Source organism: Triticum urartu, chromosome 3A (genome assembly GCF_056163025.1).
Source record: "Triticum urartu cultivar PI428250 chromosome 3A, HENAU_Tu73, whole genome shotgun sequence".
NCBI classification, from domain to species: Eukaryota; Viridiplantae; Streptophyta; class Magnoliopsida; order Poales; family Poaceae; genus Triticum; species Triticum urartu.
Genome location: NC_141875.1, coordinates 595534237 through 595677264, shown reverse-complemented (window position 1 = coordinate 595677264; position 143028 = coordinate 595534237). Strand labels below are relative to the sequence as shown.

General features: G+C 49.7%; 8 protein-coding genes and 1 pseudogene across 8 annotated transcripts; 4 read left to right on the top strand and 5 right to left on the bottom strand.

The window, feature by feature from the left end:
- Nucleotides 1-24652: 24652 nt before the first annotated feature.
- On the top strand, nucleotides 24653-29995 carry LOC147980702 (uncharacterized). Its single transcript, XM_087515722.1, has 3 exons — nucleotides 24653-25011; nucleotides 29241-29730; nucleotides 29936-29995. The coding sequence occupies exons 1-3, from the start codon at nucleotides 24653-24655 to the stop codon at nucleotides 29993-29995; spliced, it is 909 nt and encodes a 302-aa protein (XP_087371848.1).
- An 18865-nt stretch (nucleotides 29996-48860) lies between these two features.
- LOC147980701 (uncharacterized) lies at nucleotides 48861-50634 on the top strand (annotated as a pseudogene).
- A 2976-nt stretch (nucleotides 50635-53610) lies between these two features.
- Nucleotides 53611-71865, bottom strand: LOC147980700 (uncharacterized). Its single transcript, XM_087515721.1, has 3 exons — nucleotides 71758-71865; nucleotides 53914-54286; nucleotides 53611-53855 (listed from the first exon to the last, which is right to left on the bottom strand). Exons 1-3 carry the CDS (start codon nucleotides 71863-71865, stop codon nucleotides 53611-53613), a joined length of 726 nt encoding a protein of 241 aa, XP_087371847.1.
- A 93-nt stretch (nucleotides 71866-71958) lies between these two features.
- Nucleotides 71959-72747, bottom strand: LOC147980699 (uncharacterized). Its single transcript, XM_087515720.1, has one exon. It carries the CDS (start codon nucleotides 72745-72747, stop codon nucleotides 71959-71961), a length of 789 nt encoding a protein of 262 aa, XP_087371846.1.
- A 285-nt stretch (nucleotides 72748-73032) lies between these two features.
- On the bottom strand, nucleotides 73033-73536 carry LOC147980698 (uncharacterized). The gene has a single exon (XM_087515719.1). The coding sequence runs from the start codon at nucleotides 73534-73536 to the stop codon at nucleotides 73033-73035; it is 504 nt and encodes a 167-aa protein (XP_087371845.1).
- Nucleotides 73537-74430: 894 nt separating this feature from the next.
- On the bottom strand, nucleotides 74431-74979 carry LOC147980697 (uncharacterized). The gene has a single exon (XM_087515718.1). The coding sequence runs from the start codon at nucleotides 74977-74979 to the stop codon at nucleotides 74431-74433; it is 549 nt and encodes a 182-aa protein (XP_087371844.1).
- A 20619-nt stretch (nucleotides 74980-95598) lies between these two features.
- LOC147980696 (uncharacterized) lies at nucleotides 95599-99044 on the top strand. The gene is made up of 4 exons (XM_087515717.1): nucleotides 95599-98145; nucleotides 98257-98271; nucleotides 98436-98800; nucleotides 98882-99044. Exons 1-4 carry the CDS (start codon nucleotides 95599-95601, stop codon nucleotides 99042-99044), a joined length of 3090 nt encoding a protein of 1029 aa, XP_087371843.1.
- A 2381-nt stretch (nucleotides 99045-101425) lies between these two features.
- LOC147980695 (uncharacterized) lies at nucleotides 101426-102485 on the top strand. The gene is made up of 3 exons (XM_087516940.1): nucleotides 101426-101491; nucleotides 101585-101867; nucleotides 101960-102485. Exons 1-3 carry the CDS (start codon nucleotides 101429-101431, stop codon nucleotides 102352-102354), a joined length of 741 nt encoding a protein of 246 aa, XP_087373066.1. The 5' UTR covers nucleotides 101426-101428; the 3' UTR covers nucleotides 102355-102485.
- Nucleotides 102486-137576: 35091 nt separating this feature from the next.
- On the bottom strand, nucleotides 137577-139429 carry LOC147980694 (uncharacterized). The gene is made up of 2 exons (XM_087513493.1): nucleotides 138670-139429; nucleotides 137577-137951 (listed from the first exon to the last, which is right to left on the bottom strand). The coding sequence occupies exons 1-2, from the start codon at nucleotides 139342-139344 to the stop codon at nucleotides 137790-137792; spliced, it is 837 nt and encodes a 278-aa protein (XP_087369619.1). The 5' UTR covers nucleotides 139345-139429; the 3' UTR covers nucleotides 137577-137789.
- Nucleotides 139430-143028: the final 3599 nt, after the last annotated feature.

The following is a 143028-nucleotide window of genomic DNA, read 5'->3' as shown; positions in this document are numbered from 1 at the left end:
ACCCCTAGCTACACTGGCTTCCCCCTGCTCCGGGGCAGCAGGGTTGCTGCGGGTGTTCACCATCCTAGGAGAAAACAAGACAACGGTTTAGATAAGGATGGCACAAACTTAGCAAGGAAGTGCAGGATGTAATGGATAACATGGAATGCTAAGATGTTCATTGCACGACATGGTAATATAGAAACTGCCATATATATACCATTGGTCACACCGTACATAGTTTAGTACAAGCCCATGCTAAAGTACAACTACGGTGAAAGACATTACATCTCATCAAAGGCATTCCAAGCTCCTATACATTATTTTTCTACACCTCCGGAGCGTGATACACACCAAGTTGTATCCCATGGATCACGCAGGACTGTGGAGAATACAACTATTACAATACTAGTGAAACTACTACTAGCTCAGACGGCTCCGTAGTAATCCTCATAGAAGTCGCCACCAAAGCCTGGAAGTGGAACATGATCATCTGGGAACAGACGGTCCTGCGGAGCCTGCGGACCATAGGGACTCGGATGTGGCCTTGGTCCCATAGGTGGTGACAGACGGGGACCATGAGGAGGGGTGATGCCTCCAACATCGTGCCACTCCATACAATCTGGCAATCCAGACCGTACAGGGTACAGGTCCCTCATGTCCATGTATCCTGCCTGCACCACAGGTGCAAACCGAGTCAAAGTGGCTCAATGATCAGAACGAGTGTGGAAAAGCTCCATACGCAAGGCCCGATTTTCGCGGTCCTTATCCTCGAGCATCTCGGCAGTGGTGTGGAGTAGTGACTCCTCATGTGAAGAGTCATAGTACAAAGCCTAATAGTACCCCTGTGCTCCAGGAAGTGAGGCTGGCATGTAACGAAAATCGGTGTTCTGTAGCAAGGCAGTCCTGGCTCGAATGATAGTCATCATTGAATAGGCTGCATCCTGCATAGACATCTCAATAGTGACCCCAAGTCCATAGGAACAGTGAAGGGGCTCAGTGGCTCCAGGATAAGAGGGATATATCCTGACGGTACAGAGGTACTGACTCTAGTTGAAGTCTCTGAACTGCTCCTCGACGGTATATTTCGGATACCACCGATAGCCTGACTCGACCATCACTCGAACCAACATGGCCGTGTGGCCGGGCACATCGAGGCACCGGGTCAGACGAACCACTTGGTTCTGTGAACGGGTGGCCATCTGAAAGCACAGAATAATGCAAAGGCATTAGAATTTTCTAGGGGAAATCGGACAGCATAACAGCTGTAAATGCTCAGAAAAAGATTTGAGACATCCACAACAGTTTGCAATACCACTCAACAACATCATATCAAGGTTCTGACTCAACTGGAAACATACTAAAAGTAGTAGAAACTGAACTGTGGCTGGTAACAACAATCCTATAAGCTACTACGGATTAGTAACACATGAACCTGATAGAAGAAGAGAGCCTAGTCCTTAACCCACGTTGAATGAGAAGAGAATGACTCAGATCAGAGGGCATAAGGTAAAGGAGTAAAAGAGCCTTACGTTCCCTCCCACAATCAATTCCCCTACATATAACTAAAGCACTTCTAGACTCGACATCGACCAGTTTGGCTCAACGAACCTACAAGCAGTCCGGCTCTAATGCCAACGCTGTCAGGACCCCGATTCCAAGTCACATCGATCTAGCCGGTAACACCTCATATCACATTGCGGCCTCATGCACGGTATCCCCACGGGTGTCGCCTTACCATGGCCCGGGACCGTTTGCGCCTTTTGGCTCACGTATATGATAGTGTTGCTAGCATCCATATGACAGAGAACCCGGGCCGACATGGCTAGTCGTGAACCCAAAGCGGCACAGACCTATGGAGACAGGCATACATGAACCACATCGAGCATGTCGGTCATCAGCGAGTGAATCCGGGTTGTAGCACTGGGCTAATAGGACTCCGGGGAACCCGGGCTGTAGCAGGCTAGCCAGGACTTCGAAAGTCACCGCGTGACATTTCCCCGAAGGGACAGACATAGGAACGAAGTGAAACACATGTCGGCCAGTCAAGTGTCCTGAGCAGTAGTGCTGGGCTAGCAGGACTCCGATGAACCGGGCTGTAGCGGACTACTATGGCTCAAGGAGCACTAGACTACATTTCCCCATAAGAGAGGCTGCCAAGGATAAACAACTAGATTGTCGGATCCCACACATACCAAGCATTTCAATCATACACACAATATGCTCGATATGTGCAAATACAACATGGCATCACAACAAAACTCTACAACTCAAGTACTTTATTTAAAGGCTCCAGATAGCCATACATAACATGTTCATATAGGTAGGGGTCACATGACCCGATACTCAAGTCATACAAGCATAAAAGCACATGCGGAAGCAAATAGTCTGAGTACAGACACTAGAAAGAAAGAAGGCTTCTCGGAGCCAGTCTATCTACATAGGGCCCTCCATGGCCAGGATCACCACCTGGGTGGCAAGTCACTCATCGACATCGAGATCTACATAAAACCCATCAGAGGGGGCGGTGTTGTCGTCTGAAAATAGTAATTAAGAAAACATGAGTACAAAGGTACTCAGCAAGTCTTACATCAGAACCTACTATACATGCTTATTCTCAAGAAGGTGGTGGAGTTATTGCAGCAAGCGAGCTTTGACTCTTGGCTAAGCTATCCTATGGGACACCACTAGTCAAATAGTTTTCGCACACGAGTCCACTAATCACCAACACAATACTCCACCGGAGATCCTCCCTCGTCATCCTACGAGAGAGCCATCCCCGGTACTCACACTTATCTTGAGTCTTTTAGTAGTATCCATTAACTTGTCTACGAACTGTATAGGCAACCAAGTAGTCCTTTACCACGGACGCGGCTATTCGAATAGATGATGTTAACCCTGCAGGGGTGTACTTCTTCATACACGCTCTCACCACTTACCGTCGTTTACACGACATGTACTCGGCAACCTTCAAGCGGAAGCCCAACAAGGGTGTTGGCCACGGCCTACCTAAACACTCAAGTCTCTAGTCCAGGTTGATCGCCTGTCCAGGTTCCATCCGTAGGGAGTCCGGCCGAGGTTTCCACATACGGCCCCGAACGATGTGAACAGGGTTCCCGAGACACCAAACGGGTGACTCGGTACACCGTGCCATGGTGTATCTACCGCAACATAGCCCACCCCTAGGGTCAGCGCTACGCACGGCCGCCAACACGTAACCTACAAACACCAAAAACTAATTGCAACTCCTGGACAGAGTACTAGGGTGATTAAGAAGCTGAGAGGGTCCATTGGTTTCGGGCCCAATGTATGGTAGTAACTGAATCTTAAATCAGACATACAGATCTCAGTTCTTATGGACGACCTCAATGAAACAACCCACCATGTACTCCTACATGGCCTCTCATCGATACCTTTACCAAATCATGTTCAACACATTCCTCACATTACCGACATAATCATTTCACTCTAGCCCATCACCCAGATGAACCAGACCTGACACAACTCTAAGCATAGTCGGCATAGCAAGGTAGGAAACACATACATGGCTCAATCAACTCCTACACATGCTAGTGGGTTTCATCTAGTTACTGTGGCAATGACAGGTCATGCAGAGGATAAGGGTTCAACTACCGTAGCACACAGGAGTTTGAAACGATGTTGTCTTAATGCAGTAAAAGAGAGCAGAGGCGAGAACATGGGATTTTATCGATATGATCAATGGGGCTGCTTGCCTGATGGAGTGGTAGTAGGGTACTGCCCTTCAGTTGGATACTCGGAGATATCCTCGGAGGCAGGACCTACCACGAAGGACACACAGAACATAATCAACACATGACAATATGCAACAATATGATGCATGCTATGACATGGAAAAATTATGTGTCCTGCCTAATGCAATGTGAAACAAGTTGAAATGGGTCCATTTGAATCAAAGATTCAAATGAGGGTTAAAGTTCTTATGCATAATGAGTGTGTTAGCTTGTTTCACCTAAACATCAAAGTTAAAGTGGTTTGTCATGCATGAAACCATTACAGATGGATAGATTGAATTTTTCTGATCATTTTTCATATATAATTTGTTTGATTTGGAGCTATGGTTGATTTTCTATGATTTTTAGAAGTTTAGGCTATTTTCTGGAATTTCCTATATAAAAAATAAATCCAAAAAATGAATAATTGCGCCAGCACTGCGTCACTGTGACGTCAGCGAGTCAAAGGCGCCAGGGCCAGTCAAACCTGACTGGTGGGCCCCGTCTGTCAGTGTCTCAGCTAACTAACAGAATTAAGTTAGCACTAACTAACTGTTAGTGGGGCCTGGGCCCACATGTCAGTGACCTAAACTAACTAAAATTAGTTAGCACTAATCCTAAACTAATTAACAGTCCGGCCCCACCTGTCATAGGCTCAGGGGGGAAGTCAACCTGGCCCACCCAGTCAAGTCCACAGGTCAAACCCGCCGGCGTTTAGCCGCCGGCGAGGCCAGACGCGGCGGAGGGGCTCGGGTTTGCGTCTCCGGCGACCAAATCGACGGCGGAGAGCAGCTACGTGACACGGGGAGCGAGCCACACCGAGTGCTGGCAGTAGGTGGAGCTAGGGTGGCCGGAAACATCGCCGGCGACGACCTTGGCGTCCGCCGGAGTTCGGGCGAGGTCGAAACCGAGGCTGCGGGGCACGGCGAGGCGCGTGGAAAGGTGCTACGGGCTGCTTGGGCTGTGACGAATGCGATGGCGTGCTCGGAATCGAGCCAGCGTGGCTGTGGCCATGACGGCGACGTGCAGAGGCGATGGCGCGTGCGGGCGAGCTCGGTGTGGTCGCTGTGGTGCACAAGAAGGCAAGCAGGGAGGATGGGGAGGTGCAGCAGCTCACGGCGGTGACGTAGGAGCAGACGACGCGGTCAGGGACGAGCTGATGCGGCAGCGACGACGATGGAGATCTGCGGCGGTGCTCGGTGGAGTCAAGCTCGAAGAAGACGAAGCAGGGTGCGCGAGCGCTCGAGGCTCGGGCTGCTCGACAGAGAGGACAATGGTGGAGTTCGTGGACACGGCGGGGCGGTGCGAGGACAACGGTGGACGTGAGAACTACGGTGGCGTGGCTGCGGCAGTGTCGGCCATGGCTTCGGGGGAGCGAGGGAGAGAGCAGGGGGGAGGAATGAGGTGTCCAGGGGGTCGGGGCGGCAGTGTCGGCCTGTGCTCGCCTCGCTGGCTAGGCGAAGCAGCTGCGTGGAGCGGCTGCTGGGCCGGGCCAGCTAGGTGGGCCAGCTGGTGGGCTTCCAGGTAAGTCTCTGGTCCTTTTTGTTTTCTCTTTTATTTATTTCATGCTCTATGTATTGAAATAGAATAAATACGATTTCATTTCCAAAAACTCTGGAAATATTCAAAGGCACATTTGAGAATATTCTCAACTGCCTAAAAATGCTTCCAAGATTATTTGAGCAAAAATATTTATAGCATTTAAAATGCCCAAATTCAAATACTTATGGCTTGTTCAAAAATCCAGAATGGCTCCATAAATTGCAAGACCATTTTGGCAAAGGTTTTAGTCAAGACCAAAAATGGTGGGCTTTTATGAAGGGCATTTTGGGTTCATTGAAATTCCAATTGTTGGAAATTAGCATTTTCAGGGGGGGTGTTGGGGTTGATTAGGCCCCATTTCAAGTTTAAAAGAAATTTAAACATGATGCACATGTTCATCCAATCCTAATGCATGACTAAAAGCAGGGATGTGACAAATGACTAGGTCATCTATATATGAGTATTTTGACTTAGGAGTCAAATGAGAACATTTGATCATAGGTCATACTCATCGTTTAAGCGCAAGTGGGGTTACCACTTTTACATAAAGCATTGTTCTGTTCACACCATTAGAGTTGCTTTAGCTCAGTTTTTAGAGTAAAGCTCCCCCTAGATATGATATCCCTCCTAAGAGGGATGAACTAACCTTGGGTTTTGTCGATGATGACTTCATGTAGATGTCAAAGATGTGGATGCTCAATGTTGATGTAGATCATTTGGAGCAATCCATTGGAGTGAGTTGCACTTTCAATACCTACACGGGTTAGTCCCATAAGGAAAAAACAAGCATATCCATAGACATAGAGTGAAGTACACACAAGATGATGTCCATGAAAGCATTAGGTTACCTTGTCCCTTGTCTTACCAACAAGAGGGTTTGTGACTCCTTGAACTAGTGCAAGATGTGGAAGTTGTTTGCACTTGTTCTCGCCAAAATGGTATGAGTGAAGTATGTTGGCCGAGTCACCCTCAAGAACTCTCTTGCTCTTCTTCTTCGGGATCCACATCAACTTGATGGGAATCTTTGGTGTTGTAGTCGTACTTGATGAAGTAGAACTTGATGTAGTCTTGGGAACCCACTTGACCAAGGCCTTGGGAGCTTCTTCAAATGCATCTATCTCCTCTTGAGGCTTGTCCTTGCCTTTTTGCTTGTGGTCTTGTGGTGGAAGATCATCTTGAGCTTGTGTTCCCTTGAAAGAAGTAGGATCGTACTTATCTTGTTGATGAACAAAATTCATCTTGGGGTTTTGATCTTCTTCCCACTCAACTCCATTGGCATTGAACTTTCATTCAAAACCAACATCTTGATTCTTCCGGTGCCTTCCTTCCTTGCGTACAATTTCCTCAAATTGCTTACTTCCGGCAATGCTCTTGTAAACACCTTTCTCTATAATTCCCTTCAATAAGCTATTTTCTTGCTCAAGTGTAACTTGGCTAAGAGAATCATTAGTGGCATCAAGAGAACTACTAGAAGCAACAACATTGGATTTAACATGATTATTGTTACTACTAGAAGAAGAATCTTTCTTGCTCTTGTTACTAGATTTTACTTGTGGCATATAAGTAGACAAGAGTACATGCTTGGCAATGTAAGAAGAACTTTTCTTACGAAGATCATCATTGATTGCTTTTAAGAACCCATGCTCTTGCTCTAGATTGAGCTTTTCAAAGCGTAGCTTGATAACCCACAAGTATAAGGGATCGCAACAGTTTTCGAGGGTAGAGTATTGAACCCAAATTTATTGATTCGACACAAGGGGAGCCAAAGAATATTCTCAAGTATTAACAGTTGAGTTGTCAATTCAACCGCACCTGAAAGACATAGTATCTGCAGCAAAATATTTAGTAGCAAAGTAACATGATAGTAGCGGTAACGGTAGCAAAAGTAACAGTAGCAGTTTTATAGCAAGCGTAACAGTGGCAACGAAAAAGTAACTAAGCAAAGATCAATATGTGAAAAGCTCGTAGGCATTGGATCAGTGATGGATAATTATGTCGGATGCAATTCCTCATGCAACAGTTATAACCTAGGGTGACACAGAACTAGCTCCGGTTCATCAATGTAATGTAGGCATGTATTCTGAATATAGTCATACATGCTTATGGAAAAGAACTTGCATGACATCTTTTGTCCTACCCTCACGTGGCAGCGGGGTCCTATTGGAAACTAAGGGGATATTAAGGCCTCCTTTTAATAGAGTACCGGACCAAAGCATTAACACTTAGTGAATACATGAACTCCTCAAACTACGGTCATCACCGGGAGTGGTCCCAATTATTGTCACTTCGGGGTTACCGGATCATAACACATAGTAGGTGACTATTGACTTGCAAAATAGGATCAAGAACTCACATATATTCATGGAAACATAATAGGTTCAGATCTGAAATCATGGCAATCGGGCCCTAGTGACAAGCATTACGCATAGCAAAGTCATAGCAAAATCAATCTTAGAACATAATGGATACTAGGGATCAAACCCTAACAAAACTAACTCGATTACATGATAAATCTCATCCAACCCATCATCGTCCAACAAGCCTACGATGGAATTACTCATGCATGGCGGTGAGCATCATGAAATTGGTGATGGAGGAAGGTTGATGATGACGATGGTGACGGATTCCCCTCTCCGGAGCCCCGAATGGACTCCAGATCAGCCCTCCCGAGAGAGATTAGGGCTTGGCGGCGGCTCTGTATCGTAAAACGCGATGAATCCTTCTCTCCATTTTTTTATCCCCGAACATGAATATATAGAGTTGGAGTTGAGGTCGGTGGAGCATCAGGGGGACCATGAGGTAGGGGGCGCGCCCCCACCCTCATGGACAGGGTGTGGCCCCCCTGACGTTGATTCTTTCTCTAGTATTTTTTATATATTCCAAAAATATTCTTCGTGAAGTTTCAGGTCATTCCGAGAACTTTTATTTTTGCACAAAAATAATACCATGACAATTCTGCTGAAAACAGCATCAGTCTTGGTTAGTTTCCATTCAAATCATGCAAGTTAGAGTCCAAAACAAGGTCAAAAGTGTTTGGAAAAGTAGATACGATGGAGACGTATCAACTCCCCCAAGCTTAAACATTTGCTTGTCCTCAAGCAATTCAGTTGACAAACTGAAAGTGATAAAGAAAAACTTATACAAACTCTGTTTGATCTTGTTGTTGTAAATATGTAAAGCCAGCATTCAAGTTTTCAGCAAAGATTATGAACTAACCATATTCACAATAACACTTAGGTCTCATGTTTACTCATATCAATAGCATAATCAACTAGCGAGCAATAATAGTAAATCTCGGATGACAACACTTCCTCAAAACAATCATAATATGATATAACAAGATGGTATCTCGCTAGCCCTTTGTGAGATCGCAAAACATAAATGCAGAGCACCTCTTAAGATCAAGGACTGACTAAACATTGTAATTCATGGTAAAAGAGATCCAGTCACAGTCATACTCAATGTAAACTAATAGTAATACATGCAAATGACAGCGGTGCTCTCCAACTGGTGCTTTTTAATAAGAGGATGATGACTCAACATAAAAGTAAATAGATAGGCCCTTCGCAGAGGGAAGTAGGTATTTGTAGAGGTGCTAGAGCTCGATTTTGAAATAGAGATGAATAATATTTTGAGTGGCATACTTTCATTGTCAACATAACAACCGAGAGATCTTGATATCTTCCATGTTACACACATTATAGGAGGTTCCCAAAAAGAATGGTAAAGTTTATACTCCCCCTACCACCAACAAACATCAATCCATGGCTTGTCCGAAACAACGGCTGCCTCCAACTAACAACAATCTTGGGGGAGTTTTATTTGCAATTATTTTAATTTAAGCATGGGACTGGGCATCCCGGTTACCAGCCATTTTCTCGTGACTGAGGAGCGGAGTCCACTCCTCTTGAGAATAACCCGCCTAGCATGGAAGATATAGTCAGCCCTAGTTGACACATGAGCTATTCGAGCATACAAAGCAGAATTTCATTTGAAGGTTTAGAGTTTGGCACATACAAATTTACTTGGAACGGCAGGTAGATACTGCATATAGGAAGGTATGGTGGACTCATATGGAATAACTTTTGGGGTTTATGGAAGTGGATGCACAAGTAGTATTCCTGCTTAGTACAAGTGAAGGCTAGAAAGAGACTGGGAAGCGACCAGCTAGAGAGCAACAACAGTCATGAACATGCATTAAAATTAATCAACACTGAATGCAAGCATGAGTAGGATATAATTCACCATGAACACAAATATCGTGGAGGCTATGTCGATTTTGTTTCAATTACATGCTTGAACATGTGCCAAGTCAAGCCACTCGAATCGTTCAAAGGAGGATACCGCCCTACTATACCACATCACAACCATTTTAATAGCATGTTGGCACGCAAGGCAAACCATTATAAACTCCTAGCTAATTAAGCATGGCATAAGCAACTATAATCTCTAATTGTCATTGCAAACATGTTTCATTCATAATAGGTTGAATCAGGAACGTTGAACTAATCATATTTACAAAAACAAGAGAGGTCGAGTTCATACCCGCTTTTCTCATCTCAATCAGTTCATCATATATCGTCATTATTGCCTTTCACTTGCACGACCGAACGGTGTGGATAATAATAATAGTGCACGTGCATTGGACTAAGATGGAATCTGCAAGCATTCAATACAAGGGAGAAGACAAGATAATATGAGCTCTTGGTTAGATCAACAATAATGCATATGAGAGCCACTCAACATTTTCATTATGGTCTTCTCCTCTCGACCCCCAAAGAAAAGAAAAGAAATAAAACTATTTACACGGGAAAGCTCCCAACAAGCAAAAGAAGAATGAGAAATCTTTTTGGGTTTTCTTTTAATTAATACTACTACAGGCATGGAAAGTAAACTAGCTAAAAGCTACAACCATTTTTTTTGGTTTTTCTTAAGGTTTTTCAAACACACAAGAAGAAGACTTAGATAAAAGGAAAATAAACTAGCATGGATATTACAATGAAAAAGTATGAGCACTGACAACTGGCATGAGTGTGTGAACATGAATGTAATGTCGGTGAGAGATACATACTCCCCCAAGCTTAGGCGTTTGGCCTAAGTTGGTCTAGGGACATGGCTAGCCTGGTGGATATCCAAAGTTGTAGCTGGGGTCGTACTGTGATGCAGCGGCTATTGCCTCACGGCTGCAGCTTGGAGGCGAGTTGCCTCCATCCTCCTCTCATACTCGTTCGCCTCCTCCCTGGTTATAACATCTCTCCTTTTTGCCTGAAAGTCAAAGAAAGTAGGAGGAGGGAGAGCAACATGGACGGTGCGCTGTCTGTCAAAGATTAGTCGGTACTGGAGGAATTGTTCATTCCTCTCAACAAACTGGTGGCGAACCATAGCATCATAATCTAGATAAGCAGGAGGCAACTCAATATCATTCTCATGTATGGGTATCTCAAGAAAATTAGCTACACGAGTTGCATAAATCCCACCAAACAAGTCTCCACTTAAACTATTAAGATACAACCTACGTGCAACAATAGCCCCCAAGTTATATTGTTTATCACCCAATACCACACTCTTGAGGACACTAAGATCTGGAACACACACGTGACAAGCCTCATCTTTACCATTAATGCATCTACCCATGAAGAGAGCAAAATAATGTATGGAAGGAAAATGAATGCTCCCTATGATAGCTTGTGTGATTTCCCTAGATTCCCCCACAGTAATACTGGCAAGAAAGTATTTATATTCAGATTTGCGAGGTTCACTAACATTGCCCCAGTGCAGGACTTTACAAGCAGTATTAAAATCTTCTAGGTCCATGGTATATGATTTATCATAAAGATCAAATAGGACAGCGTGAGAATTGCGCGAGGATGTAAATTTAAACCTTCTCACAAATGAATCAGTTAGGTAGCGGTATTGCAGGCACTTATATGACATGAAGCCCTCAAGATCATCGTTACGCACATACGCGTCAAATTCTTCCTTGATGCCTGCACGGATCATAAACTCCTCTGATGGCCATTCGCAAGGCCGCACTAGAGCTTCCCTCGGTAGTTCATAGTCCGACTCACGTATAGCGAGCCTAGGTGCCTACTTTCTTGAGGAACCACCTTGGTACATTTTCCTAAACATATCTCTTCCTCTGAAAAATTTCTAAAATTTTTAGTAACTCAAAATAAAAGTGAACCAAACTCAACAAGATTGATAGCCTACTCCCACAAGTGCCTAGAGGCCATATTATGCAATAAAACTACTTTTGACCACATAAATTTGACATGAAAGCTCAAGAACAGGGTCACCTAAGCAGAAAAAAATTGCAATAAATAAAGCACTAGAACAAAAACTAAATGGACCATTGGAGGAGTCACATACCAAAGAACGATTCCCCAAAGCAGCTTTGTGAATGGAGCTTTGAGCAAGGAGATCGAAAATGGCAGCAAGATGAGCTAGAACTCGGGTTTGAGCTGGTGGATGATTTTTTCTGGAGGAAGACGAAGTGTGTGGGTGCGCCCACGTGGGGTCCACGAGGCAGGGGGCGCGCCCTAGTGGGGTGGGCGCGCCCTGGACCCTCGTGGCCAGATGGTGTGGCCCCCAGATGTGTTCTCAGTGCCAATAATTCTAAAATATTCTACAAAAAATCATATAAAATTTTCAGGACATTTGGAGAACTTTTATTTTCGGGGTATTTTTTATTGCAGGGATAATTCAGAAAACAGACAGAAAATACTATTTTGCTTTATTTAATCTAAATAATAGAAAGTAAAAAGAGGGTACAGAGAGTTGTGCTTTCTAATTTCATCCATCTCATGCTCATCAAAAGGATTCCACTAACAAGGTTGATCAAGTCTTGTTAACAAACTCTTTTCGAATAACATGAAGCCGGAGAATTTTCGAATAACACTAGGTTACCTCAACGGGGATATGCACATCCCCAACAATAAGAATATCATATTTCTTCTTGACAGTAGGAAGAGGAAATTCAAAACCTCCAATAGTAATCGTTGAAGTTTTTCTTATAGAATTGATACTATGAACTTGAGGTTGTTTCCTCGGAAAGTGTATCGTATGCTCATTACCATTAACATGAAAAGTGACATTGCCTTTGTTGCAATCAATAACAGCCCCTACGGTATTCAAAAAGGGTCTACCAAGGATAATCGACATACTATCGTCCTCGGGAATATCAAGAATAACAAAGTCCATTAAAATAGTAACGTTTCCAACCACAATAGGCACATCCTCCCAAATACCGACAGGTATAGCAATTGATTTATCAGCCATTTGCAAAGATATTTCAGTAGGTGTCAACTTATTCAAATCAAGTCTACAATATAAAGAGAGAGGCATAACACTAACACCGGCTCCAAGATCACATAAAGCAGTCTTAACATAGTTCCTTTAATGGAGCATGGTATAGTTGGTACTCCTGGATCTCCTAGTTTCTTAGGTATTCCACCCTTAAAAGTATAATTAGCAAGCATGGTGGAAATTTCAGCTTCCGGTATCTTTCTTTTATTTGTAACAATATCTTTCATGTACTTAGCATAAGGATTCATTTTAAGCATATCAGTCAAACGCATACGCAAAAAGATAGGTCTAATCATTTCGGCAAAGCGCTCAAAATCCTCATCATCCTTTTTCTTGGATGGTTTAGGAGGAAAAGGCATGGGTTTCTGGACCCATGGTTCTCTTTCTTTACTGTGCTTCCTAGCAATGAAGTCTCTCTTATCATAACGTTGATTCTTTGATTGTGGGTTATCAAGATCAACAGCAGGTTCAATCTCTACATCATTATTATTGCTAGGTTGAGCATCAACATGAACATCATCATTAATATTATCACTAGGTTCATGTTCATTACCAGATTGTGTTTCAACATCGAAAATAGAAATATCATTGGGATTCTCATGTGTGTCCACAACAGGTTTGATGTCTACTACACAACCTTCTTCTTGTAGACGTTGTTGGGCCTCCAAGTGTAGAGGTTTGTAGGACAGTAGCAAATTTCCCTCAAGTGGATGACCTAAGGTTTATGAATCCGTAGGAGGCGTAGGATGAAGATGGTCTCTGTCAAGCAACCCTGCAACCAAATAACAAAGAGTCTCTTGTGTCCCCAACACACCTAATACAATGGTAAATTGCATAGGTGCACTAGTTCGGCGAAGAGATGGTGATACAAGTGTTATATGGATGGTAGATAAAGGTTTTTGTAATCTGAAAATATAAAAACAGCAAGGTAACTAATGATAAAAGTGAGCACAAACGGTATTGCAATGCGTTGAAACAAGGACTAGGGTTCATACTTTCACTAGTGCAAGTTCTCTCAACAATAATAACATAATTGGATCATATAAATATCCCTCAACATGCAACAAAGAGTCACTCCAAAGTCACTAATAGTGGAGAACAAACGAAGAGATTATGGTAGGGTACGAAACCACCTCAAAGTTATCCTTTCTGATCGATCTATTCAAGAGTCCGTAGTAAAATAACATGAAGCTATTCTTCCCGTTCAATCTATCATAGAGTTCGTACTAGAATAACACCTTAAGAAACAAATGAACCAAAACCCTAATGTCACCTCAAGTATCTGTGGGTATGATTATACGATATGCATCACACAATCTCATATTCATCTATTCAACCAACACAAAGAACTTCAAAGAGTGCCCCAAAGTTTCTACCGGAGAGTCAGGACGAAAACGTGTGCCAAACCCTATGCATCAGTTCACGAGGTCACGGAACTCACAAGTTGATCACCAAAACATACATCAAGTGGATCACGTGATATCCCATTGTCACCACAGATAAGCACATGCAAGACATACATCAAGTGTTCTCAAATCCTTAAAGACTCAATCCGATAAGATCACTTCAAAGGGAAAACTCAATTCATTACAAGAGAGTAGAGGGGGAGAAACATCATAACATCCAACTATAATAGCAAAGCTCGCGATACATCAAGATCGTACCACCTGAAGAACATGAGAGAGAGAGATCAAACATATAGCTGCTGGTACATACCCTCAGCCCCGAGGGAGAACTACTCCCTCCTCGTCATGGAGAGCACCGGGATGATGAAGATGGCCACCGGAGAGGGATTCCCCCCTCCCGCAGGGTGCCGGAACGGGTCTAGATTGGTTTTTGGTGGCTACGGAGGCTTCTGGCGGCGGTACTCCCGATCTATTCTTCTCCTCAAAGTTTTTAGGGTATATGGATATATATAGGAGGAAGAAGTATGTCGGTGGATCTCCGGGCTGTCCACGAGGCAGGGGGCGCTCCCAGGGGGTGGGCGCGCCTCCCACCCTCGTGGGCAGCCCGGGACTCTTCTGGTCCATCTTCGATACTCCGTGGGCTTCTTCTGGTCCAAAAATAAGATTCCGTGAAGTTTCAGGTCAATTGGACTCCATTTGATTTTCCTTTTCTGGGATACTCTAAAACAAGGAAAAAACAGAAACTGACACTAGCACTGGGCTCTAGGTTAATAGGTTAGTCCCAAAAATCATATAAAATAGCATATAAAACATCCAAGGTTGATAATATAATAGCATGGAACAATAAAAAATTATAGATGCATTGGAGACGTATCAAGGTTCACTAGAAGCGTGCAACGCCCTATCATTTTTCTTTTTCTTCTTCTTAGAAGAACTAGGTGCATCAACATTAGTTCTCTGAGAATCTTTCTCAATTCTCTTAGGGTGGCCCTCTGGATACAAAGGTTCAGGAGTCATTTTACCCCCTCTAGTCATAACTCTAACAGCATTATCACTTTTCTTATTATTTAATTCATTGAGCAAATCCTTTTGAGCTTTAAGCACTTGTTATACTTGAGTGGTAACCATAGAAGCATGTTTACTAATAAGTTTAAGCTCACCTTTAACTCTAGACATATAATCACTCAAGTTTTCAATCATATAACCATTACGTTTCAATTGTCTACCAACATAAGCATTGAAGTTTTCTTGTTTAACAATAAAATTATCAAACTCGTCTAAGCATTGGCTGGCAGGCTTATAACGAAGAATTTCACCTTCATCAAATCTATAGAGAGAATTTACCTTTACTGCATGTGTCGGGTTATCAAGACCATGTATTTCTTCAATAGGTGGTAAATTCTTAACATCTTCAGCTTTAATACCCTTTTCTTTCATAGATTTCTTTGCCTCTTGCATATCTTCAGGACTGAGAAATAGAATACCCCTTTTCTTCGGAGTTGGTTCAGGAAGTGTCCAATCATTATCATTACTCAATATATTATTCAATAACAATTCAGCTTGTTCAATAGTTCTTTCCCTGAAAACACAACCAACACAACTATCCAGGTGGTCTCTAGAAGCATCAGTTAGTCCATTCTAAAAGATATCAAGTATTTCATTTTTCTTGAGAGGATGATCAGGCACAGCATTAAGTAATCGGAGAAGCCTCCCCCAAGCTTGTGGGAGACTCTCTTCTTCAATTTGCACAAAAATATATATTTCTCTTAAGGCAGCTTGTTTCTTATGAGTGGGGAAATATTTAGCAGAGAAGTAATAAATCATATCCTGGGGACTACGCACACAACCAGGATCAAGAGAATTAAACCATATTTTAGCATCACCCTTTAATGAGAATGGAAATAACTTAAGGATATAGTAGTAACGAATTTTTTCCTCATCAGTAAATAGGGTGGCTATATCATTCAATTTAGTAAGATGTGCCACAACAGTTTCAGATTCATAGCCATAAATGGGATCAGATTCAACCAAAGTAATCAACTCGGGATCGATAGAGAAATCATAATCATTATCAGAAAAACAGATAGGTGAAGTAGCAAAAGCAGGGACATATTTCATTCTAGCATTCAAAGACTTTTCTTTCAGTTTAGCTAACAGTTTCTTAAGATCATATCTATCTTTGCAAGCTAAAAGATCTCTAGCAGTTTCTTCATCCATAACATAACCCTCAGGTACATCAGGCAATTCATATCTAGGGGGAGAATCTTCATCATCACTTTCATCAATATTATCAATTTCAATAATTTCATTCCCTCTAACCCTAGCAACTGGTTCATCAAGAAAATCACCTAATGGCACAATATTATCAAGCATAGAAGTAGTTTCATCATAAGCATTATGCATAGCAGAAGTGGCATCATCAATAACATGCGACATATTAGAATAAATAGCAGGAGTAGGTGTCGCAAGTTTACTCAAAACAGAAGGTGAATCAAGTGTAGAGCTAGATGGCAGTTCCTTACCTCCCCTCGTAGTTGAGAGAAAAATCATGGTTCTTTCATCTTTCAAGTTCCTCATAGTGATCAACAGATATAAATCCCAAGTGACTCAAAGGATAGAGCTATGCTCCCCGGCAACGGCGCCAGAAAATAGTATTGATAACCCACAAGTATAGGGGATCGCAATAGTTTTTTAGGGTAGAGTATTGAACCCAAATTTATTGATTCGACACAAGGGGAGCCAAAGAATATTCTCAAGTATTAACAGTTGAGTTGTCAATTCAACCGCACCTCAAAGTCTTAGTATCTGCAGCATAGTATTTAGTAGCAAAGTAATATGATAGTAGAGGTAACGGTAGAAAAAGTAATAGTAGCAGTTTTATAGCAAGCGTAACAGTGGCAACGGAAAAGTAACTAAGCAAAGATCAATATGTGAAAAGCTCGTAGGCATTGGATCAGTGATGGATAATTATGTCGGATGTGATTCCTCATGCAACAGTTATAACCTAGGGTGACACAGAACTAGCTCCGGTTCATCAATGTAATGTAGGCATGTATTCCGAATATATTCATACATGCTTATGGAAAAGAACTTGCATGACATCTTTTGTCCTATCCTCTCGTGGCAGCGGGGTCCTATTGGAAACTAAGGGATATTAAGGCCTCCTTTGAATAGAGTACCGGACCAAAGCATTAACACTTAGTGAATACATGAACTCCTCAAACTACGGTCATCACCGGGAGTGGTCCCAATTATTGTCACTTCGGGGTTACCGGATCATAACACATAGTAGGTGACTATTGACTTGTAAAATAGGATCAAGAACTCACATATATATTCATGGAAACATAATAGGTTCAGATCTGAAATCATGGCACTCGGGCCCTAGTGACAAGCATTAAGCATAGAAAAGTAATAGCAACATCAATCTCAGAACATAATGGATACTAGGGATCAAACCCTAACAAAACTAACTCGATTACATGATAAATCGCATCCAACCCATCACCGTCCAGCAAGCCTATGATGGAATTACTCACGCACGGTGGTGAGCATCATGAAATTGGTGATGGAGGAAGGTTGATGATGATGATGATGGTGACAGATTCCCCTCTTCGGAGCCCCGAATAGACTCCAGATCAGCCCTCCCAAGAGGGATTAGGGCTTGGGGGTGGCTTCATATCGTAAAATGTGATGAATCCTTCTCTCCGATTTTTTTCTCCCCGAACATGAATATATAGAGTTGGAGTTGAGGTTGGTGGAGCATCAGGGGGCCCACGAGGCAGGGCGGTGCGCCCCCCACCCTCGTGGACAGGTTGTGGGCCCCCTGATGTTGATTCTTTCACCAGTATTTTTTATATATTCCAAAAATATTCTCCGCCGGTTTTGACACCGACATTGGTGCTTTCATTGAGAGTTCCACTGTGCCATCCTCAAAAGGTTTGATGGCTCCTTTAATCATCCACAACGATGCTACCCAAGGGGAGGTCTTCCTCCCCGGACAGATCTTCGTGTTCGGCGGCTTCGCACTGCGGGCCAACTCTCGCTTGGCCATCTGGAGCAGATCGACAGCTACGCCCCTGGCCGTCAAGTCAAATTCGGGAGCTTGAACTATGTCGCAGATATTCGCGGAGACTTGATCTTCGACGGATATGATACCACGGCAATCGCTCCCCGTCACCTCGATGAACATGACTTAGATGTGTCATCGGGCCATACCCAGGAAATTGCACCTGTAACCGATCTAGCATTAGATTCGGAGCAGGTCACGCCATCCGAGGACAGGAAGCTTAACCCCGCCACGGAAGCCGCAGACTCCACGGTGTTGGATCCGCATACAGACCTAACCTCTGGTAATGCATGTGTCACCGGAACATCGGGCTCATTTCCGGTTAAAAGTTCTGAACTATGTGCGTCCGCGAATGTCCAGCATGATTGGTTATCGATCGCCGAATTCAGCGCCATGGACATGTTCTGGCACTCACCCTTGGGTGATGTCCTGAATTCATTAAAAAAACTATCCTTGGTGGGGGATTCACAGCCGAACTATATCCGGTTCGAACTAGAAGCTAATGACAGGGAATTTCGCTCCCCACCTGCCACCCACTTTATAGCCACTGTCGATAACTTAACAGACATGCTCGATTACGGCTCCGAAAACATCGACAGTATGTACAACGATGCAGACGAGGAGCATGGCCAAAACCCGCCATTTACCGGACGCTAGACGGCCACTTCTTCGTACGATGTATATATAGTGGATATGCCTAAAGAATCTAGCGACGACGACAAAGAAGATCCAGTTGAGGACAAACCTCCTGGGACACAGCCTAAGCGCCGACGTCAGGGGCGCCGCTCTAAGTCACGTCTTGCAAAAGATAGCAATACCGGCACAGAAGAAGATAATACTCCTGACGGTGCTGACGATAATGAAGACCCCATTGAAGCAACTCCTGAACAAGAAGAACGGGAAGATGGGCAAGTTAACCCCGACGAACAGGCCATCAACGAAGACTCGGAGGACATTAATTATCTCCCGCTCTCCAAGGATGAGGTGAGCCTCGGCAACGAGGATTTCATCGTGCCTGAAGAACCTCTCGAGCAGGAGCGCTTCAAGCGCCAGCTAATAGCCACGGCCAGAAGCCTGAAAAAGAAGCAGCAACAACTTCAAGCTGATCAAGACCTGTTAAGTGATAGATGGACTGATGTCCTGACAGCCAAAGAATACGGTCTTAAGCGCCCAGCCAAAAGTTACCCGAAGCGCAAATTGCTACCTCAGTTCGATGATAAGGCGCTGGAGCCCATACCATCATCACGCAACGAGGCTGACCGACTACCACGTGGTCGGGATAAAGCGGCAACTCAAGCCTAACACCAGCCCGCCCCGCCCCATTATAAAGGCAAAGATAAAACAGCTCGTGGTCACACATATGACCTCCGGCAGGACCTGAACAATAGAGCACGACATACCAGATTGGTCTACGGATCGCGAGGACGTACCTCGGCACGTGTCGACAGCTATCTATTCGGATGTGACAAGCCTAGTCAGGCACGGGCCGAACACCACAGACGGACTCCATCGGAGCTACGTCATGATGCAGCCCGATATAGAGGCGCCGCACACCCTCTTTGCTTCATTGACGAAGTAATGGATCACGAATTCCTAGAAGGGTTTAAACCCGTAAATATTGAATCATACGATGGAACAACTGACCCCGTGGTGTGGATCGAGGACTTTATTCTCCACATTCATATGGCTCATGGAGATGACCTCCACGCCATCAAATACCTCCCTTTAAAACTCAAAGGGCCAGCTCAGCACTGGCTAAACAGTCTGCCTAAAAATTCTATTGGAAGCTAGGAGGACTTGGAAGAGGCTTTCCTCAACAACTTCCAAGGTACATATGTTCGGCCACCAGATGCCAATGACTTAAGTCACATTGTCCAGCAACCCGGAGAGTCAGCCAGGAAACTCTAGACTAGGTTCTTAGTTAAAAAGAGCCAAATCGTCGACTGTCCGGACACACAAGCCCTAGCGGCCTTCAAGGACAGCGTCCGGGACGAGTGGCTCGCTCTCCACCTCGGTCAAGAAAAACCAAAATCCATGCCAGCCCTTACCGCTCTGATGAGCTGTTTTTTGTGCGGGAGAAGACAATTGGCTCGCTCATAGAAGCAACAGCGTCAGTGATCCAGGCACTTCCGAAGTCCGGGACAGCAATGGCAAACCACGACGCAACAAAAACAAGCGCCACAGTGATAACGAAAGAACGCATGACACAGCGGTCAACGCCGGATTCAGCGGCCCCAAATCTGGTCAACGGAAGAAGCCATTCAAGGAAAATAAAGATGGACCATCCAATTTAGACAAGATATTGGACCGGCCCTGCCAGATTCATGGCCACCCTGGCAAACTAGCTAATCATACCAACAGAAGTTGTTGGGTCTTCAAGCAGGTCGGCAAGCTCAACGCCGAACACAAAGGGAGGAGGCCGCCGGGCGATAGCGACGACGAAGAGGGTCACCAACCAAATACCGGGGGTCAGAAGAAATTTCCCCCTTCGGACATGGTATACGTGACATACAACTCTACAGGGGAGCAGGAGAAACACTCCCTCTGGACTGAGGATCGCACCACGGCGCCCTCAACCAAAGTACAAAGCGGTCTCATTAAACCGCATACCTTGTTGGCCATTAAGCCACCGGTCTCCATTCAACAGGATCGACCAAGTTCGGAGCAGGACTAGCAGTTCGGCTTCCGCCGTCCGCCTCATATATCTGTGAAATCTATACCGCGCATACATAACTATGCACTTCAAATAGCCTCGGCATCGGCGAAAGCATAACACGGACGGATCTACAAGTACTCCCATAAACCACTTCCTTTTCCCTTTTTCTAAATTACTCTTTCTTTTTCCATTATCCTTTGCCACAGGTAGCGCAAAGGCTGGTCATCTCATGGACGGTATCAGAGTCCGGGTTCGTAAATTCACCCAAAGGCTACTCCTGTTAAGGAGCCCCTCCACTGAGGAAAGGCGGCGCAGACGTGCGACAAGAGGTCCAAAATAACTTTTTGTAGATCACACTCTCTATTTTTCAAGCCTGTAAAGTGCCTGTTTCCTCAGCCTCCGACCCCTAGCATCTCAAATAGTCAGGGCTGTGGCGTTATCATCTATAAAATGACAATTGGCATGTCACCTAGGTTTTAGTGAATATACTCCGTATCCAGTATTCACTTTTCTATAAAGAACTGAATTTTGCTCCTTTTGGTTGTTTCACACACCCACCCCTGCATACCTTGCCAGGGGCTTGACATAGGAACAAAATAAGTTGCCAACAAAGTCCGAACAGCTTCATAGCATACTTCGGCGTCGTGAGTTCGGCCTTATATGCATCAGCTTTGAATCATGCCTTGAGTCAATAGTTGGGTTGCCCGGCTCCTGTGCTTGCTACCTTATGTTCTGCTCTATCGGCCAGGGTAGTAAAGGGAGAACTACTGTGATTGTGTTTCCGATTCATCTAGTCAAACACCTCAGTAGAGAAAGCCGAAAATTGACTGTCATGATGCGACGAGAGCTGGTCAACCGCTCGATGACTTAATGGGATCTTTTGAGATCCCCCCGTATTATACGAAGGACCTTCTTTCGGGTCATACATGTAATGCGCCGCATTGGGATAACTGCGTATATAACAGGATCTATATCGTAGATCCACCATAAAACTCATATGGCTAAGTGAAAGTGTTAACGCCCTATAGTCCGATTGCCTAGTTCACCGCATTGACTCCTCCTTTTTGCACCAAGACATTGGGTTAAGAGTGATCAATTGCTTTTCCGAACACCCCCGTATTTCCTACGAGGGGGGTGAAGCCGACAACTGGAAATCTTTCAGATTATATAAGAACGGCCGCACAGGAGGATTCAAAGCTTTTAAGCAACTCTAAAATAAACTTTATTATTTCATAATACCGTTTTTCACAATGTTAATACATCTCACTCGAATATCATATCTTTTGAGCACTGACCCTCTATCAACCGGGCAGCCTCTAAGACATCTTCGAAATAATGCTCTGGTGCGTGATGGTCCTGGACCTTGGGTGGACTCTTCGCTGCAAAATCAATGGCCTTCATCTTCGTCCAGTATGTTTTCACACAGGCAAAGGCCATCCGTGCACCTTCAATGCACGTTGATCACTTAACGGCGTCGATGCGCGGCACCGTGGCAACAAGTCGCCGCTCCAAACCAAAATAACTATCCGGAATTTGCTCGGTCGGCCATAGCCGGACTACGACGTCTTTCATGGCAGCGCCAGATATTCGGTGCAGTTCTGCCCATTAGGTCATCTGCTCGTTTAGCAACAGTGGGCGCTTTGACGCACCAAATTGCGACCAGAAAAGCTTCTCCGTTGCATACCCTTCTTGCACTTGGTAAAATTGCGCCGCATCGAAAGCACTCTTTGGCAAATCCAACAAAGCATCTGGAGAACTCCATACTTCATTAAGCGGGGCATAATTCAGATCGCCGAACTTAGTTTGCAATAAAAAGGGCTTACCAGCCGCGATCTCCCCAGCTTGCCGGATCTCCTCATGGGCCGCTCTAGATTCGGACCGGGCTTCTCTTGCCTCTTGTAAGGCCTTGTCAAGATCAACTGTTTTGGCTTTATTATCCCTCTCGAGAAATCCGCAGAGGCTAGCGGCCTCCTTTAGTTCAAGCGTCATCGAGGATATTTTCTTCTCGTATTGGTGCCGAGCAGCCTGTTCAGCCTTTAACTTGGTAGATGCCTTTTCGGCAACTACATTACTAATCCGGGCCTGCTCCTTGGCCTGGGCTAGCTCCACTCGAAGGATCTCGACCGCAGCAGCACCATCTACAGATATGTACATCTTATTACACAAATCTTCGCATCATGCTTATATTATAAACACGTGCATAGTATGGCTGCCCCAAAAACATACCTTGTGCCTCGTGAAGTCGCCTGTTGATAAGTGCGATATCATTATCCACCTCATCAATCTTGTGTTGCAAATCTGCAACTTCTGTAGTCCGGGTAGTTACCGGGGAGGTCACAGCCTGTGTTCCAATTGATCAGATTATTTCTTGGGCATATATTTTGATCCTTTGATCGCCTCCCTCTGTCGGATCACGGGTTCTGGAAAACCCTTAAGGTTCGAACTCTGGGGTGCGCGCGAAGTTCTTTCCCTCCTACCGATCTACGCCCTAGCTCGCTAAAGTCTTGCAGACGAACTCGACGCACTCGCAACACAAAGACACAAGATTTATACTGGTTCGGGCCACCATTGTGGTGTAATACTCTACTCCAGTGTGGTGGTGGTGGATTGCCCCTTGGGCTGATGAACAATAGTACAAGGGGAAGAACAGCCTCCTGAGGTTGAGGTGTTCTTGTGCTTGGTGTGCTAGGGGTTCGGTGAGATGCCTCTGAACGAGTCCCCCTCCACGGTGGTGGCTAGTTCTACTTATATAGGCCCTGGTCCTCTCCCCAAATATTGAGCGGGAAGGGAGCCAACAACGGCGGCCGAAAGGGGACAGCTAGTACAAGCTATCCTGACAAAAGGTGGTCTTCGCCTGCCAAAGGTTCTGGTGGTGACGCCGTCCTGGGCTCCATGGTGACCTCCGTCCTGCCGTCCTTCTGGTCTTGGTCTCGTTGCACCAATATGGAAACCTTTGTCTGATGCCTCAGTACTCCGTGCCTGCACTTGCCCCCTTGGCACCAAAGAGGAAACAAGGACGCTGCGCGCGCTGGCGCCCGCCTGTTGTCGATCGTCATGGCTCACGTCACGAGAGCCTCGCAAGGTTTGCCCCGCCTTAATATCTCCGCTCCTCGCGAGGCAGCCTGGTGAGGCCGCTCCTGAGGAGGCCTTGCGTCGTCCACCTCACGAGGCTTGGCCCATCGCGAGGGTCTTGAATGCCTTTTTGATGATGATGGGCCGTACAGACCTGCCAGCGTAGCCACGCCATGGGCCGCAGGCAGGCAAGTCTGGGGACCCCCATTCCCAGGACACCGACAGTAGCCCCCAGGCCCAAGGCGCGCTTGGGCTTGGCTTCGAGGCGAAGCCAAAGGATCAAGTGCGGAGCACCGCAGGCCCCAAAAGCATGCGGCCTCGGTTGACGCATGGCGGTTGATTGGTCGTGGGCGTCTCCGCTTCCCCACGCCACCTCGGCAACTGCCTGACTTGTCAAAAAGGCTGGCATGGACATTGCTTGCCTTCATTGCTTCTTCCTCACCTTGGTCCAGATCCCCTTTCTTGCTTCTTGTTGTCGGAACTTCCAGATCCGCTTCAACTTCGCTCCGTATCGGCGAACAATGGCGCCACGCAAGGTCAAGTCCTCCTCAGCGCTGGCCTGGTTCGAGCCAGCCCTCGATGCGCCCAACGTCACAGAGAAGAACCTTGCTGCCACGCGCTTGCTGATGGTGGGGGCGAGCAACGAGAGGGGGAAGACGGAGCTCCGGCTTGCCTCCGACATGCCGGAGCCTGAGGGAAGCACCTTCTTCCCCTTCTTCTTGAGAAGCATCGCTGCCGGGTTGGTTCCCCCTTCTCTGATTTCTTTTATGAGGTCCTCGACCACTACGGGCTGCAGGCGTTGCACCTCCATCCCAACTCTATCCTCCTCCTGTCCATCTTCGCCTATTATTGCGAGGCGTACCTGGGCGTGATGCCGTCCGTGGCGCTTCTATGCCACTTCTTCTTCCTTCGCATCAGCGATGGACATGTCTCCGGGTGCGCCAACTTCGTCGCATCTGGCAAGGCCAACTCAATCTCGAGAACCGGGAAGAGAACCGACAACATTCGGGCCAAATGGGTCATGATGGACGCTAAGTGCGCCCACCCGCGCCTGGCACTGTCGATGGAGGCGCCCCAGTCTGACAGGGGGTGGCCCCGTGCAGAGCTTACTGATGAGTGGGCGTCGCCGGTGCTGGAGCAGATGCAGACCAATTTGAAGCCAGGTAATGCGAAGGCGGCCAAGGTGACTGGGGTTATGCTCCTGAGGGAATTCCTGATGCTGCGCGTTGCTCCACTGTAACGCCCTCGATGCGGCTATAGCTCCCACGTGTCGAGGCACGACTTAGAGACATAACCGCATTGAAAGCAATGTCGCAAGTCAGGCAATCATTACAACATCCCATGTAATATGTAATAAAAGGGGGAGAACATAGTTGGCTTACACTCGCCACGTCACATCAAAGTACATAAATAACATCCATCAGACAAACACTCATGGCCCGACTACGGCGCCAAAATGGAAAAGAACCCAACATGCGACAAGGTCCTGAATCGAACCCCAACTAGGCACCACTACTGATCATCGGGAAATGAAACATAATAACGCTGAGAGTCCTCGTTGAACTCCCACTTGAGCTCGTACTCGTCACCTGGAGCGGAATCACCTGGACCTGCATCTGGAGTTATAGTATCGGTGAGCCACGGGGACTCAGCAATCTCGCACCCTCGCGATCAAGACTATTTAAGCTTATAGGAATGGATAAGGAAAATATATGTGGAGCTGCAGCAAGCGACTAGCATATATGGTGGCTATCTTATCCGCAAAAGAGAGCGAGAAGAGGAGGCAAGGCGCGAGCGAGAAGCTATAAGAACAACCTGCGCAAGCATAACTCCAACACCGTGTCCACTTCCCGGACTCCACCGAGAAGAGGCCATCACGGCAACACACTCAGTTGATTCATTTTAATTAATTAAGGTTTGAGTTATCTACAACCGGACATTAACAAATTCCCATCTGCCCATAACCGCGGGCGCGGCTTTCGAAAGTTCAATCCCTGCAGGGGAGTCCCAACTTAGCCCATGACAAGCTCTCACGGTCAACGAAGGAATAGACCTCCTCCCAAGATGTTCCGATCAGACTCAGTATCTCGGTATCTCAAGACACTTCAACAGGTTAAAACAAGACCAGCAACACCGCCCGAATGTGCCGACAAATCCCGATAGGAGCTGCACATATCTCTTTCTCAGGGCACACTCAGATTGTCTAAACTTCCGGTAGGCCAGCCCAGAGTTGCCCCTGGTAGCCACCGGCGGCTGACGGTTTGGACCAACACTCAGAGGAGCACTGGCCCGGGGGGGTTAAAATAAGATGACCCTTGAGTCTGCAGAACCCAAGGGAAAGAAAAGGCTAGGTGGCAAATGGTAAAACCAAGGTTGGGCATTGCTGGAAAAGCTTTAATCAAGGCGAACTATCAAGGGGTTCCCATTATAACCCAACCGCGTAAGGAACGCAAAATCCGGGAACATAACACCGATATGACGGAAACTAGGGCGGCAAGAGTGGAACAAAACACTAGGCGAGAGGCCGAGCCTTCCACCCTTCACCAAGTATATAGATGCATTAAGATAACATAGCAATATAGTGATATCCCAACAAGTAAATAAATGTTCCAACAAGGAACGGCCTCTAATCTTCACCTGCAACTAGCAACGCTATAAGAGGGGCTGAGCAAAGCGGTAACATAGCCAATCAACGGTTTGCTAGGACAAGGTGGGTTAGAGGTTGACATGGCAATTGGGAGGCTGACAAGCAAAAGGTAGGCATCGTAGCATTGGCATAGCAAGAGCGAGCAAACTAGCATAGCAAAGATAGTAGTGATTTCTAGGGTATGATCATCTTGCCTGCACAGTTGTCAGAGTTGACTGGATCCTCACAAGAAAACTCAACGGGCTCCTCGGTAGCGAACTCGTCTCCCGGCTCTACCCAACAAGACAAACAAGCAACAAGGATACAATCAACCACGTGCAAGACCAATCAATATGATGAAATGATGATATGCTATGCGGGATGCGATGCGGGATGCAAAATGCAAGATATGACAGGAAATGCATGAACCTGGCCTCAACTTGGAATTCCAAGGGTGCCACTGGATAGAGGGGATGAAATCGCTTGAAAACGATATAAAGATCATTGGAATCGGAGTTACGGTTTGGAAATGGCAAGCGTTTTAAGATATGACACCGGTCTGCGATTTACAGCAAGTAGGCATCTAAATGCAACGAAATGAACATGCTAAAGCCACCAAACAAGACAACAAAATACATGGCAGGGATGCACACAAGATGCTTATCAAAAGACTAGCACTGAGCCACGGCCAATTCATCCATTAAGAGGTTCAAACAAGCATGGCAAAAACGCAAATGCAAAACAGATTCCAGACTTAGTGAAATTAACACTTGTCTGAAATTTCAGATCACGATGCCCTCTTCGGAGCAGCAAAACAACATGATAAATGACCTGAACATGACAAGTAAGAACATGGCATGGAGCTACTCAACAAGCTTAACAAAATACCCAAAGTGACCTGGGGTCAAAAGGGTTCACAAAATATATTAACGGGCACACGAACATAGCATAAAACACAATCAGTTTTCAGACTTAGTGAAAACTGAGACATGCTGAAATATAACTCACGAAGGCATGTAAACGAGCTCTATGCACTCACCACGGTGCAAGTCATGGCAAGGCAATCATACAGACATTAAGAAGGCACAAAATACAAGCTAGACATGGCAAGAACAATGGCATAGCATACACGGATCAACTACAACAACGCCGGCAAAATCGCAAACGAGTTGACGATCTGCCCAGATTCACCACGAAGCAAAAGTAGAGCTCGATAGACTCAAGCTATGGTGCTCCATAATTGCAAAAAAAGACATGGATGGATAGAGAATAACATGATTAACAAAACTCCTTTACTCATCATCCTCAAAAGAGGCACGGATCACTAGGAAACAATCTGAACATATGGCATCATGAACTAAAATATCCCAGACTTAGTGAAAACAACTAAGTCCCTGAAAACAGATTTCCCGGGTGCCTCACTTTACAAGCTTTCACAAGTCACCACACACATCCTAAAAATGCATGGGTTGCACCTCTGGAAATAAGACAAAATGCTTAACAAAACATATGATGGACTCACAGGCATAGCATGCACACAATAATCATGGCAAAAATGACAAAAGTCTAAGATGAACTAGCAGATCTGACAATTAACTCACGAAGCCTCCTTCTAACAGCATTTTGGGCATCAAGATGAACTCAAATGAAAATGAATCAATGGAATGAAATGATGTACTCGTCGAGACGAACATTTTGATACATCATATGCCCAAATCGGAGCTACGGATGCAAAGTTACGGGTGGTCAACCGTCGGTTCAAAATATCTCAGATCCAGATCTGAGAGCACTGTAGCAGGGCGCGGACTTCGGAGATCGCCGGAGATGGAGCTCGCCGGAGCTCGAGCTGGCCGGAGCGGAGGAAGGCGAGGCGGTGGCCGGACCGAGGGGCGGCGTGGTGCGGACGGCGAGGCGCGTTCGCCGGCGTCGGGGGGCGGCGTCCGCCGGCGTAAGCAGCGCCCGAGGCTGCCGGTGGAGGTAGCCGGCGAAGGTCGCCGGAGATGGCGTCTCGGCGGCCGGCGGGGGCGTCGGTGGCGGTGGCCGCCGGAGCGCGGGTAGAAGAGGGCGCGGGGCGCGCGCGGGCGATCGGGCCGAGAGGGCCCCTCCTGGGCCCCGGCGGGCCGGTGGAAGCGGCGGCGGCGAAGTGGTCCGCCCGCCATGTGGCGGCTGGCGAGTGGGCGGCTGCGGCGGCGGACGCTGTCCGGCCGGGGGCGGACACATCCGTCGGTGGCGTGGATGTTTTTTTTTAGACAAGGGTTTGGACGGGGAAGAAGATCCGAATTTGGAGGGGGCTATTTATAGACATAAGTGGAGCTAGGAGAGTCCAAATGAGGTGCGGTTTTCGGCCACGCGATCGTGATCGAATGCTGTAGGACATGGAGCAGAGTTTGGTGGGTTTTGGGCCAAATTGGAGGGGTGTTGGGCTGCAACACACACGAGGCCTTTTCGGTCCCTCGGTTAACCGTTGGAGTATCAAACGAAGTCCAAATGATACGAAACTTGACAGGCGGTCTACCGGTAGTAAACCAAGGCCGCATGGCAAGTCTCGGTCCAATCCGGAGATGTTTAATCCCCACACATGAAAGAAAGCTAGAAATGGCCACCGGAGGAGAGCGAAGCGCCGGAATGCAAAACGGACAACGGGGAAAATGCTCGAATGCATGAGATGAACACGTATGCAAATGCAATGCACATGATGACCTGATATGAGATGCATGAAAACGAAAACAACACACGGAGACAAAGACCCGAACCCGAGAAATAAATATAACTTAACGCCGGAAACGGCAAGAGTTGGAGTACAAATAGGGAAAGTCGTATCTGGGGCGTTACATCCACTCCAGGCGCGCACGTGCCCCTTGTGGAAGCTTGGAGATGAAGCAGACAAGGTTCGCCTGAGCCCGGTGGCCCTGCTTGATGACGAGCTGACTGCGGTTCTGCGTCTCTTGGTTGGGGACAACCAAGAGTACCCGCCGAGCGCCTTTCTTCCTTTGTTCCATCGCAAGGACTGGGAGCAATTCGTTGCTTCCAGGCCGACCTTTGACGCGCGCGGGCTGGTGCCGCTGGCGCTCGCTGGGGCCTCCGCAATGCTGAAGCCGGTGGAGGTGTCTTCTGACAAGTCCCGCGAGGAGGAAGAGGAGGAGGAGGGCTCGGAGGAGACCCCCGAGGGAATGGGGGAGAATTCCCCCTTGAGCAAGGCCGACATCCTCCGCGCCCTCCCAGACGATGCCGAGGTCGTTGCCCGCCAGGAGGCGAGGGAGCTGCCCCTCATCGCCACAAGGGGTAGGTCGTCGTTGGTCTCTCGAGATGCTGCCTCCGACGTGGTACCACTTGGGGCCGGCTTCAGCCCTTCTGCCGCACCGCCTTCTGCCGCCGGAGCCCGCACGCCCACTTCTTAGGCCCCGATGCTTTCAGGCTTCAAGCTCACCACGGAGGGTGGACTATGTCGCGGTGGATCAGTAAGTGCTTCGAGCTTTGTCTTGTTCCTGCTTGTACTTGCTGTTTTCTGACATTCGCCTGGTCAATCAGGTTGGAGTCTTCAGCGAAGAAGAGGAAGGGGGATACGACGGCCGCGCCCCCTTCTGCTGAGAAAGGAGACGCGAGCACTCGTGCCTCCCTAGCCCCGGGAGGAGTCAGCCCCCATGGCCCTGCCGGCCCCAGAGGTGCCGGTGTCTGGCCCGGCTGAGGAGGTCACGACTGCTCCAGAACCCGCGGTCTCCCAGGCCCTGGTGACGGCGTCGCCTCCTCCTTCTGCCGCGCCTCCATTCCCAGGTTCTTCTGCCTCTGCTGCTGTCCTGGAGCGTGCTCTTTTGGAGATGACCCAGTTGCAGGCAGATCTCCTGAGCGAGGACCCGCGCCTGGCGCCTGGAGTTGGCCTCTGGCTGGCTTCACTCCGACGCGGCAGTTCGCACGACACTGAGCCAGGCCGCGGCGTGTTCCGAGAAGGAGAAGCAAAGCGCTGCCAATGCTGCAGCCAATCGCGAGGCGGCACTGAAGGACGCTAAGGCCGCCCGCGACCGCTGCAGAGAGCTGGAGGATGATACATCTCCGTTGTATCTACTTTTCCAAACACTTTTGCCCTTGTTTTGGACTCTAACTTGCATGATTTGAATGGAACTAACCCGGACTGACGCTGTTTTCAGCAGAATTACCATGGTGTTATTTATGTGCAGAAACAAACGTTCTCGGAATGACCTGAAACTTCACGGAGCGACTTTTCAGAAAATATGAAAAAATACCTGCAAAAGATGAAGGCCAGGGGGCCCAACACCTCTCCACGAGGGTGGGGGGCGCGCCCCCTACCTCGTGGGCCCCGTGTTGCCTCTCCGACTCCAACTCCAACTCCATATATTGTGTTTTGGAGAGAAAAATCAGAGAGAATAAATCATCGCGTTTTACGATATGGAGCCGCTGCCAAGCCCTAAAACCTCTTGGGAGGGCTGATCTGGAGTTCGTTCGGGGCCGGAGAGGGGAATCCGTCGCCATCGTCATCATCAACCATCCTCCATCACCAATTTCATGATGCTCACCGCCGTGCGTGAGTAATTCCATCGTAGGCTTACTGGACGGTGATGGGTTGGATGGGATCTATCATGTAATCGAGTTAGTTTTGTTAGGGTTTGATCCCTAGTATCCACTATGTTCTGAGATTGATGTTGCTATGACTTTGCTATGCTTAATGCTTGTCACTAGGGCCCGAGTGCCATGATTTCAGATCTGAACCTATTATGTTTTCATCAATATATGAGAGTTCTTGATCCTATCTTGCAAGTCTATAGTCACCTATTATGTGTTATGATCCGTTAACCCCGAAGTGACAATAATCGGGATACTTACCGGTGATGACCGTAGTTTGAGGAGTTCATGTATTCACTATGTGTTAATGCTTTGTTTCGGTACTCTATTAAAAGGAGGCCTTAATATCCCTTAGTTTCCGTAAGGATCCCGCTGCCATGGGAGGTTAGGACAAAAGATGTCATGCAAGTTCTTTTCCATAAGCACGTATGACTATATTCGGAATACATGCCTACATTACATTGATGAACTGGAGCTAGTTCTGTGTCACCCTAGGTTATGACTGTTACATGATGAACCGCATCTGGCATAATTCTCCATCACCGATCCATTGCCTATGATCTTTTCATATATTGTTCTTTGCTTATTTACTTTTCCGTTGCTATTGCTATCATCACTACAAAATACCAAAAAAATTACTTTTACTACTATTACCTTTTGCTACCGTTATCACTACTATAATATTACTTTGCTACTAAACACTTTGCTGCAGATATTAAGTTTCCAGGTGTGGTTGAATTGACAACTCAGCTTCTAATACTTGAGAATATTCTTTGGCTCCCCTTGTGTCGAATCAATAAATTTGGGTTGAATACTCTACCCTCGAAAACTGTTGCGATCCCCTATACTTGTGGGTTATCAAGACTATTTTCTGGCGCCGTTGCCGGGGAGCATAGCTCTATTCTTTGAGTCACTTGGGATATATATCTGCTTATCATTATGAAGAACTTGAGAGATCCAAAAACCAAGATCTATCCCTCAACTACGAGGGGAGGTAAGGAACTGCCATCTAGCTCTGCACTTGATTCACCTTCTGTTATGAGTAAGTTTGCGACACCTACACCTGCTTCTGCTATTCGTTCTGATATGTCGCATGTTATTGATGATGCCACTTCTGCTATGCATGATACTTATGATGAAACTACCTCTATGCCTGATACTACTATGCCACATAGTGATTTTCTTGATGAACAACTTGCTAGGGCTAGAGAGATTGAAAATATTGAATCTGATGATACTGATGATGAAGAATCACTTGTTATTCCTAAGGGTTATGTATTTGATCAAGAAGCTTCTTTAGCTATTTTAGCTTGCAAAAATAGAAATGAACTCAAAAGGTTATTAGCTAAATGGAGTAAGCAATCTCTAAATGCCAGAATGAAACCTGACCCTGCTTTTGCTACTTCACCTATCTTTGTTACTGATAAGGATTATGAATTCTCTGTTGATCCTGATATAAATACTTTGGTTGAATCTGATCCTTTTCATGGTTATGAATCTGAAACTGTTGTGGCACATCTTACTAAATTGAATGATATAGCCACCCTGTTCACTAAAGATGAGAGAACTCGTTACTTTTATATCCTTAAAATATTTCCGTTCTCATTAAAAGGTGATGCTAAGATATGGTTTGATTCTCTTGATCCTGGTTGTGTGCGTAGTCCCTAGGATATGATTTATTACTTCTCTGCTAAATATTTCCCTGCTCATAAGAAACAAGCTGCTTTAAGGGATATATATATAATTTTGTGCAAATTGAAGAAGAGAGTCTCCCACAAGCTTGGGGGAGGCTTCTCCAATTACTTAATGCTTTGCCTGATCATCCTCTTAAGAAAAATGAAATACTTGATATCTTTTATAATGGACTAACCGATGCCTCCAGAGATTACCTGGATAGTTGTGATGGTTCTGTTTTCAGGGAAAGAACACGGGATGAAGATGAAATTCTATTGAATAATATGTTGACAAATGAAAATAATTGGACACCTCTGGAGCCAATTCCTGAGCCTATTCCTAAACCAACTCCGAAGAAGAGGGGTATTCTATTTCTCAGTCCTGAAGATATGCAAGAGGTAAAGAAATCTATGAAAGAAAAAGGTATTAAAGCTGAAGATGTTAAGAATTTACCTCCTATTTAAGAAATACACGGTCTTAATTTACTGCATGTTGAAGAAACATGTAATCTTAATTCATTACCTATTGAAGAAACTCGTGGTCTTGATAACCCGACACAGGTAGTAAAGGTAAATTCTCTATGTAGATATGATAAAGCTGAAATCCCATTTACTAAATTTGATAGCCCATGCTTAGATGAGTTTGGTAAATTTATGGCTAAGCAAGAAGATTTTAATGCTTATTTTGGTAGATAATTGAAATACAATTCAAATATGCTTGAACACTTGGGTGATTATATGGCTAATGTCAAAGGTGAACTTAAACTTATTAGTAAACATGCTTCTATGGTTTCCACTCAAGTAGAACAAGTACTTAAAGCTCAAAATGATTTGCTCAATGAATTGAATAATAAAGATAATGATAATCCTGTTAGAGTTATGACTAGAGGTGGTAAAATGACTCAGGAACCTTTGTATCTTGAAGGCCACCCTAAGAGAATTGAGAAAGATTCTGAGAGAAATAATATAGATGCACCTAGTTCGTCTAAAAGGAAGAAAAAGAAAAATGATAGGACTTTGCATGCTTCTAGTGATCCTATTGTTGAAACAGTTGAGAATCCAAATGATATTTCTATTTCTGATGCTGAAACTCAATCTGGTAATGAACCTGAAACTAGTGGTAATGTTAATGATAATGTTCATTAGATGCCCAACCTAGTAATGATAATGACATAGAAATTGAACCTGCTGTTGATCTTGATAACCCACAATCAAAGAACCAACGTTATGATAAGAAAGATTTTGTTGCTAGGAAACATGGTAAAGATAGAGAGCCTTGGGTTCAGAAACCCATGCCTTTTCCTACCAAACCATCCAAGAAAAAGGATGATGAGGATTTTGAGCGCTTTGCTGAAATGATTAGACCTACACTACTAGGAAAAGGGCTATAGATGAAAATTGACACTAATGGCGCACCAGACATGTGGTGCGCCACTACTATATACTAATGGCGCACCATGTGTTGGTGCGCCATTAGTGTCCAAATACTAATGGCACACCACATCCACGGTGTGCCATTAGTAACAAGATTTTTTTTTTAAAACTAGTAATGGCGCACCAGGGGACAGTGTGCCATTACTAGTTAAACTAGTAATGGCGCACCACATCCACGATGCGCCATTAGTAAAAAAAATTCAAATTTGTTTTTCAATTTTTTTTATTTTTTTTCAAAACTAGTAATGGCGCACCAGGGGATAGTGCGCCATTACTAATTAAACTAGTAATGGCGCACCACATCCACGGTGTGCCACTAGTAAATTTTTTCAGTTTTTTTTCAAATTTTTTTATATTTTTTGAAAACTAGTAATGGCGCACCGTGGGAGTGGTGCGCCATTACTAGTTCAACTAGTAATGGCGCACCACTCCCACGGTGCGCCATTACTAACTTGGCCCAAAAATTCCCTCGCATGCACCCCCGTGGACCGCCTTTTCAGTTTTTAAAAAATAAAATAAAATGATGAAAATGTCAAAAAAAATAAAAGAAAATAAGTTTCCCATGTGATATGTGGTCTAGTTGTTGGGAAAATTTACAAATATGAATTTCGACTTTATTTGCAAAATCTCTCTGGAATTTGTAAAATGGGCATAACTTTTGCATACGAACTCGGATTAAAAAGTTTTCTATATGAAAAATCATCTACTCGAAAAGTTACATCCGAATTTAACCGGGGGAACCCCGTTAAACATTCTAAAAATCCTCCAAAAACCTAACAGAAAAAAGTTACGGGGCTTTTAAGATCTGGAGGCAAAAAATTCAAAAAATTTCAAACTTACTAGTGGCGCACCATATGCTAGGTGCGCCACTAGTAACAGAAAAAAAATTAGTTTCAATTTTTTTCAGGAATTTTTTTTCAAAATATGATACGTAATATGAACGGAAGTTTGAAATATTTTTTCAAAATTTCATCACACTCATGAACATGAACAAAGTCCTAAACATCAACAAGGTTTAATAGGATTGATATGCTAGATATATCAATAAGTGCCTGTGAAGTGAGCTGGTGCTGGGGTTGGATAGAACTCTAAAGTTAAGCATGCTTGGGCTGGAGTAGTGTGAGGACGGGTGACCTTTCGGGAAGTTTGACCACGGAGTGTGATTTGACCCGAGATTAAGCCATAGTGACCCGAGATTATGTGGTGCGCCATTACTAAGTCAGATAGTAATGGCGCACCTCTAGGCATACTAATGGCGCACCGGTAGTGCGCCATTAGTAGGCAAAACTGGTGCGCCACTAGTAGGCCTTTTCCTAGTAGTGCTATCTTTTTGCGTATGCGATTAACTGATTTGCTCAAAACCAATCCTTATGCTAAGTACATGAAAGATATTATTACAAATAAAAGAGAGATACCGGAAGCTGAAATTTCCACCATGCTTGCTAATTATACTTTTAAGGGTGGAATACCAAAGAAACTTTGAGATCCCGGTGTACCCACTATACCATGCTCTATTAAAAGAAACTATGTTAAAACTGCTTTATGTGATCTTGGAGCTGGTGTTAGTGTTATGCCTCTCTCTTTATATCGTAGACTTGATTTGAATAAGTTGACACCTACTGAAATATCTTTGCAAATGGCTGATAAATCAACTGCTATACCTGTCGGTATTTGTGAGGATGTGCCTGTTGTAGTTGCAAACGTTACTATTTTAATGGACTTTGTTATTCTTGATATTCCCGAGGACGATAGTATGTCTATTATTCTTGGAAGACCCTTTTTGAATACTGCAGGGGCTGTTATTGATTGCACTAAAGGCAATGTCACTTTTCATGTTAATGGTAATGACCATACGGTACACCGCGCCTGTGCTTGCCCCCTTGGCACCAAAGAGGAAACAAGGACACTGCGTGTGCTGGTGCCCGCCTGGTGTCGATCGTCATGGCTCACGTCACGAGAGCCTCGCAAGGTTTGCCCCGCCTTGATATCTCCGCTCCTCATGAGGCAGCCTGGTGAGGCCGCTCCTGAGGAGGCCTTGCGTCATCCGCCTCGCAAGGGTCTTGAATGCCTTGTTGATGATGATGGGCCGTACAGACCTGCCAGCACAGCCACGCCATGGGCCGCAGGCAGGCAAGTCTGGGGACCCCCGTTCCCAGAAGGCCGACACCCTCAGGAAGCCAATCAGAGTCTCAGGGGATACTATCTATACACAGGTGTATTTTGTGAATAAAACACAATTGAACATGTTACAGTACAAACCTCGAAGCCTCTTAGCAGGCCCACAAAGGCCTCATTCAATCTGCTTTTCGCAGACAGGACCTTTTCAACCACTGTGCCCATCAAGGTACGATGTTGCTCTGAGACAGACGCCTGTCGCAGCATGTTCGTAAATATATCCGGTGCTTATGGGTCTCCGGAAGCTGCTAAAGGAGTATGGCCTCCCTTTGAAGGAATCCGTTTATTCTCATCCGGCTGTAGACCGGACTGCTCGGGACCTCCATTGTTGGTCTCCGGACCCTGGGCCACCGAAGTATCACCTTTGGGTAGTGTCTTCGTCATCCCTTGCACCACTTGTTGATTAGGGGAGACCCTCCGCGATGACACGTCGAAGTCGTCCGCCCAATTGGGCAAGGAGACCGGTGGATGCGTCTCGCTTTCCATCATCTCCGGGAGAAGGTCCCCCAAGGAAGAGGATTGTTGAAGAAGACTGCATGCCGAACTACGAAAAACATATATTCTAGACGTTACAAGAAAGGAATGGGGCATATTTAAAACACCCTTGTTCACTTACGATTTGGCCTGAGGCTGGTCCTCGTCATGGGACTGCGCGATGATGTCGTCCTCCAAGCCCGAGCCACCTGACAGAGGCATCTTGCCTCTCTTAGGAGCCTTTTCCTCCCAATTTTCGGAGGTGGCCCTTCTTTTTCCATGGGGGGGAGAGACGTTGACTTCCCCTTCATTTTTTTCTTTGAACGATGGAATCTCGATTCCCCCGGACATAATGTCTGATATACCTTCGGGATGGAGGCCATCTTTGGTCCTCCCACTCTCCGCCTTGCTCTCCTTCACATGCATCTGGTATGGAGCCGGGGCTAGCATCCTTGTTAATACGGGATCCGCTGAGCCTTCGGAAGGGGGGCCGAACACCTAAGTAGTTCCGCTTTGTTTATCCAGCCCTGGAAGAAGATAGTTTGCTCACTAAAGTATTATGGCATACTTAAATACAAAGTGTTCGGAAGTCAGGTGCTTACCGCGGTATCTGGACGGTTGCATTCGAGGCCGGCGTCCTCAATGGTGTCCGGCCAATGTTTTCGTTTACCGAAAAACAACTTCCACATCCCTTTGTGCGTAATGCCGAAAAAGTGTTGGAAGGTTCGTGGTCCTTCCGGATTAAACTCCCACATGCGTAGAGGCCTACGCTGGCATGGCAGAGCTCGGTGGACTAGCATTACTTGAATCACATTGACAAGATCGATGTCCTTCTCAAGGAGGGTTCAGATGCGGCTCTGTAGAGTCTGCACTTCATCAACTGATCCCCAGTCCAGCCCCTTATTGATCCATGATGCAAGCTATAACAAAGGGCCGGAACGGAATGCAGTTCTAGCTTCCCACTTGGTACTATGGGGTCCCGTGATGTAAAACCACTCTCTCTACCATTGGTTGGAAGTTTCGGTGAAAGAGCCTTTTGGCCAAAGAGTGTTGGTAAGCTTGCTTACTACATCACCGCCACACTCAGCATGTTCCCCGTCGACTACCTTCGGCTTCACACTAAAGGTCTTGAGCCATAGGCCGAAGTGTGGAGGGATTCGGAGGAAGGCCTCGCACGTGATGATAAACGCCGAGACGTGGAGGAGAGAATCCGGAGCTAGATCGTGAAAATCTAGTCCGTAATAAAACATTAGCCCCCGGACAAAGGGGTGGAGAGCGAACCCTGGCCCTCGGAGGAAGTGAGAGATGAATATGACCCTCTCGCCGGATCTAGGGGTCGGAATAACCTATCCTTGAGCAGGAAGCCTATGGGGGATCTCCAAGGTCAGGTATTTGGCCGCCCGAAGCTTTGCGATATCCTCCTATGTAACGGAGGAAGCCACCCATCGACCTTGAGGGCTGGGCCCGGACATGATGGGGAATCTTGGAGCAATGAAGTCGAACCTTGGGTGCTAGAACTTGAGGTTGGAAAGGCTGAGGAGACGTTTGGCGTAAAAAGATGGCCCTTGGTTCCTTTATAAAGGCACCGGGTATTGAACGCCTCCTCCCGAGCCTGAAGACTTGCCTATTCCTAAGGAATCTTTCCAACATAACGGTTGGGTTACCCATGCTCATATTGTTGAGAATCCCGCAATAAGAGGACACGATCTCTGCTTTCACAGGACGTGCCAATGACAACCACGCCTCGAAACATAGAACGGCGGGATAGGAAACGGTTGGAAATAAATAACCGGGCGTGCGTGATGTCACGTTATAAAAATTATCAGCAGATTGGACTCGTAAAATACTATACTCTACGACTGTGGTACTTGTGTTGCAGGTCCGGAGATTGTCGTTGCGCCCGAAGACTATCCTAAAGTATTCAGAAAGGGGAACCCGCCTTGCAATGTCGAAGACAATCTGCGCGCCGGACACCTCGTCATTGAAGCCTGGTTCAGGGGCTACTGAGGTAGTCATGAACTAAGGGGTCCTCGGGCGTCCGGCCTATTGGATATGGTCCGGACTAATGGGCTATGAAGAAACAAGACCGAAGACTGCACCCGTGTCCGGAGGGACTCTCCTTGGCGTGGAAGGCAAGCTTGGCGATCAAATAAGTAGATTCCTTTCTTTGTAACCGACCTTGTGTAACCCTAGATCCTCCCGGTGTCTATATAAACCGGAGGACTTAGTCCGAAGGAAGGACAATCATTACCATAGTCATACAGGCTAGGCTTTTAGGGTTTAGCCATCTCGATCTCGTGGTAGATCAACTCTTGTAATACGCATATTCATCTAGATCAATCAAGCAGGAAGTAGGGTATTACCTCCATAGAGAGGGCCCTAACCTGGGTAAACATCGTGTCCCCTGTCTCCTATTACCATCGACCTTAGACGCATAGTTCGGGACCCCCTACCCAAGATCCGCCGGTTTTGACACCAACAATTGCCACGAGCAATTTGTACGGGTTTCGGTGGCCGCCCCCAAGGCTTGCCATTTGTACGGGTTCCGTGACTGTCCTCAAGGGTCCCTTAGTGGAATCACGACATCTTGCATTGTGCGAGGGCGTGAGGAGATTATGGTGGCCCTAGTGGCTTCTTGGGGAGCATTGTGCCTCCACACCGCTTCAAACGGAGATTAGCATCCGCAAGGGTGTGAACTTCAGGATACATTGTTGTCTCCATGTGCTGTCGGATTTCGGGTTCCGGCAAAACCCTTAAGGTTCGAACACTAGGGTGCGCGCGAAGATCTCTCCCTCACTGATCACACCCTCAAACACTTCGCGATCTCTGGGCTAGGCACACTAACTCAAAACACACGAGACACAAGATTTATACTGGTTTGGGCCACCGTTGTGGTGTAATAGCCTACTCCAGTGTGGTGGTGGTGGATTGCCTTTTGGGCTGAGGATGAACAGTACAAGGGGAAGAACAGCCTCCTGAGGAGAGGTGTTCTTGTGCTTGGTGAACTTGTGGTTGTGAGGATGGGTTGGATCTAGTCCAAGTTGAGATGGCTGAGGCTCTCCCCCCTCTACTGTGGTGGCTAATCCTATTTATAGAGGCCCTGGTCCTCTTCCCAAATATTGAGTGGGAAGGCATGCCACAGCGGCCAATTCGAAAGGGGACAACTAGTACAGCTTATCCTGACAAAAGTAGTCTTCGCCTGCCAAAGGATCTGGTGGTGACGCCGTCTCAGGCTCCACAATGACCTCCGTCCTGCCGTCCTGCTGGTCTTGGTCTCGTTGCACCGATATGGAAACCTTTGCTTGACGCCTCGGTACTCTTCATTTGCGCTTGCCTCCTTAGCACAAAAGTGGAAACAAGGACACTGTGCGCGCTGGCGCCCGCCTGGCACCCGCCTGGCCTTGGTCATCATGGCTCACATCACTGGAACCTCGCGAGGTTTGCCTCGCCTTGATCTCTCCGCCCCTCGTGAGCCAGCCTGGTGAGGCCGCTCCCGATAAGGTCTTGTGTCGTCCGCCTCGCGAGGCTTGGCCCCTCGTGAGGTTATTGTATGCTTGTTGGTGAAGATGGGCCATACGGGCCCGCTCGCAGAGCCACGCCGTGGACCGCAGGCAGGCAAGTCTGGGGACCCCCATTCTCAGAACGCTGACAGTAGCCCCCGGGCCCAAGGCGTGCTCGGGATTGGCTTCGAGGCGAAGCCAAAGGTCAATTGCGGAGTGCCGCGACCCCAATAGCATGCGGCCTTGGTCGACGCGTGGAGGTTGATTGGTCGTGGGTGTCTCCACTTCCCCATGATGCCTTGATACCTGCCTAGCTAGGCGGCCATCACAGTCTACACGGTTTCCCTCCCGTTGTTGCCGTGCACTCTTCAATTCTTCCGCTGCCTCGTAGCTCAGCCTCTCCCCCTGATCCGATCTGAGCTCAATCCTCCATCACCATGGCACCGGACCAATCGGAGAAAGGGAAGTGTCCCTTGTCCTCCGCCGAGCTACGCCCGGCCGCTGAGCCTGCCATTGGCAGGTCACTGGTGCTCAACCAAGAAGCCATGGACAAGGTGCGTCCCATGCTCGCCTCCAGCTTCAATGAGTGGGGAAGGACGGTGGCCTGGCCCACGTCTCATGCTCGTATCGACCGGACAGCCACTGAGGTCCCATTCTTCATCGACGCCCTTTGGGCTGGCCTGGTTCCTCCTTTCTCCGCCTTCAACATAGTGCTTGCCCATTATCAGATCCACATACTGCACCTTGATCCCCAATCCGTGACCCTTCTTGCCATCTTCGCCTTTGTTTATGAGGCAATGGTGGGCATTTCTCCTTCCGTGGCCCTTCTCCGCCACTTCTTCTCGTTGCACCCGATTGATCCCCGGCAGAGCTTGGGGTGTCTGAGCTTCCAGGCCGTGGCGGCAACGGCCGGCGCGGGGATTGACTTCGAGCTCCCACCATCCACGTGCGAGTTTGGGACATGGTGGGTATTTGTTGATGTCGGAGTGCTCAGCCCCCTGCTCTCTTCTCCGTCAGCGCCCACCATTCCTAACTCCGGTTGGTGCCACCAAAGGCTCACGGATTCGTGCCTTGCCCCCGTCTGGCTCAGGCTGAAAAGGCTCAAGGACCTTGACGCGACTGCGCCTATGGTGGTGAAGGAGTTCGTCCGGTGCCGAATCGCTCCGCTTCAGCGCCACTCTCGACCGATGTGGGCCTTGCTCAACAGCAAGGACCACATGAGACTTCAGGAGTCTGGGCTCCCCCTTGAGGCACGGAGAACGGTGCTCGAGGTCCTGACGGGTGTCCCCTTGCCAGACGACATGCCAAGGAAGACTTGCCTTCTGTACCGCTACTCGAACAAGGCGACATTCGTGGAGCAGATGCCCTCCTTCAATGAGTGGGGGCTACGTCCAGTCGGCCTCGTGGGGCCCCGTGATGACCCCATCGTCGTGGTTCCTCTCCTTGCCGCTGGCGTCGAGCTTGCCCCAAGAGTGGATGCAGGGGGCGAGCACCGCTGGGGGCCGATGGCAAAGGTGCCGAGGTGCTGATGCCACCCAGGGCTCCCAAGGCGTCGTCCTCGGGAACTCGTGATTCTTGCCCTGGAGCGGCAGTTGAGGGGGTGATGCAGCCCGCATCTCCCGAGGCCGGGGCTCCAGAGGCCTCGGTAGGTCGCTGTGAGGTAGAGCCCGATAGCTCCCCTCAGCTTGGCGCTCCTGAGGCTGCCCCTTCGAGCGCTTCTCCAGTTGCGCCTCGTGTTGGACGCCATGTCCAGCGCTTCGGTCGGCTTTGCGTGGACTTTGAAGAGCTCTGCAAGAGGAAGGGGTCCCCAAGCCGTGGCAGCGGCACCTCCGGGCCGTTAAAACAGAGAAAGTACATCATCGTTGACGAGTAAGTACCTTATCTTGGTGATTCTCCGCGTGCTGCTTCCCTTCCTGACGATGTCTCTTAGGGATCCCTTCCGCCAAGGCCGTGGAATCTACTGAGAAGCAACCTCCTCTCGCCTCGTTTCTCCTTCTAGACTCGAGTGCTGCAAGCCCGCGCGCTGCTCACGGCGTGGAGTCAACTGGGGAAGCCAGCCCGTCGACAAGGCATCTTGAGCTCGCGCCTTCGCCGTCTCTCCTTCGCGGCCTTGCTTGGAATACAGCAAGCGTGCCAAGGGTTCCTTCCCTGGTCATGGACGGTGGCTGGATGGCTTCGGTCTTGGGCTCCTCTTCAAGCAGCAGGCCTCCACTCGTTCGGGCTCCTCACGAGGCCTGGCCTGCAACTGGGTGGGTGCCAGCCCCCAGCCCCCTGCTGAAAGGGGCGAGCCGCTTCGGTCCCCATCTGCGGTCCCCGCGATGGAGGACAGAGTCAGCAGCATGCTCAAGTCGGTGCAAGAAAGGAGCATCGTCCGCCATGAGCTCTTTCAGGAGGCGATGGGCGCGATGAACCGGCTTGGTGAAGAGCTCGTGGATTTGGACACGCATCTCGTGGCCGAGGGTCTTCGGCTGGTGGAGGAGCGGCACAAGTTGAAGGTGGCCATCAACCTCGGGCGCCACCAGCGTGAGCTTGATAACGTGAAGGCCAAGGCATCCCTTGCGACCTCGCACGAAGCCTGCTCCCGAGCTTTGGAAGAAGCTCGGGAAGCTGACCGCCACCGCGAGATCGCAGAGAAATGCTCGCAGGAGCTCCAAGCCTGGAGAGCCTCCTTGGAGCAGCAAGTGGAGGCGCGCAGAGCCGTCCTGGCATCTATGACGGGGACGCCCGTCGAAGAGGAAGAGATCCAGAAGTGCGAGGAAACGTTGGCGCTGGAAGCCATGGAGCGCAGCCTTGAGTTTGAGCGACTAGAGATGAGGGGGCGTCAAGTCGCCCAAGCGGAGGATGCCATTGGTGCGCGCAAGGCAGGGCCCAGGAGGAGGTCGATCGCCGGGTGGCCGAGGCTCGTACGGGTCTCGAGGGTAGGCTCGACCTGAAGTTGAAGCTCGTAGAGGGCGAGGCTGCAGGCAAGACTGCTGCCCTCAAGTCCAGGTTAGCCGAGGCAGAGCGGTGCGAGGAGGCCACCACAGCCGCCCTGGTCTCGGCGCAGGCCGAATTGGCCTCCGCCCACGCCGAGCTGCTCCCTCTTCAGTAGCGGGTCAGTGACGCCGAGTCCGTCACGCGGCAGAACAGGGAGGAAGTGCTTCAGTTGCGGACGCTGGAGCGCGTGCACGCCCCCATGCTCCAGGACCTCAAGAACAGGGCCAATATCACCCTGGGCCACATCTCCGATGAGAATGCCCCTCATCCCCACGCGAACGACTATGCCGGCCACCTCCGCTTCTTCACCGACGTGGTGACTCGCTTGGAGAATCGTTCTGAGAGAGCTCGCCAACTTGTTGAAGAGAGGAGCCGCGGTCTGCTTGGGCATGCGTTCTCTCGCGTCTTCAGCCATCTCCAAAACACCGACCCCAACTTTGATTTTGACGCCGCCATCGCTCCCGTACCCGAGGCCATCCGGAGCGACCTGGCGCGATGGGTGGAAGACAATGTGGACACGCTGGTCAGGGCTTTCACTTTTGATGACGATGCGGTGGTGGTCGTGGCGGATGCAGGCGACGTGGTCGACAATGGTGATGGCGGCGCTGGTGGAGGTGATGGTGATGCCAGCGATGGTGGCAGCGATGCCAGCGACACGTCAGAGGGCGATCCAGGGGACACGGCGAGCGACATGTCTGACTGATCCCGTATTTCCCAGCTGTTTGTCCTGCACATAGAAGCTCGGGCGCAGCCCTTGAGGTTATAAGAGCATTTTTGGAGGGGAAACCCCTCATGTAAATATACCACTGCCTCTATCTTTTTAGGTCGAGTTGAATATGTGTCTTTGTGAACTCACGTATCTTGGGGAAAAGTTGTTGTTGCGGTTTACCTTAGCCTGGACGAGCCCCAAACCGGCTCGTGAGGTTGCGAGTTTCTGGAAAGCTCCTGAGGAGCTTGTCGACACGCCCGAGGGGGCCGCATGATAAGCAAGCGCTAGCCATGGCGCGGCATGCGTGTGGCGTGTGTGCACCATGCCTAGCCCTGCTCGCGAGAGGCCCGCTAGGGCGGAGCGACAGGCGCGGACTCCGTTTTAAGGCAAGAACCAGATAGCAAGAAATCGCTCGAATCAGAAAAAGCACCCCCCCCCCGCGCGCATTAATGAAAATTCAACCTCAACTTAAATCCAAATCCAGAAGGCGGGGTTACAGAAAAGAGATCCAAAGCAAATGGCCGCGTCCGGCGCCTAGTCTAGTCTTCATGTCTTCTCACCAGCGCAGAGCTAAGTGCTGCCACTAGGACGTGGGAGGGAACCCCCGAGGCCCGAGGGCGGAACTCCTGAGACTCGGGGGCGTGTACAACCCCACTCATTATTACGTGAGAGTGTCACGAGCGGAGACCTTCACAGGCGTGAGCCTTACTTCATATCGCCAAACAAGGGCCCCACCTTGCGCCACCCTCTACCACCGTTGGGATGACCGGAAACCAGGACGGCACCAACGAGGGCAGAGGGGACGCCAGTGGCGCCCTCGGCGACCATAGGTCCTCTGCCAGGGGAAGGCTCGCCGGCGCTTCCTCGGTAGAGGGCCTACCTCCGGGCGATGCCTTGCTCCGTGCGACACGGGGTGGGGACTTGCTCCTAGCCCCTCCCACGCAGCCCAGTGAGCCTCTCCTGGTGAGACTGATACCGCCGCGCCGGAACCGTCGACTGGTGCTGTGAGCTGGTTCACTTGCGATTCATGGTTAGTGTAAGCCTGCCCCTGGGAGATTAGTGGTACCCTGTAGCTGTTGTCGACGGCATGGTTGGTGGGGCTCTCGGGCGGCTCCTAGAAGGTCTCAACTCCTAACGCCTCCTCTTCCCAGCCTGGCTCGAGGAACGAGCCGGGGTCATCTTCTGGCGTGTACTCCTGGTTCATCATGCGGGGCACGTAGGCCTCCGAGGCCATTGTCCCGAAGACCTCGTTGAAGTGCCCCACGCTCCATGTCTCCCGGCCCATGACATCGTCCAGAGGATGGTGGGGTAGCGCCCCGCTGGGGCCGTGTGCGACGACGCTCATGCCCACACCCATCTGGCGTGGTCCGAGTGCAATGGGGCACCGTCCGTCGTGGATTGTGCTGACGTCGACGAGGCCCCCGGGCGCACTCGGGGGCACGCGGGCGTGGCGAGGCCCGCCGTGGGATTCGGCCGTTGCCTGGGGCGTGAGATGGTAAAAGAAGGGTGGTGCTCTCGTGGCCGCTGCGTCCAGTACCTCGGCGACGCGTCCCAGTAGTGCATCCCGGTCACTCTCCATCAGCCGGCACCGCAGTAGCTCCCGGCCACCGTGAGTGCAGCCCGCATGTTTGCCTGCTCCCTCCGGGTGTGCGGAGCCGTCGCCGCGGCGTGTCTTGCGGCCCTTGCAGCAGCTCATGCCTGTCGTGGGTTAAGGGTGGACGGCGCCTGGCCGCGCCGCTCACGCCCTGTAGCGTCAGTGGCGCTCGTGCCGCCTGGAGCGCGGGGTTCAGGTCTTCCTGGGCAGGCGGCGCCGCCTGGGCTGGCCAAGCTACCCAGCGGTCGGCGTTGGTCCTTAAGTCACCGGACATCAGAACCGCGGAGCGTCGGTGAATCGAGTGGTGGGAGAGAGGCCCCGGTGCACCCCTACCTGGCGCGCCAAATGTTGGATTTCGGGTTCCAGCAAAACCCTTAAGGTTCAAACACTGGGGTGCATGCGAAGACCTATCCCTCACTGATCACGCCCTCAAACACTTCACGATCTCTAGGTTAGGCACACTAACTCACAACACATGAGACACAAGATTTATACTGGTTCGGGCCACCATTGTGGTGTAATACCCTAATCCGGTGTGGTGGTGGTGGATTGCCTTTTGGGCTGAGGATGAATAATACAAGGAGAAGAACAGCCTCCTGGGGAGAGGTGTTCTTGTGGTTCGTGAACTTGTGGTTGTGAGGATGGGTTGGATCTAATCCAAGTTGAGATGGCTGAGGCTCTCCCCCCTCTACTATGGTGGCTAATCCTATTTATAGAGGCCCTGGGCCTCTTCCCAAGTATTGAGCGGGAAGGGATGCCACAATGGCCAATTCGAAAGGGGACAACTAGTACAACTTGTCTTGATAAAAGTAGTCTTCGCCTGCCAAAGGCTCTGGTGGTGATGCCGTCTCGGGCTCCACGATGACCTCCATCCTGCCGTCCTGCTGGTCTTGGTCTCGTTGCACCGATATGGAAATCTTTGCTTGATGCCTCGGTACTCTTCGTCTGCGCTTGCCTCCTTAGCACCAAAGTGGAAACAAGGACACTGTGTGTGCTGGCGCCCGCCTGGCAGCCGCCTCTGGTCTTGGTCGTCATGGCTCACGTCACTGGAACCTCGCGAGGTTTGCCTCGCCTTGATCTCTCCGCCCCTCGTGAGCCAGCCTGGTGAGACTGCTCCCGAGGAGGTCTTGTGTCGTCCCCCTTGCGAGGCTTGGCCATTCGCGAGGGTCATTTATGCTTGTTGGTGAAGATGGGCCGTACAGGCCCGCTCGCAGAGCCACGCCGTGGGCCGCAAGCAGGCAAGTCTGGGGACCCCCGTTCCCAGAACGCTGGCACGTGCCTCGGTTATCTCTTACCCGAGCCCTTTACTTATGCACTTTACTTTGTGATAGCCATTGTGCCGCATGTTATATATCTTGCTATCATCTAGTTGTTTATCTTGCTTAGCATAAGTTGTTGGTGCACATAGGTGAGCCTAGTTGTTTTAGGTTTTGTACTTGACAAATTAAACGCTAGTTTTATTCCGCATTTGTTCAAGCCAAAACCATAACTATTTTAAAGCGCTTATTCACTAATGTCTACTACGCAACGTTTCTCCTTGTAGAATCGTGTTGGGCCTCCAAGCGCAGAGTTCCGTAGGACAGTAGCAATTTTCCCTCAAGTGGATGACCTAAGGTTTATCAATCTGTGGGAGGCGTAGGATGAAGATGGTCTCTCTCAAACAACCCTACAACCAAATAACAAAGAGTCTCTTGTGTCCCCAACACACCCAATACAATGGTAAATTGTATAGGTGCACTAGTTCCGCGAAGAGATGGTGATGCAAGTGTAATACGGATGGTAGATATAGGTTTTTGTTATCTGAAAATATAAAAACAGCATGGTAGCAAGTAACAAAAGTGAGCAAAACGGTATTGCAATGCTTGAAAACAAGGCCTAGGGTTCATACTTTCACTAGTGCAAAGTCTCTCCACAATGATAACATAATTGTTGTGGTGGGCGCACAGCGGATGCCAAGAGATGGCTAACGAGAGGAGGAAGCTCTAGGGCACTAGTGGGCTCTAGAGGCGAGGTCGGCATGAGCGAGCGCGAGACGCAAGACATACCCAGGTCCGGGGCTCTCCAGAGAGATAACACCCCTAGTCCTGCCGAGTGTGGTATAGACGCAACAGTATAGAGTTGCTCCTGGAGTTGTATCGAGGAAGGAAGGAGGCTGGCCAGGGCTTAGGCTGCTCCCTCCCCTGGTGTGGTTAGTCTAGTTGATCTGATGTTTTCTCTCATTCTCCTCGTCATGCCTGTAAGCATGAGGGCTCCTGGGGGGTTTTATAGGCCAAACCCCCAGGGGTACAATGGTAATGTTACAAGGCCGTGGGCCGGGTTGTCATCATCCGGGAGGCCGGTGTTGGGACCTGCCGGGTGACAGGGCTCGCCGGGTTCTCCGGGCATGGGACTCACCGGGTGTAGGGGCACTGTTTGCCGTCATGTCGATCGTCAGGGAGTGGCCGGGTTGAGTCTGCTACGGTGGTGCTTCGTCAGGTCGCCGCTTGCTGGCGTCAGCAGTGATGACGGGCGCACTGTAGCCACGCCCACCCTGGTCAGCCGGTAGGTGAGGCATTGTTGCCATGCCCCGGCTGACCAGAGGCATGGGAGGGGCACTGTTGCCTTGCTCATATCTTGATTGAAGACTTGTCCCATCGTATAGCCTGGATGGGACGGGAGCTGACCCGTGGCAGGGTTGGGGAACACTCCAAGGGGAAGCTGGCTTGTTGGGGAAGTCTTGGTGCGCCGGGTTCGGCTGCCTTGCGTCGACCGTCGGGGCCGGGTTGACGAATTTGGCCGGGTCGAGGGGCTTGGCCGGGTCGAGCGACCCGGTCAATTGTGAGACGGCTTGAGGGGCATCGCTGGCCCCGTTGTTTTTTAGAAGGATCAGGGTTCCGTTGCCTGCCTGGGGTTCATCCCCCCGACAGTAGTCTCCGAAGCTGTGAAGGTCCGCCGTCTTAGGATGGGAGGGCCTTCGCAGCTTTCCTCCCTCGAGGAGGCGAATTTTGTGGCCGCCGCGTCCGCAACACCCGCTGTGTGTTCGTTTCCGGAAGCCGGATCGTGGCACCCCGGCAGGGGCGGGAAACCTAAGAGTCCGTCAAATCTTGAGGCAATCTTTGGGCTTCGCACGGGCGCCACGTGGCGCCCGGGAGCCGGAGGGGCCTGACAGGCCACGCGCTCGACAGGATGGGGCGACGTGCGGGGGCCCGCCTCTGCGCGCCCTCGGCCCATGTGCACGGATTTATCGTAGCGTCTGCAGGCCGGTTGCCATTCTCGATGCAGTAACTGCACGCGTACGTCCGCAGTTATTGTAGGGAAGTGGGAGGGCAAGCGCAAAGTATCCTGCTTCCCCATGTTTCGAATCATGGGTTATAAATTGGGGAAGGGGCGGCAGAAATCATTCTCGCTTGCACTCCCCTGCCTCCTCATGCTTCCTCTGCCCTTAGCGACCGCCGTGTGCTGTGACGCCCGCCGCTTCGAGCAGAGCTTCACCGTTGTTCTTCCTTCTTTCCTTTCATCGTCTTCGTCGATGGCTCTTCCGTCGGGCTCGTGGATGGTCTCGACCGTCACCTTAGACGACATTTCTTACCTCCGCACCACTAGGCGCTTGCTGAGGGAGACGGAGGTCACCGGGCGCCTGCCGCAGGGGGAGCGGGAGCCACAGCCTGAGGGCATGGAACACGTGGTCTTCTTCCCACACATCAAGCGCGGGTTCGGTCTTCTAGCGAGCGCTTTCTTTCGCGGCTTCCTGGAGTTTTGCAGGCTCCAGCCCCATCACCTTGGCACGGGCGCCATCGTGCAGCTTTCGGGCTTCGTCACCCTCTGCGAGGGGTACCTGGGGGTCGAGCCCTCCATCGATCTCTGGGTGCGCTTCTTCTCCTTGAAGCAGCAGGGGCCGAGGGTTGGGGAGAAGTCCGACTGCGGGGCCGCCATCATCTCCAAGCGGTCGGGCGCTGACTGCCCCAAGATGCTGCTGGAGGATTTTGCCAAGAAGTGGCAGAATTCTTTCTTGTACGTCTGCAATCTCGGCGCGGACCGCATCAATCTGCCGCCCTTCGCCAACGCGCCGCCACGGGTGAAGAAGAACTGGGGTTACTACCCCAAGCACCCATCGTAGGAGGTGTTGAACCTGTGTGCGTGGGTGTTGGAGATGAGGGAGCGGGAGGGGCTCACCGGCACCAACCTCATCACCTCCTTCATCAGGCGCCACGTGCTGCCACAGCAGCAGCGTAGCCACCTCATCGGTCAGATGACCAGGCTTCAAGACCCCGACCGCATGTCGAACTTGTGGCTGGCGGTGGACCAGGTCGCGCACTGGGTCAACGACATCTCCAAGGCTGGGTTGCGGGACGACTGGAAGTTTGGCAAGCCTCCGTACAACCAGGCGAACCCGGCACCCGTGGTGAGTCCTTGCTCTTCGTACTTTGCCGCTGCTCATCTTCTTGTTCGCCCCGACGCGACGTGGGAAGTGCTTCTGAATGCCATCCGGCATCCTTACGACCGGGCACCGACGTAGGTGGTGCGGGGCATCTCAGAGGAACCCTCGGCCCACGGCGGAGGGGTGGAGGCGGCCGGCGACGTCGGTGCGGGATGCCATGCGGGTAAGTTTTCTCCTTGTTTCTTGAACCATCGGTCATGAAGCGGCACTAGGCGTGCTGACACAAATTGTTGATGTAGCAGCGCTGGGCAGAGGAGGCAACGCGGTAGGAGTTGGGTCGTCTTGGGGAGCACCGGGGGCCGGCCAGCCGCACGAGAAGGACAACATCATGTTGCAGGCCCTGGCCGGGGGTGTGAAGCTGCCCGCCAAGAGGAGGCGTGGCGCTCCGCATGAGAGGGCAGTGAGGCCCGCCGTTCCGGTGGTGCCGGGGTGAGTTCCTTTCTTGCTTGATTTCGAGTGGCCGAGAGGCTATGCTTCTTTATTGCGTATTTACTCTGTCTTGGGTTTCAGGTCGCTGATCTCACTGGCGGTGGCGGCGGCGGACGCCGCGTCCGCCAAAGGCGCTGTGTTACGGAGGAGCCGGTCCGGCACTGTCGACTGGGATGAGGAGGAGGAGCGGGCGGATCCGGATCTGGTCTGGACCCAGCTGACACCGAAGGCCTGGCCTGGCGAGACCGGAACCGGGCCGAGGCGGAGTTAGAGGCAGCGTCGACCCAGGTCTAGGTTAACGCTGCGGCAACATGGGCACGAGCCGGTGAGGAGCCGGCGTGGCCGGGGATGCTGGTAGGGACGGTGGCGGCGACGACGGTCTTCGTGCCTTCGTTGGAGGGGGAGCACGGCCAAGGCGGCCATGCAGATGTGGTGGACCTCGACTGGGAGGTCGTGATTGTCGGGAACGACACCCCGCCGCGGACCGACGTGGTCGGGCAGACGGGGGCCGGCGGAGACAGCGGTGACTCCGTCTTGGAGGAGGCATCGCGGACGATGTTGGAGGGGGCGCCTCAGGTACCGACGAGCGAGGCGCCGCTGGTGGTGGAGCCACATGCCACTCCGGCCACCGAACCGGTGACGGTGCCGGAAAGGGTGCCGGAGAAGGCGCCGGCAGCCGGGGAGGCGGCCAGCGGAGAGCACGCCCTGGTGCTCAGGCCAAGGGGTCGCCGGGCCGTCGGGTCGCATCCGGCGCGGAGTGGGACCTGCGAGGTCTTCTTCAGGCCTCTGACCCAGGAGGAGGCAGCGATGGCCGCCGTGACCCGGCGCCTGCGAGGGCGGACGGGCCGGATCCAGGCCTTCGCCCAGGCCGAGGTGGAGCAGACACGGGAGCTGGAGCGCGCCGTGTTCGTAAGTTTTCCCTTGCCTTCTGTTTTTTTTCTGTTGCTTCTTCTTCGTGGGGGCACGCTAGCGCACCCACAGGGTGTAGGCCCCGAGATTCGGGCCAACTACGTAGCAGTTGGGTCGAATCTTAAACCACTGTCTTTGTGTTGACCGTTGCTTCTTGCAGCAACTGGACTCCTACCAGGTCAGCGTCTTCAACCGGCTTCTGGAGAAGCACCGGTGGCTCAAGGAGCAGCTCGCCACCAAGGAGGAGGAGCTTTGTGCTGCCGTGGGTATTTTTCTTGCGTGCTCTTTTTAGTGGGGGTGCGCTAGCGCACCCACTAGGTGTAGCCCCCAAGATTCGGGCCAACTGCATAGCAGTTGGGTCGAATCTTAAAATGGTAATTTGTCTGATTATTTCTTCTACAACCGAGGTGCTTTCCAAGTGGACCCAGCTAATCCGGGCCGAATTCCACCACGACCAGCTCGTTGCTGACGCTGGCCGGCTTGGGGCCGATGTGGCGAAGGCGGGGGCAGAGGCAACGGGAGTTCGGCAGGCGCTCGATGAAGCCAGCCGGCTGCGGGAGCAGCTGGTGAGCGACAAGGGCCGTCTTGAGGCCGAGATGGAACGCCTCAAGGTGGAAGCCGCTAAGGTTGTGGAGGCAAGCAGGCCGTGGACCAGCGACACGTCAAGCTAGTCGACGAAAAGGGTCAGCTCCAGGCCAAGGTGGAGCGCCTGAAGGCACTGGTGGTCGCGGCAGAGGAGACCCGTCAGTGGGAAACCCGTCACCGCGAGGAGGCCGAGAAGGCGGCCGAGGACAAGGACGCCGAGCTGAAGACGTCCCTTGCCAAGGTCGCCAATCTGGAGAAGATGCTCTAGGAGCGTGACCGCAGCACCTATAAGAGTCCTTCTCTAGTAAGTGCTTTCCCGGGGTTTTGTCAGGCTGGGACCCCGGCTTCTTGTCCTTGGTGACTTTCTTATGACTTGCTTTTCTTCTTGACAGGGGCCTTCCTGGAGATGCGCCAGCTAGCGGAGGAGGTTATCTACTTTCAGCGTGACCCGCATGGGGTCGTCGGCTCCGGGACTAACCGGCAGGTGGCCTGGACCTTCCCGGAGATCGTGATCGCCGCCGAGGCTCGCGTGCGAGTCTTAGGCGAGCAGATGGGGCGGATCTCCGAGGCCGGCGCGGCGATGACAGCGGCCCTTTGGCCGGGCTCCGTTGCACCGAATAGCTTCTCGCGGCTGGTGCGATGATTGGAGTCGGGGCCAGACCGACTCCATGAGTAGCGTGTTTCCTCCTCTCATCCCGGTGCTGAGATGGCGCTCAAGTTCATGATGTCTTGGCATCCGGATCTGTCACTTGATGCGCTGATGGGCCAGTGAGCCGGCACGGAGAACCAGCTGCGGGCGGAGGCCGGACGGGTCGCAGCCAGGGCCAGCTACATTGTCGAGTTTGCCATCCATGACAAGTTCCAGCCGGAGTGGGTGGAAGACGGAGGAGTTGTGCCTGCTGACGACTACGGCCTGCTTCTAAACGACCCGGAGGGCAGCTCCGAGGAGACGGGCGTCTATGGTGATGACAATGCCGGAGAGGAGGACGTCGGCACCTCGGCGAACCCGGAGGTCGCCGAGGAGGAGCCGGCAGCTGCGCGACCCGGCGGTGGGGATGCCGGAGGTTGTCCTGTTTTTAGCTTGTAAAAACTTCGGTTAGGTAACAGGTCAACCCACCCACTAGAGGTACTTGGGTGTAATGAATTCTGGCCTTGGGCCTATTTAAATTTGAACTTGTGATGTATAAATTCCGTGAATGTTTGCGCTCTTGGATTTTGTCTTTTGAGCCATTTTCTTGCGATTTCCCCCTCTTGGGCCTCCCCCTGCGAGTCTGATGGCCGAGGCTCTGGCCCGTGACAAGGAGTTCGGCCTTTGAGAGGAGCGTGCAGTACTTAGGATGTCGAAACATTGAGCGTGAGCGAAACACCCACTGGCCCGGCTGGCGGCTATCCGGCGAAGCCGATCGGCGAGCAGCCGGTCATGCGGCAGTGTTACAAGTGGCGGGGCCGGGTTGGTTGACCCATTGTGATTGCCAGCCGACAGCCGAAGCCGGGTCTATGGCCTAGGGTGAAGTGGAGGGCCGTGGCAGCCTTAACGCGTCAGGAATTACTAAGGAAGGAGGCGGGTGGTGACCAAGCTGGTCAGCCCCCGGGTCGAGCGAGTCGAGCCGGTGGTCGGGTTTGAGAGAAAAATAATCCGTAAATGCAGGAGACACAATAGCTTGGTTGGAAAAGGGAAGCCCTCGAGCGTCATTTGGGGACTCCATAGTTTTCATGTGTTTACAAAAAGGCAGCGATACAAACATGCACACAGCTAACTGTAAAATGGGCGGAGGAGTTCTGCGTTCCACGCCCGGGTTGTTTCTTCACCGGCGGTGTCTCTCTTGCGCTTGTTTGACTTGCGGACGTCGATGAGGTAGTAGGCATTGCGGTCGCACAAGGCCCTGCTGTCGATGAATGGGTCCTCCCATGGGGGACAGCTTGTGTTGGCCGGCTTTCTCTTGGACGAGTCGGAGGACGAGGTCTCCCTCGCGAAAAGTGAGGGGCATGATCTTCTTGCTGTGGTAGTGCATTAGGCCTTGCTGGTAGATGGCTGAACGGCTAAGTGCCAGGAGACATGCTTCTTTGAGTAGGTCAACGCCGTCCTCGCGGGCTTCTCTGGCTTCGGCTTCGGTGTACATCGCAACGCGCGGCGAGTCGAACTCGGCGTCGGTCGGGATGATGGCTTCGGCTCCGTAGACGAGGAAGCACGGGATGAACCCGGTCGACCGATTTGGCATGGTGTGAAGGTTCCAGAGGACGGCCGGCAACTCGTCGAGCCAGCTGTCGGGTGAGCGGATGAGCGGCTCGACGAGTCGTGCCTTGATGCCGGATAGGATGAGGCCGTTGGCCCGCTCGACCTGGCCGTTGGACTGCGGGTGCGCAACAGATGCCAGGTCGAGGCGGGTGCCGGAGACAGAGCAGTATCGTGCGAGCACACTGAGGGAGCCCTGGATTAGGGGGTCCTCGGACAGCCGGACTATATACTTTGGCCGGACTGTTGGACTATGAAGATACAAGATTGAAGACTTCGTCCCGTGTCCGGGTGGGACTCTCCTTTGTGTGGAATGCAAGCTTGGCAATTCGGATATGTAGATCTCCTCCCTTGTAACCGACTCTATGTAACCCTAGTCCCTCTGGTGTCTATATAAACCGGAGGGTTTAGTCCGTAGGACAACAACAATCATAATCATAGGCTAGCTTCTAGGGTTTAGCCTCTATGATCTCGTGGTAGATCAACTCTTGTAATACTCATATCATCAAGATAAATCAAGCAGGAAGTAGGGTATTACCTCCATCGAGAGGGCCCGAACCTGGGTAAACATTGTGTCCCTGCCTCCTGTTACCATCCGCCTTAGACACACAGTTCGGGACCCCCTACCCGAGATCCGCCGGTTTTGACACCGACATTGGTGCTTTCATTGAGAGTTCCACTGTGCCATCACCATAAGGCTTGATGGCTCCTTCGGTCATCGACAACGATGCGATCCAGGGTGAGGTTTTTCTCCCCGGATAGATCTTCGTATTCGGCGGCTTCGCACTGTGGGCCAACTCGCTTGGCCATCTGGAGCAGATCGAGAGCTACGCCCCTGGCTGTCAGGTCAGGTTTGGAAATTTAAACTATACTGCCGACATCCGCGGAGACTTGATCTTCCACAGATTCGAGCACGTGTCAGGTGCGCTGCACAGCCACGATGAGCATGACCCAGCCCTGCCGCTGGACAGTGTTCGGGAAATCACACCTGTGGCAACTCCGGCCCTTGATCCGGAGCGGATCGCGTCGTCTGAGGACGGGTGGACGGACCCCGCCATGGATGCCGCACACTCAGTGGTGATAGAGCCGAATACTGACTTCACCTCCTACGAGACCTATGTTGCCGGATCCTTGGATTCATCCCCGGCCACAGGCTCCGAACCGCCTGCGTCCGTGCCTATTGAATCTGATTGGGCACCGATCATGGAATTTACCTCCATGGATATCTTTCAGCACTCACCCTTGTGCGATGTGCTAAATTCATTAAGGTCTCTCTCCTTGTCAGGAGACCCTTGGCCGAACTATGTCCAGCTTGAGTGGGAAGCGGACGACGAAGAAATTCGTTCCCCACCCACCACCCACTTAATAGCCACTGCCGACGACTTAACCAACATGCTTGATTTCGACTCCAAAGACATCGACGGTATGGACGACGATGCAGGAGAGGAACAGGAACCACCGCCCACAGGGCGCTGGACAACCACTTCATCACACGATATGTACATGGTGGATACACCCAAAGCAAACAATGATGAGGAATGGAAGGATGCAGCGGAGGATAATTCCCTCGAGAAGCAACCAAAGCGACGACATAGGCGCCGCTCCAAATCCAGCCTCGGCAAAAACAGCGATAACAACGCAAGAAAGAATAATACCCCGGTCGGCTCCAAAGCAAACGACGACCACATGGACCCAACGACAGAGCAGGATGAACCAGCAGACGGAGAACATAGTACGGAGCCACTGTCCAATCTCGGCGACGCCGAGGGTAAAGCTCATCAACCTGTCTCCAGAGAGGAGAACAGTCCGGACGACGATGCACACATCATCCCGGAAAGGGGAGAAAGAGGACCTCCATAGAAGGCTTATTGCCACCGCAAGGAGTTTGAAGAAGCAGAAGCAAAGGCTTAAGGCCGCGCAAAATACACTCAACAGTAGATGGAACAAAGTGCTCGACACTGAAGAAAAGTACGATGGCAGCCGCCACACAAAGAGCTATCCAAAGCGCAAGCTGCTGCCCGAATTCAATGACGAGGCTTTAGAGCCTATACAGCTGGAAAATAAAACGGCCGAACAGCCGGATCGATCACCCCGTGGCCGCGATAGGGCGGCTAACGATGTCGCACATAAGTCAGCACACGATTTACGTGAGGACTTGCACCAAAAAGCTGGTATGACCAGGTCCATTTACGGATCTAGGAAGCGCGCTCCGGCACAGAATCAAAACCGAACACTACAACCGTCAGAACGCCATGACACATCCAAATACAGGGGTGTCGCGCACCCCCTATGCTTTACCGATGAGGTTCTGGATCACGAATTTCCAGAAGGATTCAAACCCATGAACATAGAGGCATACGACAGAACGACAAACCATGGGGTCTGGATTGAGGACTTTAACCTTCATATCCACATGGCTCGCGGAGATGATCTCCATGCCATCAAATACTTGCCCCTCAAGTTGAAAGGACCAGCTCGGCACTGGCAAAAGAGCCTCCCCGAAAACTCAATTGGAAGTTGGGAAGAGCTTGAAGATGCTTTTAGTGCTAATTTTCAAGGGACCTATGTCCGACCTCCGGATGCAGACGATTTCAGTCATATAATTCGACAGCCCGGAGAGTCAGCCCGAAAGCTTTGGAACAGATTCCTCACTAAGAAGAATCAAATTGTCGACTGCCTGTACGCCGAAGCCTTAGCGGATTTCAAACATAGCGTCCGGGACGAATGGCTCGCCAGACACCTCAGCCAGCAAAAACCGAGGACAATGGCAGCCCTAACAAGCCTTATGACCCGCTTTTGCGCGGGCGAAGATAGTTGGCGGGCCCGTAGCGGCACCAGCGACCCAGGCACATCCGAAGTCAGTGATGGCAATGGAAAACCACGACGCAATAAAAGCAAGCGTCGAAACAATGAAGACAGCCCGGACAACATGGCGGTAAACGCCGGATTCAGGAGCTCTCGACCCGGTCAACGGAAAAAGCCATTTAAAGGCAGCAGAGATGGATCGTCCAGCCTAAACAAGATTCTAGACAGACTATGTCAGATTCATGGCACCTCCGACAAACCCGCAAATCACACCAACAGAGAATGCTGGGTCTTCAAGCAGTCCGGCAAGCTAAACGCCGAACAGAATGGGAGGGAGACACCAAGGGAAGACGAGGATGAGCCTCGCCAGCCGAACACTGGGGGACAGAAAAAATTCCCACCAGAGGTCAAAACAGTGAACATGATTCACATAATGAAGAGGAGGAGCAAACGCGCACTCCGAGGCGTATGCGCCGTGGAGCCCTCTACCCCAAGTTCAACCCATGGTCGTCCTACCCGATCACTTTTGATCACGGGGATTACCCGACTAGTATCCGGCACGGAGGATCGGCTGCCTTGGTACTAGACCCAATAATTGACGGATACCATCTCACCCGAGTCCTTATGGACGGCGGCAATAGTCTTAATCTGACATATCAGGACATGGTCCGCAAAATGGGGATAGACCCGACAAGAATCAGCCAAAGCAATACTACCTTTAAAGGAGTAATACCAGGCCCAAAGGCCCGCTGCACGGGCTCTCTAGTACTCGAGGTTGTATTCGGTTCCCCTGACAACTTCCAAAGTTAAAAGTTAACCTTCGACATCGCTCCATTCCGAAGCGGCTATCAAGCACTACTCGGAAGAACGGCCTTCGCCCATTTTAATGCAATATCGCATTACACTTATCTTAAGCTTAAGATGCCCGGTCCATGCGGCATCATCATAGTTAGAAGAAACACAGAGCGTTCCTTACGTGCGAAAGAATGTGTGGCGGCTTTAGCAGCCGAACACTAAATGGCCTCTCCAAACCAGAATAAATGATCGGTCGTCAAGACCGCGGACACGGCTGGACGAGTCCGGCGCACCACTAGCTGTAACAGCTCAGATAAACCTAAGACTGGGTCGATGGATATTCCCCCATAGGTGGTGCTTGGGGCTTCCCACATGTAAAAAGGACTACGGTTTGGCTTGACCTTATTTAGATTGAATTTTAATGGTTTATTAAGAATAACCAATTTTTCACATGAAAACTGTCGGATTTCGGGTTCCGGCAGACCCTTGAGGTTCAAACACTGGGGTGCGCGCGGAGATTTCTCCTCCTACCTACCTGCACCCCTCCGCCTCACTAAGATCTAAGCTAAGGAGAGAACAGCACAAGAGACGCAGGGTTTATACTGGTTCGGGCCAACGTTGTGGTGTAATACCTTACTCCAGTGTGTGGTGTGGTGGATTGCCTCTTGGGCTGATGATGATGAACAATACAAGGAAGAACAGCCTCGCAAGGGTCTGTTCTTGGCTAGGCGATGAACTGCTAGGAGGAGCTCAGTCACCCCTCTCTCTCTCTACCTGATCTTCTCTATCCTTTGGTCCCTCTCTTTTCTTCGGATCCCTCCGCTCTCTCTTTTTTTCTCCCCGCCCCCTTTGCTCTGTGGGTGTCTGGTCCTATTTATAGAGGCCCTGGTCCTCTTCCCAAATATCGAGCGGGAAGGGAGCCAACAATGGTGGGCTAATTTGAAGGGGGACAGCTAGTATCAGCTATCCTGACAAAAGTAGTCTTCGCCTGCGCAAAGTTCTGGTGATGACGCCGTCTTGGGCTCCACAGTGACCTCCGTCTCGTAGTCCTCCTGGTCTTGGTCTCGTTGCACCGAAATGGCAACCTTTGCCTGATGCCTCGGTACTCTGTGGCTGCGCTTGCCCCCTTTGCACCAAAGAGGAAGGGAGGACACTGCGCGGGCTGGCACCCGGCTGGCGCCCCCGGTCGTCATGGCTTGCGTCACGGGCACCTTGTGAGGTACCCCGCCTTGATTTCTTCGCCTCCTCGTGAGCCAGCCTGATGAGGCCGCGCCTGAGGAAGCTCCGCGTCATCCGCCCCGCGAGGCTTGGCCCCTCGCAAGGGTCTTGGGTTTGTGTTGGTGAAGATGGGCCGCGCTAGGGCCCCCCTTTGAGCCACGCCGCAGGCCGCAGGCAGGCAAGTCTGGGGACCCCCGTTCCTAGAATGCCGACAGTAGCCCCCAGGCCCAAGGCACACTCGGACTTGGCCGTGCAGGGAGGCGGAAGGGCAAGAGCGAAGCGCCGCGGGCCCTAACAGCCTACGGCCTTGGGCGCCGCGTGGCGGTTGATTGGACGTGGGCGCCTCCACTTCCCCATGGTGCCTCGGCAACTGCACGGATTGGACAAGTCCCTGCTTGCAAAGCGGGTCATAATTACCTACGATCGTGGGGGCCGTTGGTTGCCCATCGCCAGTTATAAGTATGGACCGGCGCGCGCCCTTCCAGTTCATCCCTCCTTGCATCTCCTTTTTCTTCATGGCCCCATCGAGGAGGTTCTCGGCCGCAGAGAAGGGGAAGGCTCGCCAGGTTGAGCCCGCCTCTACCCCACCCAAGCGCGGCCGAGGGCGCCCTTGCAAACATCCTGTGGCCACCACGGTGGCTCCCCGCGGCCGTGGAGGCGATCTTCAGCACAGCGATGGGCGGATTGCTGCGGCCGAGGGGCGCGCTCCGGCTATGCGTCCCCCTAGGCCGCGCTTTCGCGCTGCTGAAGTGTTGCCGGAGTTCGTTGTGTGGTCGGCGGGGCCGACCAGCACCCGGCTTCCACTTCCTCGCTTCCTCCTTGGCGAGCTCCCGGCCGGCGCCCCGGGCGGCCTCTGGCTCCAGGCCGACGGCTGCTGCAGCCAGGCCTCATGGGTCTCACTGGAGGTCTCCACGGCCGGGAGCCTGTTCCTGGCCCGCGGTTGGCAGACGTTTGCCCGCGCGCGTGGCCTGAGCCGTCGGTGCACCCTACACTTCAAGTTCGACGGCGATGCCACCCTCTATGTGAGGGTGTTTGGGGAAGATGGTCGCTGCGCAGGGTGTTGCCCCGAGGGTGACGACCGCGGCTGGGAACCCAGCTCCGGCGATGATGGAGAGGGCAGCGCTCGCGCGGCCGGCGGCGCTCAGGGTTCCTCAAGCTTCTCCGGTTCTTCTTCAGGCGGCGACTCTTCTAGCGGTGGCCGCGGTCAGCCTCCACGCCGTCGTATCTGCTTGGGAGGTGGCAACGTGTCCGCCCGCCGTCGCGCCCTGGTGAAGCACGAGAGGGAGTCCGCCTGAGCTCCGGAGGCAGCTCGGGCCTTCCCTGCGGGCCGGTGTGAGGCGAGCTGCACCAGATTTGTTCTTTCTTTTCCTTTTTCCTGCATAACAAAGACAATAGTGTGGAGCCCCACGGGGGCGTGTTTGGGTTATTGCTGTTAATCATCGTTTTGCTTTCGTTATCGTACCTTCCGGCTACGTGCCCGAGCGTGGATAGTTCTTGGCCCCGGTCGTGGGGGGGCGACCGACCCAGGCCCTTTGTTTGCGTCGCGGTGCCCGTGGGGCACGGACTGGAGGGGTGCTCCTGTAATGGGCCCAGGTCGCGAACTCTTTGAACGACTAGAATAGGAACACTCGTGAGGGTGCTCAGCTGCCCCCCTCGCGAGGCCTTGCACAAGAGAAATCGAGGCAGGAGAGTGAAAAGTCGAAGAACCACAAGCCAAAGACGGCAACAACTTCAATAAAACTTCGAATGAGAAGGAACAAGCCAACTGCCAAAAGCAAATGAAAAGCCGCGTCCGGCACCTAATCTAGTCTTCGACGTCTTCTCACCAGCGCGGAGCTAAGTGCTGCCACTGGGCATGGGAGGGAGCCCCAGGGCCTGAGGCCGGCGCTCCTGAGACTCCGGGGCGTGTACAGCCCCAACTCATTATTACGTGAGACTGACACGGGCGGCGAGCTTCACAGGCATTGGCCTTCTTCACAGGCTCCGGGCCTTTTCCAAAACGTGATACCTTCACAGGCATTCGCCTTCTTCACAAGCTCTGGGCCTTTTCCAAAACGCGATAGCTTCACAGGCATTCGCCTTCTTCATAGGCTCTGGGCCTTTTCCAAAACGCGATAGCTTCACAGGCATTCGCCTTCTTCACAGGCTCTGGGCCTTTTCCAAAAAGCGATAGCTTCACAGGCATTCGCCTTCTTCACAGGCTTTGGGCCTTTTTAGGGGTAGAACCTCCGGAGGTGCTGGATGTTCCATGCATTCAGGACTGGCACCCCCTCCTGAGTCTCCAAGCGTGCGGAGCCGGGCCTGGAAACATGAACAACTTTGAACGGGCCCTCCCACGTGGGAGAGAGCTTGTGCAGCCCCTCCCTGGAGAGAACCCGCCTGAGCACGAGGTCTCCTACCTCGAGAGTTCTGGGGCGGATGTTGCGGTAGTGATATCGCCGCAGTGCTTGTTGGTACCTCGCCGCTCGCAGCGCTGCTTCTCGGCGATGTTCCTCCCATAGCACGAGGTCCATCCCCCGCATGGCGTCCTGCTATGCCTCGTCAAACGCCAGGACCCGCGCGGAGCGACGTCTGACCTCGTGAGGGAGGACCGCTTCGGCTCCGTAGACCAGGAAGAACAGGGTCTCTCCAGTCGGCTTGGTCGCGGTTGTGCGGATGGACCACAACACGGACTGAAGCTCGTCGTACCAACCTCTGCCGCAGGCCTCCAGCTTCTTCTTGAACGTCCTGGTCTTGAGGCCCCTCAGGACCTCCGCGTTGGCTCGCTCGGCCTGGCCGTTGCTTCGGGGGTGCGCCACTGAAGCGTAGCATATCTGCGTTCCAAGGTTAGCACAGTATGTTTTGAAGAGGTTACTGGTGAACTGCGAACCGTTGTCCGTGATGATGCGATTCGGCACCCCAAACCGGCTCACGATGCCCTTGATGAACTTGACCGTGGAACCCGCGGGAATGGTGCGGACAGCCTCTACTTCGGCCCACTTGGTGAACTTGTCCACGGCGACATAGAGGTAGCGGTAGCCCCCGAGCGCCCGAGGAAACGGGCCCAAGATGTCCAGCCCCCAGACTGCGAATGGCCACGAAAGGGGTATAGTCTGCAAGCCTCCTGCTGGCTGATGGATCTGCTTGGCGTGGAACTGGCAGGCCTCACAAGCTTTCACTAGTTCGACGGCGTCATTGAGCGCGGTGGGCCAATAAAACACACTGCAGAACGCCTTGCCGATGAGGGTCCGTGATGATGAATAATGTCCACAGTCTCCGCTGTGTATATCTTCCAGCAGTTCCTTCCCTTGCTCCCTGGAGATGCAGCGCAGGGATACATCGTTTGGCCGCTTCCGGTAGAGCTCTCCATCCTTGATGCAGTATGCCGTGGCCTGGCGTTCCACTCGCTGCGCTTCCTCCTCCTTCTCCGGAAGGGTCCCTTGCGTTAGGTAACTCCGGAGCTCCACGATCCAACATCCCTCCTGAGGTTCCATCATCAGGAGCAGGCGTGCTCCTGAGGCCGGGCCACAGGCCGGAGCCCCTGAGGCAGGTGGGTGGGGGAGCTCCTCCCGGGGCTGAGCCGTGTTCGATAATGACGGCAGGGCTGATGGCTTGAAGAGCCGCTCCTCGAAAATCCAGGCTCCTGAGGTAACCGCCTGGACGCCCATTTGGCGATGTCGTCGGCCTCCTGATTGGTGCCACGGGGCACATGCTGTAACTCCAACCCCCAGAACTGCTTCTCCATCTTGCGGACCTCCGCTAGGTAGGCTTCCATGTGCTCATCCTTCGGCTCGTACACCTTGTTGGAGAAATTGACAAGGAGCTGCGAATCGCCCTTGATGGTGAGGCGTTTCACCCCCAGGGCAGCCGCGGCCTTCAAGCCCGCTATTAAACCTTCATACTCCGCTGTGTTGTAGGAGACCTTTTCACCTTGCTGGAAACAGAGCTGCATGGCGTAATAGAGTTTGTCCTGAGCGGGCGATATAAGCACCGCCCCAGCCCCTGCGCCATGCCTGGAGAACGCCCCATCGAAGTACATGACCCAGCCTTCTGGCGCCTCGCTTCCTGGGGACAGGGACCGATCCTCGTCGGCCTTGAGGCCTGGCGCCTCCGTCCATTCTGCCACAAAATCCGCCAACGCTGCTCCCTTGATGACTCTGGTCGTGCTGAATTCGAGCTGAAACGCTTGCAGTTCTAAGTTCCACTCAGCGACCCTTCCAGCTGAATTAGGGCTCCTAAGCACTCTCTCCAGGGGGTATGACGAGACGGCCTTGATGGGGTGACCCTGAAAATAGTGCCGCAGCTTGCGCGAGGCCACCAATAGCGCGAGGATGAGTTTCTGAGGCATGGGGTACCGTGCCCTTGCATCCCGCAACACCGTGCTGACGAAGTACACCGGGTGCTCAACGAGGTGGAGTGCGTCAGTGCTGGTGGCTCCCTTCAGAGACCATGGCGCCTCTTGAGGCAATAAGGCCTCCTAAGACTGGCCATCTGGAAGAGGGGCCTCTTCCACCTTCGGTGCACCCCTCTGTGGCGGCTGATCCTCCTCAGCCGCGGTGGCAGTTTCTGTAGGCCTTCCTTGTCCCTGTTCTGCCTTGTCCCAGGCTGCTGCCGCGGTTTTGATTCGGCGCTCCTCTCTGACTGCCACCAAGGCTGCGCTGGCGGAGTAGGGAGTGGCGGCGAGGTAAAGCACCAGGGGCTCTTGAGGGCGCGGAGCCACCATGACCGGTGGGCTGGTCAGGTATCTCTTGAGATCCTGGAACGCCTTGTCGGCCTCTTCAGTCCACTCGAAGGGCCCCTTTTTCTTCATTAGCTGGAAGAAGGGCAGTGCTCGTTCCCCCAACTTGGAGATGAAGCGCCCTAGCGCGGTCACGCGCCCTGTGAGCTTCTGCATTTCTCTGAGGGTCTTTGGCGGGCTCATGTCTTCCACCGCCTTGACCTTCTCCGGGTTAGCCTCGATGCCTCGGTGGGACAAGAGGAAACCCAAGAGCTTGCCCGAGGGGACTCCGAACACACACTTCTCTGGGTTGAGCCGTAGGTTCACTGCATTGAGGCTCGCGAAGGTTTCCTCCAAGTCTTGTATCAAGGTCCTGGCCTCCCGAGACTTTACCACAATGTCATCGATGTAAGCTTCAACATTCTTCCCAAGCTGCGGGCCCAAGGTGATGTGCATCAGCCGCTGGAAGGTTGCCCCTGCTTTACGCAGCCCGAATGGCATGCATGTGTAGTAGTACACCCCACACGGGGTTAGGAAGGCTGTCTTCTCGACGTCTTCTACTGCCATCTTGATCTGGTGATACCTAGAGAAGGCATCCAAGAAGCATAACAGGTCGCATTCCGTAGTGGAATCGACGATCTGGTCGATGCGGGGGAGCGGGAACGGATCTTGCGGGCATGCTTTGTTGAGGTTGGTGAAGTCGACACACATGCGCTCCTTTCCTCCCTTCTTTGGCACAACGACAGGGTTGGCCAACCAATCCTGGTATCGGACCTCGCGAATGACCCCAGCGGCTTCTAATTTGCGAGTCTCTTGGACGATGAAGGCCTGCTTTTCTGTGGACTGCCGCTTGACCTTCTACTTCACAGGGCGCACGTTGGGGCACACGTTGAGGTGATGCTCGATTACACTCCTAGGGATCCCTGCCAACTGGTCAGGCTCCCAAGCGAATACCTTCTTGTTTGCGCGCAGGAACCCAACCAGGGCCTTCTCCTGCTCGGGTTTGAGGTGGGCGCCTATGGTGAAAGTGGCGTTGGTGGATCCGTCCTCATCGACGGGTATCTGCTTGGTTTCTGCCTTGTCTTGGGTGAACAACTGTTTCTTCTTGGCGGGTGCAGCCCCCTTGGGCCCGGGGGTCTCCAAGTCGGCGGGCTATGCCGACGCCGCCGTCTTGAAGGCGAGCTTGAGCACCCGCAGCGCGTCCCCGGTGTCCCCGTGCACAGTGAGGACACCGCTGCTCCCGGGCATCTTCATGAGGTTGTACGCCGGGTGCGTCGCGGCCATGAACTGGGCCAGCGCAGGGTAGCCGAGGATGGCATTGTAGGGGAGGCCGATGGGGGCGATGTCGAAGTCGACCAGCTCCGTGCAGAAGTTGTCGTAGGTGCCGAAGGTTACTGGGAGCCGGATCTGTCCCAAGGAGCTGGACGACTTGCCCCCAACGCCTAAGAAGGGCCGGCTGGGTTGCAGCCGTTCCAGGGGTATGCAGAGGAGGTTGAAGGCCTCGACCGAGAGAATGCTGAGGCCCGCGCCGCCATCAATGAGTGTTCTGGTGACGGCCACCTGGAAGATGGTGGGGGTGCACAACATGGGGAGCGCACCCGAGCAGGCCGAGTTGGAGGGGTGGTCCTCCGAGCTGAAGGTCAGGCCGGTCTCGGGCGCCACCCGGTCCAGGGGAGCCCCCTGCCGCATGGAAGCGGCGCTGACCCGGCGGATGAACGGCTTGACGTGGTGACTTGTAGGCGGCGCCTGCGAGCCGCCCAAGAGGGTCGCGACGACCGGGGGTGTTGGTGCAGCGCAATGGTCGGGGGAGAGGTTGCGGGGCTCCATGGGCGCGCGGAGCGCGTGGGACGAAGAACCAGTTGGGGTGAGCGAGGGAGTTGCGGTGCGGCCGTCTTGCCGCACGAACGGATGCTGGGATGATGCTTGCTGCTCGTCCCCCGCCGAGCCGGTGGCGGCGTTGACGGCAGGTGACGGGGAATGGCGAGGACGCCCGCCGACAGGGGCCGTCTGGGCGACGCAGGAAGCGAGTGCGGCCTGGCGCTCGGCGCGGGCCCGACGAGCGTCAGACATGGGCGTGATGGTCGGAGGAGAACGGGGTGGTGGAAGACGAATCTCGGCGCACCCCTACCTGGCGCGCCAAATGTCGGATTTCGGGTTCCGGCAGACCCTTGAGGTTCGAACACTGGGGTGCGCGCGGAGATTTCGCCTCCTACCTACCTGCACCCCTCGCCTTGCTAAGATCTAAGCTAAGGAGAGAACAGCACAAGAGACGCAGGGTTTATACTGGTTCGGGCCACCGTTGTGGTGTAATACCCTACTCCAGTGTGTGGTGTGGCGGATTGCCTCTTGGGCTGATGATGATGAACAATACAAGGAAGAACAGCCTCGCGAGGGTCTGTTCTTGGCTGGGCGATGAACTGCTGGGAGGAGCTCAGTCACCCTTCTCTCTCTCTACCTGATCTTCTCTATCCTTTGGTCCCTCTCTTTTCTTCGAATCTCTCCGCTCTCTCTTTTTTTCTCCCTGCCCCCTTTGCTCTGTGGGTGGCTGGTCCTATTTAGAGAGGCCCTGGTCCTCTTCCCAAATATCGAGCGAGAAGGGAGCCAACAATGGCGGGCTAATTTGAAGGGGGACAGCTAGTATCAGCTATCCTGACAAAAGTAGTCTTCGCCTGCGCAAAGTTCTGGTGATGACGCCGTCTTGGGCTCCACGGTGACCTCCGTCTCATAGTCCTCCTGGTCTTGGTCTCGTTGCACTGAAATGGCAACCTTTGCCTGATGCCTCGGTACTCCGTGGCTGCGCTTGCCCCCTTTGCACCAAAGAGGAAGGGAGGACACTGCGCAGGCTGGCACCCGCCTGGCGCCCCCGGTCGTCATGGCTTGCGTCACGGGCACCTCGTGAGGTACCCCGCCTTGATTTCTCCGCCTCCTCATGAGCCAGCCTGACGAGGCCGCGCCTGAGGAAGCTCCGCGTCATCCGCCCCGCGAGGCTTCGCCCCTCGCGAGGGTCTTGGGTTTGTGTTGGTGAAGATGGGCCGCGCTGGGCCCCCCTTTGAGCCACGCCGCAGGCCGCAGGCAGGCAAGTCTGGGGACCCCCGTTCCCAGAATGCCGACAAAAACTGTCACCTGGGCTTTTTCTCTCTTACAGATGATCATCGTGCTACACCCTTCCAGGATATGGCACAACGGAGACACAGGAGCAGACGTGTAGCAGGGCCCCGCTCAAAGGTTTCTTTTTAGATTAAGACCCTGTGTAAACCTTTTTTACTGTCTCTCTTGTTGCTTCACACCCTACGGATACTTAACATAACCAAGAGGGATGCTGGCGTTATTGGCATTTCGTCACGTCAGACTAATGCACGTACCTGGAAATTCAGGGCTCATTATCGAGGGTGTTACTCAGCCCAGTGTATGTTGTAAAGTCCGAATACCTTAGGGAGTGTTCGGCGTCGCGAGTTTGGCCTTAAATGCATCAACTCCGAATCATGTTTTTTGGTCAATAGTTGGGTTTGCCCGGCTCCCGTGTTTTGCTACCTTACGTTCCGCTCTAACGGCTAAGGTGACACCGGGAGAACTACTGTGATTGTGCCCTGGTTCATTTGGATGAGCACCTCAGTAGAGAAAGCCGAAAACTGACTGTCATGATAAAGCGCGAGACTAGTCAACAACTCAATGACTCAGCGGAATCTTCGCGATCCCTCCACATTAACGAAGGGCCGGTTTCCTAGTCATGTATGTACGCGCACCGTGCTCGGATGAGTGCGAAAGTACCAGGGGCTATATCGTAGCCCCATTGTCAAACTCCTATGGCTAAGTGAAAGTGTTAAAGCAATATAGTCTGATTGCCTCGTTCGCCACGCTATCACCTCCTTAACGGACCAAGACGTTGGATCAAGTGTGAATACACGCTTTTCCGAGCACCCCCGCATTATATGTGTGGGGGCTGAAGCCGACGACTACAAACTTTTAGGTTATATACATACATAAACGGCCGCACAGGCGGTATCATAATACTTTTAGGCAAAAGTATAAACACAGCCTTTATAATCCAAATAGCATTGTTTTTACAATTGGGATACATGTCACTCGATCATGATACTCTTCAAGCACTGAGCCTCTATTAAACGAGGGCCTTCTAGGACATCTTCAAAATAGTGCTCGGTCGAGACCTGGCCTACGGCCGGACCTCGGGTTGCAATAGCGGTGGCATCCATCTCTGCCCATTATGTCTTAACACGGGTAAGAGCCATCCGCGCACCCTCTATGCATGCCGACCACTTTACAGCGTCGATATGCGGCGCAGCACCAAGGAATCGTTGCACTAAACCAAAATAACTATTCGGCCATGGTCCTTCCGGCAAAAGATGATCCACGACAGACCTCATGGCAAGCCCGTACAACCTATGGAGCTCAGCCCACTCGGCCATTTGCTCATTTAACAGCAGTGGACGCATTGGAGCACTGAACTACGACTAGAACAACTTTTCCACTTCGTGATCTTTTTGATCTTTGAAAAAAAACTCAGTCGCATCAACAGCACTCATTGCCAAGTCTGAATACGCATCTGCAGCACTCCATAATTGATCCAGAGGGGCATACTTCGGATCTCTGAACTTCGTCCGCAACAAAAAGGGCTTCCCAGCCGTGATATCTCCATCTTGACGAAGCTCCTCCTTCGCCGCTCTGATTTTAGAGTGGGTCTCCTTGGCTGCTACCCTGGTTTTCTCCAGGTCCGCTGCTTTCGCTTGGCTTTCCTTTTCAAGAAGCTCATATCGGTCGGCGGCATCTTTCAGCTCAACGGCCATCTTGGCTATTTTATCTTCACTCTGGCGATGAGCAGCCCATTTGGCTCTTAACTCTTTGGCCGCCTTTAGGGCGGCCGCATCACTCCTCCTGGCTTGTTCCTTGGCTCGGGCAAGTTCCGCCCGAAGGGTCTCCACCGCGGCAGCTCCATCTGCAGTCACAGCATATTATAGATACTAGCATCATGCTCCTCTTAATATCTGTTGACCATCGGAGAATACATACCATGTGCCTCATCAAGCCGCTTGTTCACAAGCACGATGTCGGCATTTGCCGTATCAAGCTACCGCCTCAGTTCGGCAAACTCACCAGTCCGGCCAGCCACCGAACCCTCAGCCGCCTGCACATGTGAGCAGCGTGATCATTACCTGGGACTATGATCCTCTGTTTGCCGCCTCTGGACAGCAACTAGAGTCTCAGGGGCTACTATTTGTATAAGGCACACCTAGAGTGTGCGATACCGTCAAAAAAATAATATATTACTTTGCGTACCTCAAAGCCTCTTAGCAGGCTCGTAAAAGCTTCATGCAACCCACTTTGGGCGGATGAGATCCTCTCAACCACCATACCCATTAAAGTACGATGCTCCTCCGAGATAGCCGCTTGCTCCAAAAGACCCATCAGTATGTCCGGTTGTGCAGTGGACAATCCTAGACTCTTTCTGTTGCTCTCCTTAGGAGCCGAATACTCCAGACTTTGGGTGGCCGAAGAGTTACCTTCTAGCCTCGGCAGATCAGGAGAAATCCTCCGTGATGACACCTCAGGGTCGTCCGCCCCAGGAGACTGGGAGACAAGGGGAGGCGTTTCGCTCTCCATCATCTCCGGAAGAAGATCCCCCGAGGACGATCTCTGATGAGAAGGGCTACGATCCGGACTGCAAGACATATGTCTCGGTTATTGTCCTCGGAGATAAAGCAGGATATATTTACCAAAAGTACTCTGGTTCACTTGCAGCTCGGTGGAGGGTTGATCCCCTTGCGGGCACTGTACGGCAAAGGTGCCCTCCGGGGCAGGGCCCCTGGCGAAGGATTCTTCCCTCGTTTGGAAACCCCTGTTTCCAAGTCCTCAGGGGCGGTCCTCTTCTTTCCTTGGGGGGAGGGAATTTTAGAATCTTCTCCCCGGTTATCCTCCTTCACGGAGACACTAACCCCCCCCCCCCGGTTTGGACGAGTAATGCGTGAGGCCCGCTTTCGGCTTCTTTATTCCTCCCTTTATCTTCCCCTGATGGCACTTGATAAGGTGCGTGCTCAAGCATCCTGGCTAGTATAGGATCCGGTGAGCCTTCGGGAAGGGGGGCCGAACACCTGATCATCTTCGCCTTTCTTATCCAGTCTTGGCCAAGAGCGATTTTTTTAGAATGATGTTATAACAAATGAAAAGATGACGTGTTCGGCTGCAGAATTACTTACATGGGTATCTGGACGATTGCAGTTTAGACCCGCATCCTCGGTGGTGTCCGGCACTTTATTCGTGATCCAAAGAACAATCCATACATCCCTTCGAGCATCATGCCGAAGAATTGCTGAATAGTTCGCGGTCCTTCCGGGTTGAACTCCCACATAAGGAGAGATCGACGTTGGCATGGTAGGACCCGATGAACTAGCATAACTTTCATTACCTTGACGAGACTGACATCCCTCTTGAGGAGATCTCGGATGCGACTTTGCAATGTCGGAACGTCATTAACTGGCCCCCAGTCCAGCCCCTTGTTGACCCATGACACCAGTTGTGGCGGGGGGCCCGAATGGAAGGCGGGGGGAGCTACCCACTTTGTACTTCGAGGAGCTGTGATGTAAAACCACTCCCGCTGCCATAAGTTGGACACCTCCGGGAAGTAACCCTTTGCCAATAGAGCATCGACAACTTTGCTTATTATGGCACCTCCGCATTCTGTGTGTCACCCATCGATCATCTTCGGCTTCGTATTGAAGGTCTTGAGCCATAAGCCGAAGTGTGGGGTGATGCGGAAGAAGGCCTCACACACGACGATAAATGACGAGATGTGAAGGATGGAATCTGGGGCTAGATCATGGAAATCGAGCCCGTAATAGAACATAAGCCCTCTGAAAAAGGATCAAGACTAAAGCCTAGCCCTCGGAGGAAGTGGGAAACAAATACGACACTCTCTTTGGGTTCGGGAGTGGGGATGACCTTCCCTTGAGCAGGCAGCCTGTGCGAGACTTCAGCGGTCAGATACCTGGCTTCCCTTAGCTTCTTGATGTCCTCCTCTGTGACAGAGGAAGCCATCCACCGGCCTTGAGGATTGGATCCGGACATGGTTGAAGGTCCGAAGTGCTTGGCCTGAGCCTTGGGTGTTGGAACTCGGGGTGGGGGAAGGGAAGGATTGAGCGCGAGAGGAAAGGGACAGGCCTTGGCCCCTTTATAAAGAGGGCGAATATCAAGCGTCCTCCGCGAGCCCGTTTGGAACTTGCCTAAAATTGAGGAGTCATATTAACAAGCACGATTGGGTTACCCATGCACGTATTGATGAGACTCCCGTGATAAGGGGAACACGATCCCTGCTTCGACAAGACATGCTGATAAAACCGCCTCACAACACGTGCAATGGCAGGCAGGGACAAACGGTTCGTAATGACCAGGCCACGGCAGGACATCATGTTATGAAAAGTTGTTAGTAGATTAGATTTGTGGAAATATTATACTCTCTATGGTGGTATGTGGAATTTGTTTTGCAGAGCTGGACACTATCCTTGTGTTCGAAATCTTCTATGGAGTATTCGGAGGAAGAACTTGCCTTGCAATGCCGAAGAGAATCTGCGCACCGGACTTGTCATCATTGAAGCCTGGTTCAGGGGCTACTGGGGGAGTCCTGGATTAGGGGGTCCTCGGACAGCCGGACTATATACTTTGGCCGGACTGTTGGACTATGAAGATACAAGATTGAAGACTTCGTCCCGTGTCCGGGTGGGACTCTCCTTTGCGTGGAAGGCAAGCTTGGCAATTCGGATATGTAGATCTTCTCCCTTGTAACCGACTATGTGTAACCCTAGTCCCCTCCAGTGTCTATATAAACTGGAGGGTTTAGTCCGTAGGACAACAGCAATCATAATCATAGGCTAGCTTATAGGGTTTAGCCTCTACGATCTCGTGGTAGATCAACTCTTGTAATACTCATACCATCAAGATCAATCAAGAAGGAAGTAGGGTATTACCTCCATCAAGAGGGCCCGAACCTGGGTAAACATTGTGTCCCCCACCTCCTGTTACCATGCGCCTTAGACGCACAGTTCGGGACCCCCTACCGAGATCCGCCGGTTTTGACATCGACATGCACCTTTGGTGAAGTTGGTGTCGTTGTCGGTGATGATGCTATTCGGCATGCCGTAGCGCACCGCGATGTCTTTGATGAACCGGATGGTCGTCGGCCCGTCCAGCTTCTTGATTGGCCTTGCTTCGATCCATTTGGTGAACTTCTCCACCGCCACCAGCAAATGCGTCATGTCGCCTCGGGCAGTCTTGAAGGGCCCTACCATGTCGAGTCCCCGGACCGCGAAAGGCCAGGCAATCTGGATGGTTCGGAGTGCTGAAGCCGGCTAGTGGCTGCGCTTGCTGAAGTGATGGCATCCCTCACACTTGAGGACGAGTGACCCGACGTCTTGGAGGGCCATGGGCCAGTAGAAACCATGGCGGAAAGCCTTGGCCACCAGGGACCGCGAGGCGGCATAGTGCCCGCACTCGCCTTGGTGTGTGTCGAGGAGGATCTCAATGCCCTTGTCTTGCTCGACACAGCGCTGGAAAACATCGGTGGAGCTGTGTTTGACGAGCTCGTTGTTGATGACGCTGTAGGCGGATGCCCGGCGCTGCACTTGCCGGGCTTCGGTCTCATCCATGGGGAGGACCCCGTTCTCCAGAAACCCTGATATTGGCAGGGCCCATGTGGGAGCCGTCACTACGGCGAAGACGGCCACCATGGCGGGTTCCGGGGCGGCAGCCCCCGAGCCGGGGTCAGCAGTCCCAGGGTTAGGGATGGCGGTGGCCGGATCAATGATGATGGCGGCCGGGTTGAGGATGACGGCGCTCGGGCCGGGCTTGACAGCCCTCGGGCTGGGTTCGGCAGTCCCCGGGCCGGGTTCCGCAACCCCCGGGCCGGGTTGAGGTGCAGTCGGGTCATCCGGGACGTAGATGGACTCGGAGTCTGGTAACGGCTTGACGGAAGGCTTGTGCAGCTGCTCGAGGGAGATACTGGACGGGATGGACTGCCAGGACGAGACGATCTTGGCGAGCGTATCGGCGGCCTCGTTTTCCGCGCGCGGGGCGTGGAGGAATTCACAGCCCGCGAAGAATCCAGATATCTTCTGGACGAGGAAACGGTAGCTTGCCATGTTGGGGTCGCGGGCATCCCATTCACCGGAACACTGCTGCACCACCAAATCCGAGTCGCCATAGCATAGAATGCGTCAGATGCCGAGTTCCTTGGCAAGTCGGAGGCCATGCATAAGGGCTTCATACTCGGCAACGTTGTTGGAGGTGGTGAAGTGGATCTGGAGCGTGTATCAAAGTCGGTCGCCCTTCGAGGAGGACAACACGATGTCGGCTCCTAAGCTGAGACACATCTTCGAGCCGTCAAAGTGCATGCGCCAGTGTGTCGAATCCGGCGGCGGCAAGTACTAGGTCTCGATCCAGTCGACGAGAAAGTCAGCCAGAGCCTGGGACTTGATCGTAGTGCGGGGCTCGTAGAGGATGGTGTGGCCGGCTAGCTCGAGCGCCCACTTGGCGACCCGGCTAGAGGCGTCCCGGCATCCAATGATTTCGCCGAGGGGAGCCATGCTGACCACGGTGGCGACGTGCTCTTGGAAGTACTGCTTCAGTTTCTTGGCAGTGATGTACACGCCATAACACATCTTCTGGTAGTGCGAGTAGTTCTGCTTGGAGGCGGAGAGCACCTCACTCAGGTAGTACATTGGGCGCTGGACATCTTGGATCTTGCCCTTCTCTGGTCGCTCAACCACCATCACCGTAATGACCGACCGCAAGGTTGCGGCTACGTAGAGTAGCAGCGGCTCCTTCTCGGCCGGTGCGGCCAGGACGAGTGCGGTGGATAGCATGCGCTTGAGGTCACTGGAAGCTTCATCCACCTGGTCGTTCCACTCGAACGGTGTCGTCTTCTTCATCAACTAATACAGGGGCAAGGCCCTCTCGCCCAGCCGGTTGAGAAACCAGTTGACCGAGGCCCAGCAGCCGGTGAACTTCTAGACATCGCGCAGCCGAGCTGGCTTGCGCATGCACTCGATGGCCTTGATCTTCTCCGAGTTTGCCTCAATGTCGTGCTCCGAGACGAGGAAGCCGGGTACCTTTCCGGCCGGGACGCCGAAAACGCACTTCTCCGGGTTGAGCTTGATCTTGTACTCACGCAGGTTGGTGAAGGTTTCCTTCAAGTCATCGAGGAGCATGAGGTGCTGCTTGGTCTTCACCACGATGTCGTCCACATAGACATGTATGTTGCGGCCGAGTTGCGGCAGTAGGCATTTCTGCATGCAGCGCTAGAAGGTGGCGCCGGCATTCTTCAGGCCGAATGACATGGTGATGTAGCAATACGCCCCAAATGGCGTGATGAAGGACGTCTTCAGGGCATCGACCTAGTCCAGCTTGATCTGATGATAGCCGGAGTAAGCATCCAGGAAGGACAGGAGCTCACACCCGGCAGTGGAGTTGATGACTTGGTCGATCCGCGGGAGGGCGAACAGATCCTTGTGGCAGGCCTTGTTCAGGCTGGTGTAGTAGATACACATGCGCCAGGTCTTGTTCTTCTTCAAGACGAGCAATGGGTTGGCCAGCCACTCAGGGTGGAACACTTCCATGATGAAGCCAGCCCCCAAAAGCTTGGCGACCTCTTCGCCGATGGTTCTTCTCTTCGGAGAAAAGTCATAGGGCTTGGCGGACAGGCTTGGCGTCCTTGCGAACGTGGAGTTTGTGCTCGGAGTACTTCCTCGGGATACACGGCATGTCCTTTGGGGTCCATGCAAAAATATCCCACTTTCACGAAGGAAGTCGACGAGCTCGCCTTCCTATTTGCTGTCGGGGTGGGTGCCCATGATGACGTACTTGCTGCAGCTGGGGTCTTCCGGGTTCAGCTTCACTTTCTTGGTCTCCTTGGAGGGCTTGAACGAGGCCTCATCGGCCGGCTCCTCAGCCAGGATCGGTGCGGCCGACGTCTCATTGGCCAAGGCGATGATCCGGTCGAGCTGGCAGCGCTCCTCGGCTATGACTAGTGACTCGGCCAGTTTGGCGTTGTCTCGGGCGCACTCCTGGGACTTGCGGTAGTCGCCGATGATGGTGATGAGGCCCTTCGGACCCGGCAGCTTCATCTTCAGGTAGGCATAGTGGGGGACCACCATGAACCTGGCGAGCATGGGTCGGCCCAGCAGCGCATGGTACGCGCTGGCCAGGTCCACCACCTCGAACCAGAGCGGCTCGCGCTGGAAGTGGTCGCTGTCGCCGAACAGGATGTCGAGCCGGATCCGGCCAATTGGAGAGCAAGAGAGGCCGGGGACGATGCCATGGAAGATCGTCCGGGTCGGCTCCATGTCTTTGGCCTCGAGGCCGAGCTTGGTCATGGCGCGGTAGAGGATGTCGATGATGCTGCCGCCGTTGATGAGGACTCAGGACAACTTGCACGTGCACTGAGGCGCGATGATGGTGGGGTTGAGGACGAGGGCGTAGCCACCCGGACTCGGCATGACAGCCGGGTGATCTTCCCGGGTCCATGTGACCGGGCGCTCCGACCAATGCATGTACTCCGGCTTGGCCGGGATGACGATGTTCACCTCCTGCCGAAGCAGACGCTCGCTGCGCTTATCATCGCCGAGGCTGGTGAAGACAACGTACGTCACATTCTGGGCCGGGTAGACATCATCGCGCATTGCGCCGCCGGCCGGGGGCGGTGGAGGAGGCGAAGGCGGCTGCCCTGCTCCCGGAGCCGGGGCCGGAGGAGGCGGGATGTCGCCCCTCATGATGCGCTTGGTGATGGCGCACTGCCAAAGCGTATGCGTGGACGGCCTCGCGCCGCTGTGGTGCTTGCAGGGAGCGTTGAGCATCTCCTCGAAACTCATGGTGGGTTGCCATGCTGTCTTGCCGGTCTGCTGGCGCTTGGCGACCAGGTCGGTCATGGGCGCCTGCTGAGCGGCTACGACGAGCCGGTTGTCGTAGCGCTGGGCCGGCTGATCAGCCTTGCGCTTGTTGTTCTGCTGGTAGTGTTGCTGTCGGCTTCCTTCGCCGGCCGTCTTCGGAGGGGGAACCGGCTTCGTTTTGCTGACTTCATCCAGTGCCACCTGGATCTTCATGGAGGAGTCAGCGTTGGCGTACTTGTCCGCCATCACCATGAGCGTGGCCATGGTGGACGGCTCGGAGAGTAAGAGCTTGTGCTTGAGGAGCCGTCCCAGCACCCGTTGACGAAGTACTGGATCGCTTGGACTTCGTGGACGCCCTCACAACTATTCCAGAGCTCGGTCCAGCGTGCGAGGTATTCGCCGCCAGTTTCTGCGGGTCCCTGCACGCACATGGCGAGCTGGCTGGGGCGGCCGGGTCGTTTGTAGGTGCCTGTGAAGTTGCACACAAAGGCTTGCTCGAAGTCGACCCACGCATTGATGCTGCCCACTGGTAGGCTATTCAACCAGGTGTGGGCCGACCCTTGGGGCATGAGCGGCGCGTAGCGCACGGCGAGACGGTGGTTACCGCCAGCGATGCCGATGGCTATGGTGTAGTCGGTGAGCCAGTCCTCCGGCTTCACGGTATCGTTGTACTTGGGGTGTCACGGGGGAGCGTGAACCCTTTAGTAAAGGGCTCATCCCGGATGCTTGGTCCGAAGCATGCTGGCCCAACGGGGCCGCTTTCCTCTAGCTCCTGGGAGAGGGCGAGTCGGTAGAGGTGGTGGCGGGCGTCGGTGTCGTCGATGGCGCGCAGGCCCAGCCGGTTGGCGGTCGCACCGCAGGGGGCCAGGTTGACCGAAGTCGGATGTCGGTCGGGTTGGAGCATAGGGTTGAGCCAGCGTCGGTTCTCCAAGGCCGGCTCGTCGCCCAAGCCGTCGGCAGTCGTCGGGGCGGGGTTGCGTCGGGTCTGGGTGTGGCCGTAGTGCGCCTCATCGGGTGGCGAAGACGCCGTGTTCTGGTGGTCGCCGGGTCCGACGGCACGGAGGGAGACGGATCCCGCTGGCTTGGCGAGTTGGTTGAGGCAGTCATGTTGCATGTTGGCCGCGTCGAGGAGGTCATTCACCTGCTTGAGGCGACCGTTCAGCTCCTCGCCCACGAGCTGATCTAGGCCGACCGCAGCCGCCTGGGCAGAGCGCATGTTCTTCACGGGAGTCTCATAGATGGGAGGGAGGGCGCCGAAGGCACAGCCGATCGAGCCACCCCGGGCTCGCACGTCAGCGACCCGGCTTGCCTCGACCACGGTAGGCGTGAAGCTGTAGGCGGCATCGCGCTCCAGCTGGGCGGAGTCGAGGCTATGCTGCATGGCGGCGAGCGTCTGTGTGAGGTCCAGCAGGCGCAGGCGGTCCTCGTCGAGCCGAGTCCGGGCCTCGGCGATGTTGGAGGCGTCGATGTCGGTGTCAATGGGGACGCGAAGGCTCTGCATCGTGGCGCGCAGCGGGTTGGGCGAGTCGGCCCGCTCCGCTGCGGCCTTGGCTTCGGCGGCCTTCCTCGCCGCGCTGGATGAGGAAGAGGCGCCGGTGTTGGTGACGAAGACCTCCACACAGAGGCCCATTTCCCCGGCGGGAGAGCTACCGTCGAGGAAAAGGGGGAGTCAGAAAAGTCAAGTACCTCGCTGGGGTACTCGTCGGTCGTAGGCGCATCGAAGATGCGCGGCGCGGTAAAGGAGGCGGCGAGTGTGTTGATGACGTCGTCCGCTAGCGTGACGGGCTCGTCGGAGTCAGAGAGGAGCCCCATCTAAAGCATGCTCCCGGCCAGGACCTTGAGCTGCCCCACGGTGGGCGCCAACTGTCATGGTGGGCGCACGGCAGATGCCAAGGGATGGCTAAAGAGAGGAGGAGGCTCGAGGGCACTGGTGGGCTCCATAGGCGAGGTCGGCATGAGCGAGCGCAGGACGCAAGACATACCCAGGTTCGGGGCTCTTCGGAGAGATTACACCCCTACTCCTGCCGAGTGTGGTATAGATGCAATAGTACACAGTTGCTCCAAGAGCTGTATCGAGGAAGGAAGGAGGTTGGCCAGGGCTTAGGCTGCTCCCTCCCCTGGTGTGGCTAGTCTAGTTGATCTGGTTTTTTCTCTCGTTCTCCTCATCCTGCCAGTATGCATGAGGGCTCCTGGGGGGTTTTATAGGCCAACCCCCCAGGGGTACAATGGTAATGTTACAAGGCCGTGGGGTCGGGTTGTCATCGTCCAGGAGGACGGTGCTGGGACCCGTCGGGTGACAGGGCTCGCCGGGTTCTCCGGGCATGGGACCTGCCGGGTGTAGGGGCACTGTTTGCCGTCTTGTAGATCGTCAGGGAGTGGCCGGGTTGAGTCCGCTATAGTGGCGCTCCGTCAGGTCACCGCTTGCTGGCGTAAGCAGTGACGACGGGCGCACTGTAGCCATGCCGGCCCTGGTCAGCGGGTAGGTGAGGCACTGTTGCCATGCCTCGGCTGACCAGAGGCATGGGAGGGGCACTGTTGCCTTGCTCATCTCTTGATTGAAGACTCGTCCCATCGTACGGCCTGGATGGGACGGGAGCTGACCCATGGCCGGGTTGGGGAACACGCCAAGGAGAAGCTGGCTTGTTGGGGAAGTCTTGGTGCGCCGGGTTCGGCTGCCTTGCACCGGCCATCGGGGCCGGGTTGAGGAATTTGACTGGGTCGAGGGGCTTGGCCGGGTCGAGTGACCCGGTCAAGCGTGAGCCGGCTTGAGGGGCGTCGCTGGCCCCGTTGTTTTTGAAAAGGATCCAGGTTCCGTTGCCTGCCTGGGATTCATCCCTCGACAATAATTGAATGATATGGAAATCCCTCAACGTGCGATAAAGAGTCACTCCAAAATTCCTATCGCAGAGAACATAAGATGAAATTGCTTGTAGGGTACGAAACCACCTCAAAGTTATTTTTTCTGATCAATCCATTAAGCTATTCCTATAAGTGTCACAAACAGCCCTAGAGTTCATAGTAAAATAACACCATATAATACACATCGATCAACCCTAATGTCACAGATACTCCAATGTCACCACAAGTATCCGTGGGTCAATTATACGATATGCATCAAACAACTTTAGATTCATAATATTCAATCCAACACAAAGAACCTCAAAGAGTGCCCCAAGATTTCTACCGGAGAAACAAGGACGAAAACGTGCATCAACCCCTATGCATAGATTACCCCAATGTCACCTCGGGAATCCATGAGTTGAGTAACAAAACATACATCAAGTGAATCAATAGAACACCCCATTGTCACCACGGGTATCCCACGCAAGACATACATCAAGTGTTCTCAAATCCATAATAGTATTCAATCTAATAATAGTGAAAGCTCAAAGGTAAAACTCAATTCATCACAAGAAGATAGAGGGGGAGAAACACCATATGATCCAACTATAGTAACAAAGCTCGTGGTACATCAAGATCATGCCAAGTCAAGAACATGAGAGAGAGAGAGAGAGATCAAACACATAGCTACTGGTACATACACTACTACAGGATGCTGCTAACGCGACACTATGATTAGAGACTCTTCGCTGAAACTGTGTGCGATGCAATAATCGCAAACGGTGACATAAAAAACCCGTCAAAAAATGCAAAACGTTTACGATGACGGATGCATCAAACATGGTTCATAATTTAGTTGTGTGTGCGATGAGGGGCATACGGTTCAGTTCAATGAACTGTTTGCGATGAGGCAGAAGAACAGAAATGGGCAGCCAGATGAAGGTGTGTGCGATATACAGCATACTGTTCACTTGGATGAACTATTTGTGATTAGGCAACACAAAAGAAACGTCCAGCCAGATCAAGGTGTGTGCGATATACAGCATACGGTTCACTCGGATGAACTGTTTGCATTGAGCCAAGAGAACATAAACGGTTCAATTTAACAAGATGTGTTTGATACGCGGCAAACAGGGGTGTAATCAGAAATGTGTGCGAAGACCGATAATAACACAGACGATTGTTGCTAATAAGACATGTGTGTTGCGCATTGGGATTGCATCAGAACAACAACATATATATACACACTTATAAGGACATGGTTGCATAACCAAATTAAACATCCAATTACATAGGTGGCTACTACACACATGACATTTGCACACACCAAAGTAAACTATTACACGCATAATTACATAGGTGGCTACTACACACATGACATTTCCACACACCAAAGTCAACTATATATTACATGCATGATTAACTAGGGTAAATGATCAACTAATCATCATCTACTTCTTGGGACGCTTGCCGCTACTATTCAATATTGAAGTGTTCCTGAAGAGGATGAAGGATGGACGGTCAATCATCCACAGGCACTGGCCTAAAGTTGCAAAGACCTTCAACGTCAATGAAGGCTCAATATTCGCCTTTCGCTTCAGCAGTTTTCCAAATGAGATACATATGTCTATATACCGTTTATGGTTCTAATTTCGAAAGGTTATAGATGTTGCATGTGAAACTTGGTGTTGGTGCAGTTGTGTAATGGGGTAGCTGAGCGTTGAAGCTATATGATGTTGTACTCTGATGTATTTCAATTATGAAATCCTGCATCCTTAATATGAAAATGAAATATATTGTGTGCTTAATATGAAATGTCAATTAGATTATAAATGGATTATTAATAATAGGACAATTAGCCTGCTAATGGCCAATTAGCCTCCTAATTGGGTTTTTCTATTGCAAATGATTATTGAGAAAACACTATGGGCAATGACCTCAGGCAACGCACACAGTTTCTAGGAATAATCTGTGTTGAATTAATGAACAATCACACACGACATCCTCTTGAAAATTATTTGCGTTAGGCCACCTAGCGCAAATGTTTACCACATAAAAGCTATGTGTGATGGACAGCCTTTGCCACACAGTTTCTTCTACGCACCCATGTGTGATGCATTCAATAACGCAAACGATAAAATTGTTAATACCGTGTGCAATGGAAATGCTATCACAAACGATTTAACGGGGGAAATGTGTGTGATGTACCTGCGAACAGAAATGTTTTCCTTGGAGCAACTGTGTGGGATGTATATACGAACGGAAACATTTAGCGGGGACTGATTGTGTGGGATGTACTTACGAACGGAAATGATTTCACATGTATAATTGTATTTTTAGCACTACTATACATATAACCGTATTTGATCGCTCGCCGGTCGCACACGGCCTCATTTTGTCGAGCGTGTATGCCAGGAGGGCATATCCCCGATGGTTTTTGGGTCATGTGGGAAGGACCCCCCCCCTATCACAGTCACTCACTAGGCGACGGTTCCAAATGTCGTTGCGGAAAGGGGTTAAAAACCGTTTGTATAGCACCTCGTTGTACTAGTGTATGTAGTCTAGGATTGCATATTTAGACATTCAGTACAGTCCATGTTGCTATATGTAGCCTCAGATATATTACATATGGACCTAGTTAACATAACGATAAATGGGTTACAGATATATCCAGTTAAGAGTCTGATTCACCGATTAGTCCCTTATCAGCCCCCGGCCTATATGGACCTACTGTTTGGCCTTTTTGCATATGTGGAAATGAGTTGTCCATTAATATCAGTCAAGTCAAGACACTCAGAAAGATTGTTACGATAAAGAAATTAGCGACAAAAAACAACAAGATCTTTGTCTGCACAATGAACAAGCCATCAGTTCACTATGGGATGGTACTAACTGTTATACCTTGTCTTTTTTAATTCCTTTGCGCCATTTCAAATTTCGAGAAGATATTTATGCATATCCTTGTTTTCAGGCCTTTCCAAAGCAGTTCACTGATGATTACCTCTCAAACCACCTGTATGGTCAGGAGGCGAGGAAGGTTTTCATACAACACCCACGGTTCAATATTGAAGTGTTCCAGAAGCGGACGAAGGATGGATGGTCAATCATCCACAGGCACTGGCCTAAGGTCGCAAAGACCTTCAACATCAATGAAGGCTCAATATTCGCCTTCCGCTTCAGCAGTTTTCCAGATGAGATACATCTGCCTATGTACCGTCTATGATGCTAATTTCGAAAGGTTATAGATGTTGCATGTGAAACTTGGTGCTGGTGCAGTTGTGTAATGGGGTAGCTGAGTGTTGAAGCTATATGATGTTGTACTCTGATGTATTTCAATTATGGAATCCTGCTTTCTTAATATGAAAATGAAATATATTGTGTGCTTAATATGAAATGTCAATTAGATTAATAAATGGATTATTAATAATAGGACAATTAGCCTGCTAATGGCCAATTAGCCTGCTAATTTGGGTTTTTCTATTGCAAACGATTATTGAGAAAACCTCGTGGGCGATGACCTCAGGCAACGCACACGGTTTCTAGGAATAAACCGTGTTGGATCAATGAACAATCACACACGACATCCTCTTGAAAACTGTTTGCGATAGGCCACCTTGCGCAAACGATTACCACATAAAAAGTGTGTGTGATGGACAGCCTTTGCCACACAGTTTTTTCTACGCATCGTGTGTGATGCATTCAATAACGCAAATGATAAATGTTAATATCATGTGCAATGGTAATGCTATCGCAAATTATTTAATGGAGAAAATTTATGTGTGATGTACCTGCAAACAGAAACGTTTTCCTTGGAGTGACTATCTGGGATGTATATACGAACAGAAACGTACTTCTCGGATTAACTATGTGGGATGTACATACTAATGGAAACATATTCCTTGGATTGACCGTGTGGAATGCACATACAAACAGAAACATTTAGCGGGGACTGACTGTGTGGGATGTACTTACGACCGGAAATGATTTCACCTGTATAATTGTATTTTAGCACTACTGTATGTATAGCCATATTTGATCGCTCGCTGGTCGCACACGACCTCATTTTTCCGAGCATGTGTGCCAGGAGGGCATATCCCCGAAGGTTTTTGGGTCATGTGGGAAGGACCCCCCCTATCGCAGTCACTCACTAGGCGACAGTTCCAAATGTCGTCGCAGAAAGGGGTTAAAACCCGTTTGTATAGCACCTCGTTGTACTAGTGATACCCTCAACCCCGAGGGTGAACTACTCCCTCCTCATCATGGAGACCGCCAGGATGCCTCCGATGATGGTTTCCCCCTCCGGCAGGGTGCTGGAACGGGCTCCTACTTGGTTTTTCGTGGCCATAGGGGCTTACGGTGACGAAACTCCTGATCTTGGTTTCCTTTCGGGGCTTCCATATTTATAGGAATGTTTGGCGTCAGAAACAAGTTAGGGGGGTTCCCAAGGAGCCCACAAGCCAGGGGGCGCACCCCCTAGGCTTGTGGTTGCCTCGGGACTCTTCTGGCCCAACTCTGATGCTTTGTGGGTCTCTTCTGGTCCATAAAATCATCGTAAATTTTCATCTCGTTTGGACTCCATTTGATATTCCTTTTCTGTAAAACTCAAAAACAAGGAAAAACAGAAACTGGCACTGGGCTCTATGTTAATAGGTTAGTCCCAAAAATAATGTAAAATAGCATATTAATGCATATAAAACATCCAAAAAAGATAATATAATAGCATGGAACAATCAAAAATTATAGATACATTGGAGACGTATCATTCACCCCCCCCCCTAGGCGACATCCATGATCTTTCAATAGTCACAACACCTGGTTGCAATTAGCAACTGATTTCAAAAGAAAATGAAAATGAATTCACTAACCTGTATTGACATCAAATCATAAAGAGCCAACTTTTTCCCTCTTGGTAGGGTTTCGCTCCTCACACCACCACGATGGTGTCGAGTCTTCGCTTTCGGCTGATCTTCCCCGCGGGCTGTCTCCGCTCGGGCTGATTAAGGAGCAGCCATGTGTTGCTTCTCGGCCTTGGTGGATCACTAGTGGGGAGGGATAAGTTGTTGGGGTAAGGGCATCTCCAACACCGACCTGCAAATTCCTCTAGTGTATGCCTGTTTTTATGTCCGGACTCGGTCCGCAGACATGATACGAGAGGGAGCCCTCCAATGCTAATCACAAAGTATCCGGTTGGGAGGATAAAAAGTAGGTGGGGACCATGTATGTGGTGGGATATTTGTGGTTTAGTGTCTGGTAGGGAGGAGAGAGAGAAGAGGGGGACCATGCATGTGGGCATGGGACGAGAGAGAGAAGAGAGGGACCATGCATGTGGTTGGTCAAGTGCATGTGCGGACTCCGGCAAAGCTCCCCCGCGTTTGTCTCTTGGATATCGGAATTCGTACGTCCCAACTGCTAAGCGGACATACATGTCCCGTTGGATGGCAAAAGTGGTCTGGACATATAGTGGATGTTTAAGGGTCCGCCTTGGAGATGCTTAACTCCCATTATCTATAACATGGTCTAGGGTATTTCAACATGGTGGTAAGTGCATCTAGACTGGGCACCAAGTGCAAAAATGACCTTTTTAAAAAGGGAATATATTAATATCGCGAAAATACCAATTATACCCAGCCTCTGCACCAACAAGATGTCACAAAAACATCTAGGATGCACGCAGCCCGAAAAGAAAACAAGAAACAAAGGGAAACAACAAAGGCATCGCCAGTTAAGGGAGTCCTGGATTAGGGGGTGTCCGGATGGCCGGACTATACCTTCAGCCGGACTCCTCGACTATGAAGATACAAGATTGAAGACTTCGTCCTGTGTCCGCAAGGGACTTTCCTTGGCATGGAAGACAAGCTTGGCGATACGGATATGTAGATCTCCTACCATTGTAACCGACTTTGTGTAACCCTGACCCTCTTCGGTGTCTATATAAACCGGAGGGTTTTAGTCCGTAGGACAACATACAGAACAACAATCATACCATAGGCTAGCTTCTAGGGTTTAGCCTCTCCGATCTCGTGGTAGATCTACTCTTGTACTACCCATATCATCAATATTAATCAAGCAGGACGTAGGGTTTTACCTCCATCAAGAGGGCCCGAACCTGGGTAAAACTTCGTGTCCCTTGCCTCCTGTTACCATCCAACCTAGACGCACAGTTCGGGACCCCCTACCCGAGATCCACCGGTTTTGACACCGACATTGGTGCTTTCATTGAGAGTTCCTCTGTGTCGTCACCGTTAGGCTTGATGGCTCCTACAATCATCAATAGCGATGCAATCCAGGGTGAGACCTTCCTCCCCGGACAGATCTTCGTCTTCGGTGGCTTCGCACTGCGAGCCAATTCACTTGGCCATCTGGAGCAGATCGAAAGCTATGCCCCTGGCCGTCAGGTTAGATTTGGAAGTTTAAACTACACGGCTGACATCCGCGGGGACTTGATCTCCGACGGATTCGAGCCACTGCCGAGCGCGCCGCACTATCACGACGAGCATGATCTAGCTCTGCTGCCGAACAGTGCCCTAGAGGCCGCACCCGGATCGGCTCCGACCCTTAATTCGGAGCCAACTGCGCTGATCGAGGAAGGGTGGTTGGACGCCACCCTGTGGCTCGACATGCCGGCTCCCACAGAAGAAATATGTCAACTTATGACCTTCTGTCAGTGACCCTGGAAGAATTGGTCATAAATTTATGACCATTTTAGACCAATTGGTCAAAAGCTATCTGGGGGGCTCCAAACCCTAAACCATAACGACCATTTTGGTCAGAAAGGTCATAATTTCATTAGAGGAAATGGTCGTAAAGCTAGTAGCACTATCCACTGCCTCATGCCTAGCAGATAACGACCAATATAAATGGTCACTACCCTTTATTTTTAATGCATTAGGATGATTAGGCAGCCACCTCAGCAACCTCGCTTATGTGTCATTGTCTAGGTGTCATTTTTGCTTAAATGTTAATATTCAACAGACAGGCGGGGCACACACTGACAGGCGGGACCCATTTGACAGGCGCCCGAGAGCTTAATTCGCCCAAAAAAGATGCGTGAGGCAGGACTCGAACCCACGACCTCGTGCTTGATTCGCTCGCTCGCTACCGCCGGGCTAGAGAGGGATAGTTTCTCATGTATGGGAATTTGCCTATACGTTATATAAAACTACGGCTCTCTCGTATCATTGTCAAGTGGGACCTTCCGAACAGGTTGTTGGGGAACGTAGTAATTTCAAAAAAATTCCTATGCACATGCAAGATCATGGTGATTCATAGCAACGAGAGGGGAGAATGTTGTCCACGTACCCTCGTAGACCGAAAGCGGAAGCGTTAGCACAACGCGGTTGATGTAGTCGTACGTCTTCATGATCCGACCGATCAAGTACCGAATGTACGGCACCTCCGAGTTCAGCACACGTTCAGCCCAATAACGTCCCTCGAACTCCGATCTAGCCGAGTGTTGAGGGAGAGTTTCGTCAGCACGATGGCATGGTGACGATGTTGATGTTCTACCGACGCAGGGCTTTGCCTAAGCACCGCTACAGTATTATCGAGGTGGACTATGGTGGAGGGGGGCACCGCACATGGCTAAGAGATCAATGATCAATTGTTGTGTCCCTGGGGTGCCCCCCTGCCCCCGTATATAAAGGAGCAGGGGGGTGCGGCCGGCCATAGGAGGAGGCGCGCAGGAGGAGTCCTACTGCTACCGGGAGTAAGACTCCCCTCCTTTTTCCTAGTTGGATTAGAACTTGGGGGGAAGGAGTGGAGGAGAAGGAAGGAAGGGGGGCGCCGCCCCCCTCTCCTTGTCCTATTCGGACTAGGGGGGAGGGGCGCGCGGCCAGCCCTTGCCTCCTCTCCTCTCTTCCACCACGTCCCACTAAGGCCCATTTGATTCCCGGGGGGTTCCGGTAACCTCCCGGTACTCCGGTAAAATTCCGATTTCACCCGGAACACTTCCGATATCCAAACATAGGCTTCCAATATATCAATCTTCATGTCTCGATCATTTCGAGACTCCTCGTCATGTCCGTGATCACATCCGGGACTCCGAACAACCTTCGGTACATCAAAACATATAAAATCATAATATAATTGTCATCATAACGTTAAAAGTGCGGACCCTACGGGTTCGAGAACTATGTAGACATGACCGAGACACGTCTCCGGTTAATAACCAACAGCGGAACCTGGATGCTCATATTGGCTCCTACATATTCTACAAAGATCTTTATCGGTCAGACCGCATAACAACATACGTTGTTCCCTTGGTCATCGGTATGTTACTTTCCCGAGATTCGATCGTTGGTATCTCAATACCTAGTTCAATCTCGTTACCAGCAAGTCTCTTTACTCATTCCGTAATACATCATCCCGCAACTAACTCATTAGTTGCAATGCTTGCAAGGCTTAAGTGATGTGCATTACCGAGAGGGCCCAGAGATACCTCTCCGACAATCGGAGTGACAAATCCTAATCTCGAAATACGCCAACCCAACAAGTACCTTCGGAGACACCTGTAGAGCACCTTTATAATCACCTAGTAACGTTGTGACGTTTGGTAGCACACAAAGTGTTCCTCCGGTAAACGGGAGTTGCATAATCTCATAGTCATAGGAACATGTATAAGTCATGAAGAAAGCAATCGCAACATACTAAACGATCGTGTGCTAAGCTAACGGAATGGGTCATGTCAATCACATCATTCTCCTAATGATGTGATCCCGTTAATCAAATGACAACCCATGTCAATGGCTAGGAAACGTAACCATCTTTGATCAACGAGCTAGTCAAGTAGAGGCATACTAGTGACACTCTGTTTGTCTATGTATTCACACATGTATTATGTTTTCGGTTAATACAATTCTAGCATGAATAATAAACATTTATCATGATATAAGGAAATAAATAATAACTTTATTATTGCCTCTAGGGCATATTTCCTTCAGTCTCCCACTTGCACTAGAGTCAATAATCTAGATTACACAGTAATGATTCTAACACCCATGGAGCCTTGGTGCTGATCATGTTTTGCTCGTGGAAGAGGCTTAGTCAACGGGTCTGCAACATTCAGATCCTTATGTATCTTGCAAATTTCTATGTCTCCCACCTGGACTAGATCCCGGATGGAATTGAAGCGTCTCTTGATGTGCTTGGTTCTCTTGTGAAATCTGGATTCCTTCGCTAAGGCAATTGCTCCAGTATTGTCACAAAAGATTTTCGTTGGACCCGATGCACTAGGTATGGCACCTAGATCGGATATGAACTCCTTCATCCAGACTCCTTCATTTGCTTCTTCCGAAGCAGCTATGTACTCCGCTTCACATGTAGATCCCGCCACGACGCTTTGTTTAGAACTGCACCAACTGACAGCTCCATCGTTCAATGTAAACACGTATCTGGTTTGCGATTTAGAATCGTCCAGATCAGTGTCAAAGCTTGCATCAACGTAACCATATACGATGAGTTCTTTGTCACCTCCATAAACGAGAAACATATCCTTAGTCCTTTTCAGGTACTTCAGGTTGTTCTTAACCGATGTCCAGTGATCCACTCCTGGATTACTTTGGTACCTCCCTGCTAGACTTATAGCAAGGCACACATCAGGTCTGGTACACAGCATTGCATACATGATAGAGCATATGGCTGAAGCATAGGGAACATCTTTCATTTTCTCTCTATCTTCTGCAGTGGTCGGGCATTGAGTCATACTCAACTTCACACCTTGTAACACAAGCAAGAACCCTTTCTTTGCTTGATCCATTTTGAACTTCTTCAAATCTTTATCAAGGTATGTGCTTTGTGAAAGTCTAATTAAGCGTCTTGATCTATCTCTATAGATCTTAATGCCTAATATATAAGTAGCTTCACCGAGGTCTTTCATTGAAAAACTCTTATTCAAGTATCCCTTTATGATATCCAGAAATTCTATATCATTTCCAATCAGCAATATGTCATCCACATATAACATCAGAAATGCTACAGAGCTCCCACTCACTTTCTTATAAATACAGACTTCTCGAAAAGTCTGTATAAAACCAAATGCTTTGATCACACTATCAAAGCATTTATTCCAACTCCGAGAGGCTTGCACCAGTCCATAAATGGATCGCTAGAGCTTGCACACTTTGTTAGCTCCCTTTGGATCGACAAAACCTTCCAGTTGCATCATATACAACTCTTCTTCCAGAAATCCATTCAAGAATGCAGTTTTGACATCCATCTGCCATATTTCATAATCATGAAACGCGGCAATTGCTAACATGATTCGGACAGACTTAAGCATCGCTGCGAGTGAGAAGGTCTCATCGTAGTCAATCCCTTGAACTTGTCGAAAACCTTTCGCAACAAGTCGAGCTTTGTAGACAGTAACATTACCGTCAGCGTCAGTCTTCTTCTTCAAGATCCATTTATTCTCAATTGCTTGCCGATCAACGGGCAAGTCAACCAAAGTCCACACTTTGTTCTCATACATGGATCACATCTCAGATTTCATGGCTTCAAGCCATTTTGCGGGATCTGGGCTCACCATCACTTCTTCATAGTTTGTAGGTTCATCATGATCTAGTAGCATGACTTCCAGAACGGGATTACCATACCACTCTGGTGCGGATCTAACTCTGGTTGATCTATGAAGATCAGTAGCAACTTGATCTGACGTTTCATAATAATCATCATTAACTTCCTCACTAGTAGGTGTAGGTGTCACAGAAACCGATTTCTATGATGTATTACTTTCCAATAAGGGAGCAGGTACAGTTACCTCATCAAGTTCTACTTTCCTCCCACTCACTTCTTTCGAGAGAAACTCCTTCTCTAGAAAGGATCCATTCTTAGCAACGAATGTCTTGCCTTCGGATCTGTGATAGAAGGTGTACCCAACAGTCTCCTTTGGGTATCCTATGAAGACACATTTCTCCGATTTGGGTTCGAGCTTATCAGGTTGAAGCTTTTTCACATAAGCATCGCAGCCCCAAACTTTCAGAAATGACAACTTTGATTTCTTGCCAAACCACAGTTCGTAAGGCGTCATCTCAACGGATTTCGATGGTGCCCTATTTAACGTGAATGCGGCCGTCTCTAAAGCATAACCCCAAAACGAGAGTGGTAAATCTGTAAGAGACATCATAGATCGCACCATATCTAGTAAAGTATGATTACGACGTTTGGACACACCATTACGTTGTGGTGTTCCGGGTGGCGTGAGTTGCAAAACTATTCCGCATTGTTTCAAATGTAGACCAAACTCGTAACTCAAATATTCTCCTCCACGATCAGATCGTAGAAACTTTATTTTCTTGTTATGATGATTTTCAACTTCACTCTGAAATTCTTTGAACTATTCAAATGTTTTAGACTTATGCTTCATTAAGTAGATATAGCCATATCTGCTTAAATCATCTGTGAAGGTGAGAAAATAACGATATCCTCCACGAGCCTCAACATTCATCGGACCACATACATTTGTATGTATGATTTCCAACAAATTTGTTGCTCTCTCCATAGTTCCGGAGAATGGCGTTTTAGTCATCTTGCCCATGAGGCACGGTTCGCAAGTACCAAGTGATTCATAATCAAGTGGTTCTGAAAGTCCATCAGTATGGAGTTTCTTCATTCGGTTTATACCTATATGACCTAAACGGCAGTGCCACAAATAAGTTGCACTATCATTATCAACTCTGCATCTTTTGGCTTCAACATTATGAATATGTGTATCACTACTATCGAGATTCATCAAAACTAGACCACTCTTTTAGGGTGCTTGACCATAAAAGATATTACTCATATAAATAGAACAACCATTATTCTTTGATTTAAATGAATAACCGTATCGCATCAAACAAGATCCAAATATAATGTTCATTCTCAACGCTGGCACCAAATAACAATTATTTAGATCTAATACTAATCCCAAAGGTAGATGTAGAGGTAGCGTGCCGACCGCGATCACATCGACTTTGGAACCGTTTCCCACGCGCATCGTCACCTCGTCCTTTGCCAGTGTTCGCTTAATCCGTAGTCCCTGTTTCAAGTTGCAAATATTAGCAACAGAACCAGTATCATATACCTAGGTGCTATTGCGGGCTCTAATAAGGTACACATCAATAACATGTATATCACATATACCTTTGTTCACCTTGCCATCCTTCTTATCCGCCAAATACTTGGGGCAGTTCCGCTTCCAGTGACCAGTCTGCTTGCAGTAGAAGCACTCAGTTTCAGGCTTAGGTCTAGACTTGGGTTTCTTCTCCTAAGCAGCAACTTGCTTGTTGTTCTTCTTGAAGTTCCCCTTCTTCTTCCCTTTGCCCTTTTTCTTGAAACTAGTGGTCTTGTTTACCATCAACACTTGATGCTCCTTCTTGATTTCTACCTCCGCAGCTTTTAGCATTGCGAAGAGCTCGGGAATTGTCTTATTCATCCCTTGCATATTATATTTCATCACGAAGCTCTTGTAGCTTGGTGGCAGTGATTGAAGAACTCTGTCAATGACACTATCAACCGGAAGATTAACTCCCAGCTGAGTCAAGTGATTATGGTACCCAGACATTCTGAGTATATGTTCACTGACAGAACTATTCTCCTCCATTTTGCAGCTGTAGAACTTATCAGAGAGTTCATATCTCTCAATCTGGGAATTTGCTTGAAATATTAACTTCAACTCCTGGAACATCTCATATGCTCCATGACGTTCAAAACGTCGTTGAAGTCCCGGTTCTAAGCCGTAAAGCATGGCACACTGAACTATCGAGTAGTCATCAGCTTTGCTCTGCCAGACGTTCTTAGTTTCGTCAGTTGCATCAGCAGCAGGCCTGGCACTCAGCGGTGCTTCCAGGATGTAATTCCTCTGTGCAGCAATGAGGATAATCCTCAAGTTACGGACCCAGTCCGTGTAATTGCTACCATCATCTTTCAACTTTGCTTTCTCAAGGAACGCATTAAAATTCAACAGAACAACAGCACGGGCCATCTATCTACAATCAACATAGACAAGCAAGATACTATCAGGTACTAAGTTCATGATAAATTTAAGTTCAATTAATTATATTACTTAAGAACTCCCACTTAGAAAGACATCCCTCTAATCCTCTAAGTGATCACGTGATCCAAATCAACTAAACCATAACCGATCATCACGTGAAATGGAGTAGCTTTCAATGGTGAACATCGCTATGTTGATCATATCTACTATATGATTCACGCTCGACCTTTCGGTCTCAGTGTTCTGAGGCCATATCTGCATATGCTAGGCTCGTCAAGTTTAACATGAGTATTCTGCGTGTGCAAAACTGGCTTGCACCCGTTGTACATGGACGTAGAGCTTATCACACCCGATCATCACGTGGTGTCTGGGCACGACGAACTTTGGCAACGGTGCATACTCAGGGAGAACACTTTTATCTCGAAATTTAGTGAGAGATCATCTTATAATGCTACCGTCAATCAAAGCAAGATACGATGCATAAAAGATAAACATCACATGCAACCAATATAAGTGATATGATATGGCCATCATCATCTTCTGCTTGTGATCTCCATCTCCAAAGCACCATCATGATCACCATCGTCACCGGCACGACACCTTGATCTCCATCGTAGCATCATTGTCGTCTCGCCAATCTTATGCTTCCACGACTATCGCTACCGCTTAGTGATAAAGTAAAGCATTATAGGGCGATTGCATTGCATACAATAAAGCGACAACCATATGGCTCCTGCCAGTTGCCGATAACTCGGTTACAAAACATGATCATCGCATACAATAAAATTTAGCAGCATGTCTTGACCATATCACATCACAACATGCCCTGCAAAAACAAGTTAGACGTCCTCTACTTTGTTGTTGCAAGTTTTACGTGGCTGCTATGGGCTTAGCAAGAACCGTTCTTACCTATGCATCAAAACCACAATGATAATTTGTCAAGTTGGTGTTGTTTTAACCTTCGCAAGGACCGGGCATAGCCACACTCGGTTCAACTAAAGTTGGAGAAACTGACACCCGCCAGCTACCTATGTGCAAAGCATGTCGGTTGAACCAGTCTCGCGTAAGCGTATGCGTAATGTCGGTCCAGGCCGCTTCATCCAACAATACCGCCGAACCAAAGTATGACATGCTGGTAAGCAATATGACTTATATCGCCCACAACTCACTTGTGTTCTACTCGTGCATATAACATCAACGCATAAAACTAGGCTCTGATACCATTGTTGGGGAACGTAGTAATTTCAAAAAAAATCCTACGCACACGCAAGATCATAGTGATGCATAGCAACGAGAGGGAAGAGTGTTGTCCATGTACCCTCGTAGACCGAAAGCAGAAGCGTTAGCACAACGCGGTTGATGTAGTCATACGTCTTCACGATCCGACCGATCAAGTACCGAACGTACGACACTCCGAGTTTAGCACACGTTCAGCCCAATGACGTCCCTCGAACTCCGATCCAGCCGAGTGTTGAGGGAGAGTTTCGTCAGCACGATGGCATGGTGACGATGTTGATGTTCTACCGACATAGGGCTTCGCCTAAGCACCGCTACAGTATTATCAAGGTGGACTATGGTGGAGGGGGGCACTGCACATGGCTAAGAGATCAATGATCAATTCTTGTGTCCCTGGGGTGCCCCTGCCCCCGTATATAAAGGAGCAAGGCGGGGTGCGGCCGGCCACCCCTCCTTTTTCCTAGTTGGATTAGGACTTAGGGGGAAGGAGTGGAGGAGAAGGAAGGAAGGGGGAGCGCCGCCCCTATCTCCTTGTCCTATTCGGACTAAGGGGGAGGGGCATGCGGCCAGCCCTTGCCTCCTCTCCTCTCTTCCACCTAGGCCCACTAAGGCCCATTTGATTCCCGGGGGGTTCCGGTAACCTCCCGGTACTCCGGTAAAATCCTAATTTCACCCGGAACACTTCCGATATCCAAACATAGGCTTCCAATATATCAATATTCATGTCTCAATCATTTTGAGACTCCTCGTCATGTCCGTGATCACATCCGGGACTCTGAACAACCTTCGGTACATCAAAACATATAAACTCATAATATAATTGTCATCGTAACGTTAAGCGTGCGGACCCTACGGGTTCGAGAACTATGTAGACATGACCGAGACACGTCTCCGGTCAATAACCAATAGCGGAACCTGGATGCTCATATTGGCTCCTACATATTCTACGAAGATCTTTATCGGTCAGACCGCATAACAACATATGTTGTTCCCTTTGTCATCGGTATGTTACTTGCCCGAGATTCGATCGTCGGTATCTCAATACCTAGTTCAATCTCGTTACCAGCAAGTATCTTTACTCGTTCCGTAATACATCATCCCACAACTAACTCATTAGTTGCAATGCTTGCAAGGCTTAAGTGATGTGCATTACCGAGAGGGCCCAGAGATACCTCTCCGACAATCGGAGTGACAAATCCTAATCTCGAAATACGCCAACCCAAAAAGTACCTTTGGAGACACCTGTAGAGCACCTTTATAATCACCCAGTTACGTTGTGACGTTTGGTAGCACACAAAGTGTTCCTCCAGTAAACGGGAGTTGCATAATCTCATAGTCATAGGAACATGTATAAGTCATGAAGAAAGCAATCGCAACATACTAAACGATCGTGTGCTAAGCTAATGGAATGGGTCATGTCAATCACATCATTCTCCTAATGATGTGATCCCGTTAATCAAATGACAACCCATGTCAATGGCTGGGAAACTTAACCATCTTTGATCAACGAGCTAGTCAAGTAGAGGCATACTAGTGACACTCTGTTTGTCTATGTATTCACACATGTATTATGTTTCCGGCTAATACAATTCTAGCATGAATAATAAACATTTATCATGATATAAGGAAATAAATAATAACTTTATTATTGCCTCTAGGGCATATTTCCTTCACAGGTGGCATCGAATAGAGAAACACTTAGCATTTTTCTAGGTCTTCTGTCCAGGTGGCGGCGGGCGTTTTTCTAGGTCTTCCGGCCAGGTGGTGGCGGGCGACGACGGGCGCAGGGGCGGGGCATGGGCCGGCAGCGGAAGCAACCGGCAGGGGCGGGGGCGGTGACCGGCGGTGGTGTTGCCGGGGCCGCTCGCCTCGACCATAACAGGAACGGCGATCTCGCAGCTCGCCTCTCCCATGACATGAACGGCGACCTCGCCGCTTGCCTCGCCCACGCATGGGGGACTCGCCGCCACCGAGCATGGGGGAGTCATCGGCGCCGCAAGCAGACCTCGCCCACTATGCACCCCTCTCCTTCCCCCTCTCCTCTCCCCCACGCCTCAGATTTTCCTGTGTTGCGCCTGCTCATGAACACTAGCCTGTGTTGCTCCTGCTGCTGAGGGGCAGCGGAGAAAGAGAGAGGTAATTTGAGTTTTATTATCTTACTAGCTGAGGGGCAGGGGATGAACACACCTCCCAGTATGCACCCCTCTCCTCTCATGCTGATCTTGTTACAACACTAGCTGAGGGGCAGGGGAGAACTTTGTTTGATCCTAGGAAATGTTTGTGTGGAGAACTAATAGGACTTAATTTGTCTGATATGATCATAGGTATGTAGAGAACTTTGGACTGTCTAGAACTTTGAACTTTGCTCCTAAACTGAATTTGTCTGATCTAAATTTTTGAGCAATGGGCAATGTAACTAGTTTTGTGGATGTCATAATGTGTGTGTGTATGGTTGTATGAATAATCAATCTGCACCTCTGAAGTTCCAGCCTAAGGTTTATGTAGATTTGATGTAAACTTGGAAAATATGAAGGGAGTTGATGTAGATTTGATGTTACACCTCTGAAATTTCAGCCTCAAATCTGTTAAAGAACATCAGTATTGATGTAGACTTGATGGAAACTAGGAAAAATCTCATTGATGTAGATTTTATGCAATCTTGGAAATGTCATTCATGTAAATTTACAGTGCTGTTATTGTTGGTGGTTTGACCACAATAGTTCTTTGTGGCAGCATATGTTGTTATTGTTGGTGGTTTAACCACAGTAGTTCTTTGTAAACCACCTTTGTTTTTTTGTGAACCAGCAGGTTTTTGTTAGCTTTTCTTCTCTCCCATGTGAAATCTATAATTCCTATGAACTGCTTTTTATTGCTCCCATGTGAAATCACTAAACCATGTGAACTGGACTAAAGTAGTGAGAAATTAGAAATAGCTGAATGTTGTGGTTAGGGAGTTAGCATATAAAGTTGGGTGCCATTACTTCCATCCATTTTCATTAATTAATGTTGATGCACTTAGATTGATTTGCTAAGTTGCAACAATTTGTTGTCTTTGGCAGATGGACAGGAGCTGGATTAGTAAAGGAGTTAGAAAGTTTTCGAAAGAACATATGAAAGGAGTTGATGATTTCATGGCATTTGTTCGAGCAAATTTTGCCAACGATGCTCACATTCTTTGCCCATGCTGCGAATGCCTCAACCGTTCAAGAATGGCTCAAGGAAGAGTGGAAGATCATCTGCTTCTTAATGGGATGTCCAGCACATATGATAGGTGGATATATCATGGAGAAACTTTAGACAGACAACCTCAACATTTTGAAGCTGATACAGAGGCCCCTCATATCATGGGTGGTAGTGATGCTGGCATTGATTTCATGGAAAAGGTTTTGCGAGATAATGCTGGTTTGGAGGAAGAGGATGGGCATGAAGATGATAGGATTCCTGACCTATTGAAGGATTTGTATGATGCTGAAGATCATGCTGATGGACAGAAGTCATTGTTTGCTGAGGTGTTAGAGGAGGCGAAGCGCGCAGCTCATGAAGGGGGTAAATTTTCAAGATTTACCTTCACCGTGAAGTTACTCCACATCAAGTCTTTCTACCTGATTAGCAATGCTGCATTCAACGCAATACTCCGCCTTTTGAGATTGCAATTCCCTGATAGTTGTGTTCCCAGATCATATGATGAAGCATTGAGCATAATCCGCAGGCTGGGGTTAGGTTATGTGTCAATACATGTGTGCCCAAATAACTGTGTCTTGTTTCGGAAGTATTTAGCAAAGCATGACAACTGTCCAAAATGCAATGCCTCTAGGTGGAAAGATGTTTATGGGAAGAAGTCAATACCGGAGAAGGTACTGAGGCACTTTCCGTTGATACCAAGGCTGCAGCGGATGTTCATCTCGAAGAAATCATCGCGTGAGGTACAGTGGCACAAGCTGAAGCGGCAACCTGTGGACAATGAGCTGAGCCATCCAGCGGACGGAGAGGCATGGAAAGAGTTTGACCGTATACATTTAGATTTTGCTGCAGATCCAAGGAACGTAAAACTTGGCATTGCCACAGATGGGTTTAATCCGTTTGGGAACATGAGCACGTCTTATAGCATGTGGCCAGTTTTTGTGGTGCCGTACAACCTGCCACCATGGGCATGCATGGATCAGTCCAACTTCATGATGTCATTGCTTATCCCGGGTCCAGAGTCTCCAGGAAAGGATTTTGATGTCTTTATGGAGCCCCTCGTAGAAGAACTGCTCCAGCTCTGGACTGGTGTACCTACATACGATGCCTTGAGTCCGGAAGAAAAGTTCAATCTACGTGCTGCAATCATATGGTCCTTCCATGATTTCCCGGCTCTGCACACTCTGTCTGGGAGGATCACAGCGGGTTATAAGGCATGTGCCCATTGTGACAAAGACCCTTGCTCAAAGAGAATAAGGAGCAAGATCTGCTATATTGGGCACCGCCGCTTTCTTCCCCGAAACCATCGCTGGCGAAGAAGCAAAGATTTTAATGGTGAGAATGAAACCCATGACAAGCCAGCTGAATTCACTAAAGAAGAGCTGGAGCAGCAACTTGAAAAGGTGAAAGATGTGAGACCAGGAAAGCTTGCGAAGAAAAGAAAGCGTGAGGAAGGTCAATGTTGGGACCGGAGGTCTTGTTTCTGGGACCTGCCATACTGGGCTGATCTGAAATTAAGGCATAATCTCGATGTAATGCACATTGAGAAAAACATATGCGAGAATCTGCTAGGGATGTTTCTGAACATTGAAGGGAAGACAAAGGACACGGTTAGTTCTAGGATTGATTTGGAGGACATGGGCATAAGAGAAGATTTGCATCTACAGCACAATGAAGATGAAGATTCATTTGAAATGCCACGAGCATGGTATACAATGAGTAAAGAACAAAAGCTTGCATTCTGTGAATTCCTAAGAGCGGTGAAATTTCCAGATGGTTATGCTGCTAACCTAGCAAAGTGTGTTACTTCTGATGGATTCAAGCTTTCAGTACTGAAAACCCATGATTGTCACATCCTTCTCCAAAGGATTTTACCAGCGGTCCTCCGAGGAATCATGGACAAGGATATATATGAAGCGGTTGTTGAGCTGGGAAATTTCTTTAGAGAACTGTGCTACAAAACACTCAAGTTAACTGTCCTAGAAAGACTTGAAAAAGAAATCCCAATTATTCTTTGCAAGCTCGAGAAGATTTTCCCTCCAGCTTTCTTCACCGTGATGGTCCATTTGGCGGTGCACTTACCAAAAGAGGCAATGCTTAGAGGCCCTGTGCAATACGGTTGGATGTACCCAATCGAAAGAAGGCTGCTTACCTGTAAGCGTTATGTGCGAAACACGGCAAGACCTGAAGGTTCTATTGCTGAAGCATATGTCGTTGACGAGTGCTTGACTTTTTGCTATAGATACTTTGGCGATGTGGAAACAAGATGGAACCGGCCGGGAAGAAATAGAGAGCGGTCTGATTCGCAAAGTGGTGATGTCTCTGTTTTCAACCATGGTGTGAACTTTCTTGGAGCCTCACAATACTTGGAGGCTGGTGATGAGTATGACAAGATGGTTTGGTATGTGCTCAGCAATTGCGCCGAGGTTCTACCATATATCGAGTACGTTATATCTTGTGCACTCATTATATATATTTTTTTGCTTGGGTTGGCACCAGCCTAATGTTTTAATTCACATGTTTTGTTTGCATTGCAGGAAATGCAAGGAAGAGTTAAATTAGGAAGAAAGCAAGATCAATGTTGATAAAAGGGTTGCCAAGGGGTTTGCTAATTGGTTTAAGAATCATGTGAGATTTTTAGCCACATGTTTGAAGTTTTCTGTGTTATTCGCCAATTGTTAAATACCATTGTTTGCTAAATGGTTTATTTGTGCAGATTGGAAAGTTGCATGAGGAGAAGAAGGTCAGTGATGATCTATTTGCTTTGGCATACTTACCGGATAAGCGACTGAGAGTGTATTCAGCATGCATTGCTGACGGTGTCCGGTACCACACCGTTGACCGCGAGGAAAAAAGGAAGACACAGAATAGTGGAATCGTCACTGAGGGGTCACATGATCGTGAGATCATTGACTTCTATGGTCAGTTGAGAAGCATCATAGAGTTGCAGTACAACTCTAGTGGAGGCATCCATAGCTCGGTTGTCTTATTTCACTGTGACTGGTTTGAGCTTGGTAGCAAGAAGAAGAGAGACTCTTTTGTCAAATATGATGGCCACTTCAAAATCATCAACACTGCAAGGTGCTGGTATAAGAGTGATCCCTTTATTCTAACAACACAAGCAACAATGGTGTTTTATCTGCCAGACACTCTTTTGCACAGAAAATGGCGAGTTGTGCAAAACTTTGAGCACGGACACTTGTGGAGTGTGACTGAAACTGAAGTGGAAAAGGGCCCCGGTGATGGTGGACCAACATACCAAGATGATGACTCTACGGAAGTTCCGTTGCAAGCTGATGATGACTCTATGGAAGTTCCGGTGTAAAGCAGAGTGCGAAGGGACCGGGAACGTGTGATCGTTGATGCTGCAACAGTTGAAGGCATCAAGAAAAGAAGAAAGGTTGTAGCGGATGGACATGAGAGCGAGGATTAGGAAAACAGGACTCATCATACTATGCTGCAATATTGTAGTGATGATGAGGAAAACAGGAGTGGGCATAGAGTTCCTTGTTTTCGTATCGACGACGATGAGTAGCGAAGGTAAATTTGGTCTCCTTGGTGATCTAATGCTATTTAATCTCCTTGGTAGTTGTTGTTGATGTGATCCTGATGTAGTTTTTGTAGTACAAATCTCTCCAGGTACCAAAATGCATGAGACAGATGATGGTTGAAGATACAATGCAAAATGATGTAGTTTTGGTGATGGAAGATACAATGCAAAATGAAGATGCAAAATGATGAACTGAAGATGTTGTTTTTAGAGCTGTTTTTCTTAGTTTTGGTGATCATGTAGTTTTGGTTGTGATGTAAAAGATTGCAAAATGATGTTGTTTTTGGACTGAAGATGTTTTTTGAACTGAAGATGTTGTTTTTGGTGAACTGAAGATGTTGTTTTTGGTGAACTGGAGATGTTTTCAGAGTTGTTTTAACTGAATTTTGCACTACATGGGCACGCTCCATCAGACAACCGTTTCATTGTGAGCAAAAAAATATGCGCGAGTGGGGACTCGAACCCATGATCGTGCCCTCGTTTCACTATGTTTCTACCACTGGGCTAGAAAGAGGCTACTAGTCTTCTCCACTATGCCATCTCTTTTAAAATCATCAAACTAGTCAAGTATCAAACACACATCTCGCTCACAAGTGGGCTACTCGACCCACTCACTGACAAGTGGGCCATTTTGCTACTCTACCCAAGCTACCAAAATATATGTGCACGGCCAAAAAATATGCGCGAGCGGGGGCTCGAACCCGCGACCTGGCGCTTATTTCGCTGTGTTTCTACCACTGGACTAGGAAGAGGCTGTTGGTTTTGTAATCTATGCCCACCCTTTTCAACATATCAAATCTGTCACATAGCAAACACAGAACTCGCTGACAAGTGGACCCACTCCTCCTCTCCACTCGAACCGCTCCTCCTCTCCATTCTCCACTCGACCCACTCCTCCTCTCTGCCGCATCCCCTTCTCCTCCATCCACGGCGACGGCCTCCCACCGCCGCCGACTCCTCCGTCGCCAACTCCTTCCTCTCTCTCCTGAGGTATGAATCCTTCCTCTCTCTCTCTCCTTCCTCTTAACTTAGTTTTTTGCTACTGGTTAGATTAGGGTTCTTGCCGCCGCCTAGATTGGATTAGATTAGATAGGGATTGGATTAGATTAGGGTTTGATTTGGTTAGGGTTTGACTCGGACTGCATTCGATTAGATTAGGGTTGGATTAGATTAGGGTTTGATTAGTGGGATATGAATCAAGACCAATACTCATGCGTGGCGACTGTTGCTGCTCACGCGCTCATGCGCGTCCTTGCTGCTACCAATGCTCGCTCGTGCCCGTACTCCGCAACAGCCGTGGCTTTGTCTTTTTGTTCCGTTAGTTTCCTCTCTAGCTAGCCAAAATCACTCTGAAGCTGTGAACCAAATGCGTGTGTTCTGAATCTTCTGAACTGAATGCTTGAAAGATAGTTTTGTCCTTCTGAAAAGATTTGCTTGCCTTTCATTGCTTTAATTGGTTATTCCTCAGTTATAGTGCTTGATGGATTTGATAATTTGATAGCAGAGCATTGCTGGTTGTCATATTTATGTTCTAAAATTTGTCTGCAAATCTGCGCATCCACTGCTTTGTTGGGCTGAACATTAGAACTCAAAATTCAAAACATATGCCATCACTTTGCGTAGAGTAGCAAAACTGAAAGTATATATACTGTACTGTACTTTCAGTAATATAGATGCCAATCTCATTACCTTTTCAGTTAGGGGGTAGTAAGGATTCAATTTGGTACAAATCTCATTTATAGTAGATTTATAGTTTAGATATGTTTATGCCAATGTTTAGATATGGATGGGTATAGATAGGGATATTTTCTGTCATTTATGCCAATGTTCAGATATGTTCATTTATAGATATGGAACAATGTCCTATCTTGTTTATAGCTATGTCTAGTTTATAGATGTGTCTTGTTTATAGCTTTTGGTCCATTTATAGGAGATATGGTTCTAGCTGTGTTCTGGTCCATTTATAGTAGATTTTAGTGTTGTTGCTGTTGGTGGTCACCTGATGATGTTGTTGTTGTTGTTATTCTTCTTGTGGTTACCTGATGGGTGTTGTTGATGTTGATGGGTGCACATGATGTTGATGTTGATGGGTGCACATGATGTTGTTATTCTTGTTGTGGTTACCTGATGGGTGCTGTTGATGTTTTCAGAGAAGTGAGATGGCTGGCTTGGAAGGTTTCGAGTTCTTCGAGATCGTAATTGAGAAATCTTGCAGTAGGAAGGTATATTTATCATCACTCATCTCTTTAATTATCATCACTCTGCTATCTAGTGCTTGATTGGCACAATTAACCACTGCTTGACCCTAGCTGCAGAGGCTGCCTGACAAGTTTGCGAAGATGCTCGCTGGCCGTGAGCCCCACAAAGTGAAGATGTGGGAGGCCGGCAGCGGGCTTCGCAGGCTGTGGGACGTGTTGGTGGTGTTCGATGGTGAAGGCCACATGTACCTAGGGCCCGGCTGGGAGCAGTTCGCCCGTGCCCATGAGCTACATCTCGGGCACTTCCTTGTCTTCCGCTACGACGGCGACGCCATGTTCACCGTGAAGATATTCGACAACACCATGTGCCGCATGTACTACCAGCACGAAGATGATGCTAGTAAGCTCTCTGCCTCTCTTTTTCTTGTCCTTTTGGCTTCCTCTATCTGCACGACGACAACACCATGTTCACACTTTGTTGCATTTGGCTAGGCAATGGGAGCAGCAGCGGGGATGACAAGGAGCAGAGCAGGGATGACGAGGAGCAGAGCGGGGATGACGAGGAGCAGCCTATTCTGGCTGACGACGACCCTGCTATGGTGGTGGCGGATGACGGCCTTGCTATGGTGGTGGCTGACGACGCCCCTGCTATGGTGGTGGCGGACGATGGCCCTGCTATGTTGGTGGCTGACGACGACCTCGCGATTGTGGTGCCTAATGATGACCTCGCAATGGTGGTGCCTGATAATGACCTTGTGATGGTGGTGGCGCCTGCAACCCCACAGCTTGGCGACAGGACCATGCCAATTGTGGTAGAGGAGTACATCCGCGTTGGGATTCGCCACTCTGAGCGCATCAAGTTGATTAAGGAGAAGGAGGAGGAGTGAAGATGTTAAGAAATGAAGTGGCAATGTTAAGCATGTTAGGTTTAAGCTTGTTAGTGTAATCTGAACATGTCAATTTTAAGTATGTCAGGTTTAATTTTGTGCATGCTCATGGATACTGTATGACAGTGACATCTAAACATGTCAATTTCTTAATTATGAATATTCAGTTTGGTAATTGATGGGAACTGAAATTTTTTATGCATGCTCATGGATGAAACAGTATAAGTTTTATATTTTGAATGCTAAAAACATGACTCAAACCCTAGCCACGGACGACCGCCGCGACGAAATCGGCCAGTTTTTGAAAACACCGTAAAAATGAAATCGACCTACCATGAACGAAGATGCATTGCTTTCAAGCCAAACTAGCAATGATATGGCCGCATCCATTGAATAGTTTTAGATAATATGCCCAAATTTGGCGCATGCCTCCGTCTTGTGATGGCAAACAATGTTGCCAATGCGAGGTTCCAACTTGTTTAACAAAAAACCGTTTTTCATTTTTTTTAATGTTGAAGACATGCGTTTTTCGTGAAGCAGCTACAAGGAGGGTCACCCCAAACGGCGCCATTCCATGTCTATCTCAAAGTAGACCCTGTTTTACATTCGGTCGCCAAAAAGCATGCATTTCTGACCCTTGTAGCTACTCCCGGCCATTCAGACCACCTTTGGCCGATTCAGCTGGAACCGGCTGGAATTTGAACTACGGGTCCTCCATAGCTTGCCCGTTATTTTTGCCAAAAATCATTTTTAGCTTCACAGGTAGGCATTTCATCAAAGAATCGATAACAGATTGGCACGACTCAAACCCTAGCCACGGACGGCCGCCGCGACGAAATCGGCCGGTTTTTGAAAACATCGTAAAAAAATTCAAAAAAATCAAAAAAATGGGAGACCTCCACGTCACATCATCAAATGTGGCCTACTAACTAGCAAAAATACTAAACTTGCAATACCGGTGTTTTCTTGAAAAAGTGTTCTCAAAAACAACCTACCATGAACGAAGATTCATGGCTTTCAAGGCAAACTAGCAATGATATGGCCGCATCCGTTGAATAGTTTTTGATAATATGCCCAAATTTGGCGCATGCCTCCGTCTTGTGATGGCAAACAATGTTGCCAATGCGAGGTTCCAACTTGTTTAACAAAAAAAACGTTTTTCATTTTTTAATACTGAAGACATGCGTTTTTCATGAAGCAGCTACAAGGAGGGTCACCCCAAACGGCGCCATTCCATGTCTATCTCAAAGTAGACCCTGTTTTACGGATGGTCGCCAAAAAGCATGCATTTCCGACCCTCATAGCTACTCCCGGCCATTCAGACCACCTTCGGCCGATTCAGCTGGAACCGGCTGGAATTTGAACTGCGGGTCCTCCATAGCTTGCCCATTATTTTTGCCAAAAATCATTTTTAGCTTCACAGGTCGGCATTTCATCAAAGAATTGACAACAGATTGGCACGGCTCAAACCCTAGCCACGGACGGCCACCGCGACAAAATCGACCGGTTTTTGAAAACATCATAAAAAATTCAAAAAAAATCAAAAAAATGGGAGACCTCCGTGTCACATCATCAAATGTGGCCTACCAACTAGAAAAAATACTAAACTTTCAATACCAGTGTTTTCTTGAGCTATTCGGTATGATTTTAACCATGATTTCCACAAAGTTTACAAAAAAACCTGATTTTTTCTGCCTCCAAACCTCTAAAAACTGGTGAAAATTTCCCTCCCACCCCACCAAAATTTCCCTCCTAGCACCAAATTTTCCCTCCCACCCCACCAAAATTTCCCACCACTTCTCTCCCACTACCAGGCGGGTCCCACCACTCCCTCTCCCACTAACACGCGGGATCCCCTCCCATCCCCTCCCAAAATTTCCCCATTCCACTCCCCTCCCAAAATTTCCCCATTCCCCTCCCCTGCTCCCCGACGAACCCTAGCTTCTCCCTCCCCTGCTCCCCGCTGCCCCGTCGATGACCACTCCCTCCCCTGCTCTGCGCCGCCCCGCCGCCCGTCCTGTACTCCGCCTCTCCCGACGAATCCCCACAACCCTAGCCACCCCACAACCCTAGCCATCCCTCCCCTGCTCCGTGCCGCCCCTCCCCTGCTCCGCGCCGCCCCGCCGCCCCTCCCCTACTCCGCGCCTCCCCGACGATGAATCCCCCCTCCCCTCTCCCCTCCACGACAGCGTCTACGTCGACGACATCTACGGCTACATCGACCGCCCTGGCTACGACTACGTCGACGACGGTGGCTACATCGACGACGGTGACTACATCATCTACATCATCGACGATCGACGACGGCAGGTACGTTGCTCTCCTCGATCCATCTCCCCTCGATGTTTAGATCTTCTAGGGTTCGGTAGATCCCCCTCATGGGTTCTTCTAGGGTTCATGGGGATGGATCGACGCGGGTTAGGGTTAGGATTCATGGGGTTAGGGTTAGGGTATACGTTGCTCTCTGGTTCATGGGGTAGGATCGATGGGGATTCATGGGGATGATATCCCTCTGGTTCATGGGGTTCATGGGGTTAGGGTTCATTGGTTTCATGGGGGTCTGAGTGCATGTTCTAAATTGCCTTCCTATGCATGATTTCAATTGTTGTTAAGAGTATGTGCATGTTCTCAGGGGTTAGCCTACACAAAGCCACTTACTTGCAATTGTTGTTGGTCTATATGGGTTGATATAGCAAATCATGCATGCCTATGAGAATGTCCATAATTCTTTTTTATGTTCCATTCTGATGAGAATGTGCTACTGCACATTGATTATGATGAGTAATCTGATTTTGTATGGGTTTGGATTCATGGGGTTAGGGTTTTGTGGGGAGGTGGTTCTTTATTCTAGATTTTGTATGCTCTATTTGATTGTGCATCCCTGTCAATGACTCTGACATGGCCTGTGGCTTGATATTATTCTAGATTGTTGCTTGATGTTTTGCGTTGTCATGTGGATGCCCTGTGGCAGCTCATCCATGGCCTTGTTTGTCCTGTAGGTCATTGATCAGCATCAGGAGGAGGAGCTCAAGCATGGCTACCACGACGCACCACCACAAAAGCAGGTTATTGTCCATCTCCATCTCCCTCTCCCTCTGCTGCCAATCCTGTTATTTGTTCTTGAATAGTTGTTGTTCCTATGCTATCTAGGGCTTGTAGGTTCCCATTCATGTTTGTTTTCTATCCTGTGAGCTCCTGCCATGCTTTGGTTTACATATGGATGATCTAGTTCCATAGCTATGTTCCTAGTTTGCTAAATTGGTCAATGGCAGTGCTGATCTCTCATTGCTTCCTATGGGACTCTGTTGTTCACATAGAAAGCTTCCTGCTCACTTCACTACTAGAGTAGTTAATGTAGGTGTGATATATGCTCTCTGGGTTGGTCTAGTTAATTCATGGTGTTCATTACTAAATGATTAAGTCCATCTGCCATTTCTCTGAGCTTTATTCTATTGATTGTCTGGCTGTGTTAGTTTGTTACTTTGTGCCACTTTTATGTAATGACACCAATTAACTTAGTTGAGTTATGTACATTGCTACCCCCTACTTTATGTAGTCAAGATTTTAAGGCATGCTTCATATCCTTCCTGTGTACATGCATGCTTGTTTAGTGTAATTATATGGTTGCTTAATTAATTTAACTACATCACTATATTGTTGATCCAGCAAGTTTGCTTCACATGTATTATTACCGATGCATTGCTACACCTGTGTGTGCATGTTGGTTCATGTGCTTTCCTTTATTGATACAAGTGCATCATTCTACTTTGTCCCTGTTATATCTCATTCTTGTTTATTTTATTTTGCAAGCTATTATAGAAACGTTCCAACCACCTCAAGATCATCCATGGCAAGGAGGACAAGGTCAAACATGAGGCCAACCGTTGGTATGCAACTTGCTCCTTGTGGTTATACTATCAGTTTCATAAAATATGTGTCTTAATATGCTAAGTGAAATGTATTGCTACAATCTGAATAAGCTGGCTTAATTGTGCCTGTGTGCTGTTAGTCTTCCTTACCTGAATAACTAGGATTAAATGGTAATAAAACATCATAAGATATGTTTGGTTGTCTGTCCATGCATTCCAAACATTCACCTAATAGTTACGTTTCCTTTATCATGCAAAGAGGGACCTCTCACCGAGTACGAGAAGGTTAGGGCTAGAAATATCATGAGGAACAATCGGATGTTCCAGTCCCTTGGCATCGGTGCAATCGCGTCGATGATTAGGAAAACAAATGGTGTACAAGAAGGTAGAAATGATGAGGTTCAAGAAGGTAGTGGAGTTATCAATGATGACCCAGAGTACAATCCTAAGGAGGATGAAGTTATTGATGGAAAGGAAGTGGATGATGTTGTAGTGAACAAGACTGTTAAGGTGCAAAACCTATCTTGCTTGGAGGGTTGGGGTTTATGCTATGTGTTTCCTTGTGCTCACATATTTCTCCCTCTGGTTCTAATGCTTTTTTCTGTGCTGTTTATACGAGGCACTGAAGGAATCTAGGACGAAGAGGTCTGGTGTTAAGAAGACAGTCAGCAAGAAGAAGAAGAGCTCAGAAACATCTACTGCAATGCCTCCAGGAAGGGTGATGGCCCCAGCTCCAGGACAAAAAAAGAGGATCCTGGAACCTGATGAACCTGCCCATGATAGAGTCACAAGGCAGAAAGCAAAGATGGCGACTGCGATGGACCATCAGGAAAGTCTGTTGCGCATGGACTCTGAGACCTCGGTGCAAATGGGTGATGAGTTGCCGCCCATGGATGAAGGAACCACTCTCAGCATGGATGGAAGTGGCACTGTCTGCCTAGATGAAGGAGGAACTATCTGCATTGATGAAGCAGGCACTATCCACACAGACCTCAGCCCTGTTGCACCTTGTATTGACAGGAATGCTGTCATCAATGAAGAAGAACAGCAGCTTGTGCTCCAATCAGGCAAGTTGACCTTTGCAATGCTATCTTTTACTAGTGCATTTTCCAAATGGAATGATCATGTATGCTTTTGTCGATTCCTGCATTTGTCGATTTCTATTCTAATTTATGAGTTCAATTTCATTTTCAGATGCAATGACTACCAATACTAGACTTAGAAAGGGCAAAGGGCTAGAGAGAATCACCAAGTCGCTTGGTAGCAAGGTGCCTATCCAAATTGCCGAAGGGATGAAGCGTCCAGAGAAGCCTCTGCATGCAGCAAAGCTTGCTTCTGAGTGTGGACTCGTTGCAAGAAGCCATCTTCCGGTTCTTCCTCACTTCAAGCTATACAAAAAATGCTAGTCTATTGGAGAACTACATTGGGAAAGTTGTTGTAAGCTACTTGTTTCATAGTTAATGTGCTATCTATTTTCTGTTACACCTATGCATGATCACTAATATTGTTCCTACCTTGTTTGCTGTCTTGGTAGGAAACTTTTGAGATGAACACGGACTCGGAGACCATCAAGACCGCGTGCAAAGATATTCTGCAGAAATATTCAAAGAATAGACGCCATCAGATCAAGAAGAAGTATTTTGACACCGTAGCCGCAAACAAAGTCAGCATCAAGTCTCCGGTGCCAGATCTGACGAACGGTGAATGGCAAGCTCTGGTGGAGATGTGGTCTACCCCACGACACAAGGTTTGTCTCTACTTTGTTTGATGCTTTATGTTCTGCACATGATATGCTAGTGCTAGATCATGCTAACAGTATGCTTTTTTGTAGGAAACCTGTGTGTCAAACAAGATGAATCGATAAAAAGTCGTGTACAATCAGAGAACTGGTTCCAGGCACTACACAGCACACATTTTTGCCACTGTGAGAACTTTTCTCTAGAGACCTTACCGTTTGATCCTCCTTGAATAACATTTCTGATTCTTGCTGAATAACATTTGGATTTTTGTTGAAAAACATTTCAGAAAGAAGAGCGTAAGGGTGAGGAGCTGTCTGCGATTGACTTGTTTAAGGCCACCCACAATAGCAAGAAGCACGGGTTTTCGGAGCCAGTCAAGACTGCTATAGTAAGTCACTCCATGCTTTGTCCATGCCCTGTTTGATTCACAGCCAGCTTTGATGATGTTTAATGTTGTTTGATGCTTTGATGATTTGATGTTGTTTGATTCGGAGCCAGTCAAGAACACACGCTATGTTCCATGCTTTGATGTTGTTTGATAGTTCAACAAAGATATCAGAACTTGCTGTAGCTATTTGTTGCATTTTTTATGATATGATGAAATTTGATCTGAATGTTAGTTTGATGATCGGCTCACTCGGGAAGGCATCTTATATAGAACCACCATTCTAGGCTTAATGAAGCGATCATATTGTTCCAATTGCATGTCTCCAGGTCACATAAGTTACTAGTCAAATAATGTTGTCAAGTTACTAGTCATCATCTTCTTCTGTTTGAGTTTGGGTAAAATAATGTATAGATTTTGTGTGCTTGGTTTGGTTTGGAAAATGTGAAATAGATCTCCCACTAATGCCTATCATTTTCCTCCATATGCTAGCTTGAGATAGAAAAAATGAAGGATGTGTCGGTACCAGAAGGTGAAGAGCCAAAGTCTGCTGCTCAAATTGTTGAAGAAGTGCTCAAGACCGAAGTCAAGGAAAGCACATTCCTCAGGAATGTTGGGCTCCAGTCATCTAGGAACAACTCTGGCAAAGCAACTGCTGAAGTGGCTGCTCATGTTCCTGATCTTGAGCAGAAGCTGGAGAGGTCGGAGCTTCAAGCTGAAGTGATGCAAGAAGAATTGGCGGCAATCAAGATGAAGGCGGAAGAAGCTGAAGCTGCACGTGGCAAGGAACTTGAGCTGTTGCGCAAGAAGTCTCAAGAGCAAGAAGAGAAGTTAGCCCACTTGATGGCTCTCTTTGGAGCTAAGGTAGTTTGATGGCTATGCAGTTTGTCTTTGAACCTGTGATCTGATGCAGTTTGTCGTAGTTTGAAGGCTGGGAAGTTATGTCGTAGTAGGTCGTGAACTTATGCAGTTTGTTGCATTTTGCACTTTGCAAGTGAACCTGGGAGCACTTGTGAACCTGGGATCTTGTGAACCTGGGAGCACTTGTTGTTGAACCAGTGAACTTGTGATGGCTCATTTTGGAACCAGTGAACTTGTGATGGCTCATTTTGGATGCTCTATGTAGTTATGCATTTTCTGAATTATTTGAGTTTTGTTTGGATCACAGAATATTATTTGGGTTAATTGGGCTCTAAATTGAGTTGGACTGCAAAAAGGCCGAGGCCCAAACAAGAATTTGACTAAAAAGGCTTGGGCCTAAAAAAGAGTTGACTGTAAAAAAAGTTGGTAAAAGGCTGCATCCAATAAAATAAAAAGGCCAAGGCCCAAATTAGAACTAGACTAAAAAGGATGTGGCCCAAAACAATAGTGGACTTTTAAAAAAATCATCAGAAAAAGGCTCCATTCCCAGAAAATAAAAGGCCAAATTATTGTGCCAGGCCCATGCAGATGAGCAAAACAAAGAGAAAAAAATAAATGTGTTGAATTATTGGGCTTGGCCCATGTAGACGGCCGAAATGGACCAGGCTGATTCTATTTTATGACCTTTTCATTTGGTCGTAATTCTGCCACATCAGCTTGCCACGGTGGATCTGATGTGGTGTGGGCGGATTGCTAGTGACCAAAATAATTGGTCATTAAATCTACGACCTTCTTTTTGGTCATAAATGTCTACGACCATTCCAAAAGAAAGGTCGTTAATTCTAGTTTACGACGACCAGCTTTTGACCATCTATTTTTGGTCACAAAAAGGTCACAAAAGGAAAATTATGACCATTCAGTGACCAATAGTGGTGGTCATAAGTTGACATATGTCTTGTAGTGTCCGCGCACACCCAGCCGAACCGTCGACTGGCTGGAGGTGGCGGCCAGCCACCTTGAGGCGTGGAAGGGATCCTCGGCCCGGGCCGGAGCACGTCGGGCCTTGGAGTTCGTCAAGGCGTGGTACCCTACGCTAAATCTAGCCCAGATGACCATGTTTCGATAGGAAGCCCAGGAGGAGCTGGTGGCAGTGGAGGGTGATCTTGTCAAGCGGGCGGCGGCAATCGCCGAGTACACCAACACCAACATCTTCATCCCGGAACTGGCTGAGAACGGTGCCGAGGCGCCACCAGAGTGGTTCGGGCTGAACCTGGAGGATGGCGAGGACTCGGACGAGGTGATCTACTCCAGCGACGCGGGAGAAGACGAAGAGGAGGAGGAAGGTGAAGAGGAGGCGCGAGAGGTCGGAGCGGACGGCCAGCCTCAACTCGACCGCGCCTCCAGCAACAAGCCACGCCCGAGCGAGCCGGCTGCTGCTGAAGGCGATCAAGCGGAGACCGACCAGTCGGCCGCTTAACCAGCCGGCACCACCGACTCCACCATTCCGCCAAACCCGTCTGTTGCTTCCTAGGCTGCCATTTTACCTTCATTTCTTCCTGCTTATCAGTCTCGACAAACTTTGTTAACTTCGCACAATTCCACCCGCAGGGTGTATTTCAAACTTTGTTGGATGTCGGCCAAGGGCCTTTTGATGTGTAAATATTTTTGCTGAGTTCTATCTTTCCTAGCTTTCTGCTCTTTGGCTTTTTTCATTTGTCGCCTTCCCTCTAGCGATGGCAATGGGTCGGGTTTGGGGCGGGTGGAGCTGGTCCAAATCCAACCCATGACCCATCTTCCTACCCTCTGCCCATCCATCAAATTATCCATGGGCACAACTTGTGCCCATGCCCAAACCCGCTGGATACCCACATACCCATGGAGCTACATGGGCATAGAAAAGTCAGCATGAAGCCTTCCCAAAGATCAAATTAACTCATCATCATTCACTCACAAATGACAACATAAGATACATGCATAAGTTGGTAACAAGTAATACGATGAGTCCTTAAGTGTGACATACCAGAGGTTGATTCTGCAGCGTATAACTCATGACACAAGTTCCATATTTCCTTTCATTTCCCATTGATTCGCTCTTTCTATTGTCACTGGCATATGGCCCCACATGTCATACGGGTATCCATTGGATATCCATGGAGCACAAACTATAACCATGCCCAACCCAGCTGTTCATGGGTATCCATATCCACGGACCCATGGGCAAAAATGTGCTCCATACCCTTGCCCAACTGGGTTGGGTATCCATGGGTATCCAGATCCATGGATAAAATTGCCATTCCTACTTCCCTCGGTTGCCGTCTTGCCAGCCGAACAGCCGTTCCACGGACTGTGGCTGGGTCAAGTACTTAAGCCACTTTTGGTAAGGCAAGTACTTAGCCGATTAGAGTTTTCTAGCAAGTTAAGTAGGAGCCGGCCGGCCGGCTACTTGACAGCCGGTCGGTGAGGCGGGAAGCCGGCTTGGACTATGCGTATGCTTTTGGGTCCTTAGCCATTTTTCATGCACACACCCTTTCTTCCTTAACTCCTGTCGACCGAACAGTCACTCTGCGAGCTGCGGCTTCTAGCAAGAGAAAGCTTAGGTGCCAACTCATTACTTGTTCGGTTGCAGGAAGCATTTCATAGTACAAGGGGGCAAGTCCCCGGGTCGACTGGTCGAACCCGGTGCCAGACAGACTAATGAAATAACACAAATGACAGGCGTAATACTTATCATATAGATAAAAGAGGGGAGTCCCCGAGCTCTTCTCGGGGGACCCGGAGTCTTCGTACTTAATACAAAAGTTGGCATGGTACATACTGCATTAACTATAAAACCTTCGCAGGAGGTTTGCATTCCATGGTCGCTCCATCTCCTTGCCGGAGTCATCTCTTTTGCGTGCTCGAGGCTTCTAAGCATCGATGAGGTAGGAGTCATTGCCCAACACCTTGCTGATAATGAAGGGGCCTTCCCAAGGTGCCGAGAGCTTGTGCTGGACGGCTGTTCACTGGATCAGCCGGAGCACAAGGGCTCATTCTTGGAAGGATCTTGGCTTGACCTTTCGGTTGTAGTATCGACGCAGGCTCTGCTGATAGATGGTGGAACGGCTGAGTGCCCACAGCCGGCCCTCTTCCAGCAGATCGACGCCGTCTTGTCGTGCTTCTTCTGCCTCCTCTTCGGTGTACATGGTAACTCGAGGGGAGTCGAATTCTATGTCCGTCGGGATGACGGCTTCGACACCGTAGACGAGGAAGAAAGGCATAAAGCCGGTTGACTTGTTCGGAGTTGTGCGTAGGCTCCAGAGGACGGCCGGCAGCTCGTCGAGCCAACAGCCGGCCGACCGCTCCAGAGGCTCGACCAGTCGGGGCTTGATGCCGGATAAAATGAGGCTGTTTGCTCGCTCCACCTAGCCGTTTGACTGCGGATGGGCAACGGACGCTAGGTCCAGTCGGATGCCCTACGTCGCGCAGAAACGGGCCAAGGCGCCTTTGGCAAAGTTTTTGCCATTGTCGGTGATGATGTTGTGTGGTATGCTACCGGATGGTGATGTCGGAGATGAAAGTCACAACAGTCGGACCATTCAACTTCTTAATTGGCTTTGCTTCTATCCACTTGGTGAACTTGTCCACTACGACAAGCAGATGAGTCATGCTGCCGCGTGCCGTCTTGAATGGTCCCACCATGTCCAGGCCCCAGACGGCAAAGGGCCAGGCAATGGGAATAGTCTTGAGTGCAGAAGCCGGCTGATGTGGCTTTGAACAAAACTTCTGGCACCCTTTGCATTTCCAGACCAAGTCCTTGGTGTCTTCTAGAGCAGTCGGCCAGAAAAAACCGTGGTGGAAAGCTTTGGCCACGAGTGCTCTTGAAGCTGCATGGTGACCACACTCGCCTTGATGGATATCTTTGAGGATTGCTTGGCCTTGCTCCGGCTCTATGCAGCGCTGATAGACATCAGTGACACTGCACCTCACAAGCTCTCTGTTGACTATGGTGTACGCTGCTGCCCGGCGTTGCACTTGCCGGGCCGAGATCTTATCAGTCGGCAGCTCTTTGTTCACCAAAAATTTGAGGATGGGTTGAGCCCATGAAGGTGCTGCAATTTCTTCGGCTGCTAGGACCGCTACTTGCACGAGAGCGGTTGGGCCGGGAGACGGCGGGTTGGAGTCGACTGCCGCTTGTTGAGTCGATGAAGTCCCGGGGCCGACTGCTGAAGTCTCCGGGTCGCCTGCCAAATTCCCCGTGCTGGCTGCTGGGGTCCTCAAGTCGGATCTGACTGCTTCAGGAGGAGCCGGCACAAAGATGGAATCTGACTCTGGCGATGGTCGGACAGACAGCTTGAGGAGGCGTTGCAGGGCGACGTCGGCTGGTATTGCTTGCTGGGTGGAGCCGATTCGTGCCAAGGCGTCAGCTTGCTCATTGTCATTTCTTGGCACATGGAGGAACTCGCACCCTTCGAAGTATCCGCTGAGTTGCTAGACGAGGAAGCGGTAGCTTGCCATGTTTGTGTCCTTGGCGTCCCAGTCACCAGACGACTGCTGGACCACCAGGTCGGAATCTCCATAACACAGGATCCGGCGAATGTCGAGTTCCTTGGCAAGCCGAAGCCCGTGAATGAGTGATTTGTATTCAGCAACGTTGTTGGAGGCGGCAAAGTGAATTTGCAGCACATATCTGAGCTTGTCGCCTTTTGGGAGAGGTGAGGACGATGCCGGCTCCCAAACCGGTGCGCATCTTGGAACCATTGAAGTGCATTCGTCAATGAGTGGAATCTGGCGCTGGCGGCAGGTACTGGGTCTCGGTCCAGTCGACGAGGAAGTCGGCCAGTGCTTGTGACTTGATGGTGGTGCAAGGCTGGTAATAGATGGTGTAGGGGGGCAAATCTATGGCCCATTCGGCCACTCGGCCGAGGCATCTCGGCTTCCAATGATGTCGGCAAGTGGAGCTGTGTAGACCACAATGATGGGGTGTTCTTGGAAGTATGGCTTTAGTTTCTTGGCAGCAAAGTACACGCCGTAGCACATCTTCTGGTAGTGGGGGTAGTTCTGCTTGGAGGCTGACAGTACTTCACTCAGGTAATACACCGGCCTCTAGACTGGTAGAGCTTTGCCTTCTTCCTTGCATTCCACTACCATGACTGTGCTGACCACCCGGCTGGTGGCGGCGATGTAGAGGAGCATGGGCTCCTTAGGAGTCGGGGCTGCCAGGACAGGCGGAGTGGTAAACATCTTCTTGAGCTGGAGAAAAGCTTCATCCGCCTTGTTGTTCCACTCGAAAAAAGTGGTCTTCTTCATGAGCTGGTACAGGGGAAGAGCCTTCTCGCCTAGCCGATTGATGAAACGGCAAATGGATGCCAAGCAGCCGGTAAATTTTTGCACGTCCAGCAGTTGGGTGGGCACCTCCATCCTCTCGATGGCCTTGATCTTCACAGGGTTGCACTCTATGCCGCGCTCTGAGACCAGAAAGCCAAGGAGCTGGTCAGCTGGCACTCCAAAGATGCATTTCTCCGGGTTGAGCTTGATCTGAAATCGGCGCAAGTTCTCAAAGGTCTCCTTGAGGTCTTCTAGTAGCGTTCCTCGCTTTTCCGTCTTCACCACCACATCGTCCACATAGACGTGGGCATTTCTGCCGAGTTGCTTGAGGAGACACTTCTGCATGCAACGCTGAAACGTGGCGCCGGCATTTCTCAAGCCGAACGTCATGGTCAGGTAATAGAAGGCATCGAATGGCGTGATTGTTGGGGAACATAGCAGAATTTTCAAAATTTTCTACGCATCACCAAGATCAATCTATGGAGTCATCTAGTAACGAGGGAGAGTGGAGTGCATGTACATACCCTTGTAGATCGCGAGCGGAAGCGTTCAAGATAACGGGGTTGATGCAGTCGTACTCGTCGTGATCCAAATCAGCGATGACCTAGCACCGAACGGACGTCACCTCCGCGTTCAACACACGTACAGTTGGGAAGACGTCTCCTCCAACTTGATCCAGCAAGGGGGGAGGAGAGGTTGATGGAGATCCAGCAGCACGACAGCGTGGTGGTGGAAGCAACGGTGATCTCGGCAGGGCTTCGCCAAGCTCAGCGAGAGGGAGAGGTGTCACGGGAGGGAGAGGGAGGCGCCAGGGGCTAGGGTGCGGCTGCCCTCCCTCCCCCCCACTATATATAGGACCCCTAGGGGGCACCGGCCCTAGGAGATGGGATCTCCAAGGGGGGCGGCGGCCAAGGGGGGTGGCTTGCCCCCCAAGCCAAGTGGGGCGCCCCCCACCCCTAGGGATTCCAACCCTAGGCGCAGGGGGAGGCCCAAGGGGGCGCACTAGCCCACTAGGGGCAGGTTCCCCTGCCACTTCAGCCCATGGGGCCCTCCGGGATAGGTGGCCCCACCCGATGGACCCCGGGACCCTTCCGGTGGTCCCGGTACAATACCGATTACCCCCGAAACTTTCTCGATGGCCGAAACTTGACTTCCTATATATAAATCTTCACCTCCGGACCATTCCGGAACTCCTCGTGACGTCCGGGATCTCATCCGGGACTCCGAACAACTTTCGGGTTACCGTATACTAATATCTCAATAACCCTAGCGTCACCGAACCTTAAGTGTGTAGACCCTATGGGTTCGGGAGACACGCAGACATGACCGAGACGACTCTCCGGTCAATAACCAACAGCGGGATCTGGATACCCATGTTGGCTCCCACATGCTCCTCGATGATCTCATCAGATGAACCACGATGTCGAGGATTCAATCAATCCCGTATACAATTCCCTTTGTCAATCGGTACGTTACTTTCCCGAGACTCAATCGTCGGTATCCCAATACCTCGTTCAATCTCGTTACCGGCAAGTCACTTTACTCGTACCGTAATGCATGATCCCGTGATCAACCACTTGGTCACACTGAGCTCATTATGATGATGCATTACCGAGTGGCCCAGAGATACCTCTCCGTCATACAGAGTGACAAATCCCAGTCTCGATTCGTGCTAACCCAACAGATACTTTCGGATATACCCGTAGTGCACCTTTATAGTCACCCAGTTACGTTGTGACGTTTGGCACACCCAAAGCACTCCTACGGTATCTGGGAGTTGCACAATCTCATGGTCTAAGGAGATGATACTTGACATCCGGAAAAGCTATAGCAAACGAACTACACGATCTTTGAGCTATGCTTAGGATTGGGTCTTGTCCATCACATCATTCTCCTAATGATGTGATCCGGTTATCAATGACATCCAATGTCCATAGTCAGGAAACCATGACTATCTTTTGATCAACGAGCTAGTCAACTAGAGGCTTACTAGGGACATGTTGTGGTCTATGTATTCACACATGTATTACGATTTCCAGATAACACAATTATAGCATGAACAATAGACAATTATCATGAACAAGGAAATATAATCATAACCATTTATTATTGCCTCTAGGGCATATTTCCAACAGTCTCCCACTTGCACTAGAGTCAATAATCTAGTTACATTGTGATGAATCAAACACCCATAGAGTTCAGGTGTTGATCATGTTTTGCTCTAGGGAGAGGTTTAGTCAACGGATCTGCTACATTCAGGTCCGTATGTACTTTACAAATATCTATGTCTCCATTTTGAACACTTTCACGGATGGAATTGAAGCAACGCTTGATATGCCTGGTCTTCTTGTGAAACCTGGGCTCCTTGGCAAGGGCAATAGCTCCAGTGTTGTCACAGAAGAGAGTCATCGGGCCCGACGCATTGGGAATGACTCCTAGGTCGGTAATGAACTCCTTCACCTAGGTTGCTTCGTGTGCTGCCTCTGAGGCTGCCATGTACTCCGCTTCACATGTAGATCCTGCCACAACGCTTTGCTTGCAACTGCACCAGCTTACTGCCCCACCATTCAAAATATACATGTATCCGGTTTGTGACTTAGAGTCATCCAGATCTGTGTTGAAGATAGCATCGACGTAACCCTTTACGACGAGCTCTTCGTCACCTCCATAAACGAGAAACATATCCTTAGTCCTCTTCAGGTACTTCAGGATATTCTTTACCGCTGTCCGGTGTTCCATGCCAGGATTACTTTGGTACCTTCCTACCAAACTTACGGCAAGGTTTACATCAGGTCTGGTACACAGCATAGCATACATGATAGACCCTATGGCCGAGGCATAGGGGACGACACTCATCTTTTCTCTATCTTATGCCGTGGTCGGGCATTGAGCCGTGCTCAATCTTGTACCTTGCAATACAGGCAAGAACCCCTTCTTTGACTGATCCATATTGAACTTCTTTAATATCTTGTCAAGGTACGTACTCTGTGAAAGACCAATGAGGCGCCTCGATCAATCTCTATAGATCTTGATGCCTAATGTGTAAGCAGCTTCTCCAAGATCCTTCATTGAAAAACACTTGTTCAAGTAGGCCTTTATGCTTTCCAAGAATTCTATATCATTTCCCATCAACAGTATGTCATCCACATACAATATGAGAAATGCTACAGAGCTCCCACTCACTTTCTTATAAATGCAGGCTTCTCCATAAGTCTGCGTAAACCCAAACGCTTTGATCATCTCATCAAAACGAATGTTCCAACTCCGAGATGCTTGCACCAGCCCATAGATCGAGCGTTGGAGCTTGCACACCTTGTCAGCATTCTTAGGATCAACAAAACCTTCCGGCTGCATCATATACAATTCTTCCTTTAGGAAACCATTAAGGAATGCCGTTTTGACGTCCATTTGCCATATCTCATAATCATAGAATGCGGCAATTGCTAACATGATTCGGACGGACTTCAGCTTCGCTACGGGTGAGAAAGTCTCATCTTAGTCAACCCCTTGAACTTGTCGATAACCCTTAGCGACAAGCCGAGCTTTATAGATGGTCACATTAGCATCCGCGTCTGTCTTCTTCTTAAAGATCCATTTATTTTCTATGGCTCGCCGATCATCAGGCAAGTCAGTCAAAGTCCATACTTCGTTTTCATACATGGATCCTATCTCAGATTTCATGGCTTCCAGTCATTTGTCGGAATCTGGGCCCGCCATCGCTTCCTCATAGTTCAAAGGTTCACCGTTGTCTAACAACATGATTTCTAGGACAGGGTTGCCGTACCACTCTGGTGCGGAACGTGTCCTTGTGGACCTATGAAGTTCAGTAGCAACTTGATCTGAAGTTCCATGATCATCATCATTAACTTCCTCTCTAGTCGGTGCAGGCACCTCAGGAACATTTTCTTGAGCTGCGCCACTCTCCGGTTCAAGAGGCAACACTTCATCTAGTTCTACTTTCCTCCCACTTACTTCTTTCGAGAGAAACTCTTTCTCTAGAAAGGATCCATTCTTGGCAACAAAGATCTTGCCTTCGGATCTGGGGTAGAAGGTATACCCAATAGTTTCTTTAGGGTATCCTATGAAGACGCATTTTTCCGATTTGGGTTCGAGCTTTTCAGGTTGAAGTTTCTTGACATAAGCATCGCATCCCCAAACTTTTAGAAACGACAGCTTAGGTTTCTTCCCAAACAATAATTCATACGGTGTTGTCTCAACGGATTAGCCCTATTTAAAGTGAATGCGACAGTCTCTAAAGCATAGCCCCAAAATGACAGTGGTAGATCGGTAAGAGACATCATAGATCGCACCATATCCAATAGAGTGCGATTACGACGTTCGGACACACCATTACGCTGAGGTGTTCCAGGCGGCGGTAGTTGTGAAACTATTCCACATTTCCTTAAGTGTGTGCCAAATTCGTGACTCAAGTATTCTCCCCCACGATCTGATCGCAAGAACTTGATTTTTATGTCACGTTGATTCTCAACCTCACTCTGAAATTCCTTGAACTTTTCAAAGGTCTCAAACTTGTGTTTCATTAAGTAGACATACCCATATCTACTCAAGTCATCGGTGAGGGTGAGAACATAACGATAGCCACCGCGAGCCTCAACGCTCATTGGACCACACACATTAGTATGTATGATTTCCAATAAGTTGGTTGCTCGCTCCATTGTTCCTGAGAATGGAGTCTTGGTCATTTTACCCATGAGGCATGGTTCGCACGTGTCAAATGATTCGTAATCAAGAGACTCCAAAAGTCCATCCGCATGGAGCTTCTTCATGCGTTTGACACCTATGTGACCAAGGCGGTAGTGCCACAAGTATGTGGGACTATCATTACCAACCTTACATCTTTTGGTATTCACACTATGAATATGTGTAACATTACGCTCGAGATTCATTAAGAATAAACCATTCACCAGTGGGGCATGACCATAAAACATATCTCTCATATAAATAGAACAACCATTATTCTCGGATTTAAATGAGTAGCCATCTCGAATTAAACGAGATCCTCATACAATGTTCATGCTCAAAGCTGGCACTAAATAACAATTATTGAGGTTTAAAACTAATCCCGTAGGTAAATGTAGAGGTAGCGTGCCGACGGCGATCACATCGACCTTGGAACCATTCCCAACGCGCATCATCACCTCGTCCTTCGCCAGTCTCCGCTTATTCCGCAGCTCCTGCTTTGAGTTACAAATGTGAGCAACCGCACCGGTATCAAATACCCAGGAGCTACTTCGAGTACTGGTAAGGTACACGTCGATTACATGTATATCACATATACCTTTAGTGTTGCCAGCCTTCTTGTTCGCTAAGTATTTGGGGCAGTTCCGCTTCCAGTGACCACTTCCCTTGCAATAAAAACACTCAGTCTCGGGCTTGGGTCCATTCTTTGGCTTCTTCCCGACAGCTTGCTTACCGAGCGCGGCAACCCCCTTGCCGTCCTTCTTGAAGTTCTTCTTACCCTTGCCTTTCTTAAACTTAGTGGTTTTATTAACCATCAACACTTGATGTTCCTTTTTGATCTCCACCTCCGCTGATTTCAGCATTGAATATACCTCAGGAATGGCCTTTTCCATCCCCTGCATATTGAAGTTCATCACAAAGCTCTTGTAGCTCGGTGGAAGCGACTGAAGGATTCTGTCAATGACTGCGTCATCCGGGAGATTAACTCCTAGCTGAGTCAAGCGGTTTTGCAACCCAGACATTTTGAGTATGTGCTCACTGACAGAACTATTTTCCTCCATCTTACAACTGAAGAACTTGTCGGAGACTTCATATCTCTCGACCCGCGCATGAGCTTGGAAAACCATTTTCAGCTCTTCAAACATCTCATATGCTTCGTGTTGCTCAAAACGCTTTTGGAGCCCCGGTTCTAAGCTGTAAAGCATGCCGCACTGAACGAGGGAGTAATCATCAGCACGTGACTGCCAAGCGTTCATAACGTCTTGGTTCTCTGGGATGGGTGCGTCGCCTAGCGGTGCTTCTAGGACATAATCTTTCTTGGCAGCTATGAGGATGATCCTCAGGTTCCAGACCCAGTCCGTATAGTTGTTGCCATCATCTTTCAGCTTGGTTTTCTCTAGGAACGCGTTGAAGTTGAGGACAACATGGGCCATTTGATCTACAAGACATGTTGTAAAGATTTTAGAGTAAGTTCATGATAATTAAGTTCATCTAATCAAATTATTCAATGAACACCCACTCAGATAGACATCCCTCTAGTCATCTAAGTGAAACATGATCCGAGTCAACTAGGCTGTGTCCGATCATCACGTGAGACGGACTAGTCAACATCGGTGAACATCTTCATGTTGATCGTATCTTCTATACGACTCATGCTCGACCTTTCGGTCTTCCGTGTTCCGAGGACATGTCTGTACATGCTAGGCTCGTCAAGTCAACCTAAGTGTATTGCGTGTGTAAATCTGGCTTACACCCTTTGTATTCGAACGTTAGAATCTATCACACCCGATCATCACGTGGTGCTTCGAAACAACGAACCTTTGCAACGGTGTACAGTTAGGGGGAACACTTTCTTGAAATTATTACGAGGGATCATCTTATTTAAGCTACCGTCGTTCTAAGCAAATAAGATGTAAAACATGATAAACATCACATGCAATCAAATAGTGACATGATATGGCCAATATCATTTGCTCCTTTTGATCTCCATCTTCGGGGCTCCATGATCATCGTTGTCACCGGCATGACACCATGATCTCCATCATCGTGTCTTCTTGAAGTTGTCTCGTCATCTATTACTTCTACTACTATGGCTAATGCTTTAGCAATAAAGTAAAGTAATTACATGACGTTCATGTTGACACGCAGGTCATAAATAAATTAAGACAACTCCTATGGCTCCTGCCGGTTGTCATACTCATCGACATGCAAGTCGTGATTCCTATTACAAGAACATGATCAATATCATACATCACATATATCATTCATCACATCCTTTTGGCCATATCACATCACACGGCACATGCTGCAAAAACAAGTTAGACGTCCTCTAATTGTTGTTGCAAGTTTTTACGTGGCTGCTATAGGTTTCTAGCAAGAACGTTTCTTACCTACGCCAAAACCACAACGTGATATGCCAATTTCTATTTACCCTTCATAAGGACCCTTTTCATCGAATCCGATCCGACTAAAGTGGGAGAGACAGACACCCGCTAGCCACCTTATGCAACTAGTGCATGTCAGTCGGTGGAACCAGTCTCACGTAAGCGTACGTGTAAGGTCGGTCCGGGCCGCTTCATCCCACGATGCCGCCGAATCAAGATAAGACTAGTAATGGCAAGTAAATTGAAAATATCGATGCCCACAACTGCTTTGTGTTCTACTCGTGCATAGAAACTACGCATAGACCTAGCTCTGATACCACTGTTGGGGAACGTAGCAGAATTTTAAAATTTTCTACGCATCACCAAGATCAATCTATGGAGTCATATAGTAACGAGGGAGAGGGGAGTGCATCTACATACCCTTGTAGATCGCGAGCGGAAGCATTCAAGAGAACGGGGTTGATGGAGTCGTACTCGTCGTGATCCAAATCACCGATGACCTAGCGCCGAACGGACGGCACCTCCGCGTTCAACACACGTACGGTTTGAAAGACGTCTTCTCCAACTTGATCCAGCAAGGGGGAAGGAGAGGTTGATGAAGATCCAGCAGCACAACGGCGTGGTGGTGGACGCAACGGTGATCTCGGCAGGGCTTCGCCAAGCTCAGCGAGAGGGAGAGGTGTCACGGGAGGGAGAGGGAGGCGCCAGGGGCTAGGGTGCGGCTGCCCTCCCTCCCTCCCCCACTATATATAGGACCCCTAGGGGGCGCCGGCCCTAGGAGATGGGATCTCCAAGGGGGACGGCGGCCAAGGGGGGTGGCTTGCCCCCCAAGCCAAGTGGGGCGCCCCCCACCCCTAGGGTTTCCAACCCTAGGCGCAGGGGGAGGCCCAAGGGGGGCGCACCAGCCCACTAGGGGCAGGTTCCCCTCCCACTTCAGCCCATGGGGCCCTCCGGGATAGGTGGCCCCACCCGGTGGACCCCCAGGACCCTTCCGGTGGTCCCGGTACAATACCGATTACCCCCGAAACTTTCCCGATGGCCGAAACTTTACTTCCTATATATAAATCTTCACCTCCGGACCATTCCGGAACTCCTCGTGATGTCCAGGATCTCATCCAGGACTCCGAACAACTTTCGGGTTACCGTATACTAATATCTCAACAACCCTAGCGTCACCGAACCTTAAGTGTGTAGACCCTACGGGTTCGGGAGACACGCAGACATGACCGAGATGACTCTCCGGTCAATAACCAACAGCGTGATCGGGATACCCATGTTGGCTCCCACATGCTCCTCGATGATCTCATCAGATGAACCACGATGTCGAGGATTCAATCAATCCCGTATACAATTCCCTTTGTCAATCGGTACGTTACTTGCCCAAGACTCGATCGTCGGTATCCCAATACCTCGTTCAATCTCGTTACCGGCAAGTCACTTTACTCGTACCGTAATGCATGATCCCGTGATCAACCACTTGGTCACATTGAGCTCATTATGATGATGCATTATCGAGTGGGCCCAGAGATACCTCTCCGTTATACGGAGTGACAAATCCCAGTCTCGATTCGTGCCAACCCAACAGATACTTTCGAAGATACCCGTAGTGCACCTTTATAGTCACCCAGTTACGTTGTGACGTTTGGCACACCCAAAGCACTCCTACGGTATCCGGGAGTTGCACAATCTCATGGTCTAAGGAGATGATACTTGACATCCGGAAAAGCTATAGCAAACAAACTACACGATCTTTGAGCTATGCTTAGGATTGGGTCTTGTCCATCACATCATTCTCCTAATGATGTGATCCCGTTATCAATGACATCCAATGTCCATAGTCAGGAAACCATGACTATCTTTTGATCAACGAGCTAGTCAACTAGAGGCTCACTAGGGACATGTTGTGGTCTAGGTATTCACACATGTATTACGATTTCAAGATAACACAATTATAGCATGAACAATAGACAATTATCATGAACAAGGAAATATAATAATAACCATTTTATTATTGCCTCTAGGGCATATTGTTGGAAATATGCCCTAGAGGCAATAATAAAATGGTTATTATTATATTTCTTTGTTCATGATAATTGTCTATTATTCATGCTATAGTTGTGTTATCAGGAAATCGTAATACATATGTGAATACATAGACCACAACACGTCCCTAGTGAGCCTCTAGTTGACTAGCTCGTTGATCAAAAGATAGTCATGGTTTCCTGACTATGTACATTGGATGTCATTGATAACCGGATCACATCATTAGGAGAATGATGTGATGGACAAGACCCAATCCTAAGCATAGCTCAAAGATCGTGTAGTTCGTTTGTTGTAGCTTTTCCGAATGTCAAGTATCATTTCCTTAGACCATGAGATTGTGCAACTCCCAGATACCGTAGGAGTGCCTTGGGTGTGCCAAACGTCACAACGTAACTGGGTGACTATAAAGGTACACTACAGGTATCTCCGAAAGTGTCTGTTGGGTTGGCATGAATCGAGACTGGGATTTGTCACTCCGTATGACGGAGATGTATCTCTGGGCCCACTCGGTAATGCATCATCATAATGAGCTCAATGTGACCAAGTGGTTGATCACGGGATCATGCATTACGGCACGAGTAAAGTGACTTGCTGGTAACGAGATTGAACGAGGTATTGGGATACCGACGATCGAGTCTCGGGCTAGTAACGTACCGATTGACAAAGGGAATTGTATACGGATTGATTGAATCCTCTACATCGTGGTTCATCCGATGAGATCATCGTGGAGCATGTGGGAGCCAACATGGGTATCCAGATCCCGCTGTTGGTTATTGACCGGAGAGGCATCTCGGTCATGTCTGCATGTCTCCCGAACCCGTAGGGTATACACACTTAAGGTTCGGTGACGCTAGGGTTGTAGAGATATTAGTATGCAGTAACCCGAAAGTTGTTAGGAGTCCCGGATGAGATCCCGGACGTCATGAGGAGTTCCGGAATGGTCCGGAGGCAAAGATTTATATATAGGAAGTCTAGTTTTGGCCATCGGGAAGGTTTCGGGGGTCGCCGGTATTGTACCGGGACCACCGGAAGGGTCCCGGGGGTCCACCGGGTGGGCCCACCTATCCCGGAGGGCCCCATGGGCTGAAGTGGGAGGGAAACCAGCCCTTGGTGGGCTGGTGCGCCCCCCCCCTTGGGCGTTCTTGCGCCTAGGGTTGGGAAACCCTAGGGGTGGGGGCGCCCCCCACTTGGCTTGGGGGGGAAGCCACCCCTTGGCCGCCGCACCCTTGCAGATTGCATCTCCTAGGGCCGGTGCCCCCCCCTAAGGCCCCTATATAAAGAGGAGGGAGGGAGGGCAGCCGCACCCTTGCTCTTGGCACCTCCCTCTCCCTCCGTAACACCTCTCCTCCCCGCTTGCGCTTGGCGAAGCCCTGCCGGGATCCTGCTGCATCCACCACCACGCCGTCGTGCTGCTGGATCTTCATCAACCTCTCCTTCCCCCTTGCTAGATCAAGAAGGAGGAGACGTCTTCCCAACCGTACGTGTGTTGAACGCGGAGGTGCTGTCCGTTCGGCACTTGGTCATCGGTGATTTGGATCACGACGAGTACGACTCCATCAACCCCGTTCTCTTGAACGCTTCCGCACGCGATCTACAAGGGTATGTAGATGCACTCCTCTCTCCCTCGTTGCCAGATGACTCCATAGATTGATCTTGGTGATGCATAGAAAATTTTAAAATTCTGCTACGTTCCCCAATAGTGGCATCATGAGCTAGGTCTATGCGTAGTTTCTATGCACGAGTAGAACACAAAGCAGTTGTGGGCGTCGATATTGTCAATTATCTTGCCGTTACTAGTCTTATCTTGATTCGGCGGCATTGTGGGATGAAGCGGCCCGGACCGACCTTACACGTACGCTTAGGTGAGACTGGTTCCACCGACTGACATGCACTAGTTGCATAAGGTGGCTGGCGGGTGTCTGTCTCTCCCACTTTAGTCGGATCGGATTCGATGAACAGGGTCCTTATAAAGGGTAAATAGAAATTGGCAATTCACGTTATGGTTTTGGCATAGGTAAGAAACGTTCTTGCTAGAAACCTATAGCAGCCACGTAAAAACTTGCAACAACAATTAGAGGACGTCTAACTTGTTTTTGCAGCAAGTGTTTTGTGATGTGATATGGCCAAAGGATGTGATGAATGATATATGTGATGTATGAGATGATCATGTTCTTGTAATAGGAATCACGACTTGCATGTCGATGAGTATGACAACCGGCAGGAGCCATAGGAGTTGTCTTAATTTATTTGTGACCTGCGTGTCAACATATAACGTCATGTAATTACTTTACTTTATTGCTAAACCGTTAGCCATAGTAGTAGAAGTAATAGATGACGAGACAACTTCAAGAAGACAGGATGATGGAGATCATGGTGTCATGCCGGTGACAACGATGATCATGGAGCCCCGAAGATGGAGATCAAAAGGAGCAAAAGATATTGGCCATATCATGTCACTATTTGATTGCATGTGATGTTTATCATGTTTTACATCTTATTTGCTTAGAACGACGGTAGCTTAAATAAGATGATCCCTCGTAATAATTTCAAGAAAGTGTTCCCCCTAACTGTGCACCGTTGCGAAGGTTCGTTGTTTCGAAGCACCACGTGATGATCGGGTGTGATAGATTCTAACGTTCGAATACAACGGGTGTAAGCCAGATTTACACACGCAATACACTTAGGTTGACTTGACGAGCCTAGCATGTACAGACATGGCCTCGGAACACAGAAGACCGAAAGGTCGAGCATGAGTCGTACAGAAGATACGATCAACATGAAGATGTTCACCAATGTTGACTAGTCCGTCTCACGTGATGATCGGACACGGCCTAGTTAACTCGGATCATGTTTCACTTAGATGACTGGAGGGATGTCTATCTAAGTGGGAGTTCATTGTATAATTTGATTAGATGAACTTAATTATCATGAACTTAGTCTAAAATCTTTACAATATGTCTTGTAGATCAAATGGCCCACGTTGTCCTCAACTTCAACGCGTTCCTAGAGAAAACCAAGCTGAAAGACGATGGCAGCAACTATACGGACTGGGTCCGGAACCTGAGGATCATCCTCATAGCTGCCAAGAAAGATTATGTCCTAGAAGCACCGCTAGGTGATGCACCTGTCCCAGAGAACCAAGACGTTATGAACGCTTGGCAGTCACGTGCTGATGATTACTCCCTCGTTCAGTGCGGCATGCTTTACAGCTTAGAACCGGGGCTCCAAAAGCGTTTTGGGAGACACGGAACATATGAGATGTTCGAAGAGCTGAAAATGGTTTTTCAAGCTCATGCCCGGGTCGAGAGATATGAAGTCTCCGACAAATTCTTCAGCTGTAAGATGGGGGAAAATAGTTCTATCAGTGAGCACATACTCAAAATGTCTGGGTTGCATAACCGCTTGACTCAGCTGAGAGTTAATCTCCCGGATGACGCGGTCATTGACAGAATCCTTCAGTCGCTTCCACCGAGCTACAAGAGCTTTGTGATGAACTTCAATATGCAGGGGATGGAAAAGACCATTCCTGAGGTATATTCAATGCTGAAATCAGCGGAGGTGGAAATCAAAAAGGAACCCAAGTGTTGATGGTGAATAAAACCACTAAGTTCAAGAAAGGCAAGGGTAAAAAGAACTTCAAGAAGGACGGCAAGCGAGTTGCCACGCCCGATAAGCAAGCTGCCAGGAAGAAGCCAAAGAATGGAGCCAAGCCCGAGACTGAGTGTTTTTATTGCAAGGGAAGTGGTCACTGGAAGCAGAACTGCCCCAAATACTTAGCGGACAAGAAGGTCGGCAACACTAAAGGTATATGTGATATACATGTAATTGATGTGTACCTTACCAGTACTCGTAGTAGCTCCTGGGTATTTGATACCGGTGCGGTTGCTCACATTTGTAACTCAAAGCAGGAGCTGCGGAATAAACGGAGACTGGCGAAGGACGAGGTGACGATGCGCGTCGGGAATGGTTCGAAGGTCGATGTGATCGCCGTCGGCACGCTGCCTCTACATTTACCTACAGGATTAGTTTTAAACCTCAATAATTGTTATTTAGTGCCAGCTTTGAGCATGAACATTGTATTAGGATCTCGTTTGATTCGAGATGGCTACTCATTTAAATCCAAGAATAATGGTTGTTCTATTTATATGAGAGATATGTTTTATGGTCATGCTCCGTTGGTGAATGGTTTATTCTTAATGAATCTCGAGCGTAATGTTACACATATTCATAGTGTGAATATCAAAAGATGTAAGGTTGATAATGATAGTCCCACATACTTGTGGCACTACCGCCTTGGTCACATAGGTGTCAAACGCATGAAGAAGCTCCATGCACATGGACTTTTAGAGTCTCTTGATTACGAATCATTTGACACGTGCGAACCATGCCTCATGGGTAAAATGACCAAGACTCCGTTCTCAGGAACAATGGAGCGAGCAACCAACTTATTGGAAATCATACATACTGATGTGTGCGGTCCAATGAGTGTTGAGGCTCGCGGTGGCTATCGTTATGTTCTCACCCTCACTTATGACTTGAGTAGATATGGGTATGTCTACTTAATGAAACACAAGTCTGAGACCTTTGAAAAGTTCAAGGAATTTCAGAGTGAGGTTGAGAATCAACATGACAGGAAAATCAAGTTCTTGCGATCAGATCGTGGGGGAGAATACTTGAGTCACGAATTTGGCACACACTTAAGAAAATATGGAATAGTTTCACAACTCACGCCGCCTGGAACACCTCAGCGTAATGGTGTGTCCGAACATCGTAATCGCACTCTATTAGATATGGTGTGATCTATGATGTCACTTACCGATTTACCGCTGTCATTTTGGGGCTATGCTTTAGAGACTGTCGCATTCACTTTAAATAGGGCTCCGTCGAAATCCGTTGAGACGACACCGTATGAATTATGGTTTGGGAAGAAACCTAAGCTGTCGTTTCTAAAAGTTTGGGGATGTGATGCTTATGTCAAGAAACTTCAACCTGAAAAGCTCGAACCTAAATCGGAAAAATGCGTCTTCATAGGATACCCTAAAGAAACTATTGGGTATACCTTCTACCTCAGATCCGAAGGCAAGATCTTTGTTGCCAAGAATGGGTCCTTTCTAGAGAAAGAGTTTCTCTCGAAAGAAATAAGTGGGAGGAAAGTAGAACTTGATGAAGTATTACCTCTTGAACTGGTAAGTGGCGCAGCTCAAGAAAATGTTCCTCAGGTGCCTGCACCGACTAGAGAGGAAGTTGATGATGATGATCATGAAACTTCAGATCAAGTTGCTACTGAACTTCGTAGGTCCACGACGACACGTTCCGCACCAGAGTGGTATGGCAACCCTGTCTTGGAAATCATGTTGTTAGACAACGTTGAACCTTCGAACTATGAAGAAGCGATGGCGGGCCCAGATTCCGACAAATGGCTAGAAGCCATGAAATCCAAGATAGGATCCATGGATGAAAACAAAGTACGGACTTTGACTGACTTGCCCGATGATCGGTGAGCCATAGAAAATAAATGGATATTTAAGAAGCAGACAGACGCGGATGGTAACGTAACCATCTATAAAGCTCGGCTTGTCGCTAAGGGTTATCGACAAGTTTAAGGGGTTGACTACGATGAGACTTTCTCACCCGTAGCGAAGCTGAAGTCCGTCCGAATCATGTTAGCAATTGCCGCATTCTATGATTATGAGATATGGCAAATGGATGTCAAAACGGCATTCCTTAATGGTTTCCTTAAGGAAGAATTGTATATGATGCAGCCGGAAAGTTTTGTCGATCCTAAGAATGCTGACAAGGTGTGCAAGCTCCAACGCTCGATTTATGGGCTGGTGCAAGCATCTCGGAGTTGGAACATTCGTTTTGATGAGATGATCAAAGCGTTTGGGTTTACGCAGACTTATGGAGAAGCCTGCATTTACAAGAAAGTGAGTGGGAGCTCTGTAACATTTCTCATATTGTATGTGGATGACATACTGTTGATGGGAAATGATATAGAATTCTTGAAAAGCATAAAGGCCTACTTGAACAAGTATTTTTCAATGAAGGACCTTGGAGAAGCTGCTTATATATTAGGCATCAAGATCTATAGAGATAGATCGAGACGCCTCATTGGTCTTTCACAGAGTACGTACCTTGACAAGATATTAAAGAAGTTCAAAATGGATCAGTCAAAGAAGGGGTTCTTGCCTGTATTGCAAGGTACGAGATTGAGCACGGCTCAATGCCCGACCACGGCAGAAGATAGAGAAAAGATGAGTGTCGTCCCCTATGCCTCGGCCATAGGGTCTATCATGCATGCTATGCTGTGTACCAGACCTGATGTAAACCTTGCCGTAAGTTTGGTAGGAAGGTACCAAAGTAATCCCGGCATGGAACACTGGACAGCGGTCAAGAATATCCTGAAGTACCTGAAAAGGACTAAGGATGTGTTTCTCGTTTATGGAGGTGACGAAGAGCTCGTCGTAAAGGGTTACGTCGATGCTAGCTTCGACACAGATCTGGATGACTCTAAGTCACAAACCAGATACGTGTATATTTTGAATGGTGGGGCAGTAAGCTGGTGCAGTTGCAAGCAAAGCGTTGTGGCGGGATCTACATGTGAAGCGGAGTACATGGCAGCCTCGGAGGCAGCACAAGAAGCAGTCTGGGTGAAGGAGTTCATTACCGACCTAGGAGTCATACCCAATGCGTCGGGCCCGATGACTCTTTTCTGTGACAACACTGGAGCTATTGCCCTTACCAAGGAGCCCAGGTTTCACAGGAAGACCAGGCATATCAAGCGTCGCTTCAACTCCATTCGTGAAAGTGTTCAAAATGGAGACATAGAGATTTGTAAAGTACATACGGAACTGAATGTGGCAGATCCGTTGACTAAACCTCTCCCTAGAGCAAAACATGATCAACACCAGAACTGCATGGGTGTTCGATTCATCACAACGTAACTAGACTATTGACTCTCGTGCAAGTGGGAGACTATTGGAAATATGCCCTAGAGGCAATAATAAAATGGTTATTATTATATTTCTTTGTTCATGATAATTGTCTATTATTCATGCTATAATTGTGTCATCAGGAAATCGTAATACATGTGTGAATACATAGACCACAACACGTCCCTAGTGAGCCTCTAGTTGACTAGCTCGTTGATCAAAAGATAGTCATGGTTTCCTGACTATGGACATTGGATGTCATTGATAACGGGATCACATCATTAGGAGAATGATGTGATGGACAAGACCCAATCCTAAGCATAGCTCAAAGATCGTGTAGTTCGTTTGTTGTAGCTTTTCCGAATGTCAAGTATCATTTCCTTAGACCATGAGATTGTGCAACTCCCGGATACCGTAGGAGTGCCTTGGGTGTGCCAAACGTCACAACGTAACTGGGTGACTATAAAGGTACACTACAGATATCTCCGAAAGTGTTTGTTGGGTTGGCACGAATCGAGACTGGGATTTGTCACTCTGTATGATGGAGAGGTATCTCTGGGCCCACTCGGTAATGCATCATCATAATGAGCTCAATGTGACCAAGTGGTTGATCACGGGATCATGCATTACGGCACGAGTAAAATGACTTGCCGGTAACGAGATTGAACGAGGTATTGGGATACCGACGATCGAGTCTCGGGCAAGTAACGTACCGATTGACAAAGGGAATTGTATACGGATTGATTGAATCCTCGACATCATGGTTCATCCGATGAGATCATCGTGGAGCATGTGGGAGCCAACATGGGTATCCAGATCCCGCTGTTGGTTATTGACCGGAGAGGCGTTTCGGTCATGTCTGCATGTCTCCCGAACCCGTAGGGTATACACACTTAAGGTTCGGTGATGCTAGGGTTATAGAGATATTAGTATGTAGTAACCCAAAAGTTGTTCGGAGTCCCGGATGAGATCCCGGACGTCACGACGAGTTCCGAAATGGTCCGGAGGTAAAGATTTATATATAGGAAGTCCAGTTTTGGCCATCGGGAAGGTTTCGGGGGTCGCCGGTATTGTACCGGGACCACCGGAAGGGTCCCGGGGGTCCACCGGGTGGGGCCACCTATCCCGGAGGGCCCCATGGGCTGAAGTGGGAGGGGAACCAGCCCCTGATGGGCTGGTGCGCCCCCCCTTGGGCCTCCCCTGTGCCTAGGGTTGGGAAACCCTAGGGGTGGGGCGCCCCCCACTTGGCTTGGGGGGAAGCCACCCTTGGCCGCCGCCCCCTTGGAGATTGCATCTCCTAGGGCCGCCCCCCCCCAAGGCCTCTATATAAAGAGGGGGGAGGGAGGGCAGCCGCACCCTTGCTCTTGGCGCCTCCCTCTCCCTCCGTAACACCTCTCCTCCCCGCTTGCGCTTGGCAAAGCCCTGCCGGGATCCTGCTGCATCCACCACCACGCCGTCGTGTTGCTGGATCTTCATCAACCTCTCCTTCCCCCTTGCTGGATCAAGAAGGAGGAGACGTCTTCCCAACCATACGTGTGTTGAACGCAGAGGTGCTATCCGTTCGGCACTTGGTCATCGGTGATTTGGATCACGACGAGTACGACTCCATCAACCCCGTTCTCTTGAATGCTTCCGCGCGCGATCTACAAGGGTATGTAGATGCACTCCTCTCTCCCTCATTGCCAGATGACTCCATAGATTGATCTTGGTGATGCGTAAAAAAATTTAAAATTCTGCTACGTTCCCCAACACATATTTCCAACAGTGATGAAGGCGGTCTTCAGCCTGTCGGCCGTGCTCAGCTTGATCTGGTGATACCCTGAGTATGCATCCAAAAAGCTCAACAGCTCGCATCCGGCTGTGGATTCAATCACTTGGTCGATTCTTGACAGAGCAAATGGGTCTTTGGGGCATGCTTTGTTGAGGCTGGTATAATCAATACACATGCGCCACTGCTTGTTCTTCTTCAACACTAGGACCGGGTTGGCTAACCACTCTGGAAAGAATACTTCCATGATGAAGCCGGCTGCTAGAAGCCGGGCTATCTCTTCTCCAACAACTCTTCTCTTCTCCTCCGACAGGCGGCGCAAGGGCTGCCTGACTGGCTTGGCATCGGACCGGACATGTAGCTTGTGCTCGGCGAATTTTGTCGGAACACCCGGCATGTCCTTGGGAGACCATGCAAAGATGTCCCGATTCTCACGGAAAAAATCGACGAGCTCGCTTTCCTATTTGCTGTCAAGGTTTGCACCTATAACAGTGAGCCTCTCCTGGTGCTCCGGGTCCAAGGGTATCTTTTTTGTTTCCTTTGTCGGCTTGAACGGGCCCTCGACTTCCGACTCCTTGGGGTTGGTTGACATTTCCGGCTGCTTGCCGGCCATCGCCACAACCCGGTCAAGGAGCCGCTTCTCAGTCGCGATCATGTGGGACTCGGCTAACTGGCTGCTCTCTGCTGCGTAGGCGGACGACTTCTTGTAGTCCCCTGCCACGGTCAGGATTCCCTTGGAGCTCGGCATCTTCATCTTCAGGTAAGCATAGTGGGGGACCGCCATGAACTTGGCCAGGGCAGGCCGGCCAAGTAATGCATGATAAGGGCTCTCAAGGTCCACCACCTCAAACCAGACTGGCTCTCGGCGGAAATGATTTTTGTCCCCGAAGAGGACATCTATCTGAGTCTTGCCGATTGGTGAGTAGGAAAGGCTAGGAACTATGCCATGGAAAACAGTCCGGCTGGGCTGAAGATGTCTCTGCTTGATTCCCAACTTCTCCATGGTATCTTCGTACAGAATGTTGATGTTGCTGCCGCCATCTATCAGAACTCGGGAGAAGCGAGCAGCTCGCCTCTCCGTGGCAAACGTGGCATCCAACACCAGAGCATAAGAGTCGGGATTGGGCATCACCTTCGGGTGGTCGGCTCTGCTCCAGCTGATGGGCTTCTCAGACCAATGCATGAATTACGGGGTCTCTGATGCTACCGCATTTACTTCTTGTCGCTGCTGCCGTCTGCTGCATCTGTCGTCGGCCACGCTGGTGAACACGACATAAGCTCCATGCTCTTCAGGATAATCATCTTGTATGGCGCCGACTGGCCGAGCCACCGGCTGCTGTGGAGGAGGAGGCGGCGGGCCGGCTGGCGGAGGGGGCTGGAGTCCGTCACCCTTGGCGATTCTGGTGAGCCAGTGGCACTTCCGAGTAGTGTGATTGGACGGCTTCGCACCACTGTGAAACTTGCAGGGTGCATCGAGAGTCTGTTCGTACGAGAAGGCGGGCAGCCAGTTGGGCTTGCCGCCCTTCTGGCGTTTGGGAGGAGGCTGCCCTTCTGGCTGTTGATCTTCGACTGTTGCCACCTACCGGCTCGTGGAAGCCGGCTGCATGGCCTTGCGCTTGTTATTGTTCGGTTGTTGTCGTCGTCTGTCCTCACCAGCCGGGGGCCGAGAAGCTTGAGGGGCCACCTTGCCTGACACATTGACTTGAATCTCCGCCTTCATGGAGGAGTCGGCCGTGACGTATTTGTTTGCTATGATTAGCAGTTCGTCGAGGGTCGCCGGCTCGTCGCAGAGAAGCTTGTGCTTGAGGAGGGTGCCCTCTCGGCACCCGTAGTGAAGTACTCGATGGCCTGCACCTCGTGCACGCCCTTACAAGAGTTGCGCAACTCGGCCCAGCGCGTGAGATAGTCGCGAGTCGACTCGTTGGGGCCTTAGACGCATAAGGAGAGCTGGCGAGGCTTGGGCGGCCACTTGTACGTGCTAGTGAAGTTGCGGATGAATGCTTCAGTAAAATCAACCCAGCTATTGATGTTGCGAGGCCTCGGGCTATTCAGCCAGGTCCGGGCTGTGCGATGGAGCATGAGCGGAACGTACTTCACGGCAACGCGCTTGTTGCCGTTGACGATGCTGACGGCTGTGGAGTAGTCGACCAGCCAATCCTCCGGCTTCACGGAGCCGGTGTACTTGGGTGTATCTCTCGGGAGATTGAACCCTTTGGGGAAGGGCTCATCTCGGATGCGGGGGCCAAAACAAGGCAGACCCAGCTCATCTTCTTCTTCTAGCGCCAGGGATCGATTGAGGCGATCGATCCGATGGCTGGCATCGTTTTCTCTGATACCTTCTCGGCGGCCAAGGCGATCGTCGAGTGATGGGTGCTCAACAGGCGGCGGGGAAATGCGCCTCTCCCTGCGGGGAGGAGGCGGCGGACAGTCGTCTCGCCGCCGCACTGCTCTCGGGCGGCCATCTTGGTCGCGCTCGATGGTGATGTGAGTCCAGCTGCGGCTCGCAGCCGGCTCCTTGTCTCTTCTATCGCGGACGCCACCAGTCGGTGTCCGGGATGTCGCGCCTTGATCTCGGCGAGGAGGGGGGGTCATCGTTTCGCCGGTTGGGCGCTTCAGTGCGGCACCCGGCATCTTGCTGTTCAACAGCCGCGTCGAGGAGCTGCTGGAATCGCTCCGTCATGTGGCGACACTCGTCGTCCTCAAGCTTGTCTAGCTCGTCTGCTACCGCCTGGGCAGCTCGTATGTTCTCTGCAGGCGTGGCGTATACGGGGCGATCTGTCCCGAACATGCTGGCGATGGTCGCGCCACGCTGCCGGACCAAGCCAATGCGGCTAGGCCCACCAGGAGCCGGCGTGCCGCCAACAGCATGGTCCATCTCCCGCTGGTAGGCCTTCGAAAGGCGTCTCATGCTGGCCAGCCGGTTGGCGCTCTCGACGAGCTGTACGCGGCGTGCTTCCAGCGTTTCAGCGTCGGCGTCTTCCGGGATAGGCGCAGCCAGGTCTTGCATCGCCGCCTGCAACGGATCCTGGCCACCTCCGCCAGAGTGCTCGTCGTGACTGATGACGAGCACCTCCGTGACGGTGCTGTCGCCGCTGTCCGCGCGAGGAAGCGGCTCGCCGTAGACCACCACGTTGGAGGGGAACGCGTCAAACGATGCCGTGCCGGAGTCGACCAACATCGGGTCGGTGGAGCCAACCGACTCCAAGTCAGCAACAGGCTTGCTGGCGACGTGGAGCTGATCAAGGAGGCTCACGAGGCGGCTCTCGGGGCCATCGGTGCCCGCATCAGACGCTGGCTCGTCGGAGAGGCGAATCTCACCAACAAGATCGGCGAGGCAGCTCGCCGCGCAGGCAACCTCCACGCTGTGCAGCGCGTCGGCGCAGGCGCCGTCTGGCGTGTCGGGCTGGCTGCGCTCGCTAGGAAGGAACAGGGTTCCCGTCCAGAACAGGTCTCCGGGAGACAGTGCACCTCGCCCCACGGTGGGCGCCAAATGTCGGGGGTTGGGTGCGACATATGCCAATGGATGGCTTATCATGGTGGGAGCGAGTAGAACGTCGCCGGTGCCTGGAAGCGGGATAAGGCGTAGACACGAACGCCGGCGCACTTTACCCAGGTTCGGGGCTCTCCTAGGAGTTAACACCCCTAGTCCTGCTCTGCGGGGTCTCCGCATGATCACTAAGGCACTAGTGAGTACAATGGTGCTCCTCGAGCTGTATGCTAGAGGTAGAAGAAGGCAAGGCCTGCTTTCCTCTTCCCTTAGGTGTGAGTCTAATTCTAACAGGTTCCAACCCTTTGCATGGGTATCCTTGGGGGTTTATATAGGCCTACCCCCAGGGGTACAATGGTAATCTGGCCGGGTGTAGGACCCGGCTGTCAGTCTCTCTAGTCGTCGTCTTCTCCGCCGACTGCTGGGGCCCGCCGCCTGGTGGGCTCCGCCGGCTGGTCTGATACGGAGCCGACAGGCCGCCTCCGCCGCTCACGGGTCTTGCCGGCTGTGGATTATTGTTGTCGTGATGCTGATGACGCTTGCTTGGTCAGGGGAGCGTGGCTACAGTCCCGCCGCCTGGGGGGAGATCACTATAGCCACCCCGCGTCTTATCTGGTTGATGGTACGTGGGGCCCCGAGGAAGGAACGGGCCGACTGCTGGGAGCCGGCCTCCCTCGGGTCCGACTGGTGAGGCACCCACCATCTTCCGGGCTCTCGTTGACCGACAGGGCCCACCGTCTTCGGGCCGTACCGACAAGCGGTCGTGGGAACAGGGCTTCGCCTGTCAGGAATGATGTCAGGGGGCGGAGTGTCTACAGTGTCGCGCCGGGCGGAGATCTCCGCCTGTACGGAGCACTGTGGCCACGCCCGGCCTTAGATACAGGGGGATGGGCTACACTGCAGCCACACCCTGTCTTGTCATCTTAATGGGGGGCGCAGACTTTGAGGGCACCATGGGCCGACTGCTAGGAGTCGGCCTGTCTTGGAGCCGCCTTCCCGAGTATGGCCGTCTTCCGGGAGTCGGCAGCTCGGCCAGCCGGCCGCCGGAAGGCGGAGTTCTATCTTGACGTCTTGAGGGGCACAGCCGGCCCCGATGTCTTGAAAGGTTCTAGGGTTCGGGTTAGGCTACACGTGACCCATTACTCCGACACAGAGTAACATTATGATCCACAAATATCTGAAGCGAGGGTCAATGTAATTCTGGATAACTCGTAATATTTTCACAAAATGATTAGGAGTCAGTTATCTCATTTTCATCAAGTTGGTATAACAATAAGTGCCTGATAATACTAATACGAGATGTGCAACCATAGCATCATGACAAGCAGCAGTGCGTGGAAATAAGCTGTGTTCAAAATAACACGGACTTACATGGTTAGTGAACATGCTATCCTTCCAGCTGTCTTAAACATCAACAAGTGAACTCCTGCACGATTCCAATGTATTAGAACCACATCACATGCTGAATGATTTGCAATACCTAAATACAATACTCACCATACAATCTACAGTGGCTACATATGAAATCTAGCTGTGAACCAAACACTTTTTAGTAATCACCTACCTTACTAATTAGTTTGTTATTATCACTTATGGCACTGATTATACAGCTTGTACAACGCCTAAACGCCCTTGTCATTTCTTCAGCATACAAAAGGCAGTGACTGGTGAAATCACAGCAGCCAAACTACGCCATTCGTCATCAGGTCCAGAACGTGAGGCAGAGAACATCAACAACACAAAGCAGCATAGATAGAAGCCATAATTATGGCAATCAGTCATTTTTTATCTATAATTATGTAGCATCCATTGACGATAAAAGAGAGTAGCATAGTTCCACAAACCAACACTTGACGGCAGACAGAGACATCCTGAAGCAGCACGATTCAAAGTCTTAATAACTAAATAAAGCAAAGTGCATTACACAGCTCCCAGCTAGCAAAAACCATTTACGCCGACATCCTAAGCTTCTATCTTCTCAACTGGTGCATCAAGCATCAAGGCCTTTGTCGGCTTCGCCAAGATGTCGGTGAACTCCTGGTACGGCGCCTTGGTGAAGGTCGTCTCCCTCCAGAAGTCAGGGGTGAGGAATCCATAGGTCTTCATCAGGCAGTCGAAGGTTGCCTGGAAACAAAAGAGTTAACAGCTCATGTTGGCAACTAGTCAACGCAAACAAGAATGCATTCAACCTGACTGACAGGAGTTAAGATCATCATCTGTACAGATGATAAGAACCGACTGGTGTGAAATAAAACAGATCTTGGCACCCATAGTATAAACATAGAAGAGATTAGATGCTCAACCAGAAATGTCTAAAATGGTTGTAATACACCCATAGTATAAACAGAGAAGAGATTAGATGCTCAACCAGAAATGTCTAAAATGGTTGTAATACACCAGTATCACCCTGTTAGAATAGATGCTCAACCAGAAGTGTCTAAATGGTTGTAATACATGAATACAAAATGTATTAGAACACATGCCATGATCCAGCAACTCGAAAATGCATTACATGAACAACTAGGAAAAGCATCTATACAAATGAGCTGAACTGTTTAAAAAAGTTGCAATACATTTTCAATCAATCAATTGAAGAACAAGCAGAGTAAATCAGCAAACAGTATGCAAGCTTATATCTAACAAGTACTTATAATACTTAAAGTGAACATCCTACACTATGCACAAAGCAATCATCAACTTCCATAACAGAACAGAAGATTCAGCATATTTAAACTGAACATTCTACACTATGCACACATAATGCAAGCAATTATGTACTGAAAGTAAAGTACCAACGATGGGAGCATCGCAGAATAAGGAAAAAGGCAGGGGAAGTTTATACCTTGACGAAGTTGCCAAGTGTCTTGGTGGATCCACGCGAGGAAGTGAAGACATCATCAATACCAGCGAACTGGAGCACCTTCTTGGGGACACGAGCGGCGACGATTCCAGAACCCCTCGGGGCAGGCACCATGCGCACGGTGACAGAGCCGCACTTGCCGGTGACCTTGCAGGGCACGGTGTGGGGCAGGCCGATCTTGTTCCCCCAGTAGCCCCTCCTGACGGGCACGATGGAGAGCTTGGCGAGGATGATGGCGCCGCGGATGGCCGTTGCCACCTCCTTGGCGCACTTGACGCCGAGCCCGACGTGGCCGTTGCTGTCGCCGACGACGACGAACGCCTTGAAGCGGGTCCGCTGGCCGGCGCGGGTCTGCTTCTGCACGGGAGTGATCTTCATCACCTCGTCCTTGAGCCCCGGGCAGAGCTGCTCCACGATCTGGTGCTCCTTGACGGGGAGCGAGTGGAGGTAGATCTCCTCCATCTTGGTGAACCGGCCCTCCTTGACGAGGCGGCCGAGCTTGGTGACGGGCACCCACTTCTCCTCCTCCTGGCGAGGGCCACGACGGCCGCCGCGGCGCCCGCCACGGTCCCCGCGCCCGCCGCGCCCGAAGCCGCGGCCGAACCCGCCGCGTTCGCCTCCGCGGTCGCCACCACGCTCGCCGCCGCGGTCCGCCATGATTGTTTGGGGGTGGGGGGTTGGGGGCAGGGAGCTCCGACGGGGGAGATAGGGTCTGGAGGCTGTGGCGGCGGTGAAGGGTGGTAGAGAGCTGGGCGGCGAGATGGGGTCGTTTATACTTCATACCGAGGGCGTGCGGGTGGCTAGGGTTTCTGGGAAGGCCGGAGTGGGCTGGGCCGTGGGCCAAATGGGCCCTCTCTCGCATATCCAGATCTCTTTTCCAGTCGCCTCTTTGTCCCAATCGGGTCACAATAGAGGAGAGCACTAGTTATGAGCATCTCTATAAAAACTAGATGATGCCCCGCACGTTGTTGCGGGAATATTTTGCAGTATTTTAGTGAGATTTTGGTTATATGAAATATGAATATTTAAAATAATAGTTTTTAAAATTATATATGAAATAAATTTAATATCATAATAGAATGAAATTTTACATGCATGCATGTTTGCATATTGAAGTGGATTTTTAATATGCATAGTTGCATGTTGAGGTGAGCCTTTCCTATACAGTTGAATGATGAGGTGGCATGCTTGCATGTTAAGAGAAATATGTTAGTGGGGGCTAGCTATTTAGATATAGAAGATATAAGCCGCGCTTCTAGAATGAGCTGGTTGACCTATACCACCGTGAAGAGATATTGTGGCGGCAGCGAACGCGTCTGCAATGGCTCGTCCATGGGACAAAAACACGTATTTTTTTCATCTACGGGCTAGCAGACGCAGGAGGAAGAACTAGATAAAGTCGTTGCAACTGCCGGACGGCCGAATTATGGAGGACAGGGATGAGCTCGAAGCGGTGACCACAAATTTCTATGAAAATGTGTACAGGTCGGAGGGAGCGCAGAACATGGACCAGGTGATTAACACGGTTCCTCAGAAGGTCACGGCCGAGATGAACACAAATACTTAATGCTCTGTACACACACGAAGAAGTTAAACTAGCTTTGTTCCAGATGTTTCCTTTAAAGGCACCGCGGCCAGACGGTTTCCCTGTGTTATAATTAGATTATAACTGTCTTAAGCAGTTATTTAGTGTCCAAAGTGTCGTGTAGAAGCACAGACGCCTTCTTTGTGTAAAGGCACCAGATCCCTACGGAGAGGCACCTATTCATTCAACAGACACTTTGTACAAGCGTCTCCTCTTGTAACGGACATCCTGAACAGACGGGAATCCTTATATAAATGCATCAAGTCAATGATCAATGAAGAAGAAGTTCTTTCCAATCACTTCGTTTGTTTACACGTTATCAACACGAGTCATATTTACAATCCCTATGGGTACTTGAGTAGAATCAAGGATGCTTTATCATGTCGGATCAACTCGTACCATATTAAACTATAGAGATATCCGTCAAAATAGTTTTCATAATGAAACTTATGATGACAACAAAGAGGAATATCTTCTTTTTACCATATGCAACGGATATGGCAAGCACATTCTCTAGGTATCATCATAGTTGTACTACACATACTACAAAATCCGTAGCACATGTTGCGTACGAGATAGTTTTCCAAAGTATCTTTTGCATGACAAACTTGGCATTCCCGCTTTGGTCATCATTGACATTGGATTGAAACCGAAATTAGCAATTCCATTGGTTTATGATTATTATGGTGCTAAATTCTAACAATATCTGGATTTTGTGTGCACTACATGTGACGCAGGGAAGCTAATTTTAAGGCTCGCGCACCTTAAAGTCTACGCTGAACCACTCAGACTCCTTGAATGCATCAAGTTGAGGTAAGTGACTCTTCCCAACCATTTGAGTGGACTATTCAGGTATTTCATGGTTCTAAAAGACGTATCTACACGATGGTCTTAAGTGTGTGCTTTATTCACATGAAACCATTGGCTCATTATCCTGACATCAATTTCAAGCAAATCGAATGGATAACATTGCGGAATTCTCCTTCAATGCCTTCTCTATGGCACTCGGATTGAAGTTTAGCAATTTTTCCTAATGTCTAGACTCAAAATGGTTTGGTAGAATCCTTTTATCCAAAGAGTTAAGCTCATTGCATTATCTTTACTTTGGAATTACAACTTACCAACTTTACGTTGGAGTCATGTAGTTTTACACGCTCATGACAAAACTGCATAACATTATTCCTCTTTATCTTTGATACGTGGAAATCTACCAAGTATTTCCCATCTGCGGTAATTCGGTTGCATACCGATATCACCACCCGACATACGTCATTGGCCCTCAACATATAGTTGGGATCTATGTGAGGAATAACTATATTTCTGTCAATACCTCGAGCCCCTCGAATGGGGAGTTATTCAAGGCCAGTATGTTGATTCAATGAGGAATATTTCCAGGCATTATGGGGAGAATTCAAGTACAATAAAGAATGCTAGAAAATTAGTGGAATGTTCAACACATTTCTGCCTCAATTCCACGTAATCAAAGATCTGAACCATGCGTTCAAAAGGTTTGCAACACATTGCAAATAACCTGCCAAATGCATTTACTGACTATAAGGGTGTCACACAACCCTACAGTCCTGCAAAAAATGCCTGAAAGAGTGAAGATACCAACCACTCCACTCCCCATTCGAAGCAACAGGGGGAGATTATGGCAAAAGTACACTAGGATTCAGCTTCTCGCAAGCAAGGATACCAAGGCCTCCAAATAAGTAAATGCAAGTCAACTTCACATTGACATAGACACCTAATGGGTAGTATACACCCGGTGGACGGGAAACCTCCACCAACCCAGGTCATAATGCACACAATGACTGGGACATTGGAATACCTGACTCAGCCGCATTGGGAAATCGCGAGCAGTCATCATGGGTAAAGATATTTCCATCAACTCTATATTGATATATAGATTCTGGAGAAACATATAACCTGAAGTCTACAATTGTCGACATACATTTCTCAACTAGATTGCAAAACCCTTTCAAATGATTCAGATCCAAAGACCATGGCCATGTCAAAGTGTGAACAACACTCGGACTGAACTCGAGCAAAGGGTATAATCTAGGTAGAAACGATCTTGCTCAATAATGGGAAGGTATTCATAATCAATACCTACACCAGTTTTTTTTCTGGAAACAGAATTGAGAACAACGAGGTGGTGAAACAAAGAGCAAGTGTTGTAGCACAAGGGTTCACGCAAATACCCAAATATTCTTCAGAGGTGGAATCTCTTTCCGATAACTTATGTCATTGGCAGTACAAAATCGTCTATCTATGCAGTTGATAGATGTAGTGATTACATATCCATGTGGATCACTAGATTCAAATATATATGGTTCCCGATGGAATCTCACTTCTGAATCGAAATGCAAAATGCGACATAAATTGTGTAAAATCAACAAGTCACCATATGGCTTATTATTATCGGTACATTTGGTACAACCGACGTAGTGATTTCCTTACACACAAGGATTTCTCCTACACTGATGATTACAGATACATGTTAAGCATGTGATCATCTAAATGACAGAATTTGAGATGAAGGATTTGGGTAAAACCTCGAGCACCTTCACTCATACATTATGGTACACCATGTTGTCTATATCCAAATTATATTGGAGAAATTGATTATGAACAAGTCTTATCCATCCATAATTTCCATGGTTATTTGTTCTCTGCACATAGAGAAAGATTCATCTAGACCATGAGGAGATGGAAATAAGATGTTGGGACCTAAGGTTCCATATCACAGTGCA

What these genes read in the sequence shown, in the direction of transcription:
- LOC147980695 (XM_087516940.1), top strand. Translation starts at nt 101,429, where the DNA reads ATGGCTGGCTTGGAAGGTTTCGAGTTCTTCGAGATCGTAATTGAGAAA. An exon ending in AGAAATCTTGCAGTAGGAAG is followed by an intron (nt 101,492 to 101,584) that starts GTATATTTATCA and finishes CCCTAGCTGCAG; the next exon opens with AGGCTGCCTGACAAGTTTGC. An exon ending in CCAGCACGAAGATGATGCTA is followed by an intron (nt 101,868 to 101,959) that starts GTAAGCTCTCTG and finishes GCATTTGGCTAG; the next exon opens with GCAATGGGAGCAGCAGCGGG.
- LOC147980697 (XM_087515718.1), bottom strand. Translation starts at nt 74,979, where the DNA reads ATGACCAAGCTCGGCCTCGAGGCCAAAGACATGGAGCCGACCCGGACG.
- LOC147980694 (XM_087513493.1), bottom strand. Translation starts at nt 139,344, where the DNA reads ATGGCGGACCGCGGCGGCGAGCGTGGTGGCGACCGCGGAGGCGAACGC. An exon ending in CACTTGGCAACTTCGTCAAG is followed by an intron (nt 137,952 to 138,669) that starts GTATAAACTTCC and finishes TTTTGTTTCCAG; the next exon opens with GCAACCTTCGACTGCCTGAT.
- LOC147980700 (XM_087515721.1), bottom strand. Translation starts at nt 71,865, where the DNA reads ATGACGCATTTGCTGGTGGCGGTGGAGAAGTTCACCAAATGGATCGAA. An exon ending in GGTTCATCAAAGACATCGCG is followed by an intron (nt 54,287 to 71,757) that starts GTGCGCTACGGC and finishes CCCCTAATCCAG; the next exon opens with GGCTCCCTCAGTGTGCTCGC. An exon ending in TGACCTACTCAAAGAAGCAT is followed by an intron (nt 53,856 to 53,913) that starts GTCTCCTGGCAC and finishes GCACTACCACAG; the next exon opens with CAAGAAGATCATGCCCCTCA.
- LOC147980702 (XM_087515722.1), top strand. Translation starts at nt 24,653, where the DNA reads ATGCCGTCCGTGGCGCTTCTATGCCACTTCTTCTTCCTTCGCATCAGC. An exon ending in TTCCTGATGCTGCGCGTTGC is followed by an intron (nt 25,012 to 29,240) that starts TCCACTGTAACG and finishes TGGGGCGTTACA; the next exon opens with TCCACTCCAGGCGCGCACGT. An exon ending in GAGATGCTGCCTCCGACGTG is followed by an intron (nt 29,731 to 29,935) that starts GTACCACTTGGG and finishes CTGGTCAATCAG; the next exon opens with GTTGGAGTCTTCAGCGAAGA.
- LOC147980699 (XM_087515720.1), bottom strand. Translation starts at nt 72,747, where the DNA reads ATGGCAAGCTACCGTTTCCTCGTCCAGAAGATATCTGGATTCTTCGCG.
- LOC147980696 (XM_087515717.1), top strand. Translation starts at nt 95,599, where the DNA reads ATGGACAGGAGCTGGATTAGTAAAGGAGTTAGAAAGTTTTCGAAAGAA. An exon ending in AAAATCATCAACACTGCAAG is followed by an intron (nt 98,801 to 98,881) that starts GTGCTGGTATAA and finishes TCTTTTGCACAG; the next exon opens with AAAATGGCGAGTTGTGCAAA.
- LOC147980698 (XM_087515719.1), bottom strand. Translation starts at nt 73,536, where the DNA reads ATGAAGAAGACGACACCGTTCGAGTGGAACGACCAGGTGGATGAAGCT.